Source organism: Sminthopsis crassicaudata, chromosome 2 (assembly GCF_048593235.1).
Source record: "Sminthopsis crassicaudata isolate SCR6 chromosome 2, ASM4859323v1, whole genome shotgun sequence".
Classification (NCBI taxonomy): Eukaryota; Metazoa; Chordata; class Mammalia; order Dasyuromorphia; family Dasyuridae; genus Sminthopsis; species Sminthopsis crassicaudata.
Genome location: NC_133618.1, coordinates 216,167,368 through 216,311,546, shown reverse-complemented (window position 1 = coordinate 216,311,546; position 144,179 = coordinate 216,167,368). Strand labels below are relative to the sequence as shown.

Sequence of the window (144,179 nt, the reverse complement as noted above, 5' to 3'; positions counted from 1 at the left end):
CATTGCCATATCTTCCTTAGGGCAAATCTCTACCCACTATTCCATGATGGGTGGTCTGAAAAAATATGGAAGATTTCCAGTGTGCTAAACCTACCCAGAGAAAAGGAGTCACCTTCAACAATACAGTGAAACTTATTTTCACAGAATTATTAATTCTTGTGAAGATACCTTCTAAATTTCTCTCATGAAAGAATAACCACAGACTCAGAGGATACTAAAATTACAAGAGACTATAACATTCATGAATGAATAACCCATTACTGTGTGCAAGATACTAAGCACTGAAGCTATAAACATAAAAAGCAAAAGTCCCTCCTTTCAAAGATCTAAAGAGCCTTGCAGAAAAATCAAGGTGTTTAGACTAGATGACTTCCAAGGTCGCTTCCAGCTTAAATTATGATCCTATTCTGCCCTCAAATATTTTATGTGGATAATGGACTTACCCTACTTATTTTATTAAGACTTATTTTACCTTTTTACCCAGAAGGCAAAACTAGGATCAAGGAGGTGGAAATTTCCTTGAGTAGATTTTTAATTCAAAGCAAGAAAGATTATTCTAATGATTCATTATTCAAAAACAGAATGAACAGCCTTAAAGATAGTGAAGTTCTAGTCTCTGGAATTCCTTGAGGAAAAGCTGGATGACCACTTGCCAAAGGTAAAGGTTATAGGAGAAAGAAAACATCAAAAGTCCTTTCTAAATCTAAATTCTAGCCCAACCTCTCATTTTCTAGGAGGAAAATGAAGTCTAGAAAATTCAGATAACAGTGAAACAAAATTATGTCTACATCACATCACGACTCTCCCACCTTAAGCCTATGATTTTAGACAATAGCATCCCAAACCAGTTTGTCCAGGCAAGCTGGCTAGTTCAGGCACTTCTAGGCACATCTGTGAAGGAGCACAGATGCAACACAGAATGGACACTAATGTCAGCTTCTTGAAACAGACCTTTCATTGGCCTAATAGGCATGCCAAGCTGTGACTAAGTGTTCCAACAGCATAGAAAGAGACAAAACATAGTACAGTGTAATGAAAAAGTTCAGTGTAGTGGACAGAGTCCTGGGACTTTAAACCTAAGCACCCAGGTTCCAATTCCATCTGACACACTTAACAGCTGTCTGACTCTGGCTAACTCATTATCTATAGATCTTAGTTTCTGCATCTGTAAAATGAGGGAACTGGACTCAAACGTCAGTCTCCTTCCCAGCTACTGTGATCCTGCTCCTATGTGTTTCAAGAGTTCACAAAATGAAAAAGAAGAAAGAAAGCACCAACTGAAAGAAGAACATGAAAATAGAGTGGGAAGAGAGTAAGGAGCAAGGACAGAGGGAGGAGATGTGATTACTAAACCTGAGTACAGATCTCAAAGTTATGTTTTGTGCCACAAACACGCAGAGCTACTGGTTCTACAAGGCTCCCAAAGGTAACCTGGGGATCCCAATTCCTATCTACCTTTATAAACTGCCTATGGTACACACCTGGGGGAAGGAAAAGGGGAGGGATCATTCAAAGACATGTGCCAAATCTTATTGTGACCTCATTTCCAGAAGGACAGCACCATGACAGTGTTTTGTGGGGGTGTTTCTGAATAGCAGAATCATATTTTGTTGTCACAGAAACAAAAATTCAATTACAAGAACACACGGGGAGGGAAAGATTTTTATACTTACTTTGCTAATATAGCACCTTATATGCACTTACAATGCACAAACTCATGTTTTATTGGAAATAAATTGGAGATGGCTATCCCAGCCTTAAGAAGGCATGCACATGCACATGTTACTGTATTTATACCCATAACCATCTTATCTCAGTTCACTCAATGAAAATACATAGGCTCAGGATCTCAAACATCCACATTAAACTTCAAAAAAATAAAATAAAATAAAATAAAGATAATGGTCAGTATGTTATGCAGAAAGAGCAGAAAACTGAAAAGTGGACTCCTCCACAGAGTGGCATTTGAATTGGGTTTTAAAGGATGGGTTGGGTAGGTAAAGGATTCATTAGGGAAATGGCTGTGGTAACATGATGGTGCAGTGGAGAGAGCACTGAGTCTGCAGTCAGGAAAACCTGAGGCCAAATCTGGTCTCAGACACTTAACAGCTGTGTGACTCTGAGGCAAGTCACTTAACCTTTATCTCAATTTCCTCAACTGTAAAACAGGGATAATAATAGCACCTACCTCTCAAGATTGTTGTGAGAATCAAATAAAATAATCTTTGTGAAGTACTTAGCATAGTGTCTGACACACAGTAGGTATTTGACATTTCAATTAGAAGGTAGTGGCAAAAAAAAATAAATAGATAGATAGATAGATAGATAGATAAATGAAAATTAAAAGAACAGCTTTTCTCAGTTTCCCCTTACCTCAGCAAGTTTCTAATGATTCTGGCTTCCACTTTAGAAAGAGCTAGAAGTTTGGTGGCTAGGAAAAAACTAAGACAGAACCAATAAATAATTGCCATTAATAGTAAATCTGGCTTTACCTAGTGCCTTCATTTCAATGCAACCTGTATGAAAACCAGACAGACAATCAGTGACCCTAGGCTATGTGGTCTGTGGGACCTGAGGGCCAGTCCTATCTCAATTAATGCTAAAGATGAAGGATAAAATCTGCCTCTTTTCAAGAAATATTCCAACCTTCCTTTAAAAATCACCAATTACTTTCTTAATATAAGTAATTGTTCTGTTGATAATCCTAATTTTCTTTAAATGTATGTTTCATCAGCTATTTATCTTGTCAGTCCTTCTGTGACCATGATAGTTCTCCTTTAGTTTCACCAATGCTGAGCTACAAAAAAAGGTAGAAATTAGACCAGTTAGGGTATCTTCCTGGTTAAGGTGTAGTAGACCCCTTGACAGCCAACCTGAGAACTTTTCTCCAAGAACCTCCTTTTGAGATATGACACTGTAGCTTCAACAAAACGCTATAACTGAAAACAAGAAGCTTCCATGAACACCTACACCCACTGCCCAATTCATTCTCAGGCAAAGGTTTACTATCCTGAAAACAGTTTCTAGAGTTGCAGTTTCTCCTTCCCTGGAGTTGGAGAGTAAGGCCTAAAGAACTCATTTTACTATTTTATCCAAAAACACCAGAGATGAACTCTGAAACTCAACCAAGATTAATGTATAGTATCAAACCTCACAGATTTATTCCATGGCCCATCTCTGAAGAATTGTCCATATATCCAAAGCTAGGTTGGAAAAAAGCTAGGTAAGAAAAAATAAACAAATATTTATTAAGCATTGATTCTATATATGCCAGGCATATAAATAATAGATAATTGGTGTTAAGTTCAAGGATACAAAGATTAAAATGAGAAAAAAATTGCTGTCAAGGATTTTACATTCTATCTACAGATTATATATACACCTACACATATATATGTATACAAATATTATGGATAGACATTTGTAGATGTACATATATATGATCATAGAAAGAATACAAAATAGTTGTCATTTTTCAATCCTGTCCAACTATGTCATTTGGACTTTTCTTGGTAAAGATACTAGAGTTCTTTGCTGTTTTCTTCTCCAATTCATTTTACAAATGAGGAAACTGAGAAAAATAGAGTGAAATGACTTGTCAGAGTTAGGATTTTAACTTAGCAAAAAGAATCATCTTGACTCCAGGGTTAGCTTACTCCCCACTGTTACTCCTAGCTTTCTGAGTCCGAGTTTTTGTTGCTGAGTCAAAGAAGAGATTGCCTAATTGACTAAAAGGACAAACTGGCCAAAAAATCGTCAGCATCACAAAACCATAAAATTTAAGTATTGGAAAGAACCTCAGAGACCATCTACTTGATGGTCCACACTTGAATAAAAACCCTCTCTATAACATACCTAAGAAGCTGTCAGTAGGTTTTTTGCCTAACGACTTCCAAAGATGGGGAATTCACCACTTTGGGACACCTCTAATTCTTGGGAAGATTTTCCCTTACATCAATCAAGCTTAAATATTGCAACTCTGCCCTTTGCTCTACTTTTTTCCTCTGGAATAGAATAAGTCCTCTTTCTCTTCTATAAATCCCTACAAATATTTAAAGACAGCGCTCCTGCTCTTCCATTTTCTCCAAGCTAACATCCCCAGTTCCCTCAATTAATATTCAATTGGATATCCTTTAGATTCTTTCCAGAATTTCACTGTTACCTGCTCAATTACAGAATGTAGCATTGTAATAATATCTTTCACCTGGACTATCAGGACTTTGACCTGTGTCTTAATGAGCATGTCAGTCCTTTCCAGGAAAATAGCAGCAAATAAACAGTCTCTTGTCAAATACAATTTGATAATTATCAATAAAACATATATCATTCTTCCTTTACAGAGAATTACAGAGAATTTACAGAGACTTCCCTCCCAAACAAGTTCTCTGATGAGAATTTTAAAGATACCAAAATATGTAATAAATACTAACTGAATAAATGAACAAATAAGTCTTCTGATGATAATTGGCACTAAAAGAAAAAAAAAATGAAAATCCAGCTTTTGTTTGCTGACTTTCATTAAATACAACAAGTTTACTCAATTCAAGACAGGGGAAGGGTTGGAACTTGGGAAGAAACCTAGACCAAAGGCTGTGAGGAATAGTAGAGCATATACTAAGGAAAACACAGAAATCAAATAAATCAAGGAAAGAAAGTAAGCAAAATGATGACTGTGAATGCACAAGCCACCGATTTTCATTCTAAGTTTTTTAAAAGGCTATCCCTTGCACCTTCACCCCATATAATCATACATCCTTAAAAATCTTGTTCTTTATTTAAAAAAAAAAAAACTAGTTTAGAAAAGAATTAGTATGAAGGTGACTTCTGTTTTTCTCCCTTTCAGTTTCATAAAAGCATTCACCCTGCCTGAGGAAATGGATAGGTAAATGTGCAAACAAATATTCATTACTGTGACTGAGAATAAGGACTTCTCCTTACCCTCTATTCCTATTTGGCTTATGAATAAAGGATAATACATTTGGTAATCTAACAAAGGACTTAACAAGAAATTTAGGCCTAAAGTAAAAAAAACAAACAAAACAATCCATACACACTCCCATGATGCTGTGGGAACTGTTTCTACAGCCCCCAAAAAATAACAAATAAAAAATTAAAAAAAGATATAGATAAGTCCTTTCCAGGATGGTAAGACAAAGACACTGAACTAGCCAAACTCCACTTGTAAGTAAAGGATAATGAATATGTTCTATTTTTTATCAGCACAGATACCACAACTTTCATCTTTGATATATCAGAGTTAATTTAATCCATACCTTACAACAAAAAACTGAATAAGTTATTGAGAAAAATATGGGAAGGTGTATATTAACTGATGCAAAGCAAAATAAGTGGAACCAAGAGAACAATGAAGAATGAGTAAATAACATAAATAAAAAGCTTACGAAAAAGATGACAGACTTTAGGTAACAAAAAAAAAAAAAAGAAGACCCTTGAAAACATATAATTAACTATATGTTCCTCTTTAAAGTAGAAAGGTGTGGATCTAATAGGACAGTGTATATACACCTCAGACATGGTAACTATATCAGGTGCTATTGTTTAATTGTTCCTTGTCACAAGGAAAAGTTCAATAGGGAGAATAGCTGAAATGATAAAAACAAAAAGCATCAATAATTTTTTTTTAAATTCAATGGCCAAGGACATTGAAAGAGATGTACAACATGACTAAATCCACAACTTCCCTTGCTCTCCTATGTTTGTTCTTAAGTATGCTTTAGTCACACATATAGCTACTACATATCAGTGTTTCATATTTGTAAAAATATTTGGTTTTCATTACCTTTACAGCCTTTGTCTATTAGAAGTCTGCATCATGGCAAACTAGGCATTCCATCTTAAATTAAGTCAATACATGAAGTCAATAGCTCAGCCTTAGAAAGAAAGACCAGAGTTATAGAACCCAAATCCCAACTGCACAGCCTAACAAGAACTCAAAGGTTGCTCTGTACAAAGTACAGAGAGTAATAAATTCATCTGGTTCACTTTCTTTTTACCAAGATGACTCTTAAACAGCGTCCACATATGCCCAGCTGGCCCCATCACATAAGCCTGAAATATTTGGTCTGTCCAGTCAGTTGCTACTCCCCAACACTGCCATGCCATGCATGTGTCAAATTGGCTTCCTGCACAGTGTTAAAGACAGAACCCTGAAAATTAAAATCACCAAAGGTTTCCTTCCTGGACTCATTTAGCTACAATTATAAAGACCTGGCTAATATATCCACAGAGTTAACAATTATCTTGTTAACTGAAGTTGAGTTAGTTGATAAGCCAAAGAATTCAGACAAAATGATTTTTCTTTTGGTTGGGGGGAGGAGAGTGGAGCAGAGGTTGGGTACAGTGAGTAAATACAACTGGCTATCCAAATTGAAACCTCGGCAAATTAACTTGATAACTGACAGATTTCTAATTGATTTTGTGCTGTGTAGATACTAAAGTACAAGATAATAAACGTTTGTAAAACTGAATTAAACTGAACTGTGCTAAAGTGAATTGAACTGAATATAGATGTAAGGGGAAAAAATAAATTTCATCTCAGGGTATTTCCCTGCACTAATCATCCTCTGAGACTTTATTTAACTTAGGGATATAACAGGTGACACCCAGAGGAAAAATTTTAAAAGCATTCATCTTTTTATAGGCGGATGAATTCATATTCCACATGTCTATTCCAAAGCAGGAAACTCACTGTAGCTCAGATTAAATTAAATTGTACTCTAATTCACCTTTGTTTTATTTGGACTACTATTCCATAATAGTGTAGTATTAGGTGACATTTTAGAATATAGGCTATATAACTCTATAACCAAAGTTAAAATCACAAAGGCTAAATAAACTGTCTAACAACTAAAGACCTCAATGGCCACTTCAAAGTCTATCTCGGCAATTTTCCCCCCACCGTCAAGTTGGATTGTCATGCCATTTTTGAGGGAAGGAGCCCTATCTCATAGGACCACCATTCTCCAGAGCATCCAAATCTTTCTAATGGCTTGGCTGATAGGAATGAACAATGAGAATACTTGGCAGAGAGGGCCCCATAGAAATGGGGTTTGGCGGAGTCCAGTAGAGAAAAGAGGATTAGGCCAGCTCATTTAGGATACTTCCTCATATTTCCATCTTCAAGATTTCTCAACTCTTCAGAAAATAGAATTGCCAAGACAGGGCTTTCTCAGTAGAGAATCCTCCCTTCCCAATCCTGGAAATCACAATTCTGCTCAAAAGAAAAAGATCTGCTGACCCTTCTCTAATACTTTAGATTTTCCTAGCCATAAAAACAAAATATGTATTTGGGGGTTTAATCCTTTTTCTTTCTTTCTTTTTTTAATGGATACCTCATGGCTCTTTTTGCCTCCTTCGTTTTATAATACACTTTTGTAACACTTCAAAATCAAAATCTTTGGCTTCTGAGTTGAATTTCTCAGGATTCTGGTTGTGCACTAGCCACATCAGTATCAGAATTTACCCTAATGCGTACCTTTGTGGGACTGAACTAGAATCTAGTGCTTGGAAAGAAGTCCTGGATTCCAGGACTAGTATCAATAGCTCTCAATTTGTTTTTTTTTCTTTCTGTTCTCCATTTGAAAAAGAGGATGCCATGGCTGCCCTTAGCCATGCAAGAACCTCGTTAAGAAACCTCAAGAGCATCTGAGGCAGTCACTGCAGAGGCAACTGGAACCTGAAACTCCAGCATTTCCAGCCTTCCTTGTGTGAAGGATACCAACACTTCCATTTGTGCACAGGTGAAAACCAGCCTTATGGTGGACTACATGAAGAGTAGAGACCATGCATGGCCTGCAAGCAGCAACCACATATCTCTAGAACCAAAAAAGCTCCAAAAGGTATTTGGGGAATGAAGACATATAGCCAAAGTGTTCCCAGAAATTCCAAAAGACTATGAATTATCAAAAAAAAAAAAAAAAGTCTCCACATGTCTTTATCTCTAATATAATAGCTAGTGAAGCAAAATGCCTCTGTTGAACATAACATCCACCTTCTAGCTATACAGCAAGGCAATCAAAAAACCCAAAAAGCTGGATGCTGACACACATGACACAGACCACACTGTGGACAGGTACACAGAATTCCATGTCCCTTTATTTAGGCTTGGGTCCTATCTGCCTTTCTTCTCCTTCTCCTCCCCCCCCCCATCACTATTGATAAACAGGTTCAAAGTCAACAAGGGAGGGCAGTCTATTTTCTCATTCCTATTGTCAGTCTTTTCCAAGGAGATGTGACTGCAACCATCAGATTAAGGCCTGGGCTCCTAGAGACAGTGTTTTTACTGTCCTTGGCCAAAGACACTTGTTTCAAAATACAGGTTCTCCTGTCTCTCTTCTCCCTGCCCCCCAGTGACCCCACAGCAGCGTCTGTCTCCCAGAGCCTTAGAGCCATTATTTACAGACTATTTCAGAAACAGAGCTTTGGTTCATCCTCTAGTCTCAAGAAGCTGCCTCAATTCTGACCACTGGAAAACACACACACACACACACACACACACACACACACACACACACACACACACACACACCCCACTCATTGACCATGAAAAATCCCATTTCTGGAAAACACCGGGGACAAATCAGCCCTGGGCCACCCTCTTGCCCTAAGAAATATGTCACCACCCAAAGGACCCCAACTTCCACACAACCAGGAGTGGTTGAGATTTTAAGCAAAGAACCACGGGGTCTAAGCTGTCTACCAACATTTCCATGGAGAATAAAAACATTTAACCGTACTGGCTTGCTAAGAATGATTTTTTTCCTAGCTCAGAGGAGACTGTTGGGGGAAAGGGCAACGGTTCAATGAGAGCCCAAAGCATCCCCGGGGTGCAACCCCCTCTTCTGGGCTATGTGCCTCTAGGCTGGGGCTGGGACAGAAAGCCCGGCTGACCTGCCCTGCCCTGCCCTGCCCAGTGCACCAAGCCCAAATGGCCAGGGAGGGTTCAATGTCATTCTGTTCAGGCACGTAGCCCCCCATCCAGGGGGCCAGCACCGCCGGGCGGTCGGACCTGACGGACGGGGACGGGAGGCCCGAGGCTGAGGGGCTGCACCCTAGTCCTCCTTCCCACTAAGATGACAACGGGGCGTTCGCCTCGCCTGCGAATCCCAAGCCAGGCCCAGAAAGACATGGATGCAGACCCCGGGGCCGCGCAGCGGCGGAGTGGGGGGAGCGGGGGGCGGGGGAAGGCGGGAGAGAGGAGGGAGGAAAAGGAAAGAGGGGGCTACGGGCTCGGAGGTAATAAACCGTCTACACCTCCCCCTCCACTACTTCCTCTAAGCCCCAGAGCCAGGATGAGGGGTTACTCACCGTCGCCGACGCCAGGCTGTTATCCGCCAGGGTCAAGTGGTGAGGCTCCCACCGCCTCAGAAATTTGGAGGTGAGGATCTTGCTGAGGAACGTCCGGGGGTGCCGAATGACACACACCTGAATGTCCCCTTCCTGGAGCAGTTTGTACCTCATCCCGTTGCAGAGCAGCAAGGCCCTCCGGCAGGGCACTGCTCCCAGTTTTCCGCCCTCCACCGAGGACATCTCGCCGCCCAGCAGTGGCTTGGTCTCCTCGATCTGGCGGGGATCGCCCGCCCCGCCGGAGCTGCTGGTCAGATCCATAGCTGGTCCTCCCGGTCCTCCTCCTCCTCCTCCTCACCGCCACCTCCCGGGGGAGGAGGAGGGAGGGACGGAGGGAGCCCCGAGGACCGTCCGTGTCACGGTAGCCCCCGCCCCCCCGCCCCCCACTCCCGGGTAGGTGGGCGGGGGGAGGGGGGAATCCGAAGAGTTCCTGGGGGAGGGGGCAGGAGCGGGAGCCGGAGCGGGAGGCGCGAGCCGAGCTGGTCGCGGGCGCCCGCGGAGCACGAGCGGCCGCGGTAGCGGCGGCGGCAGCCCTTCTCGGGTCCGCGCCGCTCCGTCCGCTGACTCTCGGCTCTCTCGCTCGCTCGCCTGCCTGACGGGATCCTGGGAGCCTTCCTCCCCGGCGACCCTAGCAGGCGAAAGGCATGTCCTCCGCGGCGGTGCCCGGCGCCGAGCCCGGCGGGCGGGGGAAGCAGACAGAGCCGCGCGCTGACAAAGGTGGACGAGAAGGAGAGGAGGGGGAGCGGAGCGAGCGAGCGAGGAAGCTGCTCCTCTCTTTGTGCCGCCCCACAGCCCGGGGTGGTGGGGGGGCTTTTCCCCCCCCTTTCCTCCCTCTCCCGGCTCCGCGCTCGCCTGTGCACAGCTTGTGTGCGCGAGTGTACAGTGCGGGTGTGTGTACAGTGGGAGCGTACAGTGAGTGTGTGTGTGTGTGTGTGTGTGTGTGTGAGTGTGTGTGTGCTGGAGAAGGAGGGGGGTGGGGGACAGGAGTTAGTACTGCTGCCGCCGCGGAAACCGAGGGGAGGGGGAGGAGGAGTAGAGGGAAGGAGGGGAGGGCGTTGGAAGAAGGGGGAGGGGGGACGAGCAGGAGTTGTGTTGAGAGATTGCAGAAGCAGCCCAGGGCTTCCCTGATTGGTCCCTCCAGAGTCATGTGCCAGCCCCTCTGACGTCAATGGCAGCGGGAGCTGAAGCAGGAGCGCGAGCAAGAGCCGGAGGCGGCAGGGGCAGCTGTGGCGGCAGCAGGGACGGCTGCAGCCGCAACAGCAGCCCCAGTCTTGGAATCAAGCGAGGCCAGGAGGAGGAAAGGCCGCCGCGAGCCCGGCCCGCCCGAGCCGCCGCAGCAGCGCGGACCGGGGAGGCTTAGGAGGCAGGGACGCGGGCCGCACTGGGCAGAGGATTGAGAGGAAAGGACGAGAGCCAGAGCAGGGCAGGGAAAGCTGGCCGCAGAGCCGCGGCTGAGCGGGGAAGTGCGAATCGCGCTCTGCGCCCTCCCGCCCCGGGCGCTCGGCGGAAGGGAGCCGGAGGGCGCGCTTCCCGACTGCGGCTCCTGCCTGCCTGCCGCGGGAGCAGGGGAAGGGGGCAGGCTGGGCTCGCGCCCCTGATCGAAAAGCCGCCGCCGCAGTGACGGGCTGAGGCCGGGCCGGCTAGCCCGAGGGGAGCGGGCTTTCGCAGGCAAGCCGGCACCCAGGCAGGGCCTGGCAGCGGCTGGGAGGGAGGACGTGGGAGTGGGGGGCGGAAAAAGGAGACCTGCAGTGTACGTGGGGAGTGGGCGGGCGCAGCCCGGAGCCCCGGGGTAAGGGGCAGGGAGTGGCCCCCACACAGGAAAATGCACCCATTGCGGGCTCCAGCCCCACACCCCCCGCTCTCTGGCCCTCCCTCCGTATTCGCCCTGCAGCCCCGGGCTCCATCCGTGGGAGTCACTCGCGAATCCTTTCCCACCGACGGACCGACAGATTCGCCTCCACGGTGTCGGGGAGCGGGTTAAAATCTCGTCCGGGGATTTCAGCCTCCTTTGGCTTATCTAATTCGGAAGTCCCCTCTTCCAGAAATGTCAGGCTGGAAGCTGGATCGATACCGGAGGAAATGGCAAAACAATACCTGGCAAAGGTGGAGACCTGAGATGTGGCCGCAATGGAGAAGAACAGGAAGGGAAAAGCGGAGCCAATTGTCTTAGCTGCGACAGCTAACTCGGATAATTAGGGTCATAAAAAGATTTTTCCTCCGACGTATCCAGCTAATTACTTCAACACCCCACCTTATTTTGCCTGTAAAGACGCAACCACGGCTCCCCCACATTTCTAATGTCTAGAACCTCACAAAAACACCCTAAGGGAGATACATGGATATTAGCCAGCTTTTTCTGTCCTTTCTGCAGTTTAAAGCCCAGGGTCATGTTAAAAAGCACTGCTATAGAGACATCAATTTGGGTCTTAGGGCTTTGGTTTAAATGATATATATATATAGTCCCTCTTGTCTCAAGTCATAAGATCTTAAATATAGATCTGCGAATTTTGTTGGTGTAAATATAGAATCCACAAACTTACTCTTCCTGATTCGGAGCCAAATTCTGTGAAATTCAAGTCAATAAGCATTTATTAAGTGCTTTCTGTGTGCTAAACACTGACAGTTCAAAGACATTGTGTTATATTTTGTCCTTGGTCTAGACTTGAATTTAAAAAAAAAAAGTTATACTCATATTTTATGTCTCCTCATTGAATTCTCCTTTGTGACAAAGAAAAAACAAGCAAAAGCACCCGATACAGTGACCACAGTGGTCATACGTATCTACATATATGATATTCTGTCCTATTACTCCCCCACCTCTGCTTTGTTGGAGAAGGTATGTTTTATTATTTGTTCTCTACTGTTTTTCAGTAACCTACTCAGTGTATCTTCATTTTAGTAATCTTTTAAATTTATAATGTAGTTCCTAGCCTCAATAATCTTATTTTCTCTTGAAGAATATAACATTTAAGGAAGGCTAAACCAAACCCATAACCAAAAAGACCCAGGGTATGAGCCATTCACCTACAGAATGGAAGTAGAATGAAGTGAAAATGGACCATTGTGTCAAATTCTAAATAAACTCACATATGAGGCCATCAGAGGAACAGATTGGGACTCAAGAATTCTCTAGAGAAGATAGGTAATTAGTTTGGAAAACAGAATGCTTGCCATTCCAAGTTGAAATTCAGAACACCACCACCCTGGGGAAAATAGCCAAGCAAAAGTCCAGAGTAGAAGTTCCCCATCTCAGAATCAAAATAAAAAGATGAACCTCAATAATTGTTTTCAAAGCCCTTAAGTCTTTTGAGGGATGTTGTTCATAAAGTATTCCTAAAGATTGTATAACTTGTTAGAGCTGGAAGATTACAGAATTCAAAACCAGCTTTGCCATTTATTACCTCTGTAACTTTGGTCAAGTCAATTAGCTTTCCTGGGTCACAATTTTCTCACCTACAAAATAAAGCATTTGGGCAAGATGACCTCTGAAGTCTCTTTCAACTGTAAATCAATTTTCTAAATTGACTATTATCTTTGAGGAGTTTCTGGGTCCTCTGTCCAGGGGGCTAAGAAGTCAGGTGTCCCAAGGTGATTCCATATACACAAATTTTTAGTGGGATTTGACTGCCCAAAGTTTCACAAGGAAAGATTTTGTACCTTGGAGTTCATTACAATAGGATTGAAGAACAGAAAAGCAGGAAGGATTAGAAATTTCACATGAGAACTTCAATCTCCATTTTTGGCACAGTCAGATTCACAAAACAAGGTAACCAGAGTTGTGTTTCAGCTTCTGAATTCTTTCCTGACAAATTTTTTTGGGAGCAACCAATCAAGAACAATTATTCCCATGACAGCAAACAATTTTGCTCTGAGCAAGTTGCTTAAATATTTTAGAAAGTATCTATGGAGTGCTTGGTGCAGAGGTTGTCACAAATAGAATTGAATTAGGAAGAAACAATTATTTATTAAGCACCTTCTATATACCATTTATGGTTGTTCAGTCAAGTCCAATTCTTTGTGATCTCATTTCGGGTCTTGGCAAAGATACTGGAGTGATTTGCCATTTTCTTCTATAGCTCATTTTACAAATGAGGAAATGAAGGCAAACAGGGTTAAGTGACTTGCCTAGAATCACACAGATAGTAAGTATCTGGACAGCATCAAACTCAAGAAAATCTATCTTCCAGACTTTAGACCCAGAACCCTGTTCATTATCTAGCTGCACTAATATGTACCAAGCATTTTTTTACATGCTTTACAAATATCTCATTTGATATTCACAACAACTTTGAGAGATAGGTACTATTATTATTCCTATTTTATACATGAGAAAATTGATAGAGATTAAATTACTTATGTAGGGTCATAGCTATTAACTATCTAAAGATGGATTTAAACTCAGGTTTTCCTGACCATTAGCCTAGTTTTTTGTCCTTTGCACCATCTAGCTGAATTTAATAGATAGTCTCCTTTTGTGCCAACAGCTATAAAGGAAATAGACTCATGAAGTACAGAGCTGGGTGGGAGTTTTGAACATGTGGTAGAGTTAAAAGGAACTCCCAAGCACATAAGTTTTTAGTTACTTTGAGCACAACAAATATACAAGACAAAAGCTAGGAAAGTCCTTAAAATGTTATACTCTTCACCCCTCACACTGTGTCTATTAAGTAGGAGCTGATTGATAAATTCTTATTAAATTGAATTATCCATAGGATGTCAGAGGGACTCAATATAGAATTTCAGAAGGGAAAGGTACCTAAAAAGAGAACATAGAATCCTTGAGCTAGGAAAAATCTAAAGATAGAGACTATCAGATCTAAAAAGGAGCTCATGAAATAGACCATAAAATGTGTTATACTTGCAAAGGATCTTGAAGAACAGTTAATTCAATTTCCTCATTTAATAAAGAAATTTGGGCCCCCGTGAGGGTTAATGTCTTGCCCTAGGTCACCAGCTCCTGACAGTTCTTGAAGTAACAGTTGAAGAAATGATTGAACCAGGTGAGCATACCTTTTGGCTCCTCCACACCCTTTGGCCAAAATTGCAATTACAATGACATTCAGACCTATTCAGTTCTAATTTTAAGGGAGAGACATCCTGCCAAATATAGTTCAATCTTCCAGTATGATCGTAAATCATTGAATGCTACAATTTCCAAAGAATGGAAGTTGAAAAATTACCAAAGAACAATGGAAAAGTCCATTATACAAGGAAGTAAACCACAATGGAATAATAACTAGAAATTGCACAAGGAATGTAGCATAAAGAATACCATTAGAAATATATATAACTAAAAAAGAAGTCATTTCAGCAAGAGTAAAGAATAATCAAAGGACAGCTCATGTGCTATAACTGTAACCAAATAATCTCAAGAAATCATGGTATCATAAAATCATAGATTTGGATTGAGAAGGGATTTTTGAATAATGAGTCCAAACCAGTTTTTCATGATTAAAACAAAATAAAACAGAATGAAGTAGGAATTATTTTGAAGTATGACTTAAACTCAGATCTTCCTGACAGAACTATAACATTGTGAAAATTAACAGCCCAGAATGGTGGCTAGACAAGTATGATGAATTTATTGGAGGACATGGACAAGAATGGATGAGTGAGGAGACATAGATGAGTTGCAATCTGCTTTGTTGGAGTACCCACAATCAGAATGTTGACAAGGCCCATCTATATAACTTCCTAGTTTCTAACTTGTCCCTCTCACTTCCTTCACCCTGTATCTAAGGGGGAAAGGCACATTTAGCAACATAAATAAAATAGTAACCTAGAGTTTCCATAAGGTATTTGAGCTCATTTTACATCAAATTTTTCTAATCCAGGTCACAGGTTTGATAGATAGGATAGATAAGGAACATTTGAAGGCAAATCGAATGTTCTAAAATCTGAAATTGACTTTCGCTCTGCCAGATTTAGGCCATAGTTATCTTCTCAACCCTTAAGCCAATGTCTATCTGCCATATGACCACAAAGAACACTATATTTACAGGGGTATATTTCCTGCATCTACTTTTAAACTTTATTTAACAGTCAGTTTCTATTGTTCTTACAACCTAAGTTGCTAAATGTAAACAGGCACAAAACTGGATTAAGTCCCTTCTCTTTCTGGATCTCCAGTTCCTCTTCTGTAAAATGAGTAGGTTGTACTTTGATCCAGAAGATCCCTCCAGTCCCATGATTTTGAAAGGACTCCGCCAATTTTTTTTCTTGATTATCCATGGAAATAAGGAAAAAGTACAGCCTTCATTATAGTGTAAATGGTATTACAAGGAAGAATGACATTCAATTTGAAAACTAAAGCCCCTAAGTATCTTTATGAGTTTTAGCAGGTAATGTCATTAATTATGAAAACATAAAGGAAGTGAGCAGCTAAGAAGCAAGATTGAAAATAAGAACGATAGTGAAACAAAAGGAAGCTCAAAGATTTGGAGTTTAAAGTCATCATAGAGATTATCTGATTGGTTTTTTTTTAAGGTTATGAACACTCCTTTTAAACATTTTTATTTTTTTATTATAATTTTTTATTGACAGTACATATGCATGGGTAATTTTTACATCATCCTTTGCATTCACTTCTGTTCCGACTTTTCCCTTCCCTCTCTCCACCCCCTCTCCTAGATGGCAGGCAGTCTCATACATGTTAGATATGTTATAGTATATCTTAGATACAATATATGTGTGCAGAACCGAACAGTTCTCTTGTTGCACAGGAAGAATTGGATTCAGAAAGTAAAAATAACCTGGGAAGAAAAATAAGAATGCAAACAGTTCACACTCATTTTCCAATGTTCTTTTTCTGGGTGTAAATTCTGTCTGTCATTGATCAATTAGAATTGAATTAAATCTTCTTTTTGTCGAAGATATCCATTTCCACAGAATACATCCTCATACAATATTACTGTTAAAGTATATAATGATCTCCTGGTTCTGCTCATTTCACTCAGCATCAGTTGATGTAAGTCTCTCCAAGCCTCTCTGTATTCATCCTCCTGGTCATTTCTTACAGAACAATAATATTCCATAATATTCATATGCCATAATTTACCCAACCATTCTCCAAATGATGGGCATCCACTCAGTTTCCAGTTTTTGGCCACTAAAAAAGAGAGCTGTCACAAACATTCTTGCACATACAGGTCCCTTTCCCTTCTTTAGTATTTCTTTGGGATATAAGCTGGATCAAAGGGCATGCACAGTTTGATAACTTTTGGGGCACAATTCCAGATTGCTCTCCAGAATGGTCGGATTCTTTCATAGCTCCACCAACAATGCATCAGTGTCCCAGTTTTCCCACATCCCCTCCAATATTCATCATTATTTGTTCCTGTCATCTTTAGCCAATCTGACAGGTGTATAGTGGTATCTCAGAATTGTCTTAATTTGCATTTCTCTGATCAATAATGATTTGGAACACTCTTTCATATGAGTGGAAATAGTTTCAATTTCATCATCTGAAAATTATCTGTTCATATCATTTGACCCTTTATCTATTGCAGAACGGCTTGATTTCTTATAAATTAGAGTCAATTCTCTATATATTTTGGAAATGAGGCCTTTATCAGAACCTTTAACTGTAAAAGTGTTTTCCCAGTTTGTTGCTTCCCTTCTAATCTTGTTTGCATTTGTTTTGTTTGTACAAAGGCTTTTTAGTTTGATGTAATCAAAATCTTCTATTTTGTGATCAATAATGATCTCTAGTTCTTCTTTGGTCACAAGTTTCTTCCTCCTCCACAAGTCTGAGAGGTAAACTATCCTATGTTCCTCTAATTTATTTATAATTATAGTTCTTTATGCCAAAATCATGGACCCATTTTGATTTTATCTTGGTGTACAGTGTTAAGTGTGGGTCTATCTGATATCTTATTTGACAGATGAAGAAATAGACCCAGAAAAATATAACCTGTCCAAAGTTACATTAGTAGTAAGTGGCTAAGACAGATTTCCAGTCTAGGTATTTGGATTTTAAATTCGTCAGTCTTTCTACTTTACCATAAAGACTAGTTTTCAAGGCTTATTAGCAGCAGAATCAAGTAATAATAATAATGGCTAGCATTTATATAACACTTTTTTTTCGCAATGCACTTTTACAAATATCTCATATTATCTCTTTTTAAAAATTTCAATAGTATTTTATTTTTCCAGTTATGCATATAGTTTTCTTTTTTGTTGATGTTATTGTTGTAATGCATGTTTATTTTTTTAATTAATAGTATTTTATTTTCTCAAATACATGCAAAGATAGTTTTCAACATTCACCTTTGCAAAATCTTGTGTTCCAAATTTTCCTCCCTTTTTTCTCCCTGCTCCCTTCTTTAGACAGCCAGTAATCTTATTTAGATTGAGCATATGTAATTCTTCTAAATACATTCCTATATTCATCATTCCATGCAAGAAAAAATCAGATCAAAAGGAAAAAAAAAAAAAAACAAGGAAAAAAGCAAGCAAACAAACAACAAAAAGGTGAAAATACTATGCTTTGATCTACAGTCTTTATAGTTTTCTCAGGGTGCAAACAGCTCTTTCTATTACAAGTCTATTAGAATTGCCTTGAATCAGCTCATTGTTGAAAAGAGCCAAGTTCATCATAAAAATAATTTTTAACATTCATTTTTGTAAGATTTTGGGTTCCAAATTTTTTCTCCCTTCCCCAAAACAGCAAGCAATCTGATATAGATTATACATATACAATCATTTAAAATATTTTTTCATTTTTGTCATGTTGTGAAAGAAAAATCAGAACAAAAGAGGAAAACTACAAGAAAAAAAACAAATTTAAAAAAAAAAGGTAAAAATAGTATGCTTTGATGTGGTATATTTTCTACCCCAAGTCTATTGGAATTGTATTAGGTCACTGTATTGTTCTATCTCATTTTATCCTCACAGCAACTCAGTAAAGTGGGTACTATTATTATTATTATCCAAATTTTACATTCAAGGAAATTGAGACAGAGGTCAAATACTTGCCCAAGGTCACTCAGTTAGTATCTGAGTGTGACTCCAAGTCTAGAATTCTTATCTACTGTAACACCTAACTGCCTCTCTAAGGAAGGTTTTTAAGAAACTTTATATAATATGGTTCAATGGAAATCTATGGGCATTCAAAAATTGTCCAAAAGAATCACTGAAGCCTTCTCATTCTTCTCAGACTTCTTATGTTGGACTGACCAACTTGGCCATGATTCCCTTCCCTTTCTTTACTTCTCCCATCTTGAGGCAGCCAAATGGCACATTCAGTAGAGAGTTGCAGTTGTAGGTAGGAAAGGACCTTAGTTCAAATCTTTACTAAGATGCTTCTTAGTCTTATAGCCTCAATATCTTCAACTAAAAAAAAAAAAAAATGGGGATAATAATTGCACCTATGTCCCAGAGTTGTAATATAAAATGAAACAACATTTTAAAAGTATGTATTGGGGCAGCAAGATGGTTCAGTGGATAGAGCACCATCCCTGAAGTCAGGAGGACCTCAGTTCTCAGTTCACTCAGTCTCAGACACTTAATACTTCCTGGATGTGTGACCTTGGGTAAGTTACTTAACCCCAATTGCCTTGGGGGAGGGGAGAAACTTTCATCCTTTAATATTCATCATCATCATCAGTCATCCTCAGAGAAGTTGTTTTGGAGCTGGGAAGGGAAGCATCTGGAGAAAAAATAATTCCTTACATCTATTCTTTTCTGTATATTTTAAAGCTCTTTCACAAACATTCACTCATTTGATCCTCTCAACAATCTATGAGGAATAGAGAGCAAGACCCATGATCACCACTTTACAGATAAAGAGGCAGACTTAAAAAGTGAAACAACTTGCCCAGAATCACACTGAGTTAGGCAGAGTGAGAACTTGAATCCAAATTTCCCAACTTCCATCAAGTCAGTGTTCCTTCTATTTTACTATAAAATTGCCTTCTTCTAGATCTCTTCACCTTATAGAGATCTTAGTGGGACATAAGGGCTAACTCATGGCTCGAAACATGACTAGCCCATCTCCTTTCCAGTCATATAGTTCTCTGATTCTATCCTTTTTAATAGTGATAAATGAAAAGCCCAACACTTGGGCATTTCACAAGTATGGAATGTTAGATAATAGCTACTTCAGTTATTGGAGGGACAGGGATTTGTGGATTGAAAGTTTAGTAGGAAACAATGGTGGCCAAATAGCTAGTAAGATCCTGGTCTGCTGTACAAGAGGCCTGGTTTCCAGAACCAAGAGTGCCACAGACATGCTTTTTTGATTCTTTAGGCTATATTTGTAGCACTGTGTTCATTTCTGGAAGAAACATATGTAAGAAATCCTTACATCAGACTCTCAAGTTTCTTTATACTTTTTATTTTGTAATCTACGACCTAAAAAATCTGGTGAAATTCATGAATTGACCCTTGCCCTGGTACATTGAGAATGATTCTCCACTTAAAAATAAACAGTATCCAGTGTTAAAGTTTTACTGAAAGGAGGGGAACCAAATAGTAAATATAGAATTAATTAACCCCCCAGATCTTTATAAACTTTCAGTATCACAGTTCTGAACATGGACACTGGTAAAGACCCTTCTCCTTAAACCCTATTTTGGTTTCCTGCTGGTAGAGAACTAATCTTAAATGAGGATTGGGGGCCAGGATAGTTATTCTACATAGAATTATCTCCCTTTAAATACCACCTCCCCAATGCATGGAAAGGGTTAAAAAAAAAAAAAAATCTTCCTGGAAACTTTCTCTGCCCAAGTTCTTCTCTATTCCCTCCTGATTTATTCTCTCCCAAATCCTAAACACCATGACTATTCCTTCTGGAAAATACTTTATTTTTTCTGGTTATTTAAATAAAAAAGAGAGAGAGAAGGCCCAAAATTTCTGCTGCCATTTCATTGTTGAGTGGTTTGAGGGTTTTTTTGGCAAAGATAATTGGAATGATTTGCCATTTCCTTCTCCTGCTATTTTCAGATGAGGAAGCTGTGGCAAACAGGATTAAGTGACTTGCCCAAGTTCACATGACCAGTAAATATTCAAAGATTAGATTTAAACTACATTAAAATGAATACTAACAACCCCAATTAGGTGATAAAGTGGATTGAGTGCCAGGCCTGGAGTTAAGAAGACTTCAGACACTTACTAGCTGTGTGATTGTAGGCAAGACAATTAACCCTGTTTGCCTCCCTTTTCTCATCCATAAAATGAGCTAGAGAAGAAAATGGCAAACTGCTCCATTATCTTTGCCAAGAAAGCCCCAAATGGGGTCAGAAAGAGACAGACAGAACTGAAATAACTGAACAAACAGCCCAGTATGGTCAGCATGTTGGAATCTATGCTAGAGAATCACATATCATTCAGAGGAATTGGACATGTTTCACATGAAGAAGAAAAGATGACAGTTATTTTTAAATATTTGAAGGGTTTTCATTTAGGAGAGGAATTCATAATCATCTTTATAATAATTAGCATTTGTAACACATAAAAGTTTATAGAACATTGTGCATATATTAAATTATTTGGTCCTCAAAATAACTTTTGAGGTGGGTACAATTATAATCCCCATTTTACAGATGAGGAACTTCAGGCACAGAGATGGTTAAATAATTATCTCAGTCAGGGTTACAAAGCTAAGAAGTGCCTGAGGCAGGATTCAAATTCAGGTCTTTCTGATTCCAAATATTATCACTTCACCACCTTACTATCTATATGTATCTATATTGTACTGCTTCATCCCAGAAGGCAGAATAAGGAGTGAGGGGTTGATAGAATCTGCAAAGAGGCAAAATTAATTTTGTTGATTAAAAAAAAAAAAAAAAACTATTAAAAGTTAAATGGAAGCCATTTTTATTTCTCTCTCACTGGAGGTCTTCAAGTAGGAATTATAGGACAGGCACTCGTCAAAAATGTTCCAGGGAATTGTTGCTTAGGTATTGGTAATGTAGGCTTGAAGATCAGGGCTAGAAACAGAAATTTTCCAGTCACCTCTAGGAAACTGACAGGCAAAATCATGAGAAGGAAATTACTAATATAATGAAAAGAGAAAAGGGCCAAGGACAGAACCTTATAGAACATATACATTTAGGGATTAGGAAGAACCAAAGAAACTCATATAATAGAGTATTATTTACAAAAAGTAAGGTAACCATGAGAAGGGAGCACCATAGTGGCTAAGGGAAAGAAAGAGTATTCCCCCTCTCCCGGAAAAAGAATATGGGAAATAGGATCAAAACCTGAAGAAGTATTAGGAAAGATCCTGACTGAGGGCCATAATGAAATCCCCCTGGAAAGAGCCATTGGGAGCTGAAGCTAGACTTCTGAGAGCTGAACCCAATTCAGCAAACAATACTATGTGAAGGGGTTGAAGAAGCAGCTGCAGTTAGTGTCACTGGTTATAGACAGGAAAATTGAGCCTTCTTCTTTGGCTGATGTAGACACCAGATGATGGTAGGCAACAAATGTTGGCTTCCAGTCATGTGAAGAATTCACAATGGCCATACTCTTTGGCAAAAGGCAGGATTTTTTAGGGAGGAGTTCCTTAGTGGAACTTGCCATTTACCAGGACAAAGGAAATACACCATGAGGTTAGGGCATGCCTTTAGCTGACAGGCTAAATCCTGAGAGGGACTTAGCACCCCAAAAGAGTTAACTAGTTAAAGGAGAAGTGGGATTCAGAAAAAAAAAAAACAGCTATTCTGCTTGTCATGGTGGAGATGATTATGCTGAATAAGCAATAGAGAAAGAAAATTGTAGAAATGGAGGCAAAGATGAATGTATTGAAAGGAATCAAGTCAGGAGGAATAGAGGTGTAAGACTGAGGCAAAACACAGCCTCCTCACTTTCTGTCTGTGAACCCAATATATTTCCTCTGCCATTTGTGAAACTCTGTAATCTAGTAATAATAATTGCTAATATTTATATAGAGCTCAACATTTGCCAGGCACAGTGTTAAACTACTTACAATTACTATCTCATTTGATCTTCACAAAAAACGTGGAAATCAGGTGCTATTATCATTATTCCTATTTAACAAGTATGGAAACTGAGGCAGACAGAGGTTAAATAATTTGATTGGAGGCACATAGTTAGTAAGCAGCTGACCCTGTATTTCAACCCAGTTCTTCCTGACTTCAGGACCAATGTTCTAATCACTGTATCACCTCACTACCTAGATAGAGGAAAACTATCTGTGGAGACTGGCAACTTGGATTCAAATTTAATTTGAACTAGGAGTGTGACATTGGGCAAATAACTTAACCTCCCAACCTTTAAGCTGGCTCATCTATAAAATGAGATAGAAGTAGACAGCCTCTGAGGTCTCATCTAACCCTACATTAATGAACCAATGAAAAAAGCATGAGGCCTTTCTTTTCCCCTGAGAGATTAAGTTTGATAGTCATCTTTCTTTTTTTTTTTTTTCTCATATTTGGGCTGGGGAAGATCTAAAGATCTTCTGCAGGTTCAGTTTGTTGCCTCAAATAGAAATGACACTTTTTTTCTAGAATTGGGTTTATCCTATTTCCCTAGGGCACTTTTACAGAGAACAAGGAAACCTTCATCAGACTGTATTTTCCCTAAGAGCCAAAAAGTTTATACCTTCCCAGTCTGCCCAAGAACACTGGGAGGAAATAGGGCCAAAACTGTAAGCCTAAAAGGTTAGGGCATGTTTCCTAATGCAGGTTAAATTGCCCTTACACTATGAATTAGAATGATGTGAGGTGTGGGAATTGAAATAAACCCTAGAAATATGGGGTTCTGAAGTGCCTTTTGAACTCAAGCTGGGGGTAGGAGTAGAGGTAATGCTGACTGTCCTTCAACTAAGGCTAGGAAGTTTCTAACTGGAGGAGAGAAGAAGGAGTCTAAGGGCACCTAATACAGCAGAGAGGAAGGAAGTTGACTGGTTTTTAAATGCAAGACTTCCTTGTATGTAGGCATGAAACCTCCCAAAACAAATTATATTTTCTCCATAAAAAAGACTGGTCATAAAAAGCAATTATTTGTGGGATTCCTCACCTATGACATTACATTTGTTTGTGCAGTCCCTCCACTGTGACATCCATTCAAAAACAACATTAAGGATTATTTTCTTTCTTTCTTGTTTAGAGAAAAAGCACATGACCAAAAAAAAAAAAAAAAAAAAATCAAAGTAGTCTCTCTGAAGTTATTATGGTCACATTCAAATTATTTAAAAATCCTGTCTCAATGTATACATATATTGTATTTAACTTATTCTTTAACATATGTAACATGTATTAGTCAACCTGCCATCAGGGGGAGGGTGATGGGGGGAAGAAGGGGAAAAATTGGAACAAAAGGCTTGGCAATTGTCAGTTCTGTAAAATTACCCATGCATATATCTTGTAAATAAAAAGCTATAATAATAATAAAAAAAATTCATTAAAAAAAAATCCTGTTTCAAATGCCACCTCCTTCAGGGAGCTTTGTCTGATCCTTTGATCTATAACAACCTTTTAAATAATAATAATAACAATAAATGTATTAGTTATTTATTTTAATATTCATTTTGAAATTTGAATCCCTTTAGTCTTTCCCCCCACCCATTGAGAAAGCTAGCAATATGATATCCATTATATATTTGATGTCTTGCAAAGTATATTTCCATGTTAGCCATGTTGCCAAAAATCAAGAAAAATACAGTGAAAAAATTATACTTCAATTTGTACTCAGTTCTCTCTCTGAAGGTGGATAATTTTTTTTCATTATGAGTCCTTCGGAATTGTCTTGCATCATTACATTAACCAGAAAAACTAAGTTTTGTATAATTGATTATCATTACAATATTGCTATTACTATGTACAATGTTCTCATGGTTTTTCTCTCTTTACTTTGCATCATTTCATATAAGTCTTCCCAGGTTTTCCCTCTTGCTTGGACCTCAGGCAGTCTTTTGCTTTTACTTCTCTGATGCATTGATTATGTATTATTGTTTCTAAATACATGCCATTCACCAGACATCCTGGACTTTCCATGAAGAAAGAACTAAGTAGACCAATCATTAAGAGTTGAAAGGGAAGCCATTTAGGCAAAAAGGAATTGTGGGGTATTGAGTATAATCAGAAAAGTTTTAAAAATACAGTTCAGTTAATTTCTCAGAAACCTTACAGTGGTAAGACCTTGCAGTTAGAGAGAGTGGAGTTTTATACTTGTAAAACTGCTAGGATCGTCTTTGGAGAGTTGGAACTCCTCTTTTCTTACCTCGTGGATTTTCCACTTCCACAGGTGAGCTTGATTTCCCAACCCCCTACGGGTACTTATAAAACAGTGTTTATGTTTAGAATGGGTTGGAAAATTGCTGTTTTAATCACTAGAATAAATAGACAGTGTGTGATCTTTGACCCAGGAGGAAAAGTAATATCAGATTTATTGATTCACACTCCTGGAGTACAATTCGGTATCAGAAACTTAAACTTTGATTTTTAGGCAAAAGAATTCAGGGTGTTCTTTTTTCATTAACTGTATGAGTGGATGTTTTAAGACCAATGGACATTATGGCTTCATTTCAATCTGGAGAAGCAGCTAGACATGTGATCAACCATTTTTCTATTGTAGAAATTTCGCATGCGTTTAAGACAGTTTATGGATTGGCTTACAAATACTTTGCCTTTAGGTGTTTTTGCATTGAATTTGACTTTGCCCATTCCATTGGCATTTCTTATAATCCTACTAGCAAAGTTATTACTGCACAGACTATATCCCCAAGATCTTCTCTTCTAAACAAGAGAAGGGAATTTCGGGATATGTACAAGATGTGGCAATACATATATGTGATTGCTTGCAATTTTAAAAATTTGATTTTACATTTTTAAACATTTTTGATTTTACATCTTCAAAGTATTTTGATCTTGCTAAGATATTTTGATTTTACATTTTAAAGTTATTTTGGTTTTACATTTTTAATCTATTTCGGTTTTACATTTTTAAATTCTTTGCCTTTTACCTTAGCAATGCACTTCGGGCATACACAGAAAGTGCAGCTAAGTGACAGACTGACTTTTGTTCATCTTTTTGACAACAACTTTGTTTCCACTGTGATGTGGAAAGGCCCAAGTTGGGCCCTGGGGACATTCCTTCCTAGGTGCAGATCCAGCAGCAGAGTTCATCCCCACCAGAGACATTTGTAACCTGGGGATCCAAGAGAAGGACCAGACAACAGCCCAGAGGGACCAGCCAGATGTCCGCAGCCCTTCAGACGCTGATGACAGCAATGCCCCTCCTGACCGTGACACCAGAGACACCAGACACAGTTCCACTGTTGCAGCTGAAATGGACTGTTTTGGGTGATATGCAATATAAAGACTGTAAATGGACAATGGGCCTGCTTGCTTCTCCCGTGGCTACTTGCCATATGGTGGCCTGGGAAAAGGCTTTGCCCTATGCTTTCTATTGAAGGACTATGCGTTTAAATTAGTGGGTGAAAAACCAACACACCCACCTGCCGTTGTTATTGAGACAATGTTATTGGACATGACTTTGCTTATGTGCACCTGTGAAACTAGAATTGCTCTAGGATTGTGAAAAGTGCAATAGAGAATTGTGATAAGCTAGAATTGTTCTAGAATTGTGAAAAGTGCAATTGAGAATTGTGATAAGCTAGAATTGTTCTAGGATTGTGAAAAGTGCAATTGAGAATTGTGATAAGCTAGAATTGTTCTAGGATTGTGAAAAGTGCAATTGAGAATTGTGATAAGCTAGAATTGTTCTAGGATTGTGAAAAGTGCAATTGAGAATTGTGATAAGCTAGAATTGTTCTAGGATTGTGACAAGTGCAACAGAAAATTGTAAGAAACTAGAATTGGTCTAGAATTGTGATAAATGTAACTAGAATTGTGACAACCTACTTCACTGATATTTGTTAACTAGAATTGTGATGTTTTACCTTGTTGACTTCCCACCTCAGTGTTGACATCCTACCTCATTGGCATTGGGAGCTGAAGCTAGACTTCTGAGAGCTGAACCCAATTTCTATTGAAGGACTATGCTTTTAAATTAGTGGGTGAAAAACCAACACACCCACCTGCCGTTGTTATTGAGACAATGTTATTGGACATGACTTTGCTTATGTGCACCTGTGAAACTAGAATTGCTCTAGGATTGTGAAAAGTGCAATAGAGAATTGTTTTAAGCTAGAATTGCTCTAGAATTGTGAAAAGTGCAATTGAGAATTGTGATAAGCTAGAATTGTTCTAGGATTGTGAAAAGTGCAATAGAGAATTGTGATAAGCTAGAATTGTTCTAGGATTGTGAAAAGTGCAATCGAGAATTGTGATAAGCTAGAATTGTTCTAGGATTGTGAAAAGTGCAATCGAGAATTGTGATAAGCTAGAATTGTTCTAGGATTGTGAAAAGTGCAATCGAGAATTGTGATAAGCTAGAATTGTTCTAGGATTGTGAAAAGTGCAATCGAGAATTGTGATAAGCTAGAATTGTTCTAGGATTGTGAAAAGTGCAATCGAGAATTGTGATAAGCTAGAATTGTTCTAGGATTGTGAAAAGTGCAATTGAGAATTGTGATAAGCTAGAATTATTCTAGGATTGTGACAAGTGCCACAGAAAATTGTAAGAAACTAGAATTGGTCTAGAACTGTGATAAATGTAACTAGAATTGTGACAACCTTCCTCACTGATATTTGTTAACTAGAATTGTGATGTTTTACCTTGTTGACTTCCCACCTCAGTGTTGACATCCTACCTCATTGGCATCCAACCTCTTTGGCTTATTATCTCGAGTATGACTTTGATGAATGGGTTGAACACTTGGGCCACTGTTGAGCCTGGTTCTTATTGTCATACTTCTGTTTACTGACCTGCTGCTTTGTACCTCCTTGGGCATAACACTCTGTCATCTCATGGATCAAGTGAACTATAGCTGGTGCTAAAAGTTTAGCTTGGTGAGATGTGCGGTTCCCGCAAAACAAGAGAAAGGGAATTGTAAGGGCCCTTTAAATGGGTGGCACCACAGCAAATCGGGAGATTGAGTGGTCCGGAAGTAATTTCTGTGGATATTAGGATTGCCCTTGGGCGGGATCCTGGCCATATTGAGATAGCTTCGTAATGGGTGACTCTCTCACTGATTGGCTGTGTGTGTGACCTCACAGGCCCTATGTAAGCCCACTGCAGGCAGCAGGCGCTCTTTTTAACCTGGCGTTCTTCACCCTGGCTTCCTAGCCTGGGTGGCCAAGCCGAGATGGGTAGCCAAAAGAGGTAAGGATTTTGGTAGTGAACACGTGGGTCTTCTGACCAGGTGTTCACTCGGGAACCAACAAGTCAGGGCATCAGTTAGGGCATTATGTGAGTAGGTATAATAAAGGCTTTTAAGATTACACATGGCTGTTCTTGAGTGCGCTACCGGTTATTAAGCTATAGATTCAAGAGATTGTGGCCAGAGACCTTTGAAGGCCTCAGAGGAGGCGAGCCGGGTAGAGTTCACACTGCAGAGGACAGTGGTCAAAGGTGCTCTGGTGGGTCTAGGACAGACTAGTAATTGTAACTGCCAGGAGAGCACATTACAGGAACAAGGTTAATTAAATGACCTACTCAGTAATACAAGGAATAGATGTCAGAAGTAGGATTTGCATGCAGGTCTTATATGTTCTTTCCACTATACTGAATAAATTTCCCAAAGACCATATCCTTTTTAAATGATGTATCTCCCTAAGCTTTAAGTATAGAGATCTACACATAGAAGCTAAGTAATTGTACACAACATCTTAGAAGAGTCTTTGGATGTTGTCAAGTCCAATCCCTTTGGTTATTTGTCAAAGAAGATGAGTCTCTGAGAGGAGAAGAGATTTGCCAAAGATTCAAAATGTCAGCTAACCATATGTTCAAGAGCTGCCCTTACTGCTTACAAGCTTTATTACCCTGGATTTGTCACTTTTCTTGGTGACAATTTTCTCATCCATAAAATGAGAGGTAAGGACTAGAAGGTCTCTAATTAGGTCTCTTCCAAATGACATTTGATGATCTCACAGCTATACAGGACTATAAGAAGATAAATTAGTCCTTGTTATGCCAGATAAGGTTCAGCCTGGCTTTTAGATCTTTCTCAGAAAAAATTTGCCTTCACTCCTTTCCTCCTTCCTTTGGCCAACAAGTCTTTTCTGGTGGTTTCATTTCAGAGGTTGAAGACATTAGATATATCTCTGCCCTTTCAGAGCTTATTCTCTATGTAGGACATATGGTATTCATTTAAGGAACCTGAACTTTCAGTGGTATAGGACATGATGCACATGTCAAATAAATCAGAATTTGGTCTAGGAAAATCTGGTCAAGAAATGCTTTTAAGGAGAAAGGATAGCTTGTCCAAGGGATGCATTTGATATAAGTTGGTACTATGGAGGCAGGAAGTTGGGGAAATAGTATGAACAAAGTGTGGCAGTGGAAATAGATTGAAGAGAGAAAGGGGACAGTCTGGCTAAAGCAAAGGATCATTAGCAGAGACGTATGAGATGATTTGAGAAGTATGGGGTCAAGTCAATGTAAGGAGAAATAAGCAGAATGTCTCAATGCCAGGTTGAAAACTTTAGATGTGACATTTCTCACATGTGATCCATTCTCTCTACTCATATAGCCACTTTTGTCCTCATTACAACTCACCCACATTTTTCCAACAACCTGCTAATTAGTCTCCCTGTCTCAAATATCAACCCACTCCAGTTCTACACACTGTAAACCAAAGTTATTCTCCTTAAATGCAGGTCTGACCATGTCATCACTCTGCTTCTTAATAAATTCTGGTACAGAGCTCCTTATTGTCCCTAGGATGAAATAAAATCCTCTGTTTAGCTATTAAAGCTCCCTACAACCTGGCTCCAAACTATTCTCCAGTCCCATTACACATGATTCCATCACTCAGCCAAACTAACTTTTTCCTGCTTTGGTCTTCTTCTGGGAGGAAAAATTAACATCACCATCAATCAACAACAATAACAACAGCCACCACCTTTTACCTCCTCCTGTTTCTGTGCCTTTGACAAGTCCCTCTCCACTTCTATCTCATAAAATCCCATCCAACTATCATCTTAAGGTACAAAACCTTTTTTATATATTTAATAGTTTTTTTTCCAAATACATACAAAAACATTCCCAAATACATGCAAAAACCTTTGTAAAATGTTGTGATCCTAATTTTTCTCCCTCTTTTCTCCTTACTCCCTCTCAGACAGCAAATATAGGATAAACACACGATTCTTCTAAACATATTTTCACATTTATCATACTACACAAGAAAAATCAAATCAAAAAGAAAAAAAAAGAGAGGAAAAAAAAAACAATCAAACAAGTAAACAACATTAACAACAAACGGTGAAAATACTATGTTATGATCCTCTTTCAGTTACCGTAGTCTTCTTTCTGGATGTAGATGACACTTTCCATCACAAGTCTATTAGAATTGCCTTGAATCACATAAGTGTTGAAAAGAGCCAACATAGGGGGCAGCTAGGTGGCGCAGTGGATAGAGCACCAGCCTTGAATTCAGGAGCACCCGAGTTCAAATCTGGTCTCAGACACTTAACACGTCCTGGCTGTGTGACCCTGGACAAGTCATTTAACCCCAGCCTCAGAAAAAAAAAAAAAAAAGACAAGAGCCAACATAATCTTGTTGTTGCTGTGTACCATGTTCTCCTGATTCTTCTCACTTCATTTAGCATTAGTTCATGGAGGTCTTTCCAGACCTGTCTGAAATCAGCCTGCTCATCATTTCTTATAGAACAATAATATTCCATTATATTCATATACCACAACTTATTCAGCCATTCCCCAACTAAGGACTGTCCATTTAATTTCCAGTTCCTTGTCATTGCCACTACAAAAAAGATGCTACAAACATTTGGTTTTCTAACCACCTGCCTTCAACTACTAAAGCCTTCCCCACCCCAAACTACCTTATGTTTGATTACTTTGTATTTATTCTGAAACATACCTTTACATATACTTATTGTCTCCGGCCATTACAATGTACTCCTTGAGAGAAGGGAATGTTTATTTCTTGTATCTGTATTTCCAATGCCTAGAATGGTCCCTAACCCATTTATTGTTCAATCATGCCTGACTCTTCATGAGCCCATGGACCATAGCATGCCAGTACTACCCATGGAGCTTTCTTGGCAAAGATACTAGAATGGTTTGTCATTACCTTCTCTAGTGGATTAAGGTAAACAGAGATTAAGAGATTTGCCCAGAGTCACACAGCTAGTAAGTGTCTGAGGCTGGATTTGAATTCAGATCTTCTTGTAGCATTCTATCTCTAGAAGCTGCCTCAAGAATATTAAAATATTTGTTGATTGAATGAATACAAAAGGCAGAAGAGAGAGAGGAGCAAAGAAAAGTAAAAGATAATTTGCACCTGGTTTCTGGAGTAGGAAGTTCTGGGTTCATGTCTAAGCTTGTCATAAGCAAAGGATTTTTATTTCAATTGGCTCCAGCCCAAATAGTTTGTGGATATGAAGGCAGAGTAGCTAATGGAGTAACTTGGAGACTTGTGGAAAAAACACAACAACCCGGCAGTTCTTCAGGTAGGTGGATCTGGGGAATGGAAAGGATGTTACTTCCCTCAAAAGTACTAGCAAGAGACACTAATTTATGAGGTGTATGAATAACAGCAAGTCACAGGAAATCACAAAGTCCATGAGCTGGTAGAGATCTCAGGGGCTTCAAACTGGAGGGGTCTTTAAAGGTCCCTAGTCCAACTACCTCATTTTTATGGATAAGGAAACTGAAGCTCAGATAAATTTAATGACTTGCCCAATCCTTGCCTCCAAATCCAGAGATTTCTATTGCATCATGTTTCACCCATACCTTATTCCTAATCTACCCAATAAGAATTCCTCCTACCCCATTCACAACTGGTCTGGCCTTCACTTGAAGCCCTTTAATAATAGGAAGCTGCCTGTCTTCTGAGAAATGCCATTACTCTTTGGAATAACTCTAGTTGTTAAGAAGCTTTTCTTAACATGGAATCAATCTCTTTCTTTGTAACTTTCACTTAGCTCTGCACTTGGGACCCTGTAGATGATATTTTAGGTTTCTAGGTAGTTAGCATCAGAGGTGGGATCTGAACTCAAGTTCTTAGATATCTATCTGGAAGTGTGACCCTGGACATATCATTTGACCTCACTGTGCTTCAGTTTTACCATCTGTAAAAAAGGCAGATTTAATGGCCTCCAATGTTCCTTATAATCTGTCCATTATGTCTCACTTCAAAGCCACTATTCTTTTCACTGTGCCATGATGCCTTACTAAATTTTCCTACAATGGCAGTATTTAAAATCTGCCATTATGTCTTATCAAGATGACTTCTTGCACTCTCTTCTGATGGAAAAGAATAAAAATAAAAATTACTATCATTTTGCATGGCATTTTAAGATTTACAAAAGGCTTTATTTATTGCCCTGTGAAGTTGATGGTGTGATAATTACCCCCTCTTTTATAGATGGAGAAACTGAAGCCAAGATGAAGTGAATTTCCTCAGATAATCAATAGCGACGTTCATGGTAGTCCAAGGTAGACAGAGCCAGGATTTGAATGAGGATCTTTTTGTTCTAAGTGCAATTTCCATTAAGCTAGCTATGTGCTAAATGTGGGTCTTTCAGAGAGCTCCCATTGCTAGGAATTCCCTCACTTCCCAGTCCTCCAGTGGCCTGAAAGAGACTCCCTAGGGGCCTAATTTAACATTAGGAAAAGACAAACCTTGAAAAGAATCCAGATCCCCAGAGGGGGTATGCAGTTAGACTAGACTAGCTGAACAGCCAATGGAAAATATCATGCTTTATCCCTGTCTCTGAGATGGAGACCAGGACCTGCTAGAACAGGCAACTTTCATCTTTTTTTGTGTCACAGACCCTTTACATACATATATAAAACAAAATCTGTAAGCTTATAAAGAATATTACTTATATTGAAATACAATTACAAACATATTAAAAACAAAGAAAAAATAAGTTTACAGAGGCAGTTTAAGAACCCTTACTCTAGAAGGAAGGAGATCTGTATTTTCAAAGCTGGAATAGGACAAGAGCAAGGCATTTTTCAAACCATGGCCTCACACAGTGTAAGGCTGGCAGACTGTTCAGAGGGGAAGCCACTGGCTCTGTGTGTGGTGTATGCCCTCTGCTGGAACTTCCCAATTATAAAGACTCCTGGGAAAAAGAACCTTTGTCCTCCTATATTAACAGCAACTGATTGCAAAGCCGTCTCCAGGGTCATTTCCCAGGGCTTGGGCGTGGGGTGAGGGTGGGGTGGGGCCAACTGTGATCTCTGCTGGTCTTTGGCAGTGAAGAGAGGCAGCTCCTCCAGCTGAAAGGGGGGGGGGGGAAGCTTTGAACTCAGTATACATACATATATGTATGATGCTATTCACCCTGCCCATTGCCACCCTCCTAAAATCATCTGAGTATTCAGAAAACCCTGTTGTCATTTTTTTTATATATGCATAAGGTCAGCCTGAGCAACCTCTTTTAAAATGAGTTTAGAATAAATAGTCACTTAGGTCCTTCAGTTCTAAATCCTATAAGGAAGGATGTGAACAGTGTTTCAAAATTTTGACTCAGCTCTTGCTGGAAGAGACATGGTGAGTGTTATTGCAAAAGCACACATATTAGTGTTTTCTCACCAGGCTGCAAAATGTGACCATTCTCGTCCCAGGTTTGGAAAATGCTAATGCTAGATGATGGCACAGTGAATCAGCCTTGAAGTCAGGAGGACCTGAGTTCAAATCTGAAACTGTGTTAAGTTTTTCACATTATACTTCCTAGCTATGTGATCCTGGGCAAGTCACTTAACCCCAATTGCCTCAGGAAAAAAAGAAAATGCTAATGCTATATTCATTGGATTTTTAGTTATAACAAACCAGTTATAAAAATTATTGCAAAACCAGAAATACCCCCAAAGAAGAGAGTAATTCTGTAATAACTCCAAGAAATAGGTTTTAAAAATAAGTTTTCTAAAAGGACTACATGAAAACTTAGAAGAAATTAAGCAAAAGCTAAAAAAAAATGAAATAAGAGCTCCTAAGAAAATATTTGGAAAAAAAAATAATTTAGAAAAAAATGATTAAAATTGCCCAAATAATGACACCCTGAAAACTAGACCAGACTAAAAAGAAAAAGAAAAAAAAAAAAAAAGGAAGGGAAGGAAAGGGAGGGGGGGAAGGAGGGGAAAAGGGGAAAAGGGAAGGGAAAAGAAAAGGGAAGGAAAAGGGGTATAGCTACATGGTACAATTGATAGAGCACTGATCTTGGAGGCAGGAGGTCCTGAGTTCAAATATGCCCCCAAATAATACTTTTTATCTATGGGACCCTGGGTAAGTCATTTAACCCCAAATGCCTTGCCAAAAAAAAAAAAAAGAATTGAAATCTATGCTAGATTAAGAAGGAATCAATAAGTTTAAGAGATAGTTAAAATTTTAAAAAATTAAAAGACAAAGAAAAAAATTGAAGAAAATGTAATATGAATGATATGAAAAACAATTGACCTAGACAACAGGTCAAGGAAAGATAATTTAAGGTTCATTGAATTCCCTGAAAATCATGATTAAAAAAATCAACAAACCTAAACACCATTTCAAAAAATCAGAAATGAAAACTGCATAGATCTGTTAGAGCTAGGGGATAGAATAAAAATACAAAGAATCTATCAATCATCTCCCCAAAGGAACCTCCAAAGGGAAAAGTCCCAGGAATGTCATAGATAAAGTCCAGAACTCACCCATAATATTAAGTCAATAAGCATTTATTAAGTTGCCACTATATTCCAGACACAGTGAAAGGAAAGGAAGAGAAGGGAAAGCCCAGAATCTAAGAGGCTGTTTCAAATCACATCTTAGACAATAGAGGAATGACTGAATCAATTGTGCTATATGAATTTAATGGATTATTAACCCATAAGAAAAGACAAAAGTGTCTATTTCAAATAATCCTTGTTGGATAAAGTTGGCAGAACTAGGAGCATTTATACAAAGATAACAATACTATAAAGAAAAGCAACTTTGAAAGACTTAGTTCTGATGAATGCAAAGACCAACCATGTCTCAAGAAGATTTATGATGAAGATGTTACTTCCTCACAAAGAGGTGATGCATACAAGATATAAATAGATAGATAGATAGATAGATAGATAGATGATAGATTTAGTAAAAAGTAAAAGATTTATTCAATCTGAAGAGAAACCAAAGTATAAGGTATGTATTTTTTTTTAACATGACCACAGTATGGATTCATTTTGTTTCACTATATTTGCTGCAAGAGCTTTTTCCTTCTCTTAGTTAAAGGGGGAGAGGACAGAGGAACAGGAATGTAGAGAGTGGACTAATTTGTTATTAACAATAACAATGCCCCAGAACAAGAGCTATAGGAACACTTTTTTAAATGCATACAGTAAGGGAACAAGAGGGCAGTTCAGAAAGAAGTATAGGCAAGCAGAAATTTTGAAAGTTAATGTGCAGCACCTGTACGCTTTTTTAAAAATAGTTTTTCAATTGAAAAACATATCTTTCTTTTCTCTGCTTGCCATAGAAAAATAATAAAAATATTGTAATATACATACATAGTTAAATAAAACAAATTCCCACATTGACCATTTAAAAATGTATGTCTCATTCTTCATCTTCAGTCTATCACCTCTCTATCAGGAAGTAGATAGCTGTCTTTAGTCTTCCAGAATGGAAGTTGGTCATTTTTATTGATCAGAATTTTTAAGTCATTCAAAATTGTTTCTCTTTACAATGCTGTATTTCTCCTTCTGATCACTTTATTCTTCATTAGTTTGTTCAAATCTTCCTGCGTTACTCTCAAACACCACCTTTCATAGTTTCTTCATCAGTAATGCTCCTTTACATTCATATAACATAATTCATTCAATCATTGCCCAATTGATTATTCTCCACTTTTAAGTTTCCAGTTCTTTGCCCCTCTAAAAAGAGGTGTCATAATTTTTTGCATATTTATAGTTATTTTTATCTCTGATTACAGGTCTCATTATAATATTGTATCAAAATACAAACACAGTTTGGTTATTTTGGGAGGCATGATTCTAAATTGTTTTCCAGAATGGGTAGACTGATTAACAGAGTTTTAATATGCTGGTTTTTCTCAGTGCCCTTCCAACATTTATCAACTTTTGGGATAATTTTGCCATTCTGGGATGTGAAATGGAATCTCATAATTTTAATTTTTATTTCTTTAGTTAGTAGTGATTTGGAACTTTTTTTTCCCCAAAATGTCTATTAACAACATGAATTTCTTCTTTTGAAAACTTCCTGTTAATATTCTTTTCATCATTTATTAATTGGGGAATGGCTCTTGTTCTTTTAAATTTAAAACAGTTGGAATAGCTAAGTGGTGCAGTGTGCATAGAGTATCAGCCCTCAAATCAGGAGGACCTGAGTTTTCAAATCTGGTCTCAAACACTTAACACTGCCTAGCTATGTGACCCTGGGCAAGTCACTTAATCCCAATTACCTCAGGGAAAAAAAAAAGAAAAAAGAAAAAAATTAAAAGTTTCATACATATTTTGTAAATAAGATCTTTATCAAAGAAACTTATTGTAACAATGTTTTCCCTTAATTGTTTCCCTTCTAATTTTAGCTGATTTAACCCATAGCATTTTTTTTCAAAAACTTAATTATATCAAAAATCCACCTTCTTTCCCTCCACTCCCAATTAAAAAAGAAAGAAAAATAAAACCCTTGCAACAAATATGCCTATTCAAGAAAAATAAATTCCCAGATTAGTCATGTCCAAAAGACATGTTTTAGTCTGTGGCATGAATCTATATAATCTCTTTGGTAGGTGGTGGATAGTGTGTTTTATTATGAATGCTCTGGAATCATGGAAGGTTATTTTGCTGATCAGAATTTCTAAAAAGGAAAGGGGTAAGAAAGTAGAATGCTCAGCCTCAGTGCTCTAGGTTTATTGCAATCTGCTTCTGCTCTCCCGGATCCCATTCTTTTTTCTTTGCCCAGATCCCAAAGACAGGCTTTTTTTTTTTTTTCTTGACAGCTTCGTAAAGTGTACCTATGCACCTTTTTTCCCAGTACCTTTCCAAGATTTATTAACTTTTTGAGCAATTTTGTCATTCTGAAGATTGTGAAGTAGAACCTCAAAATTTAAATTTTCCTTGCTATAATTATTAGTGACTTGCAATTATTTAATGACTATTGATAACACAGATTTGTTCCTCTGAAAAACTGTTAATATTCTTTTCACCATTTGTTAATTAAAACTCTTCATTGCAATCTTCCATCCATTTTTGGTTTATTTTGCTTTATTTCCCTTTTTTAATATATACTCTCTCTTATTCTTTCAAATGTATTTGTTCTTCCAATTTTGTGTGTGTGTTCTTTTCTCCTTTGAGCAATTGATAGGAAAATGAGGTTCAAGTATTCCTTGTTATCCTTCCATCCTTTCTTCTTTATGTTATCTTCTTTTTGATTTTTGTCTACTCCCCGACTCTGGAGCTCAGGATCTCACACTGGTTTGCTGAGGTGGGGCTTGCTGCTGGCTTTCTGGGACACTTCCTGTCCTGGACTATGCTCCCCTTTGACTCAAGTGAGACAGACCTTTCTTGCCAATCTTCTAAGTTTCTTGAGCTAAAAGATTGTTTTACCCTATCTTTTCATTGGTTCTGCTGTTTTAGGATCTGTTTTGGGGTTCTATTTTATGGTTGTTTGGAGCTGAATATCCGAAGGTTACAGAAATTTACTGCTTATTCTGTCTCTTGGCTTTGGAAGTTGGTCTTCTATTTGAATGCTCAATTATGTGAGATAATTTCCTTCATCCTTCCTCTCCCTTCCCTCTTACTATGTATTTCTTTTCCCTACCCCCCCTTTTTCCTCTTATGATTATCAAAAACATTTTTGCTACATTTTATTAAATTCCCTGTATGACTCCTGAATATGAGAGTTCTGAGAGGACACAAGTATCTTCTTCCCATATTAAAATGTAAACAGTTAAACTTTTATTCCCTTATGATTGCTCACTTCTATTAACTTTGTATGTTTCTTTTGCTTTTCAATGTTAACTTTATTTATGTTGTATATATTGTTCTTTGGGCTTTTTTGCAACACTTCAAACAAACCTTTCCATGGTTCCCTGAATTGTTCATATTCATCCCTGAATTCATCATTACTTACAGTGGAATAATAATATATTGTATTTATATTCCATAATTTATTCACTCATTCACCACTGGATGCATATTTTGTTTCCAGATTCTTATTGGAAACAATGTAATATTTGGATATTTTCTTGCTTTCATTAATCTCCATAGTATATAAACCCAGAATAAATTTAGGATCTTTGAATCAAGGATCAAACACTTTAGTAACTTTTCTTGCATAATCCTTCATATAGTCTTACCCTGATACCTCATCATAGTATGGAGATAATATGTTCTCAAAGGTTAGAATAGCTTCTGGTGGAATCCAAGCAATAAATTCAGTCCAAGAACCAGTACAGCTAAGTAGTATTAATCACCAAGGGGCAGGCCATCTGGTGATTAATTTCTTGGCCAGAGAAATCCAGGAAACTTAGAAAAATGCAAAATGGCCTTTATTCCCATGAGCCCCTCTTCCATTTTTATAGGGTTGGTGACTAGAGTGGCAAAAAAGGGTAGAAGTTAACAAGAATCAGGGTTTTTAATACCATTTGTGAATTTTAATGTTATCTCAATTGTAAGACTCTTATCTGATGACCCACAATAGGACAAACTATTAGAGCAGAGGTTCTTAACCTTTTTTTGTGGATTGGATTCCTTTGGCAGCCTAGAGAAACCTAGGGACCCTGTCTCGTAGTCATGTATTAAATAATTTAAAAAGATGCTAAAATTAGGTTATGGTTTTTTAGTTTTTTGTTGTTTTTGGTGAGGCAATCAGGATTAAGTGACTTGCCCAGGATCACACAGCTAGTAAGTGTCAAGTATCTGAGGCACAAGTATAGGTTATAGAAAATAAAGATATATTTTTTCTCATCCAAGGTCATGGACCTCCTAAAATCCAAGTTAAGAATCTCAAGGGACTTCTATATTTGAGTAATTTTATCAATGAAATTAGTAGAAAGGATGTTTTAACTAAATGAAAGAGTGGGATCATAGATTCTCCTTGGAGGGACAAATAAGGTTGATGAAGAGGCTAATAGCGTTGGTAGAGTCAGTTTTATTATGTGCCAAAAGCAATAAGGAACATCTTTCATGAGACATTTGTATTACAATATTTGTATAAACACTTGCTAAAAGGCCACCATGAAATAAATGCAGGTTTTTACCCCAAAATCTTTATAAGAGAATGACTAGATACAGAATTTTCACAAAACATTCAACAAACTTGTCCAAATGAAATTGCTGTACATATTGGTATCTATAACTTCATTGAAGAGGTGGAAATATTTAAAGACAGTGAGAAATTTACTGGAAAAATATGCATTAGGAGTAAATAATGAATCTTAAAACTTGTAGATTAAACAGACATTTCACACTTAAATTATTAAGAATACTTTCTTTGAGAAAGGAATCAAAAGGAGCCGGATGTGGTGAACACCAAGAAACATCACAAAAAATAAAATTGATTATATTTTAACAGGCATGAAATGACTCATTACTGATGTGGCAGTCATTTCTGAATCATCTGTCTGTATACAATCAGACAAAAGCAAAGGTCTAAATTAATATAGCACTAGAAGAATAACAGGAATGAGAAGATATGATATACAACCACAACAATTCCATTTTTACTTATTTAAATACATTATTGAGGATGAAAAATGAATTGTGTATGGAATAAAGGACACAAACACATATTGCAATAATTTCACAAAGAAAGTTAACTGATGTAAATTATTTATCATAATAAGCAGACTAATAGAAGGTGAAAATACCTTAATCAGCTAATACTTGATTTACTTAAAAAGGCAAGTTAGATAGTATAATAAATAGAATGCTGGATCCAAAAATAGGAAGACCTGAGTTCAAATCCAGTCTTACTCCCTTACTAGCTATATAACCTGGGGCAAGTCACTTAAACTCTGCTTGCCTCAGTTTTATCCTCTGTAAAATAGGAGTAATAATAGCACCTACCTTCAAGGATTGTTATGAAAATAAAATGAAATTATTTTGTAGGGTTCTTTGCAAAGCTTAAAGCACTATATAAATGCTAGCTATTATTAATGGGGAACTTCAATTTAATAGATTTTAGCTAAAGCACTTCCTCTCTCTTTCTTGACAAATGCAAGGCAACTAATAATTTCTTGTTTTGACTTGATAATTTAATCCATCAGAAAAGTAGAGGATTCAATGAGGGAAAATTCTATTCTGAATCTGATTCTCACCCAATAGAGGAACTGATTGCTGGAGAGAAAATTATGGGAATTTTTGTAAGAAGTGACTTCTCCCTGTACCATCCTTCTCCCCACACACACTCTTTAGAGTCAGGAATAGTCTGTCGTTCACAACAGATTATTTTTGGAGATCAGATTTCAAAGGGTTCAGAGGAATGGTAGGTATGATCCCATGAACTAAAATTATACAGGAGAAGTCAGTCTAGGAAGGATAAGAAGCTCCTAAAAATGAAATTCTAAAGATACAAGAAACAATTAAGATGAAAAAGGGAGATGAATTGTCTAAAGAAACTCAAAGGGTTGCATAGTGAACTTACCAACCAATTTAGAGTCAAATGATATGTTTCAAAGGTGGAAACAAAAGTAGGTAATAGAGGGTGATTATAAAATGTTATCACTGTCTTCTAAGGATAGTATTAGAGAAAAAGGCTGCCCCCAAAAAAAATTTCTTTAGCTATATTGGGGAACAATGGAGGATTAAAGGGACAGGACTGAAATTCTGAGTATATAGGAAGATAAAAATTGATGATAGAGAAAAGATAAAACTGGCTAACTTTTATCCCTATTTTTTTATTTTAAGGAGAATAATTTTTTGACCTAGAAAGTACAAGCCAAAAATGACTAAAAGGAAATTGAAAATTAAAAAAAGACTGACAGGAAAGATAATAAGAGTGTATCACCTGCCCTCAATAAGTTCAATTCACCAGGCCCAGACAAATTACATTCTAGAGTACTGCAAGAACTGCCAGATATGATTGCTGGGTCACCTTTAGTGATCTTTGAAAAATCTTGGAAAAGAGAATTGTTACTAAGCTAGAGAAAGGAAAAATGTTGCACTGATTTTTTTTTTTTTTTTAAGAACAATATGCAGCTTGTAAACTAAAACTGGACTTTTATTCCTAGAAAAAATTTTTAGAATATATTGTTAAAAGAATGCTTAATGAACATCTTGAAAAGGAAATGATGATCACAGAGTCAGCATAACTATTGGTGGAGTTGTGAAATGACCCAATCATTCTGAGAGCAATTTGGAACTATGCCCAAAGGCTATAAAACTGTGCATACCTTTTGATACAGCAGAGTCTCTACTAGACCTGTATCCCAAAGAGATCATAAAAAAGGGAAAAGGATCCACATAATCAAAAAAGTGTATTGCATCCTTTTTTGTAGCAGCAAGGAACTGGAAACTGAGTGGATGCCCATCAGTTGGAGAATGGCTGAATAAGTTATGGTACATGAATGTAATAGGATATTATTGTTCTATAAAAAATGGTAAGCAGGCTGATTTCAGAAAAGTCTGGAAAGACTTCACTTACATTTACACTTACACTGGTGCTAAGTGAAATGAGCAAAACCAAGGGAATATTGTATATAATAACAAGATTCAGTGATGATCAGTTAGGATACACTTGGCTCTTTTCAACAATGATGTGATTCAAGGCAATTCCAGTAGAGTTGTGATGGAAATAACAATACACATCTAGAAAGGGGATTATAGAACTTAAATGTGGGTCACATAATAGCATTTTCAACTTTTTTTTTTGTTTTTGTTTGTTTGCTTATGTTTTTTTCCCCCTTTTCTGTGTTTTTTATCCTTTTGATCTGATTTTTCTTTTGCTTAGCATGACAAATATGGAAATATGTTTAGAAGAATTGTATTCATTTAATCTATATCAGATTGTTTGCTGTCTTGGGGAAGTGAAAGGGAGAATGAGAGAGAGAAAAATCTGGAACATAAGGTTTTGTGCACGTGAGCATTGAAAACTATCTTTGGAAAAATAAAATACCATTGAAATATGGTAGGTACTATAAAAAATCAATACAATATAGTTTACTTTTTTAAAAAAAGAGTCAGCATAGCTTCATCATAAACAAGTTCATTGGGACAGATAGGTCATGCATTGGATAGTCTACTAGACCTAGATTAATAATAAACCTGAGCCTATGTCCAATCTCAAACAATTCCTACCTGTGTGATCCTAAGCAAGACACTTAACCTTTGTCTCAGTTTTCTTAACTGTAAAATGGAAATAATAATACCACCTATCTCCCAGGATTAGTTAGATAGTGTAGAAGATAGAGGCCTAGCCTGAAGTTAAGAAGACTCGCCTTTCTGAGTTCAAATCTGTTCTCAAACACTTACTAGTTGTATGACCGTGGGCAAGTAACTTAACCTTATTTGTCTTAGTTTCCTCATCTGTGAAATGAGTTGGAGAAGGAAATGACAAACCATTCCAGTATCTCTGCCAAGAAAACTCCAAATGGCGTGACAACGAGTCAGACATCATTGAATATAACTGAACAACCACCACAACAGACTCAACAATCTGGTTTGCTACCAGGCTCAAATGAGATAACATTTGTAAAGCATTTATTTACCTAGATTTTGCTAATATTTTCATATATATATATATATATATATATATATATATATATATATATATGTGTATGTATATATATATATATATGTATATATACATATATATGTATATATATATTTGTGTGTGTGTGTGTGTGTGTGGATGAGATAGAAAGATAGAGATTAAATGATAGGGAGATTTTTTAGTCATTGATTAAGTAGTTGAAGTAGTTAAATTATCAAAGGGTAATGATTAATAGGTGGCTACCAATCAGGATAGGGGTTTCTGTGGACTTCCCCAGTGATCTGCTTTGTACTCCTTTACATTTTTATCAGTGACTTGGATCAAGATATAATATAGACATATATATATGTGTGTGTGTGTGTGTGTGTGTGTGTGTATGTGTGTGTATATACACATATGTGTATACCCTTGCCTGGGCCCTTTTATAACACTGTAGTAAGCACACTCCACAAATCTGCCTTGTTTTTCCATTATAAAGGAAGGAAAAGGAAAGCATTTTAGGCAGATGGGAAAACATGAGTAAAGGAATTGAATCAGGAAAAGCCAAGATGTGATGAGGTGGTGGAGTAACAAAAAGTAGTCCAGTTTGTTTTGGCATGCAAGAGACCAATATAAAATAAATCTGATGAGGTAGGATGGTACAAGGTGGTTGAGGGATCTTGAATACCAACAAGGAAAGTTTGGATTCAGCAACAATAGGGAGCCACCAAAGATATTTGAACAGATTGATACATATGAAAATTTATTTTAGCAGTCAGATAAAAGATATATTGGATGGTCTTGTGATGAAAGAACCATCTGCACCCAGAGAAAGGACTGTAGGGACTGAGTGTAGATCACAACATGGTGTTTTCACCTTTTTTTTGTTGTTGTTTGCTTGCATTTTGTTTTTTTCTCATTTTTTTCTTGTACAGCATGATAATTGTAGAAATGTGTATAGAAGAATTGCACATGTTTAATATATTGGATTAATTGCCATCTAGGGGATATGATGGGGGGAAGGGAAGGAAAAAATATGGAATACAAGGTTTTGCAAAGGTGAATATTGAAATTATCTATGCATATGTTTTGAAAACAAATGGTTTTAATTTAAAAAAAAAAGACATTTTTGAGTGTGAAAGAGACAACTGCAATAGTTTAGGTGAATGATAATCTGAGTCTGTATTACATTAGTAACCATGAAAATTACGACAGACTTTCCACATTAAAACATTTCAAATACCTGAAGACAATCATTTTGTTCCTCTAACTGTTCTCTTCTGCAGAATAAATGTCCTTAATTTCTTCAGCAATGGTTCAAAGATATGTTATGGAGGTGAAACTAATAGTACTTAGGAACTGATTGCATATGAGAGGTAAGTATATGAAAAACTGGTTGAATGGAAGTGTCTCTGACAGAAATACTGAAGATAAGAGAAGGTTTGGGGAAAGAATAATGAGCTCAGTGTGGGACATGTTGAATTTGAAGTGCTGGTTAATCATCCAGGTGGAAATATCCTGAGGGAGGTTAACATAGTCTCTGGAGTCCCAAAGAAAATTCAACACCAGAAATGTGGATTTGAGTCATCTATGTAGACAGTTAAAGCTGTGTGAGGGAAAGCAAAGGAAGAAATTGTAAATAGAGATTAGGACCGACGATGGACTCTTGGGGAATATCCACCTCAACGCTTGGTGAAAAGGCTGAGAAGTTATATAAACTGAAGTAGAGAAAAGTTACTCGAGCCAAAATAATTCATACAAAGAGCACAATTATATGAAGGAAAACAATATCCGACAACTTTAGAACTCTAAACAATGTAATAACTGTTATTACAGAGGACTGACAATTCTCAGAATGAGGCATACATTTTTAGAGGCCAATATGTTCATTTGGTTTATCTAATTATACTTACAAAAGATAATTCTACATAAAGGGAAAGCCTGTCATAATGAGAAGTAACTATATAAAAAAAGCATCAGTAAAATATTTCTAAAAGAAATTTTAGTTCTTATTAGAAATTCATCTTGGGAGAACACCAGGATTCTGTGCAGTTCTTGGGAAATAATTTCTAACCAGTTCCCCCAGTTTTATTCAACAAATCAAATTCAGTAATTCCATTTTAAAGTGACAGGAATAGAGGTAGCTGGAATAGGGATGGGGAATATTATATCTGTCCAACTCCTCCTCAAGAGAGTTTTGATTTTCTTCGTAAGTAGGTAAACATTCATATAGAGCATGGATGAAACTGTCACCTTGTTACTATCCATTTCTTCAGCTCTCTTGATAATGTTCATTTTCCCTCCTTCTCTGCTTCAAACTAGGTATGTGACTAAGGCAGCTTTTCATTAACTGTTCTACAGATCCCAGTCTTTGATGCAATGTCGCTAGAAACTCCATGAGAAAATAATGATGCTGGGTGACATTTCCCCCTCTGACATACATAATAAGTATGAAATGACAAATATATCAAAAAAACATGATTTATGGCACCTTTTCAGTGTGAAAAATGGCTTAGTTTCCTAAGCAAAATAGATGCTCCAAAATGACCCTAACCCTTCCCACAAGCTCCCAGAGGAATCCCTCACTTCTAGGATTTCTTAGAAGTTATCTCTCCAATGACCAAAATTTTGAGTTCTGTCTATATATTTTAAACCCAAGAATGTTTTGTGGCCCAATGAATTTGGGAAACCCTAGCAAAAAGAGCTCTAAATCTTATTTCAGAATCATTTTCTCAGGTACCACAGGATCTTTATTTTAAGGGCATTATGGTGATTACAGAAAGTACTCCGAGCACAGGAATAAAATTATTCACCAAGTGGAAAACACTGGCTATGGAGGATCTTCCTTTGTTCAGATCAAGTTGGGAGGGGGGGAAGTGAGCACTTTGCTAGGGCTGGGAGAGTGAAAGAGGAAGGGACATGAAGCAGTAGCAGCAGCAGAGAATGGTGGTGATGGTCAGGGAGGAATTGCAGTAATGGTGTGACTCCTTCCCGGAACTTACTGATGATTTTACTCAACTTGTTTATCAGTGGGTTACCATAGGTTATCCAAAGCTACTTCAGGTCAAAGGTTTAAATAGATTACCAGCAGCCACTTGAGGTCAAAATTCCAGAAAGCTATAATAACAAGAAGCAGTAACCATCCCGAGTTTAATTCACACCAAATACTGTGAATCACACTGCTGGGCTGTGAGTGTAAGTGTGATTCTTGAGTGTCTGCTCTGGCACATGATGACCAATCCTATGGGAAACTTGAGCTGAGCATCCTGAAGCAAATACCCCCTTTGTCTGCTTGAGGAAGGACTCAGTCCGGAGAGGTTCAAGAGTTCCTGAGTTCCAGCTGCCTCCATGTTTAGAGTTGAGGGGGATAGATTCCAGGGTTTAAGGGAGCAATGAGCCTATTGCTGCCACTTGGTAAACGTTTTACATCTTCTGTTTTATGCAAATTGTTCTTTGGTTGCTATTAAGTATTATTCACTCTTTCAGAATATGATAAGAATAAAGACACTACAGTATTCTAGCGTGTATGTTGACTTATTTGGAGGACTAACCCCATTAGGTCTACACCCCATGACTAAGAAATACAAGAAGTTCAAAAGGCACCAGGGTTTGCTAGAGGGTGGAGTCTCATAGCTGAGTTTTGATTAGAAAGCTCTAAAAATCTCATCCATCCTCCACCTCCAGATTGGTTCCCATGTAGTGAGAGATGAAACTGTGGCATAGATCTATTAAAAACTGAACTTTTGCTTAGTAGTTTCACCTCAAGTAGACAAGCTGGATGATTAGACTGTGCAGTGACTTAAATATAGATGAAGAACTAAGATTCTGAGAAGTGACTGACTTAAATTAAGTGGGCACATTGGTAATAAATGAATGGCACAGCTGGAATTTGAACCAAGATGCTCTGCCAGGGGAGGGGGAAGGAGGGGTGTGGCAGGGATGTGGCTCAGTGGACAGAGTGCTGGGCCTGGAGTCAGAAAGGTGAGTTTTCCTGAATTCAAATCTGGCCTCTGACACTTACTGATTGTGGGACCCTTGGCAAGTAACTTAACTTTGTTTGCCTCCATTTCCTCATCTGTAAAATGAGCTATCGAAGGAAATGGCAAATCATTCTAGTATCTTTGCCAAGAAAACCCCAAAAGGGGACACAGAGTCAGACACAACTGAAATCACTCAACAATAGTAAACCTTTGATTTCAAAGCTAGACGATCAAGTTACTAATTATAGCATTTTTGTTAAAAATGAACGAACAAAGCACTTATTAATCACTTAATATGTGCAAAGCACTAGAGATAGCAATAGAAATGCAGGACAGTGCCTGCCCTCAAGGTGTCTAGAGGACACATAGAGAAGGCTTCAGCCATAAGTCAGATAGAAAGGCCTTGTGGTTCCAAGGATATATTGGCAAGGCAGATGGTCATGTTTCTTCTTTCAGATCATTTCCACTCAAAAAATTCAACCAGCTTTTGATGTGAAATTATTTGACACTGGACTGGAAGCACTGCCACTGGTCTCAGAGTCTTGGGGTGATTCCATCAAGATCTAAGGGAAGAGGATGATGGCGATAACATTCTGTGATCTGACTTGAGTGGCAAATGCTGCCTCCTATTTCTCTCTAACCTTGTTACTTCATCGACGCTGACTTGACTTCCCAGGCTAGAATTTAGATTTTTGCAGTTAATTAGAAGTTCTGAGGCAATGGAAAGCTAAGCACAGATCTGAGAAACCTAGGACCATATAGAAGTTTTGTTCAGTTGTTTTGTTTGACTCTTTGTGACCATATTGGGGTTTTCTTGGCAGATATTGCAGTGATTCTCCATTTCCTTCTCTAGCTTGTTTTATAGATAAGTGGGGAAAAGTGACTTGTCCAGGATCACACAGCTAGTTAAGATTAGAACTGAGTCTTCCTGACTTCAAGCCTGGCACTTTATCCACAGTGCCACCTAGCTGCCTTAAGGGCAACAGTATTAGAATCTACCTTACAGGGTTGTTATTCAAATAGAATGAGATAACCAGAGTTAAAATGCTTTGTAACCTTCAATCCCTATGTAAAGGTTAGCTATTATTATTTGAGAATAGGGATGATTTCTGGTTTTTTTTTTGTTTTGTTTTGTTTTGTTTTGTTGTTTTTATCCTTGTATCCCAGATGCACAGGACATGCTAAGTGCTTAATAAATGTTTGTTGAAATTAAATAAAACAAATCCAGGCCTCCTGAGTCCTAATCCAATGTTCTTCTATGATACCATACCATTCCCTCTGCTGGAGCTGCTGCTGGTATTGGACAGACTAAAGGGCTTTGCCAAAGGCCCTCCAAGAGTCATGGAATGATAGAATATAACACCTGTCAGCTCCCAAATTTTACAGAAGAGGAACCTGAGGTTCACATACATGTAAATGCCATGAAGATGGCTGGATAAGTCACTGATTGAACAAGCTGAGAGTCCATGTTTCCCCGCACCATTTATGTTTGTGGCTGCTCTTTCCCACTCTCCATCCCCACCCCACCCCCACCTCACACCACATCCCCACACCGGGCCCAGGGTTGGGATTGTTATTCCATTTTCCCTTTCCTGGCTCTTACTGATAAGTACATCCTGCTGGATAAAAATACATCTGGCTTTACGGTAAAATCCTATCTCTGGAAATTGTCCAACACCGAACACCCAGCCCTGGGGCCCTGTGGCCTCCTGGACAACCAGTCTCTTATAACAAACAGAGAACTAGCAGGGGTGTTCAGGGTGTGCAGAGTTAATGCTATTATTCAGTTCTGTTCCAGAAACACTTATTAAGCACCTACTTTACCCATTTAAGGCCTGGACAAACCCTGTGAGGTAAATAAAGATAAATAAGATCTGGGGTTGGATAACATAGAAGATCTTTGCCAGGTAACCTGTATCTCCATAAGATTCCCAGTCTCAGAACTAAAATAATTAGAGCAGAGACAGAGCCACCATCTTGGGAGTAAGCTGACCTGGCCAGATGAGAACAGGGCTTAAGCCACCAGTGGGCTTCCTTTGGGATGGGTCGCCTAACAAAAGTCCAGTGAGAATTAGGACTTTAAGATGGCTTTTCCTTAAAGTGCCTCTGACATGTACTAGTTGTATGACCCTAAGCGAGTCACTTAACCAGGATTGCCTCCCAAAAAAATATCATTATTGTGTACTGGTGTTGTTAAGGGAAGCAGGGTCTGCAGTGTGCTTACAACACACAAATGTGAAAGGAAGGAAACAAGGAAACACCTACTGTGTGCCAGGCACTGTGATAAGAGTTTACACATATTATCTCATTTGATATTCATAACAACCTTGGAAGGTAGGTGCTATTATTTTACAGCTTTTTACAGTTAAGGAAACTGAGGCAGACTGAGTTGAAGTGATTTGTCTAGTCACATAGCTAGTATCTAAAGTTACATTTGAACTTGAGTCCTTCTGACTTCAGGCCCAATATTTTATCTACTGCATCATCTAGTTGGTGGAAAGCACTGGATTTTGACTTGTACTTGATTTATTTTGAAGTCTCTTTCAGGTCTAAATCCTATGATATGGGTTTGAGCCTTCAGCTTTAAGACATTGTTATGGAAGGCAAAACACTCAGATGATTTTCTTCAAGCACAAATTTTATTGTCACTTTTTGAATCAATACATTCCAGAGGCTGTTGTCTCTTCTAGGGTCAAAAAGAACTTCTCTGTTGGTATTTAAAGTCTTCATATTCTTGCCCCAGTCTATATAATATTGATCCTCTCCTCTCGATAGTTCAGCCAAACTGGACTTCCCACGTGGCATTCCATCTCCAACTTGGAGCCTTGGAAAATATTCCTTTTTTTCAATCTCTATTTCTGAGACTTGTTGACCTTAAAGCTCAAGAGCCATTTTTGGAATGAACCCTTACACTATCCTGCCAATTGTTAGTGGCTTCTCAGACACTACTTCATGTCCCCATATTTTAGGACTCTGGATCTACTTTAGCAATTGGATAGATTAATTAATGCAAAGCTGATTTCTCCCAGAGAACATATTTTCATTTTTTAATAGGATGCTTAATGGTTTATGTCAAAGTAAGTATTAATGCTCAAGAATTATCTAATTTTAATTTTGTAAATATCTCATATTGAGCAGCTAGATAGCACAGACTTGAGCTTAAATGTGGCTTCAGACACTTAACCAGTTGTGTGACTCTGGTTGCCTCACTTCACCTAGTTATCTCAGTTTCCTCATCTATAAAATAAGCTGGAGAAGGAAATGGCAAACCACTCCAATGTCTTTGCCAAGAAAACCCAAAATGAGGTCATGAAGAATCAGACAAAGAAAATGACTTGATAACAGCAGCACAATAATATTCCTCTACATTCATAAAAAACAGTTTTTTCAACCATTCCCAAATCAGTGGGCAGCCATTTTCCTCCTCTCCCCCAATTTCTTTGTGACTATAAAAGCTGCTATTATTTTTTTGATGGGAGGGAGTGAAGCAATTGGAATTATGTAACTTGTCCAGAGTCACACAGCTAGGAAGTGTAAGTGTCCGAGGCTGGATTTGAACTCAGGTCCGTCTGACTCCAGAGCCACTTAGCTGCCCTTAAAGTTGCTATTGTTAATATCTCTAAATATATGAGGCTTTTTTTTTCTATCTTTGATCTTGTTAGTTGTGGTTTTGTTGGGTCAAAGGCAATATGTAGTTGAAGGATTTGTGGGTATGATTTCAAATTATTTTTCAGAAACACTGGATCAATTCATAGGTCTACCACTAATGCAGTAGCACATTTATAATAATTAGTATTTTATTAGAGAGATCTGTGAAATTGAAGGACATTCTAGCCGATGTTCAGCCTGAGCAAAGTAGGAGGACAAAGAAAAGGGAAAGTACAAGACATGCTTAGGAGTTTGGTTTAACTGGTACATGGTACATGAAAGGAAATAAAAAAACATAGTTGGACACTTAGGTAGGGAGGCACCAGATTGATGAAAGACTTGAATGTTAGCCTAAAAAGATTAGGCTTTATATTAGGTACTTCACTGACGGTATTAATATCTGTTCTGTGTCCTATAATTGTGTTAGTGTTTACAATATGGTTTTCTCCTGAGTGAAGGCTCCACAGTGCCTGCTATATAGTAGATCTACATAAATGCTTATTCCCCTTCCCTTACCCCATAGTGCTCTGAATAAAAATTATATCCCATAAATTGTTCAACTATACATTCTTTTTTTAAAAAAGGTTTTTATTTACAAAACACATGCATGGGTAATTTTTTCAACATTGACCCTTGCAAAATCTTCTGTTCCAAATCTTTCCCTCCTTCCCCTCACCACTCCCCTAGATTGCAGGCAGTCCAATACATGTTAAATATTCAACTATACATTCAATAAGTGCTTGTTGAATTGGATTTTCATTATCTCTTCATAATCCATCAGCTATCTTTCCCTGTCTCATTTCCATATCCAGTACCCAGGAAGCAGATCTCAGCTCATGTGCCAAACTCTCCCTCTTCCTCTCAGTCTTGTATCCCACTCACCACTTCACATCCCCATGTTTTAGGCTCTGATCTACCTTAGCAATTGGATATATTAATTAATCCAAAGCTGAGCAAAGTTGCTAGATTCCTCTTAGAGAAAATATTTTCACTTTTAATAGGACTTTCAAAGGCATATGCCAAAATCAGTATTAATGGTGAGAATTCTAGGTCCCCTGGTGGGTTGTATGGTATGCAATAAGTGATTGAGTAAAAGATCATTATTAAAATTAAACATTTATTATGTACCAAGTGCTGGGGATATAAATGCCAAAGAGAAAAAATTCTCAGCTTCAAGGAACTACATGTTGATAGGAGAAGACAGCATATATCAAGAAAGTATGACCAGGGTACTTTGGCCTGGAATGTCACAGGGATGGCGAGTAGCTATAGGGGAGTTGAGTGACCACATTTATGGTGAGAATGAAAGAAATGATTTCATTACAGTTCCCATAGGAAAAAGTGAAGATGGATGTAGAGAGTGGAGGGCATTGAATACCACAGCAGAGTACTTGGAAGCCTGGAATGTGAAGCTTGACTAAGGGCCAACTAGATGTTGTCACTCACTTTAATTTGCTGTGCTCAAGTACTCATTAGTTTGGATTAGGTAGTACGGATAAGAGTCCTAGGCCTAAAGTCAGAAAGAATTATCTCTCTGAGTTCAAACATTTGGCTTACTAGCTGTGTGATTCTGGGCAATTCACTTAACTCTGCTTGCCTCAGTTTCCTTATCTGTAAAATAAACTGGAGAAGGAAATGGCAAACTGCTCTAGTATCTTTGCCAAGAAACTCCAAGTGGAGTCAATGGATAGTCAGACACTACTGAATTATTATTATTCAGGGAGGCATGGAGGCATGGGCCCCCATATGAAAGTCTCAAAACTGAGTCCCCTGGGGCCTGGTCTTTTAAAATTTCCTGTCCTGTCTGGCTCTCTTCAACACTGAGAAAATTAAAACCAGTTCCAATTACTCAGTGATGAAGAGAGCCATCTACACCCAGAGAGAACCATGGGAACATATAGCATTCTCACTCTTGTTATTTGCTTGTATTTTGTTTTCTTTCTCAGTTTTTCTTCCTTCTTGATCCAATTCTTCTTGTGCAGCAAGATAATGGTATAAGTATATATACATATATTGAATTTAACATATATTTTAACATATTTAACATATATTGAAATACCTGCCATCTAGGGGAGGGGGTGAAGGCAAGGAGGGGAAAATTTGGAACAGAAGGTTTTGCAAGGGTCAATGTTGAAAAAATTACCCATGCATATGTTTTGTATATAAAAAGCTTTAATAATTTTTTTTTAAATTGCTGTCCTGGAGGGTCCAGTAGCAAGGATGAAGGCACCGAGATATGGAATTTAGAATGAGAAGCATAGCTGGGACCACGTGAATTTGTACTAACACACTTGCCAATCAGAGCAGTATCAGACCCAGGCAAGAAGGGTTTAAAGGATTCAGAAGTGCCAAGTCATTTTAATTTCAGATAATGTACCTCCTGCTTTATCATAGAGTTGGGCCCCTGATATTTCTCAGTTCCGTTCATAGCTGCTGAGGGCAAATCATGGGAAGTAGGAGAAGAATGGAATTAAGAGATAATTGAATTGCAAGGAATGAAGGTCCAGGGAGTTGAACTCTTGCTGGGACTGGTCTCTTGCTTGTCCTGCTTTTGTAATGACTATTAGAATCACAGAGATCATGTTAACAATGTTAAACAAAAGAAAAGATTACTTTATATGAAGTATTGGGGCTCCCTTGCCCCCCAAAAGTGATTCAATCTAAAAAGATAAAATTGTCTCAAGGGAAATTAAAATGTTTTCACATTATTTTTAATTGAGCAATCCAAAGCACTTTTATGATGCTCTAAAGGCTATTTATGAGCCAAAGACTTGTAGTCATCTCAATTACTTAAGCTGATAGGATCACATTAATTAGTGATAAGGAAATGAATGATTTTGGAGAGATGGGCTGATTGTGTTCTCAATAATCCATCATCAATAACACTGAAGCCTATGGCTTGTCTTCTAAATAAATTAAGTTTGCCTTGTAAGTGGGGAACATTGGGAGAAATAGAGGGAAATATCTGGAGATCAGCTATCAGGTGAAATGAGGTATATAGATCTCAGTAAATTCAGGTTTTGCAAAAAGATGCTAACAAAATAGTTACAAGTCACAAAGATAACAAAGGATGGTGGATTCCAGTTCCACAAAGTACAAAGATCAAGGAGAATTCTTTGGGCTCTATTGGTTTTCCATGGTTTTGCAATGACTGTGCATAAATAAAGTATAAGTTGGTCTCTATAATATAGCAGAAAGTCAAAGAGCTAAAGCAAAAAATGAAAATAAAATATTATTTTAATCCTAAGAAGTGACTTATATAAAGAAGAATGAAATAAGCAAAAGTCTGAGGGGGAATAATCTACATTATGGACACAGTGATAGATAGCATTTATACAACACTTTTAAGATTTGCAAAGCACTTTATAAATACTATTTTATTTGGAAGACAGGTTCTATTGTCCATTTTACAGATGAGGAAACTGAGGTGGACAATGGTTAAGTGACTTGCCTATGGTCAAACAACTAGCAATTGTTTAAAAGATTTTAACTCACTCTGTCCATGGTTCTACCTCATTAATTATTTGATGTAAGGAAAACAACATTGAGAGGGAGATCAGAAGTCTCATCAATCTGGTGACCACTTGACTTTGCAAAACTGATAGCGTTGTGGACTGTAACTGGAAAATGAGGCTTCTATTGCCAAGCAGAGTCAGTCATTTGGTCAATGTATTATTTTACCTAGTAGTACTTTAAAAAAAATTTTTTTTTTTTTTTAACAAGGAAGGATTCTAGGGAGAAAAGGACTTTTTGGGAAAGGACAGTGATGAAAGAAAGAAATAAGCATGAATGAAACTTTTTTCTTAAGGGAATGCTTGTCTATAATCTAAGTTATTAAGGAAAATTAAGTTCTACCTGAAAAAATAAAACAAGGGCTTTAAGGAAGAAATGAAGAAAACAGATATAAAAGGACAGAGAGAAGGTGTTCATAAATGATCCAGGGAAGGGAGGTGAAGACTGAACTTTTGGAAGTATAGAGTAGCAATGAGGCTTTTCCTGTAGAGGGCAGACCTAGACCATCTCTGGAGGCAGTTGCTTCTTGTATTTCAAGTACAGATGATGTGGATCTGTAGATGAGAACTCATTTGACAATGGTTAGAGGAAGAGAAATAGTGGGGAGTCTTTTCCATGGGGAATCAGGACAGATATTTCTGGTCCTGTATCAAGGATTTGAGGGCCACCAAAGATCTGGAAAACTTGATGACTGATGTCTGGTTCTGGTCATTCATAGAGGATTAAATTAAATCACCTGAAAGAACCTAGAAAGCATTTCTCAGGATTATGGACTAAGGAATCTATATCTATATCTATATTATATATAAACCCCAAAGACCTTGGTAGGTGTGGGGATGGAAAAGAATACAAATGTTTTTCTCAACGTTACTACTAATTAACTATAAAGTACTTAAAACAAGCAACTTTAGGAAGTGAACAACTGGCTAAGATGATGATACCTGATGATTTGGACTTAGAACTCTGTGCTATAAGTTTGTAACAATGGGCTCTTCTTGATTAATCGTAGAGCACCCCTAACAAAATTTAGAAAAACATTTGCTTGGAAGCCAGAAAATCTAATTAAAAAAAAAAAAACACTGAAAAAGGAAGAGAAAAATTATCCCCAAAGATTTGGAAAGGTGGTGGGCATAGGAATTAATTACCAGGCACAATCTAGGAGGAAGAATAGCAGAAGAAAGAAGTCATGGGAGATAACATGTAAGAAGAGAGCCCCAAAACAACTGGAAACTGAGGGGATGCCTAGCAATTAGAGAATGGCTAAATGAATATGGTATGTGATTATGAAGGAATGTTATTGTTCTATAAGAAATAATGAGCAGGATGTTATAGGAAAAACCTGAAAAGTTCTCCATGAACTCAAGGAAAGTGACATGTACTGTATGTATAGGAATAGTAAAGTTGTGGGATGGTTAGCTGTAAATAACTTTACTATTCTCAGCAATACAATGATCCAAGATGAAAAATGCTTATCCATACCCAGAGAAAGAACTGATTATTTCTGAATACAGACTGAAGTATACATTTTTTCCTTGAAGTTTTGTTGTTGTTTTTTTTTGGGGGGAAGCAACATTTATATTTTTACTTGCAACATGACTTTTATGGAAATGTTTTGCACAACTTCAAATGGCCTCAATGCAGGAGAGTGTGGAGAAGTAGGGGGAGAATCTAGAATTCAAAAATTTTAAAAACAAATATAAAAAAATCATTTTCTATGTAACTAGGGAAAATAAAAACATTTTTTAAGAGAAGAGAGTTTGAAATAAAATTTGTCATTAAATATCTATATACATGTGCACAAAATGTGAATATTAGGAGGATTAAAGATCTTTATTCAAGGAGGCAAATTCAATTACATAGATAATTACTGAGATTTGGTGAGATAGAATTCATGACTGGAAGTTGACTACCTTATTCAAAAGGAATATTTTAAATAAGGGGAGGAGGTAGAGTAGTCATGCATATTGAAGCTTTCCCATATGGCTCCAAATTACTTTTCCAGGTTTATTACACATTCCTCTCTTCTGAAAACTCCAAGTTCCAGACAAATCAGCTAATTTGCTATTCACCATATCTAACATTCTATCTTCCATCTCTATGATTTTGCAAATGTTGTTCTGAGAGAAGTTAATATATTATATTATTAGCTAATTGTTTGTTTATGATTTATTTGTTATAATCCAACTTCTGAAAAAGTCAGTTGGTCCCCGAAGGGCCTGTGACCAATGAGATTGCTCTTAGCCCTAAAGGCACATGCTTGTTAACTAGGTGGGCTAGAGTCCACCCAACTGGGAGAACTAATTTTTTTTTTAATAGCATTTTATTTTTCCAATTACATGTAAAAATAATTTTCAACATTCATTTTTTATAAAATTTTGTATTTCAATTTCCCCTCATTTCCTTACTTCTCCTCTACCCCAAGGCAGGAAGCAATTTGATAAAGGTTATATATGTATAATCATATTGAAGATATTTCTATATTAGTCATGTTGGGAAGAGAGAATTAATTTGTTTAAAGTATAAACAGAATCTAGAACACATTATACTTGGTTCCCTTCATTAGAGTTCAGGATAATTCAGCTCATGAAGGAAAAAACTAGCTAGAAAGATCTGAATAGAAATAGAATAGAAAAGGCTTCCTCTTGCCCAGAGATCTTGAAGTTGCTGAATCTCATGATCAAACCATATTCTCAGCAGCAAGTGAAACTGAAGACTTTTAGCCTACCTATGAAAGGTTCACCAATCAGGATAGAATTTCACTTGCAGGAGAGGCCCCCTCCTTCAGGAGGGATTAAAGGTATTTGGGGGTCTCCCTGTTATGCCACAGTCTCCTTGAGCTGTTCTACCTCAGTTTCCCTCATTGTCCTGACTGAGTTTCCCTGAATTGTTCTATCTCTCTTTCCTTAACTGTTCTGCCTCAGTCCCTTAAGTTGTAAAACCCCCCTGGTTCATTAAGACTGAGGACCATTTGCTCTAAGGTTATAAAATGTCAATGGGAGATGAGGAGCAGATCAGACTTCCTGGCTCCTAGCTCCTTCTGCCCTCAAGAATTTATGACACTGCCCCTCTAAAATATTCCAAAAGATAAGGCTATCTCAGATACTTCACTGACATCTTTACTTCTGTTTATTCAAACAATCCTGATTCTGGCTTTTAGTAAGAATTTATAGCCTCCCCCCATCCTGACAAAACCAAGCGGTTCTAACTTTTCCCGCTCTTCTTTTCTTTGTCTGAAAAGCTATAAAGGGGTTTTTCATTCCCCCATTCATGACTGGATACTTTGAGACAAGAGTCCTGTCCAGTCAATTAAACTCTCCAATTAATAAAATAAAAAAAACTCTAATCTCTATCTTGCCTCAGTTTCTCCAGCATTACATTTCTTAGCATCTTTGGCTACAGAGAGAAACCACTGACCATCAATTTGTTGATTAATAAATTAATTATTAATTAGCCAGAACCTCTGTTTCTTTTGGTTTTCTTTCAACTCAGGTCCCCATACCTGATTAGCTGTAAATAACTTATTATTTTCAGCACTACAATGATCCAATTTGAAAAATGCTATCCATACCCAGAGAAAGAACTGATTATTTCTGAATACAGACTAAAGTATACTTGTTTTTCTTGAGTTTTTTTTCCCCCCAATTCATCTCAAATTAGAATTCTCAGCTTCCTTCAGGTCAGCTATCAGTGCTCAAATGCTATCTCCTATGGGAAGCTGCTCCTGACCCTCTTTAGTTATTACTGTCATCTCCTCTAAATATTATTTTGCATTTCTTTTGTGTAATTTTGGATTTTCTTATCAACATATAAGTTGTTTCACCTAAATAGACTGTATGTTTGTCAAACATAGGAGCTCTTAGATATTTTTCTTTTCAGTTTCAGTAATTAGCACAGCACCAGATACATAGATGCTATTATTATTTTTAGTTTCTCCTTTGCCTTTAGGGGAATCTTTTAATTCTTTCTTTCTTTTTTTTAAATTTAAAACTTAAATAGAAAATAGAAAAACAAAACAGAAAAAGGGAAAGGAAAAAATATTATGTGAACAATAGAATATAGGAGAAGATTCAAAATATGTAACAAAATCCAATTCAAGAAAACATACATAATAACAAAACACATTCAGAACTGTCCAGCTTTGCTTTCTTATAGATTTTTTTTTGTTCCCTGCTTTGTACTTTTTTTTTTTAAATCTTTTTCCCCCCTTTCTTTCCTCTGCCTTTCACTTCCCCTTAGCAGGCTACAGTTAAACATGTATATATATCTATAGCTATATCTATATCTTGATATATAGTGTGTATGTATACACATAAAATGTATACATTTATATATTTGTATGTATACACAAAAATTATATATGTACACATATGTATATATACATATACACATTACCTTTTTCTAAAAAAGATTTTTTAAATATTTTATATATATATATATTAGTTCTTGTTTCATATCCCTGCTAACTCTTTTACTTCTACTAGCTAACTTGCCTTGCTATTACTTAACCCCCATTTTCCTCCCCAAGGATCCCTCCCCTCCTCTCTCCCCACCTTATCCCTCCCCTCCTCTCTCCCCACCTTATCCCTCCCTCTTTATTTTTGTCCCCCCCAAAATAAAATTCTATATCCCACCTTATCCTATTCCCTCCTCTTCTCATTTTTTTATAGATTTTGGAGAGTACTATATCTTTCTTAGTATCTAAATGTATTGCTCCCTCTTTATATAATTCCCTGTATAATTCTTTAATGGTTTAATTCCCATTGTAAATAGTTTCAGATCAGGATGACTGGAGATGGCTCTGGATGTAATGGGAGAACCTGGCCTTTTTAAGCTGTGGTCTTCAAGAGGTCTCAGTTTGACTGAACCCTGATGGCTCTAGAGGGGAAAATAAGGCAGGTGACCTTGCAAAGTCCTTTCTCACTACATCTAATTCAAATGCAAAACAAGGCATCACCTTCTTGAAGTCAAGGTTCTCTTCAAAAACAACAAGAATTTCAGAACTACCAGCCCTCCTATCCCATCCAATTCCTCTGCGTTGGTTTTTGCTCTTGCACTTCATTCTTGTAAGCATAATTACTGTTTTTTACCTTTTCTTACATGTTTTTGCTGTTTACAATCACATCAGACTCAGCTCTAACTCAGTCTTTCTTTTGGACTACCCAATTACTAATGACAATCTTAAACATATGACTTACATTTCCACCTATAAAATATAAGCAGCTTGTCCTCATTGAGTCCCTTGAAATTAGTCTTTGATATTGGCTCTTCTATGTCAAGTTTTCCGGGGTGTTCAGGTTTGTAACAAAATCCTGAAAATCTGACAGTTCACTGAATATCCATTTTTTCCATTCAATATTATACTTAATTTTGCTGGATACAATATTCTCAGCTGCAATCCTAGTTCTTTTGATTGTTGATAGTGTTCCAGGACCTGTGATCTTTTAGTCACTGATAGGGCTTGTGTGATTCTAATGGTAATTCCAGCGTATTTGAATTGTTTTTTGTTTGTTTGACTGGTTGTTTTTGTTGCTTGTAAATTTTTTTCTTTAATTTGGAGTTTTTGAAATTTAACAATGAGATTCCTGTATATTTTGTGGGATCTCTTTCAGGAAATGATTGGTTAATTTTTTTCTATTTGTACTTTTCCTTCTTTATCACTTCAGGACAATTTGGTTATTTCTTGTATTATTGGATCAAGGATTTTTTTTGGTCATAGCTTTCAGCTGGTCCACTTATGTTTTCTTTTCTTGATCTATTCTCCAGATCTGTTTTTTTATTTTATGAATGTCTCACATCGTCTTCTATTTCTTCCATTTTAATATATATTATTTCTTGGCCTTTTATAACTTCACTGACTTCCCTTTGCCCAAGTCTAATTTTCAAAGTTATTTTCTTCTTTAAGATTCTGGCTTTCAGGGCGGCTAGGTGGCGCAGTGGATAGAACACCAGCCTTGAATTCAGGAGGATCCAAGTTCAAATCTGGTCTCAGACACTTAACACTTCCTAGCTGTGTGATCCTGGGCAAGTCACTTAACCTCAGTCTCAGGGGGGGGAAAAAAAAAGATTCTGGATCTCCTTTTCTAGTTGGTTGGCCTCATAATCTTTTTGTTTTTCTTGGATGGTTCTTTTTCTTTTCTTTTTTAAAAAAATCTTTCCTTAGTATCTCTCATTTGATTTTTTAAGTCATTTTTGAGTTTTTCTATGGCTTTTTTTTTTTTTTTTTTTGGAAGGGGGAGAAAAGACAGATCACCACTTGACATCATTCTTTCAGTAGAAGCTTTTTTTAAACTCAGTATCCTCCTATGACAATGAACCTCAATCTTTCCTATTTCCACAGTAACTTTCTATAGTTGGTCTCTTTCTCTTTTGCCTGTTCATTTCTGGCTTCAGGTTTTCCTACAATTCTCTCCTCTGGCCTGGAACCCCAAATCAAGAACTCACCCTTCTGGAAGTTCCTGCCACCAGCAGCTTCCCTGCCCCACTGGTTCTGCACTCCGTTTCTTTTCTTTCTTTCTTTTCTTTTTTTTTTTTTTTTTAAATATTGAAATAAGGATATAATTTATTTCCCATCCAAGTTCATGGACCCCCTGAAATCTATTTTATAGAATTTGGTTAAAAACCTTTGTTATGGAACAGAAACCAAAATCAATACCATATTAGATGAAAAAAAAAATGAGAAGATATAATGAAAACACTCCAACTTGACACATTTAAATGATCTATTAATACTGAAAATTGGGAAATGATTCAGAACTGACATTTTTTATTGTAGCTTTTTATTTACAAGATATATGCATGGGTAATTTTTCAGCTTAACAACTGCAAAACCTTCTGTTTCAACTTTTCCCCTCCTTCTCCCCACCCCTTCCCCATGGCAAGTAGACCAATATATGTTAAATATGTTAAAATATATGTTAAATACAATATATGTATACATATCCATAGTTATTTTGCTGCACAAGAAGAATCAGACTTTGAAATATTAACCTGTGAAGGAAATAAAAAATGCAAGCGGACAAAAACAGAGGGATTAAAAATGCTATATGTGGTTCACATTCATCTCCCAGATTTCTTTCCCTGGGTGTAGCTGGTTCAATTCATTACTGCTCTATTGGTGGCCATGTCCATCAGAATTGATCATACAGTATCATTGTTGAAGTATATAATGATCTGGTCCTGCTCATTTCACTCAGCATCAGTTCCTGTAAGTCTCTCCAGGCCTTTCTGTAATCATCCTGCTGGTCATTTCTTACAGAATAATAATATTCCATAATATTCATAAACCATAATTTATTCAGCCATTCTCCAATTAATGGGCATCCACTCAGTTTCCAGTTTCTAGCCACTACAAAGAGGGCTGCCACAAACATTTTCTGCTCTCCGTTTCTTTTCAGGGGCAAGCAGCACAGATAGGGCTGGCATTCCTTATTGCCAAAGGTTCTCTCAATCTTCCCAGATCCAAATCTCCTATTCCCTACATTGTGAGGGAGGTGAAAATTCCTGCAGTTGGGGCTGAACCCAGCTAGCCCCAGGGCTCTCTTGCTATTTCTGTAGGGATAGCCTGGAGAGGTTAACAGTTAATCCACCATCCTGGAGTTTTTGATCTGATCACCTCACATTGTATCAAAAGGATCCCTTGGGTAGGTTCCAAAAGTATTTATTTTTCATTGTTCTATGTTTTGTCCCGAGTCACAATTTTGCTTTGTTTGTGGGGAAAATCTGGACTGGAGTTTTGAATTTTCTCTTTGCCATCTTCCTAAAATCCTTTCCACTTAATGCTTATTGAATGGATGTATAAAGATATGTGTCTGTGAGTAAATTCATGTAAACAGAGTGTGGAAATCAAGAGGAAATGGGGACAGCCACAGTGTGTGTAGAACATTTGCGTTTGGATCAAAACTTCTTACCCAAAGCAGAGCAGTTAAATTTTTGACTTTTTAAAATACTATTTTATTTTTTCCCAATTACATGTAAAGATATTTTTAAACATTCATTTTCTCAGATTTTGAGTTCCAAATTCTCTCTCTTCCTCTCTCCCCTCTCCTTTAGAAGGTAAACAATTTAAAATAGGTTATTTTAAAATTTTTATTTTATTTTAAAAAACAGAATAGGAAAAAAATTAAAAAGGAATACAAAACAAAAGAAAACTGTCATGTGCTCAGCAGAACATCAGGGAGGATTCAAAATACATAACAAATGACCAATTTATATATATTAGTAGAAATAAATTATATTCCTGAGTGTACATCTTTTCTTTACTTCCTTGCGAATTGTTCTTTTGTTCTCTGCTGCTCACTTTTTAAATTTTATTCTTCTTTCCTCCCCTTTTCATCCTCCTTCTCAAGTAGGCTATAGTTATGTATACATGTATACATATGTAGAACTGTACACATACATACACTGTTGCCCCCCATACACATCCACATATCTTGCTTGTGCCTTTAATTCTGCCTTGATATTACTTAATCTCCCCCACCCATGAATCCCTCTCCTTTGTCTTCTTCCCTCACTCTTTGCTTATCATCCACCTTATTTATAGGATTTTGGAGGGTGCTATACCTTTCATGGTATATATGTAGTGTTGCCCTATTTAACCCATTACTGATTTAAGAAAAAGGAAATGTCAAACCACTCTAGTATCTTTGTTGAGAAAACTTTGGGTCACAAGAAGTTGAACACAACTGAAATGCCTCCACAAAAACATTGTGTACGCTCTATCCCACTGATCCACGACTCCATTTCTGAGCCAGTACCAAACTGTTGAGAGCGGTAGCCCCTTGATATTCCTTGTTTGATCTCCAACTTCCTTTGGGACTTGGGACCTTTGATACAAGATCTGGTCAAACTAGTTTGGGCTATCTGAGCTGGCCGGGGTTTTACAGCCCCCATTCTAATCTACTCAGATAGACCAAATGCCAGCAGGAAATTCCTTTTTGGGAAGAGACTTCAGTCTGTCCCCAAAAGATAACAAGAGAGTCCTTATCTTATTTACATCACTCTCAGGAACCTCCTTACATCACTGCATCTGAATGATTGTGCTCTTGTATAAAACAATCCTCAAAAATCTATTCTTTGCAAAATTGGCCTTGTACTTTGCAGCCATTTTGCCCATTGGCGCTGCCAAACCCGCCCTTGGTTACTTTGGGGAAGGAAGGAGAGAGAGAAAAGGAACTGACCCATCTCGGTTTAGACCTCAGTTTACTCCTCATCATTTACTCCTCATCATATGGTTTGTTCTTAAGATTTATTTATTCTTTAGTATGATTTTATTTCCATTTTTAAAATCTATCTTTACATAGCTCCTTTGTTAAATGTAATTTTTATTGCATTATTATCTTAAAAAGATGCATTTAATATTTCTACTTTTCTGCATTTAACTGAGATTTTTATGCTGTAATATATGGCCAATTTTTATGTAGATGGCATGTACTGCTAATAAAAAGGTATATTTCTAATTCTCATTTTTTTTCCAGAGGTCTATCACATCAAACTTTTCTAAAATCTATTTACTGTCTTAACTTTTTTCTTATTTTTGGTTAGAGTTATCTAGTTTTGAGAAGGGAAAGTTGAAATTAACTAGTATAGTTTTACTATTTCCTCCTGTAATTCAAAAGTCTATCTCTCTATAATTTCTGTCTGTTGGTTCCACTTCTGTCCATTAAGGTTAAGCCCAATTTGCTCTTTTATTTACTGGTGGAAAATGCCAAAACAACTTTACTGAGTTTCTTCTATGACACAATAATCTTGTTTTAGATATACTTCAAAATAAATTATTACATCAGTTTGTACACTTTAGTAGTAGTCAGTGGCTAGAAAATTACCTGGTGGCAAAACCTTCTGGTAAAGCTTCTTCAAGATTTAGCTAGCCTGACCTTTGGATGATAATTGCACTTTTCAGATATTAAGATGCTATATCAAACAAAATAAGATTACTTTGGAAGACTCTTGAGGAAGATATAAAAAGTTCATCTTGTATGGAGTAAAGGTAAGAGTACTAAATTTGGAACCTGTAAATCCAGTCTCTGCTACTCATTGCTTCAGAGTCCTCAAAGCAAGTCAGTGTATCTAGGTATATCGTGGACATAATGAGAATTGGACTGGATGGAATTCTTAAATCTGTAGTACTAGAAAAGACATGATTTCCTCCCTTCATAGAATTTATAGACTAGTAACAGAAATATTTTGACATTGTTTTGAAAACTTTTAATATTTTTTCAAAGAATATTTATGCATTCTTTTGAGTTCTAAATTCTATCCTTCCTCCCTCTCTCCGACCAAGGCAAGGCAATATGTGAAATCATGCAAAACATTTTCATATATTTTTTTTTTAAATGAGAAAATTATACTTCAATTTATACAGCTCATCAGTTCTGTCTCTGGAGATGAGTTAACATTTTTCAGTATGAATCATTTGAAATTGTCTTGGATCATTTTATTATCTGAACCTAGCTTAAAGCATACTGTAGAAATCAAGAAGATCTCATAGATACTCTGAGGACAATGTATGGATCCTACTCAGGTCTGGGGTTTATCCAATGCTTTTATTTTGGGTTCCCTAAATTTGAATCTTTGTACATACTGATACTATCTCAATGGGCCTTGCTGGGAGAATTGCCCCTCTCAATAAAATTGAGGTTCCTATGCCAGTAATTCTCTGAAAGTCTATAAAATGTAAATCTTGGAGAGACAGTTTAGGGCGTTTTCTTCCGTGTTTCCTCTACCAAATACATTTCTTTTAAAAAGGATTTCAGATTTTAGGGGTCATTCTCATGATTAAAAAGGTTAGAGCAAAACCATAAATTTCCTGATTCAAAAAAGAAGAGCAATTTGCTTCCCACCATTTTAGCATTTTGTTTGCACCTCCCCATGTCTGATTGTGGGTAAGGGAAAACAATCACCTGAAGCTTCCTTGAACCAAGCCTCAGAGGATGCAAAGGAATTTAACAAAGGACATGTAGTCCACTGCTTATACCTGAAAAGTCTTCCATTTTCTAAAGGCCTGCAGAGTCATTTCCATGACTCACTGAAGAATCAAGACAGAACTTTAGTGGAAATCTTGATTTAAAAGCAGTATAAAACAGGTAATTTGTGATAAGGCAGCCATGCCATCCAAGTTTGAACCATTTTCCACCAGTTGTTTTGCCTGGTTTCTAGTTTACTACTTCAATGACAGCCCACAGCTTCCTTTTATATATTGTCTTCCTCTACTAGATTAACCCTGCAGTCTTTTTCTCCTTTGTATCCTGAGTGCTTAGCATAGTGCCCTGCACCTACTAGGCACTTAAATGCCAAGATAAGCTCTAAACAAATTCTACGTTCTCTGAGTTTCCCCCAGATTCTATTTTAAATGACCAATTAAGGCTTTTATTATAGTCAAGGAAGCAAAAGAAACTACATTAACATTTATCTTTCATATTCTTGGAAATAAGCAATCAAGCTTGGAACACTACAGTTCTCTGTACTCCCAAGTGCAGAGTGAAGCACTTTGTTTTTCTGTTTTATTTTCTTGCTCCCTCATCACCTTTTTTGGCAATATGTAAAATGTAAATATTTTGCTTGGTTTCACATATATGATAGGCATTATTGCTTGCCTTCTCAGTGATGGTGGGAAAAGATGGAAAGAAATTAGAGCTCAGAGAAAGAATCTGGAATTTAGAATTTTTAAAAAATGTAATGCTATAGACAAAAAAAAAAAAAAAAAAAAAAAAAAAAAAAAAAAGCTGGCCCAAAACTGGTTTGATGAGAGGGAGCACTAGGCCTGATTCTTAAACCCTTCTATTTTTCCTCTGATGTAATCCAGACTTGAGCCTACTTAATCTGAAGGGGCTGCCAAATCACTTCTTTTTTTTCTCCCATAAGTGAGACACTAGAGAATTAAAAACTATGGAATGAACTGATTATCCCTAATTTAAAGGAGATGAAAACAAATCAGGAATAAGGCATATTTAAATTATTTTTTTTTAAGAGCCAACATGAATCTCAGAAACACAGAATACCTTTTTCAATGAAATGATTTTATTTGGTTAGTTTATTAAACACCTTTTAAGACAATTCATTTTGGTCTGTACCCTTCTAAAAATATTTCAAGTTTTAAATGCACCTCCAAAACACAAAAGATTACTTTACCATACACAAATTTCAGATCAAAATACAACACTCTTTTCTCACAATTATAAAATCCAGTCAGTACAAACTATATTAAAAAAGATAAAACACTTTCACTGATCCTTGGTACAGTATTACAGAACAATGGCAATAAAGTCCCCAAAGCACAGTTGAAGTGCTTAACTAAGAGAACTTATCCCTTAGTTACTCAACTTTATACTGAATATGTAAACAAAATAAGTGCTACATAATCCAAAAAAGTGAACATATTCTTTTTGCATCAGTGTTAACTTGTAAATTGTAAAGCAATTTGTTAAGAAAGATTATTGATTTAAAAAACGCTTCTGATTTTTATCAATTCTATAATAGCAAAGGAATAGACAATTATTCCATGAATGAGCTAATTTGGACCTCAGAATGTGAAACAAAGGCATTTAATTAAAGCCCAGTAACACAATTGTTCCAACAGAATAGAAATTCTCAAGACAACTATCCTACTAGATTTAGAGACTGTCACTTGAGCCATTGATTTTTGCTTTTAACCTTTTAAACTCTATGTAGAAGTTTCAAAAAAACTAACCTTATAATTATTTCTGCTGTTAATCAATTTTCTGTAGGTCGCAAAGTACCATTAGAATTGCACATTTCTTTAAATATTATTTTTATCATGCATAATGTAACTTCATCTGAAGACAGGCTTAACTGTGCCTTATAACTTGGAACTTTTTTAGTTTATGAAAGCTGCAAATCTCTTTAGAAAGCCAATATTCACTCAGCTGTCCCATATTGGAAAAATCCACATTATGATTAAACTAAGTAAGGCTTATTTGTGCTTAACAGAATGAAATCCATTAGGAATTTATATTAGCAAATATCCTCATGACATTATTAAAAGAAAAGTATGGTTATAGAATAGAAAGGTCTGAGAAATTACTGATTCTTAAAGAGTCAAATTCAACCAACAGTTGTTTTAGAAGACAAGAGTAGGGTTGTCTGGAAAAGATCATGCATCAACCATGGATAACAAGCTTCTTTACACATTTCAAGTTTCACATATGATTCTCTTTCACATTCATAAACTGTAATAAGTCTCCATAGGTCATAATGTTTTATAAGAAAAGAAGGCTTTCTATCTGTCAAAGGTGCTACAGAAACCAATCCCACTGTAAGGATGGGACGATGTTTGAGGAACACCATGACCTCTTCTGTTTCTCAGACATAATTCAAAGCACTATATGAATTTCTCAGCATCTTGTCTAACATTTTTGCTATCAGTTCTGAACTGCCTGTATACTTGTACCATGATTCACAAATGCATAATTTTTTAAAACACTGAATCACTTTTGTTGGTAATTAGAAACAAGCATAAAAAAAGGACAAAATGAATGACTTGCAAAACATAGAATGGATTAAAATGTTTACCAAAAAATAAAGAACCCCACAATAAAACCTATTAGTTTTATAATACATGCTTATTGAGTAACTAAGTAATTATAATGTATTCTTTATTGCTCTTACCTACAAATGGTCACTTACACACTTCTCAATGTAATTAAGTCTAAATATGAGGTTTCATTCTCTTGTTATCTGAATTTTGTTGTATCTAATAGTCTGAAAGGTAGTAAATACTTATGCCATTTAATAATTTGACTTTAGAATACCTTGACCCCACATTTCCAAACTTAAACACTTAAAAAAAGTGGTTGGGCATATATACGTGGTAAAATAAGAACCTTGAAATGTTATAGTTTAGAAATACTTTTGAAGCAAAAAACAAAAACCAAAATAAAAACAAAACCAACAATCAAAACCACTCTTACTTTCATATATAGTAATGTTTTCTCTTATTGTTGTAAAAAAGAGATTATAATTTCAAACTCAATTCAAAGTTTGGATTCAGGTTTATTATTCAGAACTAAATGTGAATAATGAAACATTATTTAAGACAAAACATTAGCAAAAAGTGATTTTTAAAAATCCATCAATCTCTTTTTTACAGCTAGTATTTCTGCAAAAGTAAACAGCCATCTATTGTCAATTCACATCAAGGACAATTTTCATGCATTAAGCAAGTAACAATCCATTGTGTACCTAAGGAGCACTAGTTATTGCAAGGATTTGGCCAATGTCTGTTGAGATAGCTAAACAAGCTGATAGGAATAATGCTTACCTAGTTAGAAGATATCAATGGGGGTTTAGATTATTCCCTATTGTCCCATTCCCAAAAATAGACTCAGAGACTTCCTAAGGTTATATTTGGTGAATGGGAACAAGACTGAGGAACAGGAATTTTTGTTATAAAGGCAAATGGCCTATAACACCTAGAAGATGCCTGAGTAAACTGGCTTTCTAAGGGTCTCATTATATTCTTGGACTAGTCCCTGCATAAAATATGGTTGAACTGTCACACCTAATCTGGTGTCCAGGTACACAGATAACAACCTCTCTAAGACTAATTGACTATGGTCATTAAGTGTCTCTAAGGCACTTGTATGCCACATCAGTCTTAAAAGAGTGCCTTTTCTGATGCATGACAAGCAATTAAGAGAGATGGATATAGAGTCAAAGTATAGGGGCAGGAATTTGAGGAATAAATGAATCCAACATGAAAAATAGCCAAGAGAAATCTTTTTCTCATCTAAAAAGGTCCCTTATGCACCTTTAAAAAAAAGCAAGTGTCTTTTAAGGGAAGACTTATTCTCTCAAAATGGAGCATTCCAGGAATAGTTCTGGTTAATGAAACCTGAACAGCAAAATCAGTAATAGAACAAACAAAAGATGAGTGTAGATGAATGAAAAATACACAAAATAAAAAGGCAGCTACAACCAGATACACGTGTATTTTCCATACACACACATATTTACCATCTCCATAATCATGCTAAATTCTTAACAAAGCCTGTCAAGGACAGTGGCTTAAGTAGAAAATTATATACAGCTCCTTAATTACAAAATCTTAAAATTGAACAATGAGATTCACCATGAAAAATTAAAGACAAGGCACAGAATCACAGAAACTATTTTAAAGATTCTAGAAAAATTATCAAAGGTGATATAATTTACAATCTATTTATCAATCCCATCGACCCCAAAGAAATAAGTAGATTTGCAAATGTTCAAATCTGTGAGGCATTTGATCAGAAAAGATACTGAGCATAAATTGCTATTTAGAATGCCTTCAGAAACAATTCAAAACTATCTTCCTTTTGTGGCTGTTAACAGTTCCGATAGGTAAACAATTAGGATTCTCATGATTGAGATTTGGAAGGGACCTTTGAGATCATTTAATCCAACTCAGATGAATAAATTATAACCCATAAACTTGCCCAAGGAGATTTTTGGGCCCACAACTAATTGAGATTAAAAATGTGATTTATTTGAAACAAAATACATTGTTCTCAAGACATCTGAAAGTCAGGAAGGAAGAACTGTCAGAATATGGCTTTTGGAAAAGTTTAGTAATTAGAGATAACATTTTGAGGATCTATCACTTTTGTAGATTAAGATTAAAGACGGCTTGGTTTAGTAAAAATAGGAAGAAAAACTACACAGAGAATAATCCAAATTCTGAACAGCAAATGAAATTCTTAATTTTTAAAATGTGCTTTAAAAAAATCCAAATGAACAAAAATTTGTTAACCCAAGGTTCCCTTTTGGCAGAAAAATGAAAACTTATGTTAAAACAACAATTATCTTTTGTGTATAAGACACATACAAATTAAAGCATTCTCCCATCCCCTAATTCCAGGAGAATACTTAAAGGTTCATGTTAATTGTGTTGTTTTGCTCTTCCTCTTTTTTTCTAAAAAAAATTTTTTTGGCAGTAGTTAGGTATCATAGTGGATAGAATACCAGTCCTGAAGTCAAGAGGACAGGAATTCAAATTTGTTCTCAGACACTAAACACTTCCTAGATATGTGACCCGGAGGAAGTCATTTAACCCCAATTGCCTTAGGGGAAAAAATTGTTATAAGGGATGGCTCTCTGGAAGATGGGAGGAACCTCTGGATGGTATAAAAACAAAAGACAATCAATACAAATCTATCAAAAAAACACAAAAAGAGAACTGCTTTACAGAAATATCAAATCTGACCATGAACCTACTGTAAAAATCTTATTAATATCCCAGAACTTTTGGGATAGTGGGGATGGGAAGAAAGGGGGGTGTTTATTACCTCAGGAAGCTGACTAATGTGGTCAATTTCATTAGAAAAATCTTTATGTTAAGCTGTAATCAGTCTTACATTTATGTTTCCTTCAAATGATACAGAATTTAAAAATATTATTTTGTGCTTTTAACCTTCAAATCAATAACTTTTGAGTCAGTCATTAACCTGGATCTAAATATTACAAATACAAAAAGGGTGGCTCCACAAGAGTTCTAATTTCTTTCTGTGGGATGGGACCCACGAGGGGGTGGGGTGGGGAAGGAAGGAGAGGAAGATAACAAATCTATACCTACTTACTTATATGACTTAAAAGGGACCTCAGAGATCATCCAGTCCAACCTCCTCATTTTATAAACTGAGACTCAGGGAAGATCACAGACAATGAAATCTGGGATTTGAACCCTGATTAACTGATTTTAGAGCCATTGCTTCTTCTACTATTATCATATTGATTTAATATTTTGCCAAATTTCTAAATTTTCCAGAAATCTAATAAACAAGTTCTTTGTGTGGGCACAGATAATAATAAAGGAAAACTGTATGTGTACAATTAAGTCAATCATATAACCAATAAATTAGAAGCATCATGGACTTGCTATGTGTTCAGAAACTCAAATGTTTGGCCATTTCTGAGCTAAATAATAATTGCTCAATAAGAATTTCAGAAACAAGATATTTAATATTCTAGTCTCCAAATAACTTTTTTAAAAATATAATTCAACCTCTCTCCAGCAACTAAAAAAAAAAAAAAAAAATCACTTATTTTTAAAACCCTTTAATCCTATATGACCTCCAAGTTATAGGACATGGGCTGAAATAAGCACTTCTGGTCAATAAAACCCAGAATTTTATAACATACTTAATATTTTTAGAGTATTAACCAGACATTAACCCACTCATTTTAAAGAGGAAGAAATTGAAGCCCAGTGAGTTTAAGTGACTTGCTAAGGCATCACAGGAAGGGGCAGTTAGGATTCGAATCTAGGTCCTGTGTCTCACTTGTCCTTCCACTTGGATATTAATTTACTTTTGAACAGAAAGAATCAGGGGGAAAAATCTCACAATTCTCATCTTCAAGCTGCCTACTTACACAAATAGCTGCAAAATATGAGGAAATGGATAACAAAACTTACACCACAAAAATCCATGATCTGATGCTCATGCATTTTAGTCCTAGGAAAACTGCTCAGAGAGAAATGATATACTCTTTTTTTTTTTTTTTTTGAGGCTGGGGTTAAGTGACTTGCCCCGGGTCACACAGCTACAAAGTGTTAAGTGTCTGAGACCAGATTTGAACTCGGGTTCTCCTCAATTCCAGGCTGGTTCTCTATCCGCTGTGCCACCTACCTGCCCCCATGATATAATCTTTATAGGAAGATTAAAAGCATAAAACCAGAAGAGTAATGAAGATGGAAACAAAAAGATTGCACAGACAAGCCAATAGATAAGAAGAAAGAAAGTTAGAAAAATGCAGACACAAAAAGCTCAAAAAGACCTAGAAGCATTTAATATAACAATAAACAGTTCCATAAATCCCAACAGAATCTGAGGGCATCATCCAGGTCTAATTATTACTGAATAAGAACAAGTTAAAATTATATTCTTAAATATTAGGTCTATAATCCTAGATTCAGGGAGGCTAAAACTAATCTCAAATTCAGAATTCTAAACTGCACTGGGCAAAAGGGATTAAAAGTACACACTATGTCTGGTATCAAGTATAGGGAGTCCCAGGAAAAAGAGGAGACAAAAAGTTGCCTGAAGTTAGAGCTTGTGAGTAGCCCATTCACTTTAGCCTCTGCTGAACGAGACCTAGTCATAAAAAAAAAAAAAAAAGTATATAAAAGATGAGAAAATTAAAGTTTTACCAGCAGGAGTAGTAAGGGACGGTATGGTATGGTAGTTTAGAGTCATCTGTGTAGATATAAAGTGCTTAGCACAATGCCTGGCATGAAGTAGGCTTTTAATAAATATTTCTCCCCCCCCCACTCTTTCTCCATTTGTATCCTTACCCTTATTCCCCTATGACTTAAGTCATAATCTTGGTGACCAAAACTCCCTTTTCTGGATAATATTTCCTATTATCTCTTGTATTCTCTAATAGAATACAAACTACCTGAAAGCAGGGATTATGATATTTCACTTTTATATTTGTTTCTTTGACCCTTAGCCTAGGGCCTATACAAAGGAGAAGTTAAATAAATGCAATTTGATTGATAAGTACTTTGGCAGAGGAGTGGGCATTAACACTTTTTAACCATTAAGAGATCTTTAATATTCCAAATAACTGAATCAAGTTACTTGGTAGCTTTTAACTAGGCAATTCCTACACGAAAAGGACTCTTATTGGCCTAGGAGAATTAAACTTCCTTAAACACCAATCTCATAATTAAGTTAAATTGACAAGACACTGGGAAGATCGAAACCCAGATAATTTTCTCAGAATATATATGGTAAATTAGCCCCACTGTCATGAAAAACATTAGGAAAATTTGAAGATGTATCAATCAATAAACATTTTCTTAAGTGTCTTACCCTATGCCAGGTATTAAGTGCATCATTTTTACAAGAAAGAGAAAATAGATAAGCCATCAGTTTTCAGTATGAGATATCCAAAATAGATAACTATTCATGTCTTGGAAAGCTATTTTTACCATCATTCCAAATATTTTAGTGCTTTCATTAAAAAACTCATGAATATCTAAATAGGAGAAATAATTTAATAATCTAATTTAATATATCTATCAAAAGTAAAGTTGAATGAGAAAACAAACCTTAAGATGTTTAAACTAGGATGTAGTTAGGTAGAACAGTGGAAAAAACATAGACCCTGGCATCAGGAGGAACCGAGTTCAAATTTGGCTTAAGACACTTGATAATTTACTAGCTGTGTGACCCTGGGCAAGTTATTCAATTCTAACTACTTCACAAAATAAAATAAGACAAAATTATTAAACGACCATTCATAAACTGCCTTTTCTCAGAAGAAAAGCACTTCTGAGGAAATTAAAGTAAGTATTAAAGAAGTTACTAATCTAATCTCTTCACTGACTGGTTCTAGACTTCTGTCAAAGGAATCTTTAAGTTATCAGAATGTAAAGTAAAAGATCATTTTTTAAAAATGAGGTATATAAGAATAGATTTTCCAATAAAAAACAAGAGATTAAACAGGAAAGATGATAAAGCACTCTCTTTATACATATTTACAATATGCATAGAACTATTTTAAAAAATGAAGTTGTTGGTATAAATTTAATAAATTTAACCCAAAACTTAAAGATTTCTTTAAGATCCTTTTAAAAGGATCTTTTGAATTTGATGGAAAAGACTAATGAAATACATTATGAAAGACTATTATATGTATTGAAATATTTTAAAATTTCTTATTAAATATTACGTCAATATACAAATCAATCTTTTGGGGGAAGTATGAATTATCCTGAATGGTCACTCCTTATAATTCAATTAATTGCCTAGCTCACCAAATCTGCATTTTACTTCATGCCACAGAGAAAGACTTTGTAGTCTACTTTCTCAATATAATGTAGTTCATTATGTGACAATTAAAAAGGCCATGGAAGGCTCAAAATTTATGAGATCATGAGTGATCACTACCAATGAGGAAAGTAGAGGTCAAATTCTAGCTGGGCACTCCATATTTTAGAAGAAACAAAAAAGCAAAATTTCAATCTCAAAATAAGCTTATAAAACATGAAATAATTCTATGATGAAGTTTCATGTTGATTTATAATTTTAAAAGAGAATTAGAATAAATTCTTGAAATTTATTTCATTTAGAAAACCTCATTTGTTAAAATGGCAAGAATCCAGTCTTTTAGCATACTGTGCTATAATGCAGGCAATGCTTTACAAAAACAATCATGATGTTCCAAAAACAAAAACAAAAACAAAAAAAACCACATACCCGTAGCAAGAGGGACACTTTATATTAGAAAGTATTGTCCCTTTAAACAAGTAAAAATGTAAAAGCTCCGAATAGCTAAGTTGCTTAAAACAAAAACAAAAAACCAACAACTTTAGTAGACTTGGAGTTCTGTTTTGATCGATTCTTGACAGTATGTAAAATATCTACCTCCAGTTCAGCCTTCTTAAATACAAGATATTATTAACCATTCCTCACTATTAAAATAAAACTAAGGAAACTAAGGTATCATCATTGTAATGGTTTAATGTAATCTCCCTTTATTTGTGTCTGTTTTTAAAGGATGTTAAAAAAAAAATTCAAAATAGTTTCCCCAATTAGAAATAAAATTTTCTTTCCTTTTTGGAGTATAGCAACTGAAGACATTGCTTCTTCCCACTCTCCTTCAACACCCCCTCCAAAAACAAAAACAAAAAAATTCTGCTTTGTAAATTCCTAAAATTTTAAATCTGGGAAATTAGGCAATGGACATAACTTGGGTAGTGTTAAACACTTTACAGCAGAAATGTTTACCTTATAATTACATATTTACACACACACACATGAGAAAGCAACAGGGTATAATTTAAAACAAACAAACAAACAAACAAACAAAAAAACCCACTAGATTTAGATACAGGAGACCTTGGTTTAATTCTTGGCTCTTAAAATGTGTTTTATGTTTAAGGATTTGGATCTCCTTTTCCTCATCAGTAAAACAAGGGAGGTGGGATTGGAAGAAATATCAGGCCCTTTTCAGGGCTAAAATACTTTGATTTTCTGACAAGGACAGTGAACTACAAACTTAAAGGCTGAATTTCTGCTCCAGACACATTTCTTTTTGTAATTTTTGGCAGATCATTTTTTTTTTAGGGTTTTAAAGACCTCTCAAATATGCACAATGATGTTAACCTTATCCCCATTATGAAGATATCAGTGATCAACACTCTTAGTTTTAATGTATTTATCTCTCTTAAAATCCTATGTCACAAAAATGGATGCCATTAAGTTGTGAATAAGATACAACAGGCACTTCAAAATTTTTATTTCATACTATTTTCCCTACATTATTAGGACAGCACTTCCATACAAAAAACAAAACCACTTTTCTAGGGACTAGCAATATGAGCTACTATTACAACGACTATCTTATTTCTTTCAGGATACTCTGAGAACCATCAATTAGGCCTTTAGTTTTCTGTAGGGAAAACTTATCTTTTATATTCACAATCCCTACAACTCTCAGAAAACACACACAAGAAGTTGATTTAGTGAGGGAATATCTGCTGACTGCCTTTTCTGTTTGTCCAGATGCCATGTGAACTTTTAATGGCTGCTTGTTTCTTCATAGTATTCAGAGGCAGCTAATTAAAAAGAAAAGGACTTGCTTAGTTCTAAGATTCTTCACTTCATAGTGGTTTTTGAGGGACCCTATGGTTCTGATAGTGAGAGCTTTTTTTCAGTGATCAAAGGTCTGTATGTATGTTAGTTTATTTCTTCGAATCCAAGAGAATATGAAAATTGACCACAAGCAAGTTCCCATCCCTCTTGGAAACCAACATACTAAGAAGTGTTAATATAATCTTTTTAATCATCCTCTTGAAAATGGTTTTGGATTATAGATTTTATATGCTGCAGCAAAAATGTATCAAATATTTTAATGAAACAAAAAGGGTTAATGGAATTCCCTACATGCTTAACCTACTAATAATGAATATCATGGGCACTAGGGAAGAGAGTCCTCTCTGTATGGCACACTAATAGAAAGGAAAGTTGATTTTGTTACTTACAGCAGGGTATTTTTCCATTTCTTATTTACCCAACACAGCATATGTCCTTGGGAACAAGCCCAATTTGTAAATTAAGACAATGATACTTTCAAGCTAAATACATCACCAAAAATGTACCAGTATAATTTTAATATAGCATGGTGAAAACTTAAAAATGTATTTTAAGTTCCCTTATTTCTAAAACATCTCATAAAATTTTTATCTTGTTGCAGAGAATGCCTATTTCTAGTTACTAATCCTACATGACTTTGCCACTAAATTAAATATTACTCCTAGACATTTCCTAAATAGCATGTCTCTGTATATGTTCTCCTAGACATTTCCTAAATAGCATGTCTCTGTATAGCACAAAACATATATCAATAGTTTTACTTGATAAACAAGACTTTTTAATTTAATTAAAAAACCCCACAAAACCTAGCAAACTCATTAAAATCTATCAATATTCAATATTTATACTCAACATGGATTTTATTGCCTAATTATTCATTAACACAGCAGTTTAAAACTGAAGATCAGTAGGTTATAGAACAAATCTGAAGCACCAAATGTTGGTAACATATACAGACCAGAACTAAAATTTTAAAAACAACAAATTAACATTCATGCTAAAACAACATACCAAACAACATATAAGCATGCATACAGCTATACAAACACATACATACATACACTCACTCTTCACAGGATATAAACGTCCTCAAAAACGAAAAAATATCTTCATCCCAATTTTTTGTTTCCTTTGAAAATCCATTCTTGGAGAAAATCATAATTTTAGATCATCTAATCCAATCTCCTTCCCTCATTACCATTCACTAAAACACAAACTTTTCTACTTCTCTCCCAGAGCATGTGGCCATAGAAAGAATAAAACTAATATATACCGTAGTATAAAGGAGACATTTAATACTTCCACTTGCTTTGACATCCTGAGATAACTCTCCTTCTATAGGTGAGATTGTGAACATGAATTGCACTTTTACCCGAAGGTGTTTATATTTAAAATTTTAAGACCTATTATCAGCTGCCAATCACTATATACATGATTGGGACAAGTACCCTAATGAAAAGGAGTTTGAAAAATGCATCCATCACAATATGACGTTATTTCAAGGCATAAGTGGAATATTGAACATAAATCTGCATAAAATAAGTTAAAATTACTTTCCAATACTGAAGTAGTTCTAATTTTAAAACAAAAAAAATTCCACTATTTATTTTAGAACATGATGATATTAAATACATCCCTGCACTTTAACATAAGATTTTTGTAATACTTATATATACAGTTAAAATAACATATACAGTTAAAATAATAGTTTGGCACTTAGCAGCTTTTGTTGGTTATTGCATACTTGATCATATAGCAAGTCTATTTCACAAACATTATATAATTTGGGTAGCTACATCATAAGCTGATTTTTTAAAAAATCATTTTTATTAAGGTTAATTTATCGAATTACATAGGTATAGAAATATTTCAAGTGTGAATCTATTAACTAAAAAAAAATCCTGTGAATTTCTTTTTTGAAGAGATTCTTCCCCTCAAGTATAAGCTGCTATTAATATTCCTACCATTATTTGGAGAAGCATTATAAAATTTTGACAAAAATCACACATACATAAAATAAACAGTGGCTTTAACAAAGATACCAAAGTCTCCCTTCAAACAAATCTCAACTATTATTTTGAACATTTGCCCAACACTGCAATTCTAGGTGAAAAGCACCTGGCACAAGGTATTGCAGCCTGGAAATCATCTTTGGAGATTTTTTTTTCTTCTGTAACTAGTACCTAATTTTAAAAGTATTTTCTACTCCTTCACTGTGGCATCTTCTTGGCTTTACTTGAAATGTGTCTTCATTGCTGACTTGCTTTGATTAAAAGATAACATCATTATGAAAATTTGCACAAAACAACTGGTGTTGGGATACACCAAGAGGAAAAAAACCTGGTTTAATTTAAACAATTATCTAACATTATTGTCAAGCAAAGCCAGCCCAATGGCTTCAGTGCAGCATATAAATTTCCAGTGTGAAATACAAAACCTGGTAACTTCACACACAAACATCTCAGGGCCAGAAGGGAAAGATACTGTGCTATACACAGCCTTCTTCAGGATTCTTTTGGCACAGTCTTTATAGTGCACATCTGGTCAGAAAGTACATATACTTGAATCCATTTCAGTAAAACTGTGTTATCTTCTGACAGGCATGAGAGGAGGGAAAAAAAGCACATCAATCACCTTTTACACTTTTTGCTAGTTGGTAGATAAACATGATGGAAAATTTTTTATATGCATGATGACAGCATATAAATATTCCACACAAAAAGTTTCTACAAGAAACCCTTGCTTATAACCAAAGCTTACCATTTATTAAATGTTGAGATAGATCCTGCTAATTAGGTCTGACACTAGCAGAATTTGCAACCATATATACTAAGAAAAATAAGTAGTAAAAAATTAATAAAAACTAAGCATATCAAGCTGGCCAGAAAGTTTGATATTGCATAAAGTTCAGATTATGAACATTTAAGAGTGAAAAACAGAGTATTTTAAAATAAAGGTTCTGCTAAAATGAAGAGTCTTTTTTGCTAGGGAAGAGGTGAGGTTTTGAGGGAGGAAAGGAGAGAAAAGGAAGAGGATTTGTTTTTTCCCCAACCATGATATGTAAGCTTAGTTTGTTATATTATTGACAAAATAAAATAAAGTTGAGGTAGGTAGTTTATTCTACCAGCCGATCTTTACTCATACTACCATAGTTTGATTAAGAAGTCTTATTGGTGAACAATATTGGAAAGAGTCTTCTGATTAGGCAAAATGCTTTCTAAATAGTGTTCAACTCAAACAGTAGTAAACAAGATATCATGTGCTTTAGAATAAAGATTTCCTTAAAAACATGTTTTTAAATCTAAGATATGTTACCTGGACAGTTTCCTTTATAACTAGCAGCCTTACATTTTGTTTTTCTGACAAAACTTTTTTGTCAATATTTTTCTTGCTTATTAAAATCTTCAGACCTATTAAACCATTGAGTTTTGGTTAACTGATGATGGAAGAAGGTTATTTCCTAAGATCCTTCATAAACTCCAAAAAGGTTAGCTCAGAAATAATTTCAAGTCTTTGAGAGGATTCTGGGAAGATAGCAGAATAAGTCAAAAAAACTTTCAGTTCTCCAAATTTCCTCCACAACCCCCCCCCCAAAAAAAAAACCAGAGCATTTCCTCAGAGGGAATAGAAGGAATGTAGAGCAGCAGAAATAAACAAAAGTCAGGGTAAAGCAGTTGTTTTCCTAAGACAACTTAAGAAGACCCCCAGGAAAGATACATCCTCTAGGAGTGGAGTTTCAGCCTGAGTGAGAAGCGAACACCTCCAAGCCAACTCTGTGGAATCAACAAAAACAAGTCCTGAGAGCAGCTGGGGTTGGGAGGCATCCTCAACCTTAAAAACTTTCATCTCGTAGTGTCGGGGTATGACAACTGAGTAGAAAATTGAAGGACCTTCCACTGTCAAGGGAAGCAAAGCACAACTGTGCTGAAAAGATATCTCCTAGGCTAGGCTGCCACTGTGGGGGAGAAGGAACTAGCACACACCTGATGAATGCAATAGCAGAGGAGTTAGGATGTTCCTGGCTATGGGCATTTGTAGGAGAGAGGAGTTACAGGTTTCCATTCCAGGGCAGAGAGGACAGTTGTAGTTTACAGTCACTGAAAGGACCACGGGGAGCAAGATCATTTGTGAGATAGCATGGCTCTGGTTCCCAGTCTTGGTTTAGGAGAGGAGAGGATAGCCCTGGTTAAGCTTTGTGAGACAGACCTCAGAAAGTAATAGTAATAAGAACCTGAGGCATGGGGCATCATTCTCTATATGCTGGGACTAGAACTTGATTACACTAACAGTTGCTAAAAACAAAGTAAAACAAAAATAAATAAAAATGAGTAAGCAAAAGAGAAAGAACCCAACCATATATATCTACTATGGGAATGAAGAAGATCTGGGTTCATATTCAGAGGAAGATAATGGAGCATAATTTCAAGTCTTCTCTTAGCATAAGAGAGAAGTCAGCAGCTTCTTTAAATTCATGAGGGCTGCCTCCTGTATATACTGCTTACACTATTCAGATGGAGTGCTTAAAAAGATAGAATTCTATTATTTCCTTAGTTGCAACTGATCATAATATATATATGTTTAAATATATATATATATATATTTATAGATTCTCCTGATTGCACTAGTAACCAATAGACCTGGGTCCACATTCACTCTCTCAGGCATAAGCACAGACCTTAAGTTGGTGGGCAGAGCTGGGCACGACTGCTGTAGAGAAGCATTTGTTGTATGCTTAGAGACATTGGTTTCTTACAGATTTTCTGTATACCAAAGCCACCTACTTTAATATAGCAGACTTAGTAAAAAGGAATTCCCATTGGGGAAAATGCACCTTAGTGTTTTAGTTTTTGTTTTTAGTTTTAACATTCTATAAGTCCCATTTCCCTTCTGTTTCTTGGTACTGATGATTTTTCATCAGTCCACAAGCTTCTGACTATAAAAGTTCATTCATTCACCTAAGGTTGTTTTGGAATAGTTACTTTCTCCCCCAACAAGAGCTAAAACTCATGCTTTTAAGCATTACAACCCCCCAAGAGTTACCATACCAAATCACAGTGTAGAGAGTTAAGTTTTAGTCGTTCTCTCTGTTCTGCCTTATCTAAAGCTAGGTTCTGGTGCACGATGTCAGGTTCTTGCTTCTATTCCACTTCCAAGAGAGCCTTCAAGGAGAAGGAACACGGATGCGGAATAGGCCTTGCTTAAGCTGCAGTCGGAAAAGCTTGCAATTTGCAATTCTCAAGGCAGCACAGCCAGTGCGACGAAGGTCTGATGGAAAGAGTGGTTTAGTGTGGTGCCAAGTGCCTGTGCTTCTTTTAAACTCGCGAACATAGTCATAGTTGGTACCTAAATAAAAACCAGGAAATGTAAATAAATATTAAAAAAGAATCATTCAGGAATAGCTTCAACAAAAATGCAATCTTTAACATTCTAACCTGTATCAAGATCTCCAATCACATAGATACTGGCCCCAATAGGAACAGCTCCATAAACAAAAGAGGAACTTGCTGGGATGCATAAATTCTGGTCAGTAAGATAAATCCATCTGAAAGAAAATGCATTTCTTTTTAGAAAAGTCAAAAGAAGAAATATGATAGCCATACAAATGTTAGAAAAGTTTAAGCACAATACAAGATATGTCCAAGTAACTGTCAAAAAATTATGATTACATCTTGAAACCTTCCCCAAAAGTATGTGGGACAAGAGATCAGGCAGCTTATAACTCTAGATTTCAATGATTCTAATGAGAAAGGAAAAATAGGCAAAATTCAATTCAACTTCACTTTTGAAATTCCACAATATATTTTTCACAATTCCATTCAAAATAAAATCTAAACATCACTTCTACACATAATAATGAATAAATTACTTCAGCTTATTTCCCATTTCCTGCAATATCCTGATCCCTCCTCTTCTTGCTATTATCTTTCAAAATCAAGAAAGTCCCACCTCTTCTGTGAATCCAGTCAGTTAATCATACAATATTTGTTTAGCACCTATGTTACAAGTACTGTGCTAAGTACTTGAGGATAGAAACATTAAAAAAAACACTAATGGTGGAGACAAGATGTAGACAATTATGCACAAACTAGTTATATAGAGAATAAATTGGAATTAATTAACAGAGGGAAGATACTAGAATTAAGAAGGATTGGGAAAAGCATTCTATAGAAGACAGAATTTTAGCTGGTACTTGAAGAAAGTCAGGGAAACTAAAAAGCAGAGATGAAGAGGGAAAGAATTCCATACAGAGAAAGATGAGCAAGGAAAATGCAGAATACAGAGATGGAATCTCTTATGGAGGAATAGCAAGAAAGTCACTGAATAGAATAGTATGCTCAGGATAAAGAATGATGTTATTTAAAAAAAAAAAAAAAGCAAGTGAGGGAGAGTGTTATGAAAGGTTTTCAATGCCAAACAGAATTTTTTAGTTGCTCTGGAGATGATAGGGAAATTAAGAAATAGGGGATGACATGGTCAGACTTGCACTTTAGAAGACTTCTTTGACCATGGAGCAGAGAATGGACTGGAGACTTGAGGCAGGGAGACCAACCAAACTACTGAAGCAGCCCAGGTGTGAGCTGATGAGGGCCTACAATGAGGGACAACCTAGAAATGGTAAGGAATGAGAAGGATCAAGAAACATTTTTACTCCCCCCCCCCCCACCTTGACCAGTGAATTGGGGGAGAGACTGTAAGTGTAGCACTGGAAAGAACAGAAAATATGTGTCATCAGGAGGGAGTGAGGTCTCAGGTAGGGCTAGAAGACAAAAGAGCGGAGAAAGGAAGAAATTGAAGATAAAAGCCAAGGTCGTTATCTATAAAGCAGACATTCCAGACAGCATGGTAGAAGGAGTATATAACTTTAAAATGGGATGTTGAGGGATTGAGTGGAATGGGAATAAGGAATCAGAAGTGTGGATTGAGTGTATGCTCCTCTTTTAGTGATTCAGAACAATTTTTTTCATATTGCTGTTGATAGCTTGGATTTCTTCCTTTGAAAATTGCTTGTTTTATATTTTTACCATGTTTACCATATATTGGATTACTTGCCATCCAGGGGAGGGGATAAGAAGGGAAGGGGAAATTGGAACTCAAAATTTTGCAAGGGTCAATGTTGAAAAATTATCCATGTATGTGTTTTGAAAATAAAAAGCTTTAATAAAAAAATAATTTAAAAAAAAAGAAAATTGGGTGTTCAATTTCTTTTGATCATTTATAGACTAGAGAATGGCTATTACTCTCTAATAAAGATCAATTCCTTGGAAATCATCTTAAAAATGAAACATCAATCAATTCTGATGGATGTGGCCATTTTCAACAATGAGAGGAACCAAATCAGTTCCAATAGAGCAGTAATGAACTGAACCATCTACACTCAGCGAAAGAACTCTAGGAGTTGACTATGAACCACTACATAGAATTCCTAATGCCTCTATTTTTGTACACCTGCATTTCTGATTTCCTTTACAGGCTAATTGTACATTATTTCAAAGTCCGATTCTTTTTGTACAGCAAAACAACTGTTTGGACATGCATACATATATTGTATTTAATTTTACTTTAACATATTTAACATGTACTGGGTCAACCTGCCATCTATGGGGGGAAGAAGGGGGAAAATTAGAACAAAAGGTTTGGCAATTATCAATGTTGTAAAATTACCCATGCATATATCTGGTAAACAAAAGCTATTATTAAAAAAAAAAAAAAAAAAAAAAGAAACATCAGAGGAATTTGTTGCCAAGATAGCTCCCCAACTGTTTCTCTTCTAACTGTATTGTATTCTAATTGTAATGAGGTTGTTAAAATTTGAAATGACCCTTTGTATCTTTTTTTAAACAAATGTATTATTTTTAACATACACTATTTTTTTTTAAAGTCTTGGATTCTCTTCCTCCTCACTACTCTCCCGTCCATTGAGAAGGTAGGCAATGTGATATCAATTATTCATATGAAATGATGCAAAGCATATTAAGTCATGCTACAAAAACACAGCAGAAAAAAAGTGAAAAATATACTTCAATGTCTACATCATGTATTGATTTGGAACTTATCTAGTACATGATGTTATAAAATATAATTTCTGCCAGATTGTTTTCAGTTTATCAGCAGTTTTGGGGAATAGTTTAACACATTATGAAGGGAATGGATACTAGTTACTGTAGGAAAGATGTGAGGGATGAATGCTGGGAGAATATTTAAAGTTAGCAGAACAAATTATACTTTAACAATTATAATATAAAAAACAACTTTGAAATACTTAAGAACTACGATCAATACAATAATCAATCATGATTTATTTCAGATAAATGATGAAGCCTATTTATTACTGACACCTCAAGAGAAAGGTAATGGACTCAAGAAACAGAGACATAAATGGCTAATGGGAGAAATATTTTTACTTTACTATGTATTAATTCTAAAATTCTAGTTCTAATTAAAAAAGGTCAATAAATAGAAAGATGGCAGAAAGTGACATCTTTTCTGACTGTTGAATGAGTAATGAAAACAAGGTGGAATAAAAAGTAAAAAATGGAAACATTTTGCTACATTTACATGGTGCAGGAAATGGCAAAATGCCTTGGAAGCTTCTAAGTAAAAGAACCATGCCTTATTTAATCTTGTATCTCTCCCCTAATTACTTGTATGCTTTATGGAACTAAACTATGAAATAAAGGTAAAAGTTTGGAAGAATGGTAGAAAAGAATAGTAATGAAAAGCAAAATAAATGGCAGGAAATAAGAATTTCCAGCAGAACTATTAATGAAATTGGTTAAATTTTAATTTATGTTTACATAAATCAGCGGGACCAATCAGCCTAAGCCATTTGGCTGACTCTAAAAGCAAAGTGGTATAGAAATAACCTACATGTAATTAATAGATAGGATCACTCCTACTAGCTACTATATGAATGTTAGTCACTTATTCTCAGGCAGCGATCTATTAGCAGATATTAAAAATTTGAGTTCATTTATATGAATATACCCTGCCAACTTTCTTAACAATATTCTACACAAAAAGGGTTCAGAATATGTTACTAACAGAAACAAGACTAAGACATCCTGTTATTGTTTAAAGGCTATTACAATAAAAAATTATAATGGAGGAATTAACTGTGGGTTGCAGGAGATGGTCAACAGTAAGATAAAAATATGACAAAGTTCAATATGTAAGAATGAGAAGAAATGACAAGAATCTATTGCAACAAGGAGAGAACCTTTGACAATCTAGGCAAGTTCTTATCCAGGGCTCTATAAATTTGTTTTTATAAACATGTTTGTTACTGCATTTTAATCTGATTGGCTTTCTTGGCAATCTTATATATTTCAATTTATTCACTTAAAAATATTCTGTAAGTCCCCAGGTTTCACCAGATTTCCAGAAGGGTCCATGACAAAAAAAAAAAAAAAAAAAAAATTTAAACTCTTACTTTAGGTACATGTCGGCAATACCATATATATGTAATTGCAAAATCATATATATTTAATTGCTAGGTTAGATATGTTAAGTAATAAGGATGAAAACTTGTTTTACCATTGTTCATTATTGTAATTATCTTAGAAATATTCAAGTATCAGCATACCTTTAGTTAGTAGATCTTTTACTCTTGTAGAAGTTATTACAGGAGTTAAAGACTTCAATGTCCTTTTCAAACTCTCTAAAACACGTATAAACCACACTAATTAAAATAGTAGTCTATTTCCCTTCCAATATGGGTTCTCAGTCACAATGGAGAAAAATGATTTAAAGCTATTAAAATGAAATATTCCCCAAATTAATTAAGATTTTTGTACCTTTAGTGAATGGTTCTGAAATAACAATAACTTACTTTTGTTTCCCCTCTCCCCCCAACCCCAACTTAAGAATATGAAGTTCAATTTGGTGCTACAGCACCCCCTTCTGGTAAACTTTGAGATCAAAGTCAAAATTAAAATGATCACTCTTTTCCATAATTTGGGGTTTTTGTGGCAAAGATCCTAGAGTGGTTTGCCATTTCCTTCTCCAGCTTATTTTACAAATGAGGTGACTGAGGCAAACAGGATGAAGTGATTTTCCCTGGCCCACATAAGTCAGTAAATGTCTGAGGCCAGATTTGAACTCTTCCCAATTCCAATAATCCCTTTCTTTGATGGATTATAGTCTAACCAGGAATAGATAATTTACCTTTTAAATTCATCATGGTAGAATTCTGATTTGCATGTCACCATCTCATTGTTTTGACCTTCTTCACGAGTTCTGACTCCACCAAATACATAGAGTTCTAAGGCAACTCCACAAGCCACGGCCCCAAATCTGACATATCAAGAATAGTGTGTTAAATATTAGATACACATATTGGTTTGTACAGTCATCTTATTTTAAGCCTCTAGCTTGCTTTAATTCTGAAAGTTTTCTGATGTACGTGTGATTTTCTATTTTTTGGGGGAGTATAACTTATTGATTGAATAAATGCTTTTCACATGGTTAAGTATTATAGAAAAGCATATTATTAGCTTTCTTTTTCTTTTTTTCTTTCTTTTTTTTTTTTGGAGGCTGGGGTTAAGTGACTTGCCCAGGGTCACACAGCTAGGAAGTGTTAAGTGTCTGAGACCAGATTTGAACTCCTGAATTCAAGGCTGGTGCTCTAACCACTGTGCCATCTAGCTGCCCCTATTATTAGCTTTCAAATATAAAAATGTGATCTTATATTTATAAGACAGACTAAAACAAAATACAGGAAATACTAAAGAGTTTAGTAAGAATTACTTTGTCTTAAGTATTCAGAAAGTCAATATCCAGTATAGAACATATACTAATAACATCACAGTTTCTATTATTTTGGTTAGTCATAAGTTCCTTGAGACTTGGATAATATATCATTAACAATATAAAACAATGGTCATCTGATTATCTGAGGAAATGTGTGAAATAGCTAGCTTACTTTTCCATTTGGAAGTGAAATCTGAATAGGATCGAATAATAAAATATACATAGTGTATTTTGGAAAACAAACTCTATACATATCAGTTATTATTGTTATTATTATTTGAAAGAACTGAAGTCAAGAAAAATTTGAGACTGTGAAAGATGAAGTGGAATTAGTGCTACTTGATTAAAACTTATAAAAAGGGCAGAAAGAAGTAAAGTAAGGAGGAGTCAGGAGAATAAAGGCAATAGGAATAACAAAGAAGTTTACTTGATTTTAGTGAAATATAAAATGTGGGCAGAACAAGTTACCTAGAACTACCTGTATTGCAATTTCATACAAGGTTAGCAAAGACTTTATCTACTCCATAGAGTATCCTATCACTTAAAACATTACAAGTAATGGTCTTTCCTATCCTATAGATACCCAATAAAGAAGAATCTTATCAGTATAACTTGCTTTAGTATCAGTAATAATTTCTTTATAACCTAATTTATAATTCTAAAAACTTAAAAAACAATTTTTTTCTAATTCTCTTCTCAGGAAATGTGACATCAATAAATCACTTTCTTCCACACAGAAGTTTAAGAAATCTAGATCCTTAAAAACTAGTCTTCACTATCCTTTCTCTCTAGAATCCTTTCCTTTAAAAAATGACCTTGCTTGCTGTATCTTCTCTTCTTTCTATTTTTCCTAATATATACAGACAAAAATTAAGTGTAATGCTAATTAAGAACTTATTTGTAGGTGATTACTTCACAATTCTCATACATTAAACATGACTTTCATTAAAATAACCATTTATATCAGCCCCTTCTCTCTCTTCCCCTTCTGCCATACGCATTTACTACTTTATATATTTGGTGTGTAAAAATAATGAAATGGTTTCAAATTCTTAATAATAAATGGCAAAATTAATTCTCTAGGAATTATGTTAATCCTATTTTGAAAAAGTAAGAACAACCACAACAACAAAATCTATCTATAGAAAGCTAGTTTTACCACAAAAATTGATAAGAATTCTTTTTAAAATGACTAACATAAGCTCTGAGATAAGAAAAATTTAGTTTTATTTACTTAAACAAATAAAGTTTAAAAAAAAATCCTTACCTGCTTTCTTTTAATGGACAAATAGCAGTCCATTGCTGAGTCCTAGGATCGTAACACTCCACAGATTCAAAAAGTTTTCCATATGATCCTCCCCCCATTGCATAGATTTTCTTTTTCATTGCTGCATAGCAGCCAATCTAATTTTTAAAAAAAAAGAAAAGAAAAAAAAAAAATCACTAACAAATTCAATACTTGTCACTTTAAAATGGTCTATTAAGCAAGTAATTATTTCAGAAATTTAACAGTTTCAAAAAGCAAAATTATATTGTCTCCATTAAAATTCATTGATTTGAAAGATTAAAAAAATAAAATGTATAATTCTTATCCTCAGAGAAAAGACAAAAGCCATAATGTATATTTAGGACCATGCTATCTGAATACTTACTTAAAACAGTCTAATCTACTATGTATGTGCATGCCTGTGCACATATTTCCACACACAAAATCCTGGAACAATGAAGTAAAGAAGTAAAGAAATATCAATGAATATACATTGTCATATATAAAAATTAAGGATTTAATGACTCATTGAGTTTACTCAGAATATACTTGCTGTGTAAATTAAATGTATAAATAAATACACATAAAATGTGTAAATTATAGATGTAATTAATACAATTTCCTTTAGAATTTTTCTCCCTAAGAAAATAACCATGTTGCATGTACCTTCGGAATCTAATGTTTATTGTGCAACAAGAAAATGATATTTACACACATGTATTGTATCTAGACTATATTGTAACACATGTAAAATGTATGGGATTGCCTGTCATCGGGGGGAGGGAATAGAGGGAGGGAGGGATAATTTGGAAAAATGAATACAAGGGATAATATTATTAAAAAAAAAAAAAAGAAAAAAAAAAAGAAAATAACCATGTTCACATTTGGCTACTAAATGTATACTGAGTTTAATATCTTAATGGGCTGAAATTCTGTTGAAAGTCTTCTATTTTTGTTTATAAGTAGTATAAGTAGATGGGTTCCTATAGGAAAAGATATATATATATATATATATTTCCTATATATCTACAATCTATGTGAAAAGAATTATCTGGAGATGAAGAGATATGACTTTATAATAGAAGTAGAAACTTTGGAAAAATGGTTTAATAGTGTTCAATGCAAAGTTACCTTTCTAACCATAGTCAAATCAGGCTGTTTTGTCCAGGTTTTAGAATATATATCATAACATTCCATGGAAATCAGCTCTTTTTCACCATCATCACCACCCAAGACATACAGCATTCCATCTATCTCCACAATTCCAAAATTCTGTCTTGCCTAAAAGGACAAAGAATAATTTCACTTTCAAAATAAGCCATATAATCATAAACCATATACTAAGTGAAGCATTACAGTGTAATAGAATAGAGATTGGCCTTAATGTAAAAAAAGATTCGGGTTTTAAACACATTTCCAAATACTCACTAGTATTCACTAGCAAGCCACACTTTCTCCAATACCTCAGTTTACTCATATATAAAAATGGGTTTTAAAAAAAGAAAAATCTGTAGGACTTACCTCAGAGTTGTGACCTGGAATAAATGAGATTGGATATATAAAAACACTACATAAAGGTCAGCATCTGGTATTTTGATAACCACAATATTGAATGTAACATCACATCTTTAATTTTATTCTGTCACAAGTGAGGGAATATCAGGGTTAGAGTCAAAATCCATTATTCCATTACTATTCTCCTCTATGGAATTCTCTAAACTATTTCTAATTCCTTTGAGTCCAAGGATTCATTTTATCGAAAATTATAGAAGCAGAGAATCTCAGAGAAAGAAAGTTTCAGATTTCAGAGTTCATCTAATTAAACTGTAATTAATAGAAATTTCTACAACATTCAAAAAAGTCTTCTAATCTCTGTCAGAAAACCTCCTGTGATAGGAAAACCACTATTACCAAAGGCAGCTCACTACATTTTTGAACAGCTCTTATTTTATCAGAAAGTTTTCTTTTTATTCAGTCCTAAATTTGCCTCTTTTAAGGTTACAAATTAAGAGGTAGTGGTAGAGCACCATATCAAGAGTGGAAACAAAAAACCCAATAGTTACTTTAATTAGCCATGGCCAAACTATTTCTGGAATATGGTATACAGTTTTGAGTGCCACATTTCAGGAAACCCTTGACATGTGGAAAGTATCCACAGGGAATCGACTAGGATGGGGAAAGCACTCAAACTCTTGTCAAATAAGACACAAAGTTAATATTATTATTATTTACCTCATTCATTGGTGGTAATGCACTCCATGAATTAGAATCTGGATCATATTTTTCACCTGAACTCAGGATCTTTTTATTTTCATCTTGGCCCCCAAATACAAACAAAAATCCTTCTGTAAAATAAAAACAGAAGTCTCAACATTTAGGTATTTGATAAATATAACCAACTTATATCTTCCAATAACATCTTTTTATCTTAATCCTAGCTAATATAACATTAAAAAAAAAACAAACTATTTTTCATGTAGACAATCACATCACATACCCTTATATATGTATTGCTTGAATGAAGCTAGAAATTTTTTTTTTTTTTTTAACAAAACTGGAGTTGACTGGGTCCATTTAGATTTGTTATATAACCTCAACTGGGCCCTTATTATGGCAAAGCAATCCTTTTATATTTCTCTAACTCAATATCCCATTCACAACAGTAGCACTTCCCAATCTTTTTGTGCTTCTCTCAAACCTCCTAAGTTTCTTCTTATTTTTATCCTCTCAGATGAGACCTTTGCCTCATTTTACTGAAAAAAAAAAAAAAAAAAAAAAAAAATCAAGGTCATTTGCTGAAGGCTCCCCTTCTTTTATTTCATATTATTCAAATACCTTCTGCCACCATCTCTGATTTCCAGTCTCTTCACTGATCTCTTTAAAATTACTGATGATTTTTTAAATGTAAATATAAGGATCTTTTCTTTTTTTTTTTCCTTGAGGCTGGGGTTAAGTGACTTGCCCAGGGTCACACAACTAGGAAGTGTTAAGTGTCTGAGAGCAGATTTGAACTCCAGTCCTCCTGAATTCAAGGCTGGTGCTCTATCCACTGCACCACCTAGCAGTCCAGGATCTTTTCTTAATCTTCACCTTTCTTGGTCTCTCTTGTAGCCTCTGATACTATTGATCACCTTCTTCTCCTTCATAACTTTTTTTCTAAGTTACCATTTTACTATTCTATCTCGGTTTTGCTCCTATCTAAAAGCTTTTAAAAAAAATCTCCTTTGTTGGATCTTCTTCCAGGTCATGCCTTCTAAAGATGGGTGTTCTGCAAGGCTCTGTCCTGGATATTCTTCTCTTTTCCCACTATACTTTTTCACTTGGTGATGTTCCCATAATTTTTATTGTAATCTATGTGCTAATTAAAGATTCTCAAATCTATTTATCTAGCTCTAACCTATATGCTGACCTCTAGTTTCCCATCTTCAATTGCATTTTGGACCTCTCAAATTGAATATCCTGAAGACATCTTAAACTGAAATACATCTAAAACTGAACTCATCTTTTCTTCCAAACTCTACCCCCCTCCAAACTTTCCCATTAATAACAAAGACACCACCATTTTCCTAGTCACTCAGACTTCCAACATAGATTGTTATCTTCAACTTTTCTTATCCAGTATGTTCCCAAGACATGCAAATTTTAATCTTTGTAATATCTCTTCTCTCCTCTTATACCCCTACCACTCTTAGTATAGGCACTCATCACTTCACATCTGTTTTATAACAATAGCTTTCTAGTTGGCATCCTAACCCTTAAATCCTTCCCCAATGGAGGATGGAAGTCCATCTTCCATTCAGCTGTCAAAGTATATCACACAAGTATAACCATCCTATGCTCATCCCCTAGAAATCAACTCTTTCTTACTACTTCTTCCCCCCCACCCTCCAACTGCCCCATTCAACAAACTCTAGTAACTATCACCTCTCCAAGGTTAAATGTAAAATCCTATTTGGTCTTTGAAGACCTTTATTACCTGTTCTTACTTTTGTAGTGTTCTTACATCTAACATGCCCCATTACGGTACTCCAATGACACTGACTTCCTTGTTGTTCTTTGCACAACCCATGAAATTTTCTTTGTCAGTCCCCTAAATCTGGAATGCTTTTTCTCATTTCTGAGAATTCTTCAAATTGCAGCTAAAACCCCACTTTCTATATCAAGTCTTTTCTGATCTTCCTTAATTCTACTATCTTCCCTTTTTATTCTCTCCAATCTATCCTGCATTTATCCTGCTCATAGTTTCACATTAGACTGCTAGTGCCTTGACAGTAGGAACCATATTTTTCTTTAGTATCCCTAGCATATAGTTAAATACCCGCCATACCATAGGTACTTAACAAATGTTTACTTATTTACAATCAACATTGTTCCACACTCTGGCTCCCTAAGCCTTCAATATTACCATTTCCTTTCCCAATTCTGATGATTTCGGGGACCATCAAACCATAGAGATGTAGACTAAGATTCAAATGCATACCACACTATGCCACTCGGGAAGTGATTTTCAAACTTTTGTCTCCTTTAGATTCTTAAAAAAACATTCAGGACCTTTTTGTTTTTATAGTCTATATCTACCAATATTTATCATATTAGAAATTACAATGTCTTAGGCTTTATTATGAAAAGAGTTTTGACTTCATAAACCTCTTGAAATGGTCTGAGGGATACTTAGATCACATTTTGAGAACTGCTACTCTAAAGAATGTTACTTCATTTATATCTTCCCATTATCTCTATTCATGGTGCCAAATTCTTTCATGTAGATTGCTTTCATTTTTCTTCCCAAATTATAAACACCATATTCTTATCTTTAAGTTATAACCCATGCTTTGTTCCAACTTGCTATATTCTCTCCTTTTTTCATCTTTTCAGTCAGTTCCTATAAGACCAACTCCTCCAGGACACTGTCTCTAATTTATAAAGGAATGATGTCAGGGACTTCTATCAGGACAAGAAGATAGTATTATAGTTGTAAAGCTAGAGGAAGAATGTACCATTATAATCCTCCTATTTCAAGTTAATAAGCATTTACTAACTGATCACATATCAGGCAGATAAGCTGTTTCAAAAATTAGGTTGGTGTGGAGAACATGATCAAGAAAACAAATCTCTATTGGTTATTGTTTCTTCAAAGTTTCCAAGTTCTTTAATGTTGAATTTTTACAAAATTCAATTTCAGGAGCTTGTATTTGAGATAAAAACTTTTCAACCATGAAAATACATGAACTTTATACATATATTCATATAGTATGCACAGTCTTCTTTTAAGATCATAGATCTAGGATGCTAACTGGAGGTCTGTGACTTTTTTAAAAAGTTAAAATAAACTAAAAAAAAGTTTAAAAAGTTAAAATAGCTATAGTACATTTCTTTTCCTTTTTAATACTATATATTTTATTTAATGTGTTCAAAATAGTTATTCTGAGGATTCCTAGGCTTCAACCAGACTGCCATAAAGTGAGTTGGCAACCTGCCAGGCTGTGGGAGCATCAACTTTTCTTACTAGCATATATAATTAAGAGTTGGATAATATGTACAAAAGAATCATTGTTATACACAATGCTTTCACATTTAGCTGCTATTAATTTTGGTATCTCATTTTAAATTTATATAAACTAGGGACTGCTAGGTGGCACAGTGGATAGAGTACCAGCCCTGAAGTCAGGAGGACTGGAGTTCAAATCTGGCATCAGATACTTAATATTTCATAGCTGTGTGACCCTGGGTGAGACACTTAATCCCAATTGCCTAGGCAAAAAACAAAACTAAACTAAACAAAAATCCTATATAAACTAAATAAAAGGTCTTCCATTTAAAGAAAACATTTCTAAAATACTTTCACATTTTTTTCTCACAAAACCTTTGTAGTTATTGTAGAGCAGGGGTTCTCAAACTACTGCCCATGGGCCAGATGCGGCAGTTTTTGTGACCTGCTGGGTTATGGCAAATGGGCTGAGGGGCGGAGACAGAGTGTGAGCTTTTGTTTTTACTATAGTCCGGCCCTCCAACAGTTTGAGAGACAGGGAACTAGCCCCTATTTAAAAAGTTTGAGGACCACTGTTGTAGAGTTTCACATAAAGATATCAAGAGGCAGCATGATAAAGTGGATAGAGAATAGTCTTCAACGTCAGAAAGATTTGCACATCCAAGTCCTCTCTCCAACATATATGGGTCCCTGACAAGTACCAATCTCTCAGTAATTCATATAACTCTTAAGTTTTTATCTATATAATTTATAAAAAGAGATATCAATCTGCAGTAGTAGAACAAGTTCATTCCAGATAACTCCCCACAACAGGGGGCAGTGTTGTATAGCGTGCAGTTTGTTTGCAGCCAAACTCCAGTTCTGTTACTAGCTCTATGACCTCTAATCTTAGCTAATTCTTAAATTTCTGGATTTCACTTTCCTCATTCATATCTATGATCTTACAAAGGTTTTATGATTTAGAGATTATTATACAAATTGTGGTTAAAATGAATGACCAATTATAAGTCAAAAATCTAGTATCAGCAATATGGTAGAAAGGAATCTTTCAGATCAAAGACATCTAATGAGTACTATGTACTTATTTCCATATACTCATTTTAAAAGCCAGAATATATACTTAAGATATAATATAAACAAAATCTCCCCTATTCTTTTTGTTTGCTTTACATAGAGACTATGTTCTTTATTAAAGTTAAAGGAGAGGAGTTTTTCTTTATATTATCATTTCATTAAATATTCCCCAATTACATACAAACATGTTTTAAACACTCATTTAAAAAAACATTCTAAATTCCAAACTCTCTCCCTCCTTTTTTTTTTTTTTTGCATTTCATAGTATTTTAAAATTACATATAAAAAGTTTTCAATATTTATAAGATTTTGAGTTACATTTTTTCTCCTTTTCTCTTCTCTCCCAAAGGCAATATATTTATATTAAATATATTATAAATATATACATTTATATAAAATATATTATAAATATATATAATATATTATAAATACATTTATATATATAATTATATATTAAATATATTTCCACATTAGTGAAATAAGAATCAGAATAAGTCTCCTTCCCCTTTTCCTTTTCCTTTGATTAGACAAGCCCTCCATTCTTTTTTTTTTTTGGGGGGGGGGGGACAATCAGGGTTAAGTGACTTGGTCAGGGTCTCATAGCTATTATCGAGTATCTGAGCTAAGATTTGAATTCAAGTCCTCTTTGACTCCAGAGCTGGTATTTTATCTAGCTGTCTCCAATCCCTCTATTCTTAAACTTTTACTTGAAAACTATTATTCTCCCCTCAACCTGTAATCTTTTATATCTTTTTTCTCTTTCTCAACCCAATTCCTTAAAAAGGCCTTTTGTACTTGTTGCCTCTACTTCCTCTCTTCATTCATTTCTCAAACTTTTTCAATTTGACTTTTAATCCCATTACTCAACTGTAACAGCTCTCTCCACAATTACCAGTAATCTCTTAAATGCACAAATCTGATAATCCTTTCTAAGGCCTTATCCTTCTCAACCTATTTGCTGCACTCTTGGCTCAATGTGGATATTCTCCCAAGGCTTAATTTAAGCACAGTCCTTTTTATTCCTTTTTATGTGTGTGTGTGATCTCATCATTAATTCACATGGTTCATTATCATTTCTATGCAGAGAACTCAATGATCTATATATTCAGCTCTAGTCTCTTTAAGCTTCAGTTAAAAAACTTACCTTCAAAAGGGAAATCCTGAAGAAATCTCAAACTTAAAATGTTCTCTTCTTGCAAGATTCCTATTTATGTTGAAAGCACCATTATTTTTCCAGTTCCTCAGTTTTGCAATCTTAGTGTGATTTACTGGAGTTTTCCTAAACCCAAGACAATCTAGCCATCTCTGACTTTATAACAGCTCTTGCATCCCCTATATTCATTTACTCATCACCACTTGTTTTCTTACAATAGCCTTCTAATTTAAATCTTTCCCCACACTAAATCCATACTGATTTTCTCCTTGAATACAAATTTGACCATATTACTACTCTAATTCAATCAACTCAAGTAGCTTTTTATTGCCTCGAGTCAAGTAAAATTTTAGCTTAAATGCCCTTTAGAACTTGGCCTCAAACTACCTTTCCAATCCCAACGAACATCACACATTTATTGATCTAGCCAAACTTATTTCTCTGATCCTAACCTACAGCTTCTGCACTGGCTATTTCCTATACCTAGACTGTACTTCTTCCTCATCTCCAACCTAAAGAGACTCTACTTTTCTTTTAAGAACTAGTTCAAGTATCTTCTGAATGAAACTTTTCTTAATACCTCTGCTTGTGCCCTTCATCTCAAATTATCCTTTACTGATTCATAGTTACTTGTATGTTAATTTTGCATGCGTAATTTATTGTCTCCTCCTTTAGAATGTCAGCTCCTGGTGAATGAGGATTGTTTCATTCATTCTATTTGTATCCTCAGTGCTTAGTAAAGTGCATATAATAGACACTTAATACTTACATAATATTACATTTTATAAAGCTGCAGAATAATAAACAATGTAAGTGCAACAGTGCATCATCTTATCTTGTGTCAAGGTAACCTTTAACAGAATATAGATACCTGCTGAGAGTACTCCATGATTAAGTCTTGGAACACTTAATGAGGCCAGTTCAATCCAAAGTTGCCTATTAGGGTCATAAAGAGGGCACATACAACGCATCACTGCTGTTGGTTTCCTTGAACTAAAAAAAAACACATATAGAAATTCATTTGCATGCGTTTTTTTCTTTACATCATATTATAACCAAATTTCATATCTTCAAAGGGCATTACTAAAACACTGTTGTTTAAGTACAATGTTTTAGAAACTCAAATTGAAAAATAAACATTTTGCATTCTACTTTACACAGGAAATAATACTCTTTAAATTACTTTTCAGGTAACATACAAATTACTTACACTCTTTCTTCACCACCAACAGTTACTATGCATTCAGAATAACCCCTGGGTTTGAAAGATGCTAGCATTGCTTCTCCTTGTTGTGGTTGGCTGAGGGGTATATTGCTACATTCTTTGACGATCTCTCGTACTAATGGTTCACTCAACATCTGTTCCCGTAAATAACTGGAGTCTAACCCTGAAACCCATAGAGCTGACATAACATCCTTCATGTGGACCTGAAGAACAAGAATATGAGATTAAGGAGAATGTGGGTGGGAGAAAAGTGGGGGGGAACGTAAATAAACTTATTTTTGAAAATGCATAATTAACTCACTGCCAAATTCCCCACTTCCCCAAATCTAAAATGTACTCAGCTAAATCAGATTGTTAGTATTTACTAAGCAATAATACTGTATTCTTATAGATACATAGCCACAAAAGTTATTAAACTACAATTATAACTATGCTTTTCCTTCCCCTACTAATAATATTCCTTCTATTAGTGCATATTATAACACATTTTATTCCTCATTCTTTGTTTTTTGTCACCCTTTGCTCTACAATTGATTGACTGCTATCATTATAGAAATGGGAGATTCACACAAGACTAGTGTGTGCATTTTACTTTGCATTTTAGCTTTTTCATGGGCCATTACAGCCAAAGACTTCAAAATATAATGATTAACTTGATGGTGATGATTCTTAGACAGTTATACCTCTCTATTACTAGAGATTCATCTGAAGCCTCTCCACCTTTATAGAATGTCCTAGAGCTAGCGATCCAGGATCATCCGGTCCTGCTCCCTCTATCCAGAAACCCTGTACCTCACCCCATGACATACCAAAGTAGATTCATGGGATTTTGGAGTTAAGAAATATTTTGTTTTTACAAATCATATAGTCCAACCCTTTCACTTTATAGACTTTCATTTTACAGAAATGGAAACCATGAAGAGCCAAGTTACTTGCTCAAGATCATACACAGTGACAATATATATATATATATATATATATATATATATATATATACACACACACAATACAACATATATAATATAAAACATAGACCTTCTAATTCCAAAACCAGTAGTCTTACCATAACACTGTTCAGAGAAGAATTTTGTTATAACACACACACACACACAAGGTGAATTGATCTAAATTATAATGAACACATCCTTCTTCCCTAAGAAAAAAAAATTACATGCAGAAATAGCTTAATATAGCATATCTGGGCTAGAAAATGGTATCAACCTTTAAACTCTTCCTATAGATAAACCTAGGAAAAAAGTTCAAAGACATCCTCAGGATACTATAAAGCTTTTGTTTACCCTTAATGCAGTACTATTTATCTAAAAATACATGCAAATATGTAGATAGTTATTTTTAATGGTTTACACTGTTAGTTTTGAATTAAATTTTTTAAATTGAACTCAAGACCTAATTTGGATATTTTTGATATTTTATAGTTTACTAACTGGTATATTCTGTGGCTTATCATTGATTTTATACAGTCTATTTCAAAATCTTTTTTAATTCTGAAAAATCTATATTAGAACTATTTATAAGCATTATAAATTAACTAAGAGGCAGCACAGTACAAGAAAGCTCTATTCAGAGCCAAGAAATCCTACCTTTTAATAAATCACCCTGAATGATTTCAGTCTAATCATTTAACATTTCAAATAACCCAGGTAATTCTTTAAATTACAAAAAAGGTATACCTGGACAGACAGAATTTCCCCATCAGAGTTCCCTTTAATCAAAGAAATACAATTCAAGAATATAGCTCTGTTACAGATTAACAAAGAAATACAAATCTATCTTCAGTATCCTCAACATGCAGTCAAACTCTGGCACAAAGATTAAAAAGAAGAAAGCAAGAATACTCTAGTTATGGAAACTGTCAATGAAAAGGCGATAGAGTATTATGTTCAAGAATTACTGACAAAACCAGGATTGCTGGACTACAGTATGTTTAGAGGAGAGTAGAGTGTTAGAAACTTGGAAAGGTAAGAATGGGTCAGATTGTGGAGGACTTTAAAATCTTAACAGGATACTGTATTTGATCCTGGATGTGATAGGAAGGTGAATAAGGAGGGAAAAACATATTCAAATCAGTACTTTAGGAAAATCACTTTGGCAGCTGACTGGGAGAAGCTAAAGATGAGTTGGAGTGGAGTTGATAAAGAGAGCAATATTGGAAAAGATGAGATGAAATGTGATCACTTGCCCATGTAAAGGGGGTTGTTTTAGAAAGCAAAAGGATAGTGAATTGATTAAGGAAATGTAATTGAAATGATGTAGTGGAGGCCTACTGGAGTGTATGTAACATACATTTGTAATGGACAAGTTTTATGATTTTCTTTTAGCTTTGTTCAGCAGTAAGTGAATAGGAGCAAAGGGAGAAGATGTTGGGGATAATCCAAGGATGGGCTTGGTAAGATATAACTACAGATAAGAGGAGGAAATGTAGAGTTAAGGAATCAAGATAAGGAAATAGTAAGTGTAGCTTATATAAAGGTAATGACTTGAGAAAGAATTGCACTTTATTTTCCCTGAGGCTGGGGTTAAGTGACTTGCCCAGGGCCACACAGCTAGGAAGTGTGAAGTGTCTGAGACCAGATTTGAACTCTGGTCCTCCAGAATTCAAGGTTGGTGATATATCCACTGCACCACCTAGCTGCCCTTTTAACAAAAACAGCTGGGAAAACTGGAAAACAGCAAGCAGAAATTAGGCACAAACCAATATCTTATGCTATATACCAAAATAAAGTCAAAAAGTGTACATGATTTTCCTATTTTAGGTGATATCAAACAAACTGGGAGAACAAGGAATAATTTACCTTGTCAGATCTATGGAAAAAAAGATTTTATGACCAAACAAAAAACAGAGAGCATTATGAAATGTAAGATGGATAAATTTGATTATATTAAATTAAAAGGTTTTTGCATAAACAAAACCAATGCAACCAAGAAGGAAGAAAGCTAACAAAAAAAATTTTTTTAGTGTCTCTGAGTCAAATTTATAAAGATATGAATCATTCCCCAATTGATAAATGGTCAAAGTAATATGAATAGTTTTCAGATGAAGAAATCAAAGAAGTCCTATAAAAAACTACCTCTATATAGTCTTTATATGTATATATATATATGTATAAACACCTTTTAATTCCTTATTGATTAGAACAATGCAAATTAAAATTACTCTGAGGTACTGCCTCACAGCTATCACACTGGCTAATATGTTAAGTGTTGGAGATGTGGAAAAATTTAAACACTAATGCTCTTTCTTGGTGGAGTTGTCAACTTATTCACCTATTCTGGATAGCAATCTGGAATTATACCCAAGGTCTACAAAACTGTACATAGTCTTTGCTCTTGCAATACAAGGTTGGTATGCCAAAAAAATTTAAAAAATAATAATACATATTTGTACAAAAATATTTATAGCAGTTCTTTTTATAGTGGCAAGGAGCTGGAAATTGAGGGAATGTTCATTAATTGGAGAGTAGCTGAACAAGTTGTGATCTATGATTGTAATGGAATACTACTGTGTTATTAGAAGTGATCAGTGGGATGGTTTCAGAAAAATCTGGACTTACATAAACTGATGGGAAATGAATAGAACCACAACACTGTACACAGTGATAGCAATTTTGTACAGTGATCATCTGTGAATAACTTGGCTATTCTTAGCAATACAATGATCCAAGACAATTCCAAAGGACTCATGATAAAAAATGCTATCTCCCCTCAGAGAAAGAACTTGTTTTTCATGGGTTGCTTGTTTTTTTGGTGGTCTAAAATTTTTTTTACAACATGACTTTTTTAACATAAGTATATATATGCAAGAGCAGGGAATTTGGAAGTTAACATTTTAAAAAATGAATGTTAAAGAATTAGAGGGTGAAAGACAAAAGGGTTGACAGGTAGGAGGAATGACAAAAGATTATGATCAGATAAAGGAATTGTAGAATTCACAAAGAAGTGGAATACTTACAGAGGATAACTAGACCAATGCTTGTGAGGTAGAGGAGTAACTAGAATTGAATAGCTTGATGAACTGGAAAGGTTGGTAGTTTTTTACCTTTTCAACTTACTATTTATTTTAAACAAAACCAAAATTATTTATTTTTTTTCTTTTAGCTAGGGACTTCTGAAGGAGTTACAAATAGTTTTATCGAAAAACACAATATGAAGGCGGACAGAAAGACTTGTGACTCAGACAATGAATTCATTAAGGACAGAAGTATCTTAGGGGTCAGAAGATAAATAACTGAGACTCTTGACTGGGTAATGAATTATCAAATAAACCACAGAAGAGTAAGTGATGGTTGTAAAAGGCAGAGTCTGGAAGTAGCAAAGAAGGACATTTGCAATGAAAGTAATCCTCTCTTTCATGTAATTAATCTAAGTATCAAGGAAAAGTTAACTATATTGAGGCTACAAATATGGGGTTTATAATTACCCAGGAGGGTTTACTATATTTATATCAATAAATGTAAAGACAAATATTTTAATAGTTATCAAGAAAGATTAGCACCACAATCCTAAAGTGTACTAAAAGAAATTAGCAAATTTCATCATAAAAATTCTAAAAAACATAAGTTATAATCACAAAAAGAATACATAACTCAGAAAACCTACATTAGGGAAAAGCCACTGAAGATTCATTTTTCCTGCCTCTCCAGCAAATACCTAATTAATATTAGGAGTAGCCTTTTCTATAGAAGACACTCACTATTATTCTCACTGCACCTAGAACTGTATGACCACCTCTTCTTTCTGTGCTTCAGTTTCTTTATATAACATGAGGGCATTGGACTAGATGAGGAATTCTTAACCTGGGATATAGAAAGTCTTTTTTTTTTTTTAATTTTGATAACTCCATTTCAATATTAGTTTCCTTTGTAACATTATGCATTTCATTTTATCCATTAAAAACCTATTATGAAAGTGTTCATTAAATTCACCAGACTTTCAAAACAGTCAAAAATAAACAAACAAAAACAACTATTAAAGAAGCTCTGGACTAGATGACAATTTATAGTTCTATATAGTTGAATTCAAGTTGTTGTTGTTGTTGTTTTTTAATTTAGCTTCTCCCTAAAAAAATATTTTAACATTCCTTTTAAAAAAACATTTGCATTCCAAATTTTCTCCTCTCCTCCCCCACAATTAGAAAGGCAAGCAATATAATATCTAACTATACATGTGAAATCATGGAAAACATTTCCATATTAGTCATGTTACAAAAAAGGAAAAGCAAAAAGTGAAAAAAAATTCTTTAAACTTGGACTTCATCAGTTCCTTCTCTGAAGCATTTTTCAACATGAGTTTTTTGGAACTGTCTTGAACAATGTATTGATAAGAATAGCTAAATTTTACAACATTTCTGTCATTCAGAGATGATATCATTGTATTATTGCTATTACTGTGTATAACTGAACTAGATTTCTTAAACACTCTCCTGACTGGCTATATTTGCTACTGCCATGTACAGGAGCTAAAACTCTCCTAACCAAAATCTCTTTCCCCAAAGCAAACAAAGAAAACAAATCTACAGGACTTCTGGTCAGAGCTTTAATGTGAACCTTTTAAGTCCCTACTTCTTGCTATGTAATTAATCTTTTCCTTCTTTGCCTATGTGTTCTGAAGTTCTATACTACTCTCTCCTTATCTGAGGACCTCAGAAGCAGCTAGATAATGCCCAAATGAAGCCTCAATTGTTCTAAGTAGCCCATTTGAAACTTATAATGTATGTTGTCTTAAGTACAATGTACCAAAGAATAGTTGGATTCCACAGTATAGTCAGGACTTGAAGACAATAATAAATTATTTTAAATAGATTTTTGTTTGGCATGGGAATTTATTCACATTTTATATAGCACTGTTTCCGTGCAATAATGAGTTCAGAGTTCCATATAACCAACTTACTAAGAAACTACATTCCAAAAACTAATCAACTATAAAACAGGAATAATATCTCTAACACCTACTACACAGGCTCAAATGAAGAAATACATAGCAAGTGTTTGTAAATCTCAAAGCACTATATTCATGTTAATTACCATTATTAATCTAAGTATTCCTTGAGTTACTTTTTCCAATAGAATGAAAGCTCCTTGAGGACATAGATTGCTTCATTGTCTCTATACCTCTAGTATCTTATTCTCAGATTCTTAAATTCAATTCAATTTGTAAGTTGCTTCCCATAATAAAATAAAACAAAATAGGCAAACAGCTAAAAATAAATATTCAGAAAAACATTAGAAATTATCAATTTCAAATGACTCTATAGTACCTTTCTTATTTCTGAATCATGGGATATCCATCGAATAACTGCTTCGAATACATATCTTTCATTCCCAACATTTAACTTCTCAAGAGAAATCACTTCTTTCAACTTTTGAGGATTTAGTTCTAAGAACTCTTCAGTGCTGCTGACATCTCGGAAATGAGTCTCCAGGTATTCCGTAGCAAGATAATGTACATGATGCAAACAATAATGCAGTGCAAAGTCTCGAATGCCAATGCAGTTCTCAGCAGCAATACAACCTTCCAAAAATTCGCAGCAGAGAGTTTTCAGATCTGTCAACAGCAACAAGTCTGCTGCTTGAACAACATCTTGAATTGTATCTTCATTTAGCCTGATCTGTAAGAATTTTATTTACATTATTTTATATTCAAAATTAAATTCTAAGCATTTGAAACTAAAAGTACTGCCAAGTTTTTTGTTTTGTTTTGTTTTTTTTAAAAGCAAAAAAAGTAAAGGCACCCTGAGCAAGAAAAGAGGGAAAAAAGAATAGACAATGTATGCCTATTGTGGATAGCTTCCTTCAAGATTCAGCTTAAACATAACTTTATGTTGGGAGGTTTTCCCTCATCCTAGAAGCTAATAGCATTTTCCCCTAATTATTTTGTATCTATATTATATATAGACTGTATGTACTGCTATATATATTTAAGTCTCCTCCATTAAAATATATGCTTATTGAGGAAAGAGATTTTTTTTTTTGATTCTTGAGAATGATTATGTCCTGGTTAACTGAACACTTTGGTTAATAGAGTATCCCTTAAAAATACCACCATTATTGGTGAAAATTTTGTGTTTACTCACTTTAGAAAAAGCCAGTATATTGAACAAATTTTAACTTAGGATCTTGTAATACTTCAGTCATTATTATGAGGATCAAGCATCATATAATATCTACAAAGCAAAAGAGATAGATCTGAATTTGTAACTAATATTCAGAACAAGTCTCAAAAAGTTGCTCTTCAGAAAGATTTTTTAATCTTGTTTTTCTTATATTTTCACCCAATTGGCTTCCAATTTTAGCCTGAGGGCCCCTATCATCTCTTCACTTTTCTTTGAGAGTAATCCCTGTTTCTGTTAAAAGAGTTATATTTCCAGAATTCCTGATACATTATTAAAAACATCTCACAGAGTAAATACCTAACCTTTAATTAGAAATGGAAAGAAAGAATTCCACAGTACCAAAGTAAAATTTGCTTTTTACAGTATAATCAAAATAGAATTGTAATAATCTTAGACAATAGGAGCCCATAGTTGCTAGACTCATCTGTCATATGATATAAGAATTGGAATATTGCTCAAGTCATAACAGTATTCTCTTAATGAGGCAAAGTTTTCTCAAGATTCATATTTGAAAAAGCAAAAATGTATCACATTGAATAAAACTCTTGCCAGGACCTTTTGCTTGCTTTATCTTATTGTAAGTTAAAATTTTAATTAAATGGGAGAATAAAATAAGTCAAACTATAAACATTAAGTTTTAAAATTCAACTTGGAAGCTAATATGTTGTTTGTGGACTTTATTCAAAACAAGCTACACAAGTTAAACCAACTTTCAGTTATGGCTCTGAGACATCCTGGAATATCTTTGATTATTTCACAGGAAAAGACAAAATTTGCTTTCATAGGAAAGCAAAACCAAATGAACTTAAATTCAGAAATGAAATTCAGTCATGAAATCAAATCTAAAGTTCATTAATGTTTGGTGATCATCATTTGATAACAGGCAGGATCCAAACCTGTAACTAAAAAACAGATAAGGAAAAATGGCAAAAAGGAAGGGAATCAAAGAGAAAAGAAAGAATAGTAAAATAAAGAAAAGAGAAAGGATAGAGGTGAAGTGACAATTATTACTATATATTACATACATCAAATCTATTCCCAGCATAACCAAATTTTTCCTAGTTGAATGTGATTCATTCTTTGAATCCATTAGTACCTTAGGTGTAAATCTACTTTATGTTAATTGTATATGGTTTGCTTCCCCTTTCTCGATTATAAGACCTATGAGTGTTATGCCTCACCTAGTGCTTAACTGAACCCAAGGCCTTGCACGTACAGTAGGACCTTAATATTCATTGAGTGAAAATATAGTAACATACAACGTCTGAGAAAAGCATCATCATGAAATGACATTTTGGAGTAGGGAAAATAAGAATTAAAAAAATACCAAATAGATTTCCAATAATTTTTCTTCCTTACTCTAGAAATTTAGGAGATATAGGGGAAGAAGATATAAATTGGAAAATGCAAGTAGCAAAAAATTACGTAAAAAAAAAGATACTCCTGTGAGAGTGACCTTAAGTTATTATCTGTGAGACTGAGATAGGTACAAGGTACATATACTAGCCAGTTTTGGAGAAAGAGAGAACTAGTTCCATAAAATTATTTCTAACATCCAAGATTCTGATATATAAACCAAGTTTTCAAGGTCAATGGAAACTCTATTGTAAATTATACAATTTATTGTACAATACAAACACAATACAATACAAAACTGTACAAAAACTGAACTGTAAATTCTAACTCTTCTAGAAGGTTGTAGGAATTAAAAAAAAAAAAAAAAAAAAAGAAGAAAGAAAAAAAAACCTGGAGGTAAGAAGGTAAGCCTTTTCCCTAGATTACTGGAAACAAGAATCAAAATGGCAAATTGGAAAGCCACAGATTCTTTAGGCCTCAACTTCTGCCTACATAAAGTAAATTGTTTTGACAAGATGGCTTCTGAGGTCTATTTACAACTCCACTGCTGTTGTTCACATGGCTGGAAGGATGTTGGGCTAAAAAGAGCTCTGGAGTGCCTTTAATCAGCAAATAATACACAAATACTACTTAAATCTACTTAAAGCTAAAATAACAGCAGTTGTAGATCTTTACTATATAACTATAAAAGGAAACTCTCCCCTTCAGCTTAAGGAGTGTTTAGATCTTCTTTTCTCTTCTGTTCTCCATCATACCTGTCCACTGAAGATGTAATCCAGAATCTCTCGCATGACCATTACTGATATTCCTTCAAGTTCAATTTTATAAGTTGACCCATCGTCTTTTGGAGGATTATAGTTTAATTTTGTCCTAGGAAAAGGAAAACACTTGTTAAATAAGTATCTCAAAGTTAAAATACTCCAAATTTTAATAACTATTTTCAACAAAAAAAATTACCTTAAAAAATCAATTTAACAACTTTAGATTTGTAAAACTTTTAAAGCCTCCAAATTTTTTTGGAGATGGAATATTATTGTTCTATGGGAAATGAGCAGGATGCTCTTAGGAGGAAAAAAAAAACATTGGGATATCCTCTGTGAAGTCAAGCAAAGCGAAATGTACTATATACAAAGTAATAGCAATGGATGACCAGCTGTGAATGATATTGCTATTCTCAGTAATACAATCATCCTTGACTATTCTGAAGGACATGATAAAAAATCTTATCCATACCCAAAGGAGGAACTAATTATGTCTGAATACGGACTGAAGCACTCTCTCTCTTTTTTAAACTTCTTTTTTCCTGAGGGTTTTTATTTTCTCAAGGGTGCGAGATCTCTTTTTTCCCCCACAACTTGACTTTTATGAAAATGTTTTCATAAACTTCATAGTGGTTTCTTAATTGTGAGTGGTGAAAAAGGAGAGAAAAATTTTAGAAACAAATGCAAATTTTTTTTGTTTTGAATGTAACTGGTTTGTTACATCAAAACATATAATTTTGATTATAATATAAATATTAAGTTTTTATTATCAAATCTTTTTATGGTTTTAGAATTCCTATACCATACAATACATAGAAAATTAGTCTCAAGTCAGAAGACCTACTGAGTTCAATTTAAGACTTTAAAACAGGGGCGGGCAGTTCCAATTGTTCAGTAATGAAGTGAGTCATCTACACCCAGAGAGAGGACTATGGGAAATGAGTGTGGACAACATAGCATTTTCACTCTTTCTGTTATTGTTTGCTTGCATTTTTTATTTTCCTTCTCAGGTTTCTTTCATTTTTTCTAGATCCAATTTTTCTTATGCAGCCAAGATGTGTGGAATAGAGAGAAAAGGTAAAGAACTTACAGGAATCTGTGAATTCTTTTTCTGTATTTTATTTTCATTATTTCTGTGTTTCTCCTATGATTTGTATAATATGTGCAGGCCCGTATGTACTTTAGCCTTGGCTAGCTATATCTTAAGCATGAAGATCTGATCTTCTGTTTTCTAGAAATCAGGTTTCATTCCAATCTTTCCAGATAGCAACAACCAATTAGATGCCTTCCCTTCCCCTTCTCAATGCTCTCTTAGTTGTGATGTAATCTCTTATATAAAAGCTATGTAATTTTACTACTTCTTTAGCCCTCCTACCACAAGTTGTCTCTTTCCCTTATTTCATGCTAGAACAGCTCATCCTCCGGAGGTATAATAAACAACCTTTTCTGCTTCCTATTTTGAGTGATTCTGAGTAGTAAGGGTCTTCTACATCTCACAAAGATAACTAACTAACTAACTAAATATATATATATATATATGATTTAAAATATATTTTAACATATTTAATATATATTGGATTACCTTCCATCTAGGGAAAGGGGTGGGGGCAAGGAGTGGACAATTTGGAACAAAAGGTTTTGCAAGGGTCAGTGTTGAAAAATTATATATCTTTATTTGTAAATAAAAGCTATAAATAAAAAAAAATTCTAAATAAATAAACAAATAGGGGTGGGGAATCTTTTTTCTGCCAAGGCCATTTAGATATTTATAACATCATTCATGGACCATACAAAATCATTAAATTATAGAACTCAAGCAGTAGGAAGTTGCTGTACATAGCTTTCAACTTATCATTATCTGTAGTTGCCTTAGCATATATTTTTGTAGACCTTGTTCAGCCTACAGGCATGATGTTCCCTACCTCTGACTATGTAGATACAAAGACGCCTCTAGTTTGTAAGCATAATCATCCTCTTTAGTACTTTATAAAAGTAAATGCTGAAAACTATCTGTACACTTGGCAAGACAGCCTGGAGAAGTTATCCAGAGTGGATAAAGAGATCAAATCATTGAGAAACAAAATTAGTGAATTGGAAAAGGTAAACAACTCCAAGGAAAACAGGATTAGTGAGCTGGATAAAGAAAACAGCTCTCTAAAAAATAAAATGGATAAAATGGAAAAAAGTTCCTAGAAGAAAAAAAACTCACTTAAAAACACAATTGGACTATTACAAAAAGATATAAAAAAAGTGAGTGAAGAAAATATATCATTGAAAATTAGACTCAAACAAATAGAAATGAATGACTCAAGGAGAAACCAAGAAGTAGTCAAGCAAAACCAGAGAAATGAAACAATTGAAAAGAATGTCAAGTACCTTATTAGAAAGACAACAGACCTGGAAAACAGATCCAGGAGAGACAATTTGAGAATAATCAGACTCCCTGAAAAATGTGAAGAAAAAAAGAGCTTGGACACTATTTTCGAGGAAATTATCAAAGAGAACTGCCCAGACGTTTTGGAAACAGAGGGTAAAATAGACATTGAAAACATTCATCGATCACCTACTGAAAGGGACCCTAAAATCAAAACGCCAAGAAATATAGTGGCCAAGTTCAAGAACCATCAGACAAAGGAAAAAATATTGGAAGCTGCTAGAAAAAAATCAATTCAGATATGGAGGAGCCACAATAAGGATAACCCAGGATCTAGCAGCATCTACATTAAAAGAACGAAGGGCCTGGAATATGATATTCCGAAAGGCTAAGGAACTTGGTATGCAGCCAAGAATAACTTACCCAGCAAGAATGAGCATCGTTTTCCAGGGAAGAAGATGGACATTTAACAAAATAAATGAATTCCATCTATTCTTGATGAAAAACCAGACCTACATAAAATGTATGATCTTCAAATACAGAACTCAAGAGATTTCTAAAAAGGTAAAAAGAAATCTTGAGAACTATACTTCTGCCATAAAAATATGTAAAGAACATATGGTATAATTTGTCCTAGAAACTAGAGGTAGAAAGGAAATTAATAAATAAAAAAGTGTAAAGTGGTAAAAAGTCTTCTCATGAAGAGGCAAAAGTAACCTATTATAGCTGAGAGAAAGAAAGGAGGGAGATGAACATAGTGTGTATCAATAGACATATCTGATTTATGGTGAAACTTCATCTTCATTGAAAAGTGAGAGGCAAGGAGTAAGCTAAGGGGAAGGGAATACAGAAATTGTAAGGAAAAGGGGTAAAATAAGGGGAGGAACTTTAAGGTGGGGGAGGGATCCTAAAAAGGGAGGGCTGTGAAAAGCAAGTGGTGTTCACAAGTTTAATACTGGGGAGGGGGGTAAGAGGGAAGGAAAGGAGAAAAGCATAAGCAGGGGTTAACAGGATGGCAAGCAATATAGAATTAGTCATTCTAACCATAAATGTGAATGGGGTAAACTCCCTCATAAAGAGGAAACAGTTAGCAGACTGGATTAAAAGTCAGAATCCTACTATATGTTGTTTACAGGAAACACACCTGAAACAGGGTGATACATTCAAACTAAAAGTAAAAGGGTGGAGCAGAATCTACTATGCTTCAGGCAAAGCCAAAAAAGCAGGGGTAGCCATCTTCATCTCAGATCAAGCAAAAACAAAAATTGATCTAAATTCTTAAAAGAGAAATTAAGAGAGCTGCAAGAAGAAATAGACAGCAAAACTATAATAGTGGGAGATCTCAACCTTGCACTCTCAGAATTAGATAAATCAAACCACAAAATAAATAAGAAAGAAGTCAAAGAGGTAAATAGAATACTAGAAAATATGATATGATAGATCTTTGGCAAAAGCTAAATGGAGACAGAAAAGAGTATACTTTCTTCTCAGCAGTTCATGGAACCTATATAAAAATTGATCATATACTAGGACATAAAAACCTCAAAATCAAATGCAGTAAGGCAGAAATAGTAAATGCATCCTTTTCAGACCACAATGCAATCAAAATTACATTTAATAAAAAGCCAGGGGAAAATAGACCAAAAAATAATTGGAAACTAAATAATCTTATACTAAAGAATGATTGGGTAAAACAGCAAATCATAGACATAATTAATAACTTCACCCAAGAAAATGAAAATAATGAGACATCATACCAAAATGTGTGGGATACAGCCAAAGCAGTAATAAGGGGAAGTTTTATATCTCTACAGGCCTACTTGCATAAAATAGAGAAAGAGAGAGAGCCAATGAACTGGGCTTACAACTAAAATTGCTAGAAAAGGAACAAATTAAAAACCCTCAGACAAACACAAAACTTGAAATTCTAAAAAATAAAGGGTGAGATTAATAAAATGGAAAGTAAAAAAAAAAAACTATTGAATTAATTAATAAAACTAAGAGTTGGTTCTATGAAAAAACCAACAAAAATAGACAAACCCTTAGTAAACCTGATTAAAAAAAGGAAAGAGAAAAAAGCAAATTGTTAGTCTTGAAAATGACAAGGGAGAACTCACCACTAATGAAGAGGAAATTAGAACAATAGTTAGGAGCTACTTTGCTCAACTTTATGCCAATAAATTCAATAACTTAAATGAAATGGAAGAATACCTTCAAAAATATAGCTTGCCCAGATTAACAGAGGAAGAAGTAAGTAGTCTAAATAGTCCCATCTCAGAAAAAGAAATAGACCAAGCTATTAACCAACTCCCTAAGAAAAAATCCCCAGGACCAGATGGATTTACATGTGAATTCTACCAAACATTTAAAGAACAACTAACTCCAATGCTATATAAACTATTTGAAAAAATAGGGATTGCATTCTTTTTATGACACAGACAACATGGTACTGATATCTAAACCAGGTAGATCAAAAACTGAGAAAGAAAACTATAGACCAATTTCCTTAATGAATATTGATGCTAAAATCTTAAATAAGATATTAGCAAAAAGACTTCAGAAAATCATCCCCAGGATAATACACTATGACCAAGTGGGATTTATACCAGGAATGCAGGGCTGGTTTAATATTAGGAAAACTATTAGTATAATTGACCATATTAATAATCAAATTAATAAAAACCATATGATCATCTCAATAGATGCAGAAAAAGCATTTGATAAAATCCAACATCCATTCCTACTAAAAATGCTTGAGAGTATAGGAATAAATGGACTATTCCTTAAAATAATAAGGAGCATATATATTAAACCTTCAGTAAACATCATATGTAATGGCGATAAACTAGAACCTTTCCCTGTAAGATCAGGAGTGAAACAAGGTTGCCCACTATCACCATTATTATTCAATATAGTACTATTAACACTAGCCTCAGCAATAAGAGCCAAGAAAGAGATTCAAGGAATTAGAGTAGGAAATGAGGAAATCAAATTATCACTCTTTGCAGATGACATGATGGTATACTTAGAGAACCCCAAAGACTCTGCTAAAAAGCTATTAGAAATAATTCAGAATTTTAGCAAAGTTGCAGGATACAAAATAAATCCACATAAATTCTCAGCATTTTTATACATTACCAACACAATCCAACAGCAAGAGATACAAAGAGAAATTCCATTCAAAATAACAGTCGATAGTATAAAATATTTGGGAATATATCTACCAAAGGAAAGTCAGGAATTATATGAGCAAAATTACGAAACACTTGCCACAAAAATAAAGTCAGATTTAAACAATTGGAAAGACATTCAGTGCTCCTGGATAAGCCGAGCGAATATAATTAAGATGACAATACTCCCTAAACTAATCTATTTATTTAGTGCTATACCAATCAGACTCCCAAGAAACAATTTTAATGACCTACAAAAAATAACAACAGAATTCATATGGAACAACAAAAGGTCAAGAATTTCAAGTGAAGTAATGGAAAAAAAATTAAATGAAGGTGGTCTAGCTGTACCTGATCTAGAACTATATTATAAAGCAACAGTCACCAAAACCATTTGGTATTGGCTAAGAAATAGACTAGTTGATCAGTAGCATAGGTTAGGTTCACAGGGCAAGATAGTGAATAAAAATAGCAATCTAGTGTTTGACAAACCCAAAGATCCCAACTTTTGGGATAAGAATTCATTATTTGACAAAAACTGCTGGGAAAACTGGAAATTAGTATGACAGAAACTAGGCATGGACCCACATTTAACACCACATACTAAGATTAGATCAAAATGGGTCCAAGATTTAGGCATAAAGAATGAAATCATAAATAAATTGGAGGAACATGGGATGGTTTACCTCTCAGACTTGTGGAGGAGGAAGGAGTTTGTGTCCAAGGGAGAACTAGATATCATTATTGATCACAAAATAGAAAATTTTGATTGCACCAAATTAAAAAGTTTCTGCACAAACAAAACTAATGCAAACAAGATTAGAAGGGAAGTAACAAATTGGGAAAACATTTTTACAGTTAAAGGTTCTGATAAAGGCCTCATCTCCAAAATATACAGAGAATTGACTTTAATTTATAAGAAATCAAAAGCCATTCTCCAATTGATAAATGGTCAAAGGATATGAACAGACAATTCTCAGATGATGATATTGAAACTATATCCACTCATATGAAAGAGTGTTCCAAATCACTATTGATCAGAGAAATGCAAATTAAGACAACTCTGAGATATCATTACACACCTGTCAGATTGGCTAAGATGACAGGAACAAATAATGATGAACGTTGGAGGGGCTGTGGAAAACTGGGACACTGAGGCATTGTTGGTGGAGTTGTGAAAGAATCCAACCATTCTGGAGAGCAATCTGGAATTATGCTCAAAAAGTTATTAAAATGTACATACCCTTTGACCCAGCAGTGCTACTACTGGGCTTATATCCCAAAGAAATACTGAGGAGGGGAAAGGGACCTGTATGTGCCAAAATGTTTGTGGCGGCCCTTTTCATAGTGGCTAGAACCTGGAAAATGAATGGATGTCCATCAATTGGAGAATGGTTGGGTAAATTATGGTATATGAATGTTATAGAATATTATCGTTCTGTAAGAAATGACCAACAGGAGGAATACAGAGAGGCTTGGAGAGACTTACATCAACTGATGCTGAGTGAAACAAGCAGAACTAGGAGATCATTATACACTTCAACAATAATACTGTATGAGGATGTATTCTGATGGAAGTGGGTATCTTCAACACAGAGAAGAGCTAATCCAATTCCAATTGATCAATGATGGACAGAATCAGCTACACCCAGAAAAAGAACACTGGGAAATGAGTGTAAACTGTGACCATTGGTTTTTTTGTTTTGTTTTGTTTTGTTTCTCTTCCCAGATTATTTTTACCTTCCGAATACAATCCTTCCTTTGCAACAACAACAACAAAAAAATTCGGTTCTGCACATATAATACTGTACCTAGGATATACTATAAGATATTTAATATGTATGGGAATGCCTGCCATCTAGGGGAAGGGGTGGAGGGAAGGAGGGGAAAAACTCGGGACAGAAGGGAGTACAAGGGATAATGTTGTTTAAAAAAAAAAAAAAAATTACCTATGCATATGTATTGTCAAAGAAAATGTTATAATTATAAAAATTAATAAAAAAATAAATAATAAATAAAAAGATACCCCCCCCCAAAAAAGAAAACTATCTGTATATATAAAAATAAAATGCTATTAAGTGGGAAAAAATAGTAACATCTAGTATTTACATAATATGTTATGGTTGCAAAGTGCTTTATAAGTATTATCTCTCTATGCTCAAGACAATCATGTTAAAGTAGGTGCTATTATTATTGCATTTCACAGATGAAGTGATCAGAGATTCAATGACTTATTCAGGGTTGAATAGCTAGTAACTATTTGAAGTTAGATTTCAATTCAGGTAGGTCTTCCTGACTCCAAGTTCCATACTCTATCTACTATATCATTTAGCTACAAAACAAAACAAAAAGCAAGCTATCCTTTATATTATACACTTCCCTCTACTAAATTATAATAAATGTATGCTACATGACATGAAACTGTTATCAGTCCCTCCCCAATAAATTGTACCAGTTGGGCATGCTTCCTAAGGCTTCATTCTTTTCATACTATCTATCAGCTAGCTATCTTGTCCTTTCCTAATTATGGTTGCCCTGCTCTCCAATAGGACTTCTTCTGTATCTTGGACTTGTATCTTGGAGTTCATGAGCCCTGAGAAAGGTAATCTTTTTTATCTTTGCCTGTCCTTGCCCCAGCCTTGGCCCTGTAAATTGATGACTAAATACAAATCATCCCACTAAACACAGGTAACCCCTCCCATTCTTTAACTTCCCAGCAAACCTGGCCATTTCAATCTCCCTGGAATCCCGCTTGCAACAAGTTGCTTTAGGAATAGAAATGTCAGGTAATACTTTAAATATCAACTTGCCTTTCCTGTGAGTCCCCAGATGGAAATCTCCCTTTCCTGGCCACCACTCCCTTATAATTTAATTTGTCTTTCCATATTAAAATGCCAATTCCTTAAGGGTATAGGCTGAATTTGTATTTCTAGCACTTAGAATAGCAGATACACAATATATCTTAAAAAATGCTTAATCATTCATGTGACACTATGAAGCTCATATGTTTGTGCTTCAAGTGTCTATCAATGCAGATACACACAAAAGTGTTCCCTAGATCTATTACTTCAAAAGGCATAGTACTAAGAAAGAGCAAGCTCACTGAATAACTGTACTAAAAGAATTCTGATTAATGTAAAGTAGGATGGAAGCCTGCCCCAGAATCTGTGTCTGTCCTGTTTGTCTCATTATATAAATATGGATGAAGATAAAAAGCTTTTATCATATTCATGAATAATAGTAGTAATAATAATAATGAGAAAGAGCTGAAGCTGGAAGACAGAATTAGAATTAAAATCTCCAACAGATTAGACAGATGTATGGACTAAATTCAAAATTAAACTAAATTTAGCTAGGGGGAAAAAAATTCATTTGGCTGGCTCTTATGGCCAAAAATTAATTATAATTGGATGAAACCTGGTTTAGCACAGATTCACATAAAAAAAAAAGACCTTAGTTGACTCAATTCAATGTGTGCCAGTGTGAATGAAAAAATAAAATAATAAAACCCTCTTTGAGTTTTAAAGTATAGCTTCTTTTATGGCTAGAAACAGGATCATAGAATAGTAGATTTAGAGCTATAAATGACCTCAGTGACCAAATTCAATATTTTGCTCATATCAATAAGGTAAAAACCAGGGCACAGAGAAGTTAATTGATTGCCAATGAGCTGTGATATCACAGAAAGAAGGTCAATCAAGTAATTAGTAAGACTTCCCTCATATGTCATAAAGCCAAGATCTTTACCTGTTAGGAACTTTCTTTCTGAGAATTGCCATGTATGCCATGTCAGCTAGTAGGGTGGACCCAGGAGGTTAAAAAGGGACTTGCCCTCTGAGGCAGGAGGCTGTGTCTTACAGGTGTTTCCTTGAGATGGTGGTGAGTGTGTCCTCTTGCTAGATCTTTTCTTAGGACGCAGCACTAACTCCAGGTGCCTCCCTTCTATGGATCCACTTATGCAGTGTTGAGTGGGTTAGGCATGGGGTAATCCCAGAGTAAATATAAATAATCAGTTTTGAGTCCCAGAGAAGGATGCAGAGAGAAGCAGAGAGAGGCAGAGACATACATACACTTGCTCTAGCTTCCTACTAAACCCCTGCTGAGATTACCAATAAGAAAGGCTATTTGGCACCTTTACATCAGCTGATCTTCATGTGTTTCCAGGGAAGATTGGTTTGTATGCCCCTGGCAATCAGTAGCCTCAGTGGGAGGTCTTGACTCTTGATATCTTTTCCCTGATTCTGACAAGTAGGTATCTGCTGGAGACACGAGTCAGTGTTTGTTTCTTTGTCTCTCTTTCTTTATATGTGTGTGTGTGTGTGTGTGTGTGTGTGTGTGTGTGTGTGTGTGTGTGTGTGTGTGTATGTGCTTATGTTCTCATATTTTGTTTCCCATCCCAATCATCCATCACATTCTGTTAAGCTTTTCCTTGTTCTATAGGGAAAAGAAAAACTGCACTCAGAACCATACAGTCCAAAATGGACAATTATGCAGTACTGCTGCCTTTAAAAGGCTAAAACACTCTCAACTTTTAAGGATCAATGAAGTCATTAATCTGTGTATTCTCATCAATGTAGATGACAACCTCTTCTCCATGCCTTAGCAGATATGTTTTATGAATGCCTGTATTTAAAAACAACCAAAATCATCATGGCCAAATTTCTGACAATGAACTGCTTTCAAATTTCAATTCAAAAAAGGCTGAAAACTTTGATCTGACATCAGGATTGTACTCAAAAGCTTTTTCATAGCTCCTCATATCCCCCTCCCCCTTTCTCATTTTTGGTGACAATTTGTTTTATTCTTTAGATGGTATTAAGAGACATGGTAATTAGAGAGAGAAAAGAAGGGTACACTGTTATAAAATGTTCTGGTTGGACTATATCTTTAATAGTATGTTTAGTTTAGGTCAGGCTATGGACAAACTGACAAAACACACCCAGAGAAGTATAAAAGGATGGTGAGGTGATTGTTTATTCTGACATGAGAACCAATCCTATTTAGCCAAAAGAAAAGTAATTAATGGGAGTATATAATAGCAGTCTTCAAGTATTACAAAGATTGTTATTGAGAATAGGGATTTGATTAGTTTTGCTTATCTCTAGCTGATAAACTTTGGAGAAACTTTGGAGTTGCAAGACGACAAATGTTGATTGGACAAAAGAAAATTTGCTGAGAAACAGAACTTCTAGAAGGAGGAATGGGTTATTTCTTCTACTAGTGGGATCTCCTTCCCCCCTACTCCCTGAATTTATTATTTTTAGCATTCTTTTTTTTAAAATTGTGAGTTTCAAATTCTCTCCCTCCTTTCAGAACCTCCCCCACTTACTGAGAAAGCAAATAATAAGACATTAATTATATATATGTGAAATCATTGAAAATATATCACCATATTAGCCATGTTGGAAAAAAAAAGAAAAGAAAAAAAAGTAGATTACTAACTGCCCTAATAATGATAAAGTTCTTAGGAATTCATGTATCATCATAATTATGCAAACAATTTAACTGTACTAGATTTCTTAATGATTTCTCTTTCATGTTTATTTTTTATGCTTCTTGAATCCAATGTTTGAATATCAAATTTTATATTCAGATTTAGTCTTTTATCAGGAATAGTTAAGTCTATTTTATTAAATATCCATTTTCTCCCAGAAGGTTATATAAAATCAGTTTTCACTTAATGTTCAGTAGACCACTCTGAACACCCCTTATGGGGCTCTGCAGCTTCCCTGTAGCCAGAAAATGGTTTCAGTGTCCAGTCTCAGTGCTTAAAGCAAAGAATTCCTGAAATATCTTCTCCTTAACTTGGGAATTCTTGAATTTGGCTACAATATTCCTGGTATTTTTCATTTTGGGTTCTCTTACAGGAAGTAATCAATAGAGTCTTTCTAGTTTAATCTTTGGTTCTAAAACATGAAGGCAGTTTTCTTTGTAACTTCTTAAATTATCTTTTCCAGATCTATTTTCTAGATCACTTGTTTTTTCAATGAGGTATTATATTACATTTTCTTCTATTTTTCATTCTTTTGTTTAGTTTTATTTTTTCTTGATGTTTCATGAACTCACTGGCTTCCGATCATCCATTTCTAATTTTTAAGAAATTATTTTTCAATGAATTTTTTTTTCCTGAGGCAATTGGGATTAAGTGATTTGTTCAGGGTCACATAGCTAGGAAGTGTTAAGTGTCTGAGACTAGATTTGAACTTGGGTCCTCCTGAATTCAGGGCTGGTGCTCTACCCACTGAGCCATCTAGCTGCCCCATTTTGGGAAATTCTTTTAAGTTCTTTTCTTCAGCGAATTTCTGTAACTTCTTTTCCATTTGGCCTACTTTTTAAGGTGTTATTTTCTTCATTTTAAAAAAAATATCTTACCAAGTTGTTACTTTCTTTTCATATTTTTCTTGCTTCACTTTCTTTTCTTTCCCCAATTTCTCCTCTTCCATTGTTATCTTTCTTTAGCTTTCAGCAATTCTTGTTGGACTTGTCTTGAAGTTACTTTTTTTCTTTTGAGTTTTGCTTATAGCTTTTCAGTTTTCTTTTTCTGCATTTGTGTTGTGGTCTTTCCTGACATCATAATACCTTTCCCTTCCCTCCCCCCCAATCAAATGTCTTTTGTTCATGGTGAGTGTGGAAATGCCCTAACCCAAGCTTCAGGCTTTTTCATGCTGCCATTTTAATAGTTAGGTTGATAGGGAAGGTCTGCAAATTTTTAGTGCTTCCTAGTTGATGTGATCAAGAGGCTGGTCACTGTTTTTTGGTCTGTGCCCTGGTTTTTATTCAAGAAGGACCCAAGCTCCTATGCAGCACTTCTCTTGGCTCTGAAATTGTGATCAGGATCCCTTCTTTATGATCCTGACTTCTCTGTGTTCCTCTCCACCTTGGAACTGCTACCAAAACTATATATGAAGCAAAAGGGTATCCTATAGTCTCTTTCTGACCAGTTGTCTAATTCCCTTGCCATCTCTGGGTAGAGAGCTCCAGATATTGCTACAGTCTGTCATAGCTGTCCACAGTGAGTCTTGTTGCTTTGTTGCCTTCCCCCAGGATAGATTTCTATCCTGGTGTCACAGACCTTTCTTGCCAATGTCCTAAGTTGTCTTATTCTGGCAAAATTGTATGACTTTGCCCTTTATCATCTCTACTATTCCAGGAATTTGATGCGAGGAATTATTTTTAAAGTTGTTTGGAAGGATATGTTGGGAGCATTTGGTTGAGTTGCTGCCTCTATTCCACCTTAGCTTTCCCTCTCCCTCATTTCTTTTAGAGAAACAACATGGTTAAATGTTCTTACTGAACCATAAAGTCAAAAAACCTGCTTTTCCCCAAATATACCACTAATTTCTCTGATGTCAGGCAAGTGAATTTTTTTCACGTGCAAAATGAGATAGTATTATAAAACCTAAAGTCCTTTCCAGGACAAAATTTCTTCTTCTGCAACAACCTCTGAAAATGGAACACTTTTATAATAGTAAAACCATAATTTTAGAGCACAGCTTTGAATAGCCCTAGATTATAAACTCCAGGCAAAAATTATTTAGGATCTGCAAATATCCATATATATATATATATATATATATATATATATATATATATAAAAAACTATCTCTTCTTTTTTTTTTGCCATTGATATATTTTCTGGTCATTCATTGCTTATTACCAACTATGTGAGAACAAATAACTTTAAACAAGTAAAAGATATGGGGATTAACTAACTAAAATTTTACATCCACATTCTTTCAGAGAGTTGTTATGAGGATAAAATTACTTTTGCAATTCTTTTTAAAAAAATTTTATTATAGTTTTTTATTTACAAAACATATGCATGTTTTTGTTTTTCTTCCCGGGTTATTTTTACCTTCTTTCTAAATCTGATTTTTCTTGTGCATCAAGATAACTATAAAAATATGTATACATATATTGTATTTAACATATACTTTAACAAATTAACATGTATGGGACTACCTGCCATCTAGGGGAGGGAGTGGAGGAAAGGAAGGGAAAAGTTGGAACACAGTTTTTGCAAGGGTCAATGTTGAAAAATTACCCATTCATATGTTTTGTCAATATATATATAATTATATATTATAATTAAAAAACCCAACCCAACAACAAAAAAACCCCAAAACATATGCATAGGTAATCTTTCAACATTGACCCTTGCAAAACCTTCTGTTCCAAATTTTCTCCTCCTTCCCTCCACCCCTTCCCCTACATGACAGGCAGTCCAATATATGTTAAATATTTAAAAATATATGTATATACATTTATACAGTTATCTTGCTGCACAAGAAAAATTGGATCTAGAAAGAAAAAAAAAACTGAGAAAACAAAATGCAAGCAAACAATAACAGAGAGTGAAAATGCTATGTTGTAATCCTCACTCAGTTCCTATGATTATAGGAACTCTCTAAATGCAAATGGCTCTCTTCATTACTGAATAACTAGAATTGATTTGAATCATCTCATTATTGAAGAGAGCCACATTGATCATCATATAGTCTTGTTGCGTGTATAATGATTTCCTGGTTCTGCTCATTTCACTTAGCATCAATCCATGTAAGTCTCTCCAGGCCTCTCTGAAATCATCCTGTTGGTCATTTCTTAAAGAACAATAATATTCCATAACATTCATATACCATAATTTATTCAGCCATTCTCCAATTGATGGACTTCCATTCAATTTCCAGTTTCTGGCCACTACAAAAAGAGCTGCCCATGTGGGTCCCTTTCCCTCTTTTAAGATCTCTTTGGGATATAAGCCCAGTACTAATACTATTGGTTAAAGGGTTTGCACAGTTTGATAACTTTGAGCATAGATCCAAATTGCTCTCCAGAATGGTTGGCTCCTTCCCAGTTATACCAACAGATATTTTGCAATTTTTAGTAGTATAGAAATACCATCTAATTATACTGCAATACTTTAGCGGATCTTTAGGTATTCCTATCAGTAACAATAGCTTTACAATGCTTTTAATCCTTCCTTGAAGAAAATAATTAAGATAGCTAGCATTATAAAGTGCTTCATGGCTTGCAAAGTATTTTGCAAATATTATCACATTTTATTCTCACAACAATCCTGTAATATAAGTACTATCATTCTCTTCATTTTATACATGAGGAAAATGAGGCAGAAGAAACTAAATGATTTGCCCAAGTTAACTCATTTAGTTGTTTTGAGACAGGCTTTGACCTCATGACTTCTTCAAAAGTCCAGTGCTCAATAAACTGTGTGCCATTGAGCTACTATGTACTATAATCAATTCATTGAAGATCTAACTTCCAGTAGGTTTTCTAATATTTTGTGGATATAAATAAAGCACTTGAACTGTCCAATTGTTCTTAAATCTTGACACTTGTCTTCTCTTTTAATTAAGTTCATTTCCATTTTAAATGATTCTTTTAAAATAGCCATTTCCCAATATATATTTCTCCATGGAATCCTTCCTTGAAATTACACAAAAGAGTATCCAATACAGGAACTACATATGGCAAGATTTGCAGCATCTTGTACCTGTGGTTTTTACCTCTCTAACCAGGAAAAAAAAAAAAAAAAAAGTTTCAACCTATTTTCTATAAACAAGAATACTCCTTGCAATTAATCTGAGTTCTGCTATCTTTTAACAATACTTCAATTTATATTATAGCTGTCATTGCATACTTTGGGGGAGTATTTGCTTTTTTCATTCAGTATCACTTCATATATATTTCCAAATTTATCTACATTTCTCTCTGTTATATGACTCAAATATATTCCATTCCATTCATATCACAACTTGTTAAAGCATTCATCTCTGGACAATCACCCTCCTCTACCATGTTTTACTGATGAAGGGACCCCAAAAGTCTAAAACTCTGCTTTAGGGAGGAATGATGAAGAGACCCCGAAACTCTAAAAACTCCTTGAAGGACAGATTCTCCTTGAATCCTGCCACTGCAAAGACCCAGCCCAAGTACAAACAGCTTCCTTTTGTTATCTAGGTGGGGCTAGTTGAGTCCTAAACTGGAGAACTCCAACCCTATTGAATTGAAGATTCAAACTCCACTCATCAGTCTCATTAGTAGGGGGAACAGGCCTCAGCTTGTAGCCAAAGGCTTCTATTATGAAAACAGCAATTTTAAACCCTCTCTTTGCAGAGGAGCTAATATGCCATATGCCAAGGAAATTCTCTCTTCAAGGCATATTAGAAAACTGCCTGCTGGAATGTTCTCTTTCAGCATTACCCTCTCTTTATCTCCCTCACCTATTTTTCTAAGAGACTTTATATCTCTCTGTCGGAATTTCTCTACTAGAAACTTTACTTCCTTGCTAGAACCTTGCTTCTAAGGAATTCAGTCTTTCTATTCATGCATAGCAAAGGCTGACTTCCCAAAGACTATAATAAACTTCTTATCAATGTAGCTTTTCAGGTTCATAAAATTCCTTTACGAAGGACCTCTGCGCTGCCAGAAGAGGGGTTCCCAAAACTCCCTACCCATGTGCCTAATCCCAAAGAGGATTTAGGGGAGCCAAACCTCTTCATTTGGTTACCTGAACCCAAATCTGCCACTAACCGCATCATTTAACTCCCTGACCACCAGGAACCCTAATCTCCTCATTTTGGTTCCCTGAATCTAATATCATTTGGTTTCCTGACCAAAGGGAATCCCAAAATATAGATCTGATCATTACTACTATAAGTATTATGATGATTTTTGCTGTATATGGGAACTTTCTTTTCTTATAGAGGAAACTAAGGACACTTTTTTACATAAAGTGTCTAGCATTTAGTATTATATTACTTCTGTATGATTTATGTCCCCTCAGGAGTAGGATTCTCTGGGTCAAAGAATATGAACAATTCAGTAACTTTTCTACCAGTCTGTCCAAAAATACATGTTAATGATAATTTTTATTACTTCTTGTGAGCAAGTAATCAATCACTGGTAACAAACGAACACCTCTTTCTCCATTGTTCTTTTCTAATCAGATATTCCCTAGATGATTTTTAAGTTACTTCTTGCACATAAATCATTTTAACAAATCACTGCCTTACATTTATGATTCATCTTTTTGTTGTCCTTTTAATCACATACAATTTCTTTTTTTCTGGGGTCATAGTGTTTCATAATTCTAAGTCATAATTCTAAGTCATAATAGAACATCAATATGTTCATGGCAGCATTTAACCTGGTTCAAATTAGGACTTTTAAGTACCTAGTTTTCTAGTCCTGAAAGCTATAAAAGGCCATGAAAATCCAGGACTCTTGACAAGACTAGGATTACCTAACCTAACTACCAAAAGGTAGAAATCAATGCAAAAACTTGATGAGACCAAGTGAGGCAGACTATCCCAAGGAAAAGTGCAGCACAGTGCACTGGAATTGTGGATTGGAGAGAGATAAGTAAAGATAGTAAATTCTATAAAAAATTATTACAGGTACATCAATCCCATCCCCCGTCCCCAGTTAATCCAAAAGGCAAGAGTAATGTTATAAAATAATTACAAGCAAAGATTCAAAAGAAAAACTGAACTTCTACTATATGAATCCCTGGAAGAAATAAAATATGAGGTTAAAAAAGTTTTGAAGGAAAGAACTGGAAAGAGAATAGCTCAGAAGAAAAAGTGGTTAACAAATTAACATACTTTTAAAACTAGGATAGACTAAACAGCAATTAATGACTCCATGAAACAACAAGAAATATTAGAATAAAAATCAAAAGATTGTCAAGGGACAGTTAGAGCGTGCAGTGGATAGAGCACTGGCCCTAAAGTCAGGAGGACCTGAGTTCAGAACTGGCTTCAGACACTTAACATTTACTAACTGTGTGATTCTGAGCAAGTCATTTAACTCAAAATCTAGAGAAAAAAACTTAAGCAACCAAAAAGAAGGAATTAAAACATCAATGAATCACAGTCAGGATTCCCACTAGATCTGATTATTATAAATGAAAGAAGCTTTCAGAATCCAATTTTTCCAAAGGAAAAGTGGTAGACTTACAATAAAAAACAAATTATGATATGAAACAAGAGTACAATTCTATAAAAAATTAGAGGATTTTAAAGCATTCCTTTTGAAAAGATCAGAGAAAATGAAATCTAAAATGCAAACGAGTCTAAAGAAACCTATAAAAGTAAATTTATTTGAGCAACTGGAAAAAGTTGTGTAATGAACATTCTAAGAGCAGAACAACTATTCCAACATAATCTTCAAAGAGTTTTGTGAGAATTAAGTAAGAAAAACAGAACTTTATGCCGTATTGATTAATTTTGAGCATTTCAAGAAGGGAAAGAGAAGGTTTGAGGAAAAAAAAAAAAAAAAGAAAAGAAACCAAAACACTAGTTTAAAAAGGAAGAAGGGGGTGGATGGTACTTGTTGTCTCTCATTACTGGAGTTCCAGGGGAAAATACATAAGCAACAATGGAAAGGTAACAGAAGCAAGCATTAGATGACCCTCATCTTTACCTGAATCAGATAAAGATCCGAATCTAACTCTGGCCCCCCTCTTCACCCTCTCCACAAACTCCCCCCACCCTACCCCAAGTATGGTATAAAAATACATACAATTCAAAAGCTAAGTAGGTAGAATTCAGGAAGAAGGATTAAGGAGAAGAATAATGCTGAGGAGGGAACCATTACATGCAAAATAAATTTTAGTGTTCAACAAATGGGAAATGGACAATTTTCATATGAAGAAATTAAAACCATCTATAGTCATATATAAAAATACTTTAAATCACAGATTACAGAAATGTAAATTAAGACAACTTCGAAGTATCACTTTATACCTCTCAGACTAGCTAAGAGGACAGAGAAAGTTCATGATAAATATTGGAAGGGATGTGGGAAAACTGGGACACTAAAGCATTATTGGTGGAGTTGTGAAATAATCCAACCATTCTGCAGAGCAAATTGGAACTATGTCCAAAGAGTTATAAAGCTGTGAATACCTTTGATCCAACAGTGTCACTACTAGGCATGTATTCCAAAAAGATCACAAAAGAGGTAAAAGAACCCACATGTGCAAAAATGTATGTAGCAGTTCTTTCTGTAATGGCAAAGGATTGAAAATAGTTGAATAAGTTATGGTATATGAATGTAATAGACTATTATTGTTCTGTAAGAAATTATAAGCAGGTTGATTTCAGAAAAGCCTGAAAAGACTTACATGAACTGATACTGAGTGAAGTAAGCAGAACCAGAAGAAAATAGTACATAGCAAGTAACAGCAAGATTATGTGATGACCAACTATGACTGACATAACTCTTCTCAGTAATGTGGTTATCCAAAACAGTTCAATAGATATGGGGAAGAAAATGTCAATCACATTCAGAGAAAGAACAATGGAGATGAAATGTGAATTGAAGCCTAGTATTTTAACCGTTTTACGGGTGTTTGTTTGCTTTTTCTTGTGTTTTTTTCCCTTTTGGTCTGATTTTTCTTGTATAACAGGAGATATGGAAACATGTTTAAAAGTATTGTATATATATATATATATAACTTTTGTACATGCTTGAATAATCATCACATATGCAGAAGTATATATACATCAGATTACTTGCTATCTTGAGACGGGGAAGTACAGGAGGGAACAAGACAAAATTTGGAACAGAAAAACAAAAATTAATGTTGGAAAAATATTTTTACATGTATTTGGAAAAATAAAACACTATTGAGGAAAACAACAAAAGGGAAATGGCTAAATAAACTGGAATGTGAATATGTCACAAAAAAGAGGAAAAGACAATTTCACACAAAAAGAATATATCATTTAGAATAAACTAAAATGGAATAAAGTGATTAGAACCAGGAAAACAATTTATACAAGGAAAACATTAAAAAGACAACTTAAAGCAATAACTAACCAGATCCCTAGAGAGCCTATGATGAAACATTTTAATGATTTCCTGAAAGAGAAGTTATAGATCCAAGATAAAGGGACATATATTCTTGGACCTGACCACTCTGGGGATTTGTTTTGCTTGGTGTGCTTGTTAAAAGAATTTACAAGCAAGTTTTATTTTTTCCCTTTTCTGTTCTGTTTTAATTTTGAAGATGGTGATGGGACAGGGAGTTAGCAAATGGTGTCACAAAAATTGAAACCTGTTAAGAAATGTACCAAAACAACTGAAGGAAGTTCAAAAGAAATCTCAAATAAACAGGACAGTGTTTTTTTTTAATTATAATTTTATATATACACACACATAAAATGGAGAATCAGGATTACTTATGTAATCATCTTTTTGTGTTCTGCCATTTGTACAGAAAAGCTTTTGAGAGAGGAGAGTCAGACAGAAAGTAATGAACAGATCACCAAGATGTTCCATACAAAGAAAATTATTCTGTGTTAACCTGGACACAGCAGTTGTAGTGATCAGAAAGAAAGATTATTATGACAAAGACTCAAAGTCAAAGGTTTGGAGAGGGACTAAAAGCAGGGAACAAAAAAGCACAGAACTAAGACAAAATGAAGTAAATTCTTCACTCTTCACAAGAAATCAGATTGGTGTAGCCTATATGGGTAGATTTTAGGTTAAGGGGAGAACAACACTTGATAAGGTTATCCTTCTTGTCTGGAGAAGACTCACATTGTAGCAAATTAGGAATATTTATTTAGGAATAATGTAAACTGAGATGTAAATTCTAAACAGGGATGCAGATAAACAAGGAAAAGGAGGTAGTGAGGCAAAACAAAAAATCAAGAAAAGGAAAACTTTTTAGATCCACATGTGCAAAAATGTTTGTGGCAGCCCTTTTTGTAGTAGCAAAGAATTATAAACTGAGTGGATGTTCATCAGTTGGAGAATGTCTGAATAAGTTATAGTACATGAATATTATAGAATATTATTATTCTATAAGAAACGATCAGTAGATGATTTCAAAGAGGCCTGGAGAGACTTAATGCTAAGTGAAGTGAGCAGAACCAGGAGATCATTTTACACGGGAACAGCAAGCTTATACAATGATCAATTCTGATGGAAACGGTCTCTTTTCAACAATGAAATGATTCAAGCCAGTTCCAATGATCTTGTGATGAAGAGAGCCATCTATACCCAAAGAGAGAACTGTGGGTGGATAACAACATAGCATTCTCACTTTTTATTGTTTGCTTGAATTTTTTCTTTCTCATTTTTTCCCTTGTTGATTTGACTTTTCTTGTGCAGCAAGATAATGGTATAAATATGTATACATATGTTGGATTTAATATATATTTTTACCATGTATAACATATAATGGATTACTTGTTATCTAGGGGAAGGGGTGAGGAATAAAATTGGATCACAAGGTTTTATAAAGGTTAAATGTTGAAAATTTATCTATGCATATGTTCTGAAAATAAAACGCTTTAAGAAAGGGGGGGAAAAGATAACACTTTAGAAGTTGGAAGAAAAAAACAAAGGCCATTTGTTAGAGTCGGAGAGATCAGTGTCACAAAAGTTAAAGGTAACAAAAGTATCTAAATGTTAAAGCATACTAGGACTAAGTCCACCTCTGTAGATTACAATTCAAACTGCTTTGACTGTTTTTGGTGGACTTTGTCCAAATGTAATATGCATATAATTTTTTTTAAAGCTCTTTTTTTCATAAAGAATTTTATAGAAATAAAAATGAGGACAATTCAAAACACGATTTAAATGTGTCCAGTCATATCAGTGATTATTTAAATGATTAATAAAAAAAAATCATAAGAAACTTTTATTTTGGCAAGGCAATCCAGTTTAAATGACTCACCCAGGATCACAGTGTCAAACGTCTGAGGGTAGGTACCTTTGAACTCAGGGTTCCCCTAATTCTAGGGCTGGTACTCTTATCTATTGCGCCACCTAGCTGTCCTCAAGAGTATTACTCCTTTAAAAAAGTTAACAATTAGGAGAAAGAATAGACCTGTGATATGGGGAACCGTCAAATAATGAAGCACACTCTTCTCTCAATGAAGATCAACACCTTATCCATAACTCATAGAACTAGAAACTTTTAGAGTACTGACCAGTTAAGTTTAGGGTCACATAGCCATGTCAAGATAAAACTTAAAAAACTTTGTTTCTGATACCAGTTTTCTTTTATATTATTCTCTCTCCAAAGAACATTTACAGAAGATGGAACCAAGAGAGCAAAGGCAGAGACGTACCTGATCTCTTCCAAATTACCCTCAAAACAACTTTAAAATAAACTTCAAATTGAATTCTGGAGTGGCAGAATTAATAAAAGGTTGGGTTGAAATAATTTTCCAGCCTCCCAAAACTTAAGTCAGCAGGAAGGATCTCTCAGCTGAGTGATGGTCAGAACCAGCATAGATCTCACAGTGCAGGCCACACTAGGGTGCCAGCAGTAGACTTTAGAGTCAATTCACTAGTAGCAGCAGCAACAGTAATTTCAAAGCTTTAAACCCACAGACAGCTAGTCAGAAGGATATTACAGGGGACCCCTTTGCTAGCACTGGGTATAGAATCTGTCATACTGTATGTATGCAAGTTTTGGGTTGTAGTCTCAGAGATATGAGGAGCACAAATTCACTAGCACTTGTAGTCACAGGTGTGCAGACACTCTGGTCACAATTCCAGAACAGTAAACAGTGTGGTCAATCACAGATCAGAGCACAAACCAGAAAAGCAGTGACCACACCTATCTTTAGATCATATCACCTTGGAAGAACCAAAAATCTGCTGAACCTCAGAGTTAGCTCTAAAAACAGCAGGAGAAACGGCCTAAATCTTGGACACTGGTTTCTCCATTCTGGGAGCAAAGCCCAACCAAAACATAAAATAAGTCAAGAAATAAGTTAGAAAAATAAGCAAACCACAAAGAAAACTCGTATCTTAGAACCAGAGGTAAAAGTAGAAACTGAAAAATCTACAAATCACCTCTTGAAGGAGATCTCAAAATGAAAATTCTCAGGAATATTATAGACCAATTGCAGAATTCTCAGGTCAAGGAGAAAATATTGCAAGCAGCAAAAAAGAAAATCCAAGTATCATGAATAGTCAGGATAACACAAAATTTAGCATCTTTTACATTAAGGGGGCTACATACAAGAAAGAGACCTTGAAATGTGAAACATTTTAGGAACCAAAGGACCTAGAATTACAACCAAGAATAACCTACTCAGCAAAAAAGGAGTTTAATCCTTCAGAAGAAAAAAAAAAAAAGACATTCAATGACATAAGAGAACTTTGAAGAATTTCTGATGAAAAGACTATAGTTGAATAGAAAAAATGACTTTGAAATACAAGACTCAAGAGTTGCAGGAAAACAAGAAAAATCTTAAGGGATTCAATAGGTTAAGATGTTTACATTCCTACATGGGAAAATGACACTTAAAACTCCTAAGAACTTTTATCATTTTTAGGACAGTTTAAGGAGTATAAACAGACAGAAGGGCATGGTTCTAAGTTGACTATGAGGGGTTGATTTTTAAAAAATGTTTTTAAAGTTACTTTTTGAGCTTTTCGTCAAGTTCTTTCCCAGTTTTCTTTGGACGCCCAGAAGGGTTTTGACATTGTTGACCTCTTCTGAATTTGTGTTTTCATCTTCTCTATCACTATAATAGTCCTCTACAGACAGACACACAATGCATTCTTTCTTTTCTTTTTCTTTTAAATTTGAGCTCTTTTCCCTGGGTGGAAGGAATACTTTCTTTAGCTTTTTGTGCCAGTGGAAACCACTTGCAATTTACTTGGTGCCACCCTGCTATGTCCCTGAGACTCACAGGGAACCCTGGTGTCTGGTGCTGGCTCAGTGGGTGAGAGAGAATGGAGACTGCAGGGGTCTATCTGGAAGCCTACCTGGTGCGGAGCTGAAATCCTATTGCTGGTATCTGGGTTGTGTTGAGTCCACGTTGGGTGTTTCTGTGTTTCCCTGAGGCTACATTGAAGCATGTAGTGGTCTGGTTTCTGGAAGGTAATTGCCTGAGATTATACTAGAGCACATAGTGATTTCCCAGAGCTGTCATCTGCAAGCTCCTATGGCTTTGCCAAAGCACACATATGTGTGCATGTGTGTGTCTTGGAGGGTCCTGGTGTTGGTGTTCACTTCTTCTACCATATGTGGGACTCAGGATCTTCTGCTGATTTGTTTAAGTTGAGTGTGCTGCTGACTCACTGGAAAGCTTCCTGTCTTGGACTTCATCTCTTCCCCCCCCCCCACTTTGGAACCATCATGTTTCCTAGGCTGTCTACTTCCTGGTTCCACTACATTAGGACCTGTCTTGGGTGGGTACTATTTTTTAGTTACCTAGAGGTGAACATGGGAGGATTATAGCAATTCATTGTTTATTCCTCCATCTTGGCTCCCAGAACTAGTATCATGAAGAGGCAGTTTTTAGACAAAGTAATCAAAGCTATCTATAGACATAAATCATTAAGATTAAGTCATTATTGATTAGAGAAATGCAAACTAAAACAACTCTGAAAAAAAAAAAAAGGAATAGGACCTATATGTGCAAAAATATTTATAGCAGCTCTTTTAATGGTGGCAAAGAATTGGAAATTGAGGGGATGTTCATCAATTAGGGAATGGCTGAACAAGTTGTTGTATATGATTATGATAGAATATGATGGAATACTATTGTGCTATAAGAAATGATGAGCAGGATGCCTCAAAAACAAAACAAAACAAAACAAAAAAACCTGGTAAGAATTAGATGAACTGATGCAAAGTGAAGTGAATAGAACCAGAATGTTGTAACAGCAATATTGTACAATGAAATTCCAAAGGATTTATAATTTAAAATATGTTATCTCCTTCCAGAGAAAGAATGTTGAAGCCTGAATGCATAACAAGACATACTTTTAAAACTTTATTTCTTTTTGGGAGTGATAATCTGGGGCTCTGTGTTTTCTTTTACAACACAGTTAATATGGAAATGTTTTCCATAACTGTATATGTATAATATTTATCAAATTGCTTACTTATAGCAAGGAAGGATAGAGAGAATTTGAAGTTCAAAAAAATTTTAAAGGGAATGTTAAACACCAAAATATAAAAAATCTTTAAAAAGATATTTAGAACTGATGATGAGCAGAACCAGGAGAACATTGTATATAGCAACAATAAGATAGTGATGATTAACCATGACAGACTTAGCTGTTCTCCACAATATAGTGTTCCAATAGATGATTCCAAAAGACTTATGATGGAACATGCCATCCACAATCTAAGAAAGAACTATGTAGACTGTGGATTGAAGCATACTTTTTGGTTTTTTCCTTCTTGTGGTTTTCTTCCCCTCCCCTCCCCCCACAACATGACAAATATGAAAATGTTTAAAAGCACTAAACATGTATAACCTATATAGTATTACTTGTTGTCTTGGGAAGGGAGAGAGAAAAAAATTTGGAACTCAAAATCTTACAAAAGCGTTAAAAATTATCTTTTCATGTAATTGGAAAAAACAAAACACTCTTAAAAAGGAAAAAAAAAAAAGGACATTTACATTTACAGAAGGAAATTGTTTTCATTATGCAATTTCTGAAACAAGAGACAAGTACAGATTTAAAAGGAAGCCTAAAATGAAGATGTTTGGTAAATAAAGAATGTAGACTTTAATTGGGGTGATTCAGTTATGATAAATCCTTATATAAGCACATGGTTATTTACCAAAGGATAAGTTTTGGTTTTGTTTTTTAAGCAAAGGCTGATACTTAAAGAAAAAGCATTGGTTACCAAGAAAACTGATAGCTGATGTTAAGCAACAAACATTTAGCTACTTCTTTAAGTGTTTCAGACATGAGAATTTTTTTTTTTAATTTCTAAGCTATTTAAAAGGTTTTTTTTTTTAAACAGAAGATTTAAAGTAGATTTACAAGTAATTTTTTCCCACCTGTACAATTTCCTACCTGCTCTACTATCTCTCTCAATGTTCAAACTTTAAGACAAGATTCTCTTGCCTAATTATTCAATTAATGCTTTAGAAGTTACTCAGAAACTCTGAAGGCTAGGTATATGCAATATGAATTCTGTTGTAATTTGGTTTTACTAAGGGAAATATTTTCATTGAGATCCAGAAGTTCTTACTGTTACCACCAAATTAAATTCAATGGTTATCAATAAGTGGGGTTTAAGATCTTAATATTATTTTTTTTTCTAACTAATGTTTTCATCACTTGTGAGTAGGTCAAAAAATTGATAAATAGATAGGAGTGTTGGGAAAACCTCATGACAATTCTGAAATCTATTTTTATTGATTATCATGATGTATAAATGAAACTAGTTCCAAATAATTCTGGAATCTAAAAGCTGAAAATGGAAGTAATATACATTGGGTACTGGGTACATAATAATTTTAACAAACCTATTTGCGAAGTTTAAGACTTTTGATATGCAAAATTTATCTTAGCTTTCTTGTTCTTTGTCATGCTAACAATTTATACTCTGGTACAATGAATTATGATTTCATTTGCTGATTCCATGTTTTCTCATTCATTACAGTATTAAAAATTACCAAATATCCTACTTTTCTGTTTAAAGAGAGAAGGAATTAAATTCAAACAGCAATTTTGAATGAATTCTTATGAATATTTTCAGGGAAAAGACAGTATAAGAACACAGTGAGGGAAAATAAAAGGAGGGCTATAATTCCCTTAAAAGTCACATAGAATTCACTAACTGTTGATGTTTGACATCTAAATTTCTCTTTTTCCTTAAAAAGATATTAATATCTAAAGTATGTAATACTTATAGAAGAAATTTATTTTTATTTGTAAGAAATCTCAGTTAAAAAGCCTTATTAGGTTATCATCTAACTTGGAGCCAATCTTAACCTTTTCTTGTTTTTATGAATTTAAGGATTAAAAATTTTATTGGAATTGATATTGTGCTTTTAAACAAATATGATTTTATTTTTTAAAACAAAGGAAATAATTGGAGTGGTAAGGTTAAGAAACTGGATTTCTAAGAGTTGAGAAAAAATGGAAGTTATATGTATAGAAGGGGATGTAAAAATAACTAATAGTTTCAGTGAAAGAGAAGCCAAAGAACTATTTTGGGGACAAAAATGAGGGAAGATTTTTTTCTGCTTCTAATAGATTAACACAAAAAAAAATTAAAAGTGTCAATATAATGACTCCCATTTAAATTAAAGTAGAAATGTATATGATGTAAAAAACATAAATGATGGATCATACAATAACTACAAAAGTAGGTCTTAGAATCATACTGTCCAACACCTTTCATTTTACATGAGGAATATGTGGTTAAGAGATTTATCAACACTTCAAAAGATCCATGCTTTCATCACTAACACATATCAAAGCCGAAAAAAAGTTTGATAAGCTGCCCATCAGCAAATAAATAAACAAATAAAAAAACTAACCAACTATCTGGGGCCAAACTTCTTTGGTGAATCTTCTAATTCTGTTAGGTTGATCTTTGGACAAAGACAGTTGTTTGTAGGGTTTATACTGAATTTTTCTGATCAGTAACACTCATGATATCTTATACTCTGCTGAGACAGTCTTCAAAGACCCAGGGCCATTTCTATGTCATGTGAAGATAAAATATGGTTTTAATGAAAGATTTTGAATATCAAACATTAAAAAAAAAAAAAACACCTTTTAGGCTTCTGAATCAAGGAGTCATTTTTGTTTGTTAATAGAGTTAAAAAAAAAACAAACCTGTCATTTCATTTAGATATGAAATTCCCTAATATAAACACTTTTTAAATCTTAAGAGTTAACTGATTTGTCCAGGATACACAGTATGTGTCAGAACCTACTTATTTCTAGGGTAACCCCTCCATCCATTATGGCATATTATCTCTTAGTTCCTTTTTTATAAGTTGCTCTTTTGACATTGAATATAAACTATTATGCAAGAAAATATAATATAAACAACTGGATCTCCAAATCTATAATAGGCAAGATTTTAAAATGCAAACTAAATTTTAGAACATAAAAGACAGGATGAAAGCCACAAAATCATGATGCAGCAGTTTATGAAGCAAAGAATTCTAGAGTAAAAACAAGTCTGATTTCTTCTGGTCACACCCTGGCCTTTTGGAAATACACTTGAAAGTTAAGCATTCATGCCACAACCTGCAAATAGTTCTAGCTTCTCCACCTATGGAGATGCTTCTTAGGTGCTCTTTAAATGAAGCTACCTGTATAACCTTGGAACCTCAGGCAGAAGCTCTAACAAATCATAAGAGCAAGCAATTTTTATTTTTGGCACTGTCAGGAGCTTTTCTTTACTTTAATTAAAAACTGGTTGATCAAGTTCTTAACTATTATTGAAAACAATTGTTTCAGTAGGCAAGTAGTACCAAATATTATCTCCCACATTTTTCAGATATGATTATGGAAATTTAATTCAATAACTCTTTTTACACATCTAGACCTTTAAAATTCATAGAATCACGGGCTTTACAGTTGGGAAGAACCTTAAAGTTCATCTAGTCTCCTCATTTTACAGATTTGCTTTGGTAAAATGATAGACACAGGATTAAAACCCAAGTCTTTTAAACTAAAAAAAATCTAGTACTCTTTCCACTAATTTTACAATGTTTACAAAGGAGAACATTCAATTTACAGTTTACAAAAGAGAATGCCCTCCTTAACTTTTAGAGTGGCTAATTCAAACACTATTCCTATTTTTTTGATGAGGAAGCTGAAATTCAACCAAATTAAATGATGGGCTCATGATTACATAGCCTTGGTCTTGTCAATTGTACTTTACCTACAGCCTCCAGACTTCTGAAGGCTCTATGGTTTCAGGGCTCTATGTACTATATCATGCTGCCTCAATGGCTTAAGTATTTATTTAATATGTAAAACATACTATCCTAAGCAAAAAAAAAAAAAAAAAAAAAAAAAAAAAAAAAAAAGTAGTTCAGTTTTTGCCTTCAGGGCCTGATAATTCCCCACACTTTTTCTTTTCTAATCCAAAAAGATAAAGAATACTTTACACTTTCCAAAGATAAAGTAGGTCCACTGAATCATATCTGGGGGAAGATTTTAAAGTGTAGTATTTAAATCTTTCAGGAATTTTGTTTTAAATGTTGTCTTTTTGATTCGTACCATAAGTATTTCAGTATGTTATTAAATTATTTTAGAAGAAGAAAAAACTTTAAAAGCATAGGGGAAAAACTTCCTTCTCATAAATAAAATTCTGTCCCCCCCTATAACAAATAGGAGTTTTCTTCATGATAAGCTTTCATATCAACTTTGATTCATCTCAATGCCCTGTTACCTTTTAAAAAACTCTTGGTGCTGCTTAGATTTAAAATCTAAACAAATGGAAAGTGAAAATGGCTTTTACAATGTTGCCAAGGGAATCAATACTTGACAATTAGTGTTCTAGTCATGTTGAATTGTAAACTTCCTACCTTGTAAATACAATTCTTGAGCTTTATGTCTGACTTCTTTGTACCAAAAATTAAGCTGATAAAATTATCTCCCTTATCCACTAGTAAGAAAAACAAAAAACAAAACAAAACAAAAAAACCAAACAAACATGTGAATAACTACAACAGAAATTATAATTGTACTTCCATTAAAGTTCTCTTCATTATATAGAGATAACCAAGTTCCCTCAAAGAATAGCACAAAATGTATCAATAACTATTAGCCTTAACATAGTACTTTACAAGTATCATCTTATTTTATCGTCACACAACCCTGAAAGGTAGATACTAATATTATCCCTATTTTACAATAGAGTAAACTGAGGCAGATAGAAGTTTAAGTGACTTGCCCAGGGTCACACAGTCATTAAATATCTGAACATAAGTTCCTGATGCAAGACCCAGTGTCTATCTAGACTAAAATTTAAGTTCAGAAAAGCTCATCATCAGGCTGATCACTACATTTTGTTTTGGCCAAGCAAATCATTAATATTAAGATATTAAATGAGTACTCACATAACAATAGATTTTTTTTAAGTTATTTAGTATAAATAATACAACATCCAATAGCAATCAAAATTAGGAGAAATTATTTAGTGAGGATAGAGACAACAACAAAAGAATAGGATATACAAATTCCCAATATTATGAATGATAAACCATGGGGGGAAAAGAGGCACCTGTTAAAGTCAAGATATTTTAGAGCATATCAAATATCACATTGTAGCACTTGCAAATCACCATTAGTAAAAGTACCCAGAACAAAGGGATTGAATCCATGACTGCTGTATTTCTAATATAGACAACATCACCTGAATGGTATTGCAAAAATACTGTTAAATAGTACCTACTACCCTTATCTATAAAGAAAGTGGCGAGTAAGGGGTGATAGGCAGCCAGCAGTAGAAGCAATGCTGAGTGATTTCACTCTTCTTTAAGCCAACAATAGGGATCATGGTCTTTGGGCAGCAAGAATAAGTGAGGAAACAAGATTCTAAGACAACATAAGAAAGATCTCTGATCTTTAAGTCAAACATTCCTCATATTTGCTTTGTGTGTAAGGGGAAAGGGAGGCTAAAGTCACTATTTCCTCCCAGAGAGTTGTAAGATCTCCAAAAAAGTCTGTTAATGACTAATCCTACAATGAAGCAGAATGCTATAATCTCACCCAAGAATTTTATCTCAGTATATTCAACAAGGAATAGTTAGCTTTCCTTTGGGAATTTTTAAATATGCAGATGAATAAAAGGCTATAATCCCGATTGCAAAGACTCAAAATCAAGTAAATAAAAAAGTCTATTGACTTATGTGAATTAAATTTACTTAACATTTTGAAAATTAAAATTCACAAAATTTTAAAATATGCATTTAATTCATTTGAGATAGTAAGCCTATCACATGTTAACATTAGTCACATTTTAAAATTAAAAATAACTATATCATAAAAAAGCCCTGAAAAAAAAAACAGCATTAACATATTTTTTGCAATTTCTTTAATATTTCACTTAATAGAAGACAACTGGATTTTTATATCTGTTTTTGTATTCAGTATATTGTGATGTTGTTTTCATTGAAATATATGAAGAAAGTTTCACACATTAATATTAGGAAAGAAAGGGGTGACAATAGACAAAATAATAGTTTAGGGATGCAGGGGCTAACAGAGTCCTCAGTCCCCACACATATTTTTTCACAAACTTTATTAACTTTAAGATGATATTTTAATTAGGCTTTGCCTCCTTGCTGTCCTATTTAAAGCACCTAATTTAAACTTCAGACTTAAAAAAAAAATGTATTTCACTGGGGGAGAAGTCCATGGATTCTTATACCACTGTATATGCATCATTCTGTATTTATATAGTACTTATATATTACTGTCAAAAAAGGCTTGCCTCCCCACTGTTTAGACAATAAGAAAACCTGAGATACATTAGTTATATGATCTTTAGTAAATCAAACTAGTAAAAAAAAGTCCCTCAATAAGTCTATTGTCTGGGAGTCCAGAGACCTAGATTCCTTGATGATGTTCTTTCCACTAAAAGATAATACCTTTACACCAAAAATGCTAATATTAATCTTATCCACAGACCACACCCAATCTGTTAGTTTTGAACAAATAGTTGTTACAAACCACTCTCAGATCATAAGTTTGCCTATGGGCTGTAGCTGCTGAACCTTCTCCTAAAACAGCAACTTCCTAAGTGCCCTTCAATTGCAATATAATGATTCCAACAAGACAAAGTTTGTGAATATGTAAAAATCCACAAATATTAAAACACTATCTCTACTCTGAAATAAGTTAAGGCAAATTCAATAATTTATTTTAAATTTAAAATGATTAGCTTATATGATTCATTTTCATGTAGTTTTCCTAGAAGCACAGATCCCAGATTGTCTTATATTTCTGAAGTACACTTTAGGACCATTAAAAAAAAACACCACCCTGCTTTTTTCAAGAGTAGTTTCAAATTACTCAATATGTAATTACAAGTTATAACTATTGAAGATCATTTCAACCACTGAAAAAGCAATGATACATTCTGAAGCATTTGAACACAGAAAATTTGAACTAGGTTTCATGCTGAAATAAAAAAGATTCATCTATATCCAGAGAAAGAATTAATGGATTCTGAATGTAGATCAAAGCATACTATTTTCACTTCAGACTAATTTTTTTCATGACTTTTTTCCTTTTGCTGTTTTTTCTTTCACAACTATCACTAATTTGGAAACATGCTTTACACGATTGCACATATATAATCTGTATCAAATTGTTTACTGTTTTAGAGAGGATGAAAAGGGAGAAAATTTGGGAAGTCAAAATTTTGTAAAAAAAAAAAATGTTAAAAATTGTTTTAATAGGGGCAAACAGATGATGCAGTGGATAGCAGTGGATAGAACATTGGGCCTGGAGTCATTAAGATCTGAGTTTAAATCTGACCTCAGATACTTTACAGTTACTAGCTAGCTGTATGACCCTGGATATGTCCCTTAACCTCAATTACCCCAACAAAAAAAAGGGGGGGGGGAGAATTGCCTTTATATATAATATTGGAAAAAAGTAAAAAAGGAACGAAGAAAAGAAGGAAACTGAGTCATTAAAAAAATGACAAGATAACTTTCTTGATTGGGTTGGTGTTACTTATAAAAACCTATTAGTATTATACACAAAGAATGTATTCAATAAATACTAATTAATTGCAAGCCAAAATAAAATGTAAGAGACCCCAAGCGATAAATGACAAATTCCATGTTATAAACAAACCTATTCTAGACAACTGTTTCCAGAAATAACTTCATCAGAATCATCTATGGACCAAATATTATTTCAATGGTGAAATGGGCTTGTTAGTGTTAGTGACAGTCAACATTTAGATAATGCTTTATGATTTGCAAAATACAATGAATAACAAGACCTTAGGATATAAACAGTTTGGCAGCATTAAATACTTTGTATTTACATCAAGATACTTTTTTAAAAAACAGCTATTTGACAAGTTACTGAAGGTAACTACCAACAGATTGGGCAAAAGAAAAACTTTAGGGGGCAGCTAGGTGGAGCAGTGGATAGAGCACCAGCCCTGAATTCAGGAGGACCTGAGTTCAAATCTAGTCTCAGACTCTTAATACTTCCTAGCTGTGTGACCCTGGGCAAGTCACTCAGAAAAAGAAAAAGGAAAACTTTAAATGTAAAATTATAACATAAAGTACTAAAACAGCAAAAGATATAGAGCAGTGAAAAAATGATGATCATCAGAAATGAAATGGACTTAATTACAGAATTTGAGAATTGGAAAAAATCTCACAAGACATCTAGTCAGCTCAAAACATCACAAAATGAATCTCTACTGTCACCTATCCTATAAGATCTCCAAAAGGAGGTTAAATTCAGCCTTTGCACTTTTCAAAAGTTCTGTTAAGAAGTTGCTCCTGGTATAATGCTTAAGTTGACCTCTTTGCAACTTTCACCCAATTCAGCCTTCCATATAATAATAAAACTTAACATTTATATAGCACTCTTTATAAAGGTATTTATAGGTGTTATTTGATTCTTACAAAAATCTTGAGGTAGGGTGTTTGCCCAGGATCATACATAAGACAAGATTTGAATGCAAGTCTTTCTTACTAGAGGTCTACTACCCTATTCACTATAACATTAGATGCCTCTAGATTGCTGAGATATTTCTACATCCTAACTCTATTTCTCTATCAGCTACAAATTTGATGAAAGTAACATCATGTCTTTATTCAATGAATTGATTCAACTGATAAAAATACTAAACAACACAAATCCCCATGGGACTTTTTTGATAAAACTTCTGCCAGGCTGAACTACTTAAAAGTCAAGCCATTCAACCAGTTCTGAATTCATCTGATTGTATTTCTACAAAAGCCATATCCATATCTCTCCATCTTTCTTAGAAACACAAGAGATTCTTTTATCAAAATTTTTGCTAAATTTATATAAACTATCCACAATATTCCCCTCATTTACTAGTTTTAGCAAACCTGTCTCAAAAGTAAATGAGGTTACTCTGACATGTGTATGACAACAACATACTGAATCTTTGTAATTGCTATTTCTCTTTCTAGGAGTTTATCATCTTTTTTTTTTTTTTCTGAGGCAATTAGGGTGAAGTGACTGGCTCAGGGTCACACAGCTAGGAAGTATTAAATGTCTGAGGTCTGATTTGAACTCAGGACCTCCTGACTTCAGGGCTGGTATTCTATCCACTATACCACGTAGCTGCTCCTCACCTATCTAATGATTTATTCTAGAATTTCCCCAGGGATCTAAGTCAAGTTCCCTAGCCAAATTTGCAGGCCCTCTTAAAAAAAAAAAAAAAAAAAAAAAGTTGAGCTATTTGTTTTTCCCCAATATTCCCATGATCTTTCAATGATCACAACTGGTTCACCTAATCATATCAGACTGCTCTTCAGAAACTGAAAGCATAGTTCAACTAGTCTGAGTGACCTGAATTCCTCAATTAGTTGGTTATCCATCTTGTAGATGAGAGATGGAAAGTGGGGCAAAGACAAACCCATTCAATTTCACAGCTTCAACTGCCACACCATTATGAAGACTCACAATCCTAGCCCTTACTTCTGAGATTTAAATCTATATACCCTCCAACAATCCAGTGTCAATGAATTCTATGTGCAGACACACAGATACATATAAGAATATATATATGTATGTACTTTCAATATAATTGGTTTCCTTTGTAATCCAATATAGCTTATTTTATGCACTTAAAAATTCTGAAAAGAGATCCATAGACTTTAGCAGACTGTTAAAGGGATCTATGACACACAAAAAAGATAAAGAATCTCCAAACCAAGTTAAATTTTCACCTTAATGTAGACTATTTTTTAACTTCCCTGTTTTTGGCCTGTGGCATCACAGTCCTCTCAATCTTGGTTAACCTCAAGGTTATCTTTGATCTCTGTTCCCAAATTCAGTTTGCCAGGGTTGGTTAAGCCCAGTTAATTTTACTTTGAATATCTCAAAAATTATTCCCATGCATTCAAATCAGTATGTAGGTCCTTCTCCTTCTCACTCCAATCCATCTCTTATCTTTCAGAAAAATCTTTTTCATCCCAAATTATCCTGGTTCACCAAATGATTCATCCAAATCAAACCTATCCTGTCTTTGTTCACCTCATTTAGTACTAATTCTCACCCTTCTAACACACTTAAGGTATTACTTGTCCCATTTGAGTTTTATGCCCCAAATATATTATTGTACAAGCTCCAGGACTTCATGCACATGTGAAATATATAAACTTTCATTTATTTTCTCCACACCTAGAACACTGCTGTGCATACAGAAGATGCTAAATATTCACTGATAAATGGATGAATTTTGGACAACAAGGAACTCCTTTACTGTAGTCACACTTATATTGGTTTTAAATTCTCTTGATCCATTCTATTCTCTCCAGTTTAATCTTGGCATCATTCTCTTTGATAGAGAAAAATGGACAAAACAGAAGTCAAGGGCTCATTCTGGCTACAATGACTCAGTAAAGCAAGTATTACAAGAAAATGTTGATACACTAATTAATAACAACTAACATTTATATAATAGTGACTACTATGCATCAGGTACCGAGTGTTTTACAATTATCTTACTTGATCCTCAAGTAGGCAGATTCTATTATATCCTTATTTTACAGATAAAGAAACGGAAGTAAACAAATTAAATGACTTGCCCAGAGTTACTGATATTTGAATTCAGATCTTCCTGACTACAGACCAATGGTTTATGTGATGTAGCCAAGATGTCCCATTTTCACCATTCTAACTTTACTAATGTTCCTGTATGAAGGTTTAAAAAAGCATCCTGGCAAGACACTTGGAATGAGATCAGAGGACCAAAGTTTGAATCACGATTCTGCCATTTACTATGTAACCCTGAGTAAATCACTTACTTCTTTGGGCATCAGTTTCTTCACCTACAATATGTTGGGGTTGTACTAGTTTATCCCTGAGGTTCCTTTCAGCTCTGTGACCCTGTGCTATCTTGTGTAACCAAACTATCTTTAAGGTACCTTCCAACTTTAGATTTATGATCCTAAATTGTCATGTACCAGAGTTTAGCCTACAGCACCATTAATCAGTTCCACTATACACAATTAGATATACTGACATGTACAGAAAATTTTATATAGCAGTGCTACTGAATATAACTATGTTGCTTTTATCAATAAGAAGTGTGAATAGTTTGAAACACTTAAGAAAATTAGTTGAAATGTAAAGTTAACATGTTTATAGATCTCTGAGATAAGACATAACAATCCTAATTAAAAAAAAAAAAAAAAAACAAAACAGCTATACCAAGTTCCAGAACATAAATAATACTAACTATATGATAGCATTTGACATTTGTTTTAAAGAGCTTTAAAAGTTCTTCCTTTTTAAGAATAAGATAATTTCTCAGAACCATAAGAATGTTCAAGAAGTTATTTTGTCATTTAAAGTACTTGATTAAAATAATTCTTTAAGTACAGTTTGGAATTATATGATTTGAAAAAAATATTCCAAGAATATTTCTACCATTGAGACAAAGTTGATACTGAAAATGTTTTATTATGGATCTAAAAGTTATCTTATATGGGTTTAAAACAAACAAAAACCAACTATTAACTGAAAGCTACTTATTAGGACAGCATCATGAGAACCGAAAGAACCCTGGTTTTGGAATCAGAGAATGAGTTTGAATCCAGACTCCAGTTCTTGTCCTGTTTTGGCTCTTAGTGAATTTCAACTCTATAAAATAAGGGTCTGGGTCAGATGACATTTAAGATCCCTTCTGCCTCTAAATTAATAATCCCACGAATATAATTTAGTCAAGAAGTTTTTCAACAGATTGGAAAATAATCCTTATAGGGGAGCAAGACTCCTCACCAACTAGATAGACTACTTTGCTACATTGTAAGTTTCTTAAGTACAAAGAAAGAACAAAGTAATTGTACAGGCATCTAAGAAGTTGTGTCAAAGTACTTCCAGACCACATTTAGTTCTTTCTAGCTTCAGTGGTTCTTTCAACCACTTAGTGAAGGGCCACAATAATGCATCTAAAATACAGATGGTTAATAGCTTAATATCAGGGAATAACATATCAAGTCAAATGGGTCTTCATAATGCAAATCTGAAATGTGCATCTCGGGCTTCTTAACGATCTTCAGGAAGTTTTTGTATCAGCAAAATCAAGTCTCCCTAGCATTCAAGGTCGAACTCAATCTATCATTGCCCACCTTTCTAATCCTGTGTCGTGCTTTTTACCTATCCTTGACTTACAAACTCTACTTAAGTAAAACAGTTAGAAGTTCCAATAAGTTAACGTTGGTCACATACGTTGGTTCCAGTTAACACAAAAACTCTCTCGTTGAAAGATTATAAAAATAACAGCTATAGTGGCATGACAGTGCAATAAGGACAGGACACAATTTTACTTTCCTGCTTTGTCATTATAAGATGAAAATTTCCATCTATTAACCAATATTTAAATGGCCGATTTAGACAATTTATTTTCCTAAACGCTGCTTTTAGCCTTTTAGTTTGTCCAAACTAAGACAGGAAAGTTAATGTAAGAAAAGATAACAGAGGGGAGATGGCGGTATAAGCTTGTATAAACAGTTACATCTATCCTTATTTATTTAGTCAGTTTTGTTGAGCTGGTAAATCAGGTTAAGCTTTGTTTGTAAGATAGAGTTTTAAGTTATAAAGGCTCCAGGAGCCTGTAATTGTATGCAGAAATAAATATTTTCCACTTTATTACCTCCTAATTCTAGGATGTCTCCAAGAGACAAACGCTAGAAAATCTATCTCAAAAAGGGGATGGGAAGAAAAGCATCGCAGGGGCCAACTGCTCATCTACACCTACGGTTAACAAACTACTCAGAACAGCCCAAAGGTGCGATTCCTCCGACCACGTCCCGAGGAAGCAGTATGTGGATTCTAAGTAGGGGACCCCGCCCTGCCCTCCCTTTCCCCGCCCGGAGAGCCAGGGTGGGAAGGGGGGGCAACCCCACGCAAGTAGTCCCCGAGGCCGAGAGGGGGTAGTCCGGGGAGGTGTAGAGAAGTAATGTCCCAGGGCAACTTTCAAGAAAGCAGCTTAGGTCTGGGGCAATTCAGCTCCGGGACAGTCTCGGCCCCCCTGGGCAGCGCCCCACCCAGGCCCCGGCCCAGCCGGAGGACCGGAGCAGAGGCTCGCAGGGAGGGTGGCGGGCTCACCGGATGTAGGGCGAGGCGGCCGCCAGGATGTTCTTCTGCACCGGGATCTCTTCGCCCTCCAGCACCAGGTGCGCATCACAGAAACGGGCCTCCTCTCGGAACGAGCTCAGTGCGCGGAGAAGCCGGGTAGCATGCTGAGGGTCTGACACGGCGCTGCTCTCCGCCATCCTGCAATCCGCGCTGCCTGCCCTTCTCTACCCCTTCTCTTGGGGGCCGCCGCCGCCGCCGCCGCCACTCAGTGTCCCCACAACGCGTACTGCACCGGCGCTCTGGCCGTCACTCTTGGCGCGCGCTCCTTCGTTCCTTAGCTCACGGACAGGAAAACAACGGAAGGAGCGCGAGGCAAACTAGGCAGCTCCTAGGCTGCGCCATTAGCAAAGCGTTGGGGAGGTTCGATGGGGGGCGGCCCCCCCTTCAGCCTTTTTTTAACGGATCCAAGAGTAGGGCGTCATCATTATGCGACTGCCCCGCCTTCCGCGTGCGCCCAACAGCGTATCACAGGCTTCCTCCTAAACTCCTCCCCTTTCTCTCTAGAGTAGAGACTAAGCGGGGTATCGCGAACTACAATTAGGAGGAATCGAAACGGCAGGGAATGCTTGTGTCCATCCAAGTCCTTCACTCCGAGAAGAGGGGGCGGAGCTCGGTCAGGTCTAACTTCGCGAAAGTGGGGAGGCGGCTGTACAACTCACTTTGAGAGGTGGGCGGAGCTTGGTCCTGACCACCTCATTCTCAGGAGGGGGTGTTTCAGTCTTGCTCAATTCGCACCGCGGAGGGCGGAGCTTGGGCTTGAACCTCCGGAGAGCTCGGGACGTCTCGCCTTGCACTGGAGAGATGCTTCTCCTTCGTGGGGATGAGCGGGGCTGAGGGTGGACGCGGGCGAGAAGTTGGATAGAAGGGGCGCTTCGCTTTAGAAGAACCAGCCTATTTTATTAGAGATAGGAATGCGCCCCTCCCATCTCCCTCGTAGGAGACGGAGCTCGGGCCCCATTCACACGTGTAGGGGGCGGGGTGTCAGTATTTGCCCCACCTCCTCCCCCAATATTGAAACTGGCTTCTTGCTCTCCTCCCGAGGTTTGTAGGAAGAGCCTGGTGCCGGCTGCTGTTGGGCTGTGGGAGCACAGGGCAACCTCTCTGAGATGGTCGCGGTTGTTTGGTTGAGGACTGATCTAGTGACGAAGGCATGGTTGTCCAGTTAAGCCCTTGACCAAGTGACCGAGGCGAAAACGGCCAACGCAATGGGTGGGTGTGGTCCTCCTTGGGCCGGCTGCGGGAGGAGAGAGGGAGGACGGCTTGCAAGTTGACATTTGGAAAGAAAGATCACTTTGAAAGTAGGAGACTTGGATTCCAATCTGGTCTTTACTTTTTACCGCCTGTGTGAGCTTGGACAAGTCACTTCACCTCTCTGTAAAAGAGAAATTATTCTAACTTTAAACATGGCCTCAGGCATTTACTAGCTGGGTGAGCAAGTCACATAACAGCTTACTCTCTTAAGTTTACTCAACTGTAAAATGGGATAGAACCTACATTGTTATTAGGATCAAGTGAAATAATAGCAAAGCACTTATCACAGATGCTGGCACATAGTAGGTGCG

At 35.4% G+C, this 144,179-nt stretch overlaps 2 protein-coding genes across 3 annotated transcripts in view; both read right to left on the bottom strand.

Moving 5' to 3' along the window:
- The window catches only part of CMIP (c-Maf inducing protein), a 265,212-nt gene extending 255,585 nt beyond the window's left edge, over nt 1–9,627 (bottom strand). For both annotated transcript variants that reach the window (XM_074288223.1, XM_074288224.1), the window contains exon 1: nt 9,328–9,627. In XM_074288223.1, the coding sequence (XP_074144324.1) occupies nt 9,328–9,627 (300 nt within the window). The remainder of the gene's footprint in view (nt 1–9,327) is intronic.
- A 70,215-nt stretch (nt 9,628–79,842) lies between these two features.
- Nucleotides 79,843–143,767, bottom strand: GAN (gigaxonin). Its single transcript, XM_074288219.1, has 11 exons — nt 142,588–143,767; nt 104,980–105,094; nt 102,014–102,364; nt 95,725–95,942; nt 95,386–95,507; nt 89,032–89,144; nt 87,931–88,080; nt 86,800–86,936; nt 84,948–85,076; nt 80,216–80,325; nt 79,843–80,126 (listed from the first exon to the last, which is right to left on the bottom strand). Exons 1-11 carry the CDS (start codon nt 142,752–142,754, stop codon nt 79,945–79,947), a joined length of 1,794 nt encoding a protein of 597 aa, XP_074144320.1. The 5' UTR covers nt 142,755–143,767; the 3' UTR covers nt 79,843–79,944.
- Between the last annotated feature and the right edge of the window lie 412 nt (nt 143,768–144,179).

Bases quoted from the DNA above. Each gene is read 5' to 3' on its own strand.
- GAN (XM_074288219.1), bottom strand. From the start codon at position 142,754: ATGGCGGAGAGCAGCGCCGTGTCAGACCCTCAGCATGCTACCCGGCTT. The intron at 95,508-95,724 runs GTAAGTAATTTG...GTTTTTTTTTAG, and splicing joins GTTGGTGGTGAAGAAAGAGT to TTCAAGGAAACCAACAGCAG. The intron at 88,081-89,031 runs GTAAATAATAAT...TTGTCCTTTTAG, and splicing joins CATTACCACCAATGAATGAG to GCAAGACAGAATTTTGGAAT.